General features: G+C 29.4%; 2 protein-coding genes across 8 annotated transcripts; one reads left to right on the plus strand and one right to left on the minus strand.

Moving 5' to 3' along the window:
- Window positions 1–42204: 42204 nt before the first annotated feature.
- Window positions 42205–47538, plus strand: LOC127282136 (uncharacterized). The gene is made up of 3 exons (XM_051306237.1): window positions 42205–42718; window positions 42803–43352; window positions 46992–47538. Exons 1-3 carry the CDS (start codon window positions 42205–42207, stop codon window positions 47536–47538), a joined length of 1611 nt encoding a protein of 536 aa, XP_051162194.1.
- Window positions 47539–48802: 1264 nt separating this feature from the next.
- On the minus strand, window positions 48803–102814 carry LOC127282130 (protein lingerer). 7 transcript variants are annotated; one of them, XM_051306222.1, is made up of 15 exons: window positions 102713–102814; window positions 101308–101504; window positions 92099–92465; window positions 91745–92005; window positions 91498–91670; window positions 91185–91427; window positions 90799–91107; window positions 90302–90727; window positions 89925–90164; window positions 87387–87591; window positions 85113–85321; window positions 71745–71945; window positions 64718–64825; window positions 63908–64186; window positions 48803–51584 (listed from the first exon to the last, which is right to left on the minus strand). In XM_051306222.1, the coding sequence occupies exons 2-15, from the start codon at window positions 101434–101436 to the stop codon at window positions 51330–51332; spliced, it is 3405 nt and encodes a 1134-aa protein (XP_051162179.1). In that variant the 5' UTR covers window positions 101437–101504; window positions 102713–102814; the 3' UTR covers window positions 48803–51329. The 7 variants fall into 7 exon arrangements, with proteins under 7 accessions (XP_051162179.1, XP_051162180.1, XP_051162181.1 ...); XM_051306223.1 differs by having other exon boundaries at window positions 102586–102732; XM_051306224.1 differs by lacking the exon at window positions 102713–102814 and adding an exon at window positions 102205–102447 and having other exon boundaries at window positions 63908–64183.
- Between the last annotated feature and the right edge of the window lie 5538 nt (window positions 102815–108352).

Genomic DNA, 108352 nt, shown 5'->3' on the forward strand with positions numbered 1-108352 from the left:
ACTGACTGACTGACTGTACATGACGCGGGCGCTCGGACCCACTCTCGAATGGTAGTCAGGCTGCAGTCCCATGGCAGCGTTTTGCGTTGCGTTTTGTCACTAGACCATGAGTGTAAAAGAGATGCAGATATATGTTTGCTATGTTCACACTCAGGGTCTAGTGACAAAACGCAACGCAAAACGCTGCCATGGGACTGCAGCCTCAGGTAGCAGTGAGCAACAACGGCCCACCCACTGCTACTCGACTACCATCAAAACGTGCTTCCAGGCGCTTGACGGGTTATTGCATTGACACGTTCATTTTCATATATATCTCGAATACTAAAAGAGCTAAAGATATACATTTTTTTATAATTGTATAGGATATTTTTTATTTCTCTCTCCTCTCTCTCTTTTTTATTCTCTCTCTCCCATACGTTATATTATATGATAGATAGGTAGCCGGGGAGGTACGAATTCAACACAAATAAACTCTACACAAGAAAATACTGCACCGTTAACTGTACACGAGTCAATTCTCCCCTAGTGAAAAAAATACGTATAATATAATATAATATACTAATAAACAAAAATATATTCCATATTTATATATTCCTAAATATTAAAAATTATAGACACGTATATTTATACGTATAATTCTTCTAAACCAAAAATTTCAGTATTATACCAGAGTTGACTACTGGCGCAGTACTGGTTCCGTATTGGCTGCCGAGATTGGGCAGTCTGTATTGAACCAGTACTGGTATTTTCATTGTATCAGTACTGTTGCAGTACCACCCTCTCAGTATTGGAAAACCAGTACTGTGCCAATATTGAGCCAGTACTGACTAAAATAGATTTTCTTTTTGATTAATACTAGTTTACCAAAAGTTCTAGAATATGAACCTGATGAATCTTTTTGTTTAAATATTTTGTTTATAAAATTTTTTCACCTTGATTTTATTTTTTAAAATTAAAATGTATTTTATTTTGCTTTTTGTAGGTAAAATTATTTAAACAAAAAGTTTCCTGAGACCAATTCCAAAATATTTTGCAAGATTTTCTTATTGTTTTCATCAGATATGCAATGAACCAAAAAAAAATTTTAAACGATAATTAAATAGCTAATTGTATAATTGTATAATTATAATTATTTTATAAACATTTTTATTTTTACTGACCTGTTTTTATATATTATAAAAATTTTGGTTTTAAAATAAACATATTTTTATATTTATTTTTTGATTTTTTAAAATAATAATTTGCAATATATATTATAATAAAGAATAAAAATTCTTGGTGTTTTCGATTTTATATAATAAAATATTAATTAGTTAGTTGACTAATTTAATTAATATTTAATTTGTGTTGGGTTACTAAAAATTTCAGACACTTTTTCCTAAATTTACCAAAAAAGTATATTACCTGGAGCAGAGATAAGTTTCACTATTGCAGTTAAACTTTATTTCTGTTACAGTTAAAGCTTTCTTTTCGTATACAATAAATTACAAAACTGCCAGTACTCAGCCAGTACTGAACCAGTAGTGGTACCAACTCTGGCAGCTAATACTGGTAAAATGTTATCATCCCAAAGTTACGCCAACTCTGGCGCCAATACTGGGTGCCAGTACTGCGCCAATACTTATCAGTACTGCGCCAGTACTGCGCCATTAGTAAATTTTTGATTGGGTTGTTTCAAATTCGTATGTCTTATTATACGTATTTGCATTGCAAATTTCTCGACACTTTCTTTTTACAACTTCTTTATTTTTCAAAATTTTAAAAATATATTAAGAACCTTTTTTATGTCAAAAACATTGAGGTTTAACAAAAAAAATTCAAAACTATTAATTTCTTAAATAATTTATTTATAAATAAATGTTTATTTTCAATATTTAAACATGTGCGACATCTTATAAAAATTCCATGGTTTTTTAATGAGGTCTCAAAGTTTGTAAAAATATTTTTTTACAACAAAAACTTTTTGCGCAGATATTAAAATATTAAAATTAAATTATTTAAAAATTGATATTTTTCAATTTTTTTATTAAACCTCAATGTTTTTGACATAAAAATGTTCATAATATATTTTTAAAATTTTGAAAAATAAAGGAGTCGTAAAAAATGTGTCGAGAAATTTGCAATGCAAAAATCTTGAAAAATTATAAAAATATCTCATTCATATTTGGTACTAGTTATTTAAGACCTAAAGTACTAAAAAATCTGAGACATGACTTTTAACTTTCCTGCAAAACTATTTAGCTCTACGAGGGCAGAGGCAGTGTCCCAGTTAGCCCCGTGAGGGGAAGCAGTATATCCCCACTCAGGCCCGCGGGGGTCAGTACTACTGTGTGCCTCTTAAAAGTTATTATAATTAGAGCGAGACTGAGAGGTTCAGGCCTCCTCATTCAACGAAAATTATTAAAATTTTAAATATTAAAATTTTTTATTGGAACAACATATGCTCATAATCGTGTAATTCTGAGGAATATGAATATGTTAAAAAAAATATTTTAAATTTTATATTTAAAACTTTATAATTTTTGTGAAAAACTTATTAAGAGTCATAAAATAGAACTGTCATTAGGCCCGAGAATATATTTAAAAATTATATCTTTTTTATGCAATAAAATGAAAGAGAGTAATAAAAGATATTTATTTTCTGTTATTTTTACTCATGGATATATCTGATTTTAGAATTTTAAAACATGCAAAAATATCGTCATAAACATATGGGCTGGGGATCCTACAGCACAGAAAAAAATTCTACAGAAATGTAGGATTATCTCGGGCCCCTACCATAAAAATTTTTCCGTTTTAAAATACTGATTTTATTATTTTCAAATGGGCTCTAGTCGGGTTTCCCCAGAATTTAAAGAATAATATAATACAAACTTCAAAAAAGATGTGAATAAATGCTATAAAGTTTATTGTTAAAATGAATTACCTAAAATTATTGGGCGATGGACATTTTAGTTCCGTGAGAAGAAAGGGTATATTCCCACCACTTAATGTTTCTATTCCTTTTATTTCCAATTTTCAATTGTGTATTCTACCCATAAGTTTTTGCCTCTTGCACTATTTTTATGCTTTTAAATTCTGGGTTTCCAAATTATTTTCTTTTTAATGCACGGAATACATTTTTTAATAAACCGAGTAATAAACAGAGTTAAATTTCAGACATTTTTTTAAAAAGACCCATTAATTTTTCATGTTTAATCCTTTATGCCACCTTAAGGAAAAGCACCTCTCCCACTTTTGACCAAGTTAAATATTAAATTTAATAATCATCGAAAGTCGTTCTAATTTTCTTAAGAATTTCTAGTATAAATTTTCAAAAAATTCAAAATTTTTAAATTTAATTTAGAGTCAAATTTTAATGTCAAAAAATTACTATTAAAAAAAATTCTGATTTTAAAGAATTTCTATTTAACTGGACTGTGATAAAGTTAATTTTCTAATATGTATACCCGGATAAAATATGTCGACCGACGCTCGGACGCACGCTCTAATGGTAGTCGGGTAGCAGTGAGCCGCCCACAGGCTGTCACTGCTACTTGACTGGTAATAGAGCGTTCGTCCGAGCGTCGGTCGACATATTTAATCCGGGTATTCATATATACAATTTTCAAATAATACAATTTTCATTTAAAAAAATTGATATCTAGGAAAATTTTCATAAAAAGGAATTTTTATTCATCAGAATTGTTCTTATATCGAATTTCTATTTATCCGAATATTCACTTAAAAGTATTTTTATTAACAGAATTTCGAACTAAAAGAATTTCTATATAACAAAATTCTTCTTTAACAAAAATTTTATTTAAAAAAATTTCTACACAATTTAATTCTTATTTAATAGAATTGTCATTTTTAATGATAGGGTAAGTCCGGGGGAGTTGGCCATAGTTTTTTTAAAGGTCTGTAAAAATAAAAAGAAAGTGATTTGTACATATTAACTTTTATTGATAATTAAACATTGAACATTTAACTTACAAAAAATGATAGAAATGAGAAATTTTTTAAATGCAAACAATCTTAAAATTAATATTGTTTAAAAAACGCGTTTGGCCATCTCTCCCGGAATGTACGGGGGAGATGGCCATAGGCGTACGGGAGAGATGGCCAATACTTTAAAATCAATTTTTAGCTTTTCGCTTTATCAAAATTTTTAATTTAAAGGGATTAAAGTCTTTTTTTCTTGTTCTGACTACATTTCGAACATTTATGATTAAATTCAGTGCAATTTTCATAAGCGCTGTCTGTTTGTCTGTCTCACCAACACAACAAGGCTACAAGGAAATTTTTTGAGATATCAGAGTGGTTTCTAATTTATTTTTGTGTCCTGAACATAATTCCGGGTTCTAAAATTACGTATCACGTCAGGATTTTGAATAAAGTGGGGGTAAAGTCTCCAAAAACCGTGTTTTTGAGTGTTTTCAGTATTTTTTTTTCCTTAACCTGACGTGATAGAGACTTTTATAAAGGCTTAAATTAAAGCTCATGTCTTACACTTTAAGACACATACGTATGCGCAAAATAAAAAAAATTGAAAATTTGAAAAAAATTAGGTTCAAGTCACTTAAAAAGATTTTTGGGGTCATTACCCCCATTTTATCAAAATTTCAAAAAAATTTTTATTTTGCGAATATGGGTCTTAAAATGTATGTTTTAAATTTCAATTTAAGCCTAGATAGAAGTCTCTAGCACGTCAGGTTAAGGAGAAAAAAATACTGAAAACATTCAAAAACATGGTTTTTGAAGACTTTACCCCCACTTTACTCAAAATCCTGACTTCATACGCAATTTTAGAACCCCGGATCGTGTTCAGTACACAAAAATACATTGAAAACCACTCTGCTATATATATATATATATATATATATATATATATATATATATATATATATATATAAAAGTCTTATTTTGTAGACCTGTGTTATGATTGTTTATAAACATTTTTAAGATTTAATTACACAATAGTGATTATTTTATTTGATCATATTTAAATTTGAAAATCTTTGTTGGAGTGTCTTGTTGTAATATATGTCATAAAAAATGTCATTTGCCACAGAATTAATGTTTATTTTAGCGAACACACGAATCTCAAGGGTGCCAATAACTTAAACAGCATGGCTATCTCACCTCGAAAAAACATGGCCATCTCTCCTAATGTCAGGAGACAAATTGACACAACTAAAATTTAAATAAATAAATAAAATTTTTGAATAAATATAAATTTATGACAAAGCTTGGGTCATGTACTTTACAGAAAAAAATAAAATTCAAAATTATTCTATAAAATAACATAACACCAGTGAGAAACGTAAACTCATCAATTTTTTTCCGAACTAGTCAAAATAACAAATCAGATTTTTAAATACTTTTTCAATATTTTTCGTCAAGTTTTTTCTTTTAATTGTGTTTTGCCACAAAACAAAGCGAACTAATCTTTAATAAGCGATACCTAGCAGCAAATTCTATAAAATATTTGAATTGGCCATCTCTCCCGTATGGCCAACTCCCCCGGACTTACCCTATTATTTATTTGACCGAAGTTTCACTAATCCTAATTTCCATTAAATGCGCACCTGGATATAATAACTCGAGCTACGCTCGGCTGTACGCTCTCAAGCCAGTCAAACCTACAAAAAGAGTAAGAAAATTCAAATTCAAAATTTTGATTTTTGAAAAGTACTACCTTGTAGGAAATAAATAGGCGCATCTTTTTTTCCTTTGACATTTTTTAGAAAAATGAATATTTTAAATAATAAATCCAAAAAACTAAGAAATCTTGATTCATAAATTTCATTAAGTTTTAAAACATAAATCGTCGTATTTTTTACAATTATTAACGGATTTGATTAAAAATTAGTATACACATGCTCTTGGGTCTACTGAAGATGACAATATAGTGAAAAATTAAAAAATCACTAATTGTTTATTAAATTTTTAATATAAATAGAGACCTGTCGGAAATGACGTTTTCTTACATTCGGCGACAAAAAGTCTGCAGGGAAGTTTACAGTTGAGATAACTTCCAGTGAGACATTTGTTTATTACTATATAAGGAAGTTTTTTGGAAAATTGTAAGCCGATTCATTGAAAACTTTGGAAAATATTGAAGTTTTAAAAAAGCGCGTGCGACACGCTAGCGCATCATACGGCTCTGTGCATTAAATATAACCAGCTTCCCACAAGTTTAAAATTTTGAATTTGAATTTTCTTACTCTTTTTGTAGGTTTGACTGGCTTGAGAGCGTACAGCCGAGCGTAGCTCGAGTTATTATATCCAGGTGCTCAAATAGAAATGTTAAAACGTCGAATTTCCATTTGATCGAACTTTCATATATCAGATCATCCACTTGGCAGAAACATTTCAGCGGGAGTTTTAAAATCAATCAATTAAAAATTATCAAGAAAATTGTGATTGGTAGATTTTAAAATTCCCGCTGAAATATGTATATAAAGTGGATAATCTGATATATGAAAGTTCGATCAAATGGAAATTCGACATTTTAAGAATTCTATCTAATGAAAATTTGTATAAATTAAACTTTTTTCAAATGAAGTATCGGGGAAATAGAATATCTCTGTCTCAACAATTTAGTTAATTAGAATTTCTATTAAATGACAATTCTACTAAATAAAAAGTAGATTGTATAGAAATTTTTTGAATAAATCTTTTGTTGAATATGAACTTTTTTATATAGAAATTCTTTTTATTGAAAATTCTATTATTAAAAATACTTTTAAGTGAATATTTGGATAAGTAGAAATTCGACAAAAGAACAATTCTGATAAATAAAAATTCCTTTTTATGAAAATTTTTCTAGATATCAATTTTGTTAAATGGAAATTGAATTATTTGAAAATTGTATATATGAATACCCGGATCAAATATGTCGACCGACGCTCGGACGAACGCTCTATTACCAGTCAAGTAGCAGTGACAGCCTGTGGGCGGCTCACTGCTACCCGACTACCATTAGAGCGTGCGTCCGAGCGTCGGTCGACATATTTTATCCGGGTATACATATTAGAAAATTAACTTTATCACAGTCCACTTAAATAGAAAATCTGTAAAATCAGAATTTTGCAAAATAGTAATTTTTCGACATTAAAATTTGATCATTATAAAATCTCTTCTTTAAAATTCTACTAAATGTAAATTCGTTAATCTTTAATTTGATACTACAAAAATTCCGTAAAGTCTAATAAAATTTAGAAATTATAAAAATTTAAGACTCACATGATTAACTCCCAAAATTCATTTGACATAAATAATATTTAACATAAAATTCGGGATGCATGAATATGTTTTGAAAATCATTAGTCAGAATTTTCATTTTATGGAATTTGATATGTCATATTATCTTTTAGCCGAAATTTTATTTGTTCTAATTAGTATTTTGCAGAATTTACATCAAAACGATTTTCTATATTACAGAATTTTCATATTAACGAAAATTCACTTCACAGAATTTTTATTTGCTCGAATTTTCATTTAACATTATATGCATTGTAAAGAAATTTCACGAGATAGAATTTTATTTCAGATGAATTTTCATTTGTTCGAATTATTATTTGATTTAATTTCCATATATTCGATTTTTCATACTACAGAATTTTTGCTTAACCGAAAAATCATATAACAGAAATTTTAATTAATAGAAATTTCATTTATCCGAAATTGCAAATGTCCGAACAATCAACAGAAAGATTTCGTCGTGATTTTTAACAATAACCAATCACAATTTTATCAATAATTTTTTATTTGATTTTAAAAATTGCGCCCAAATCGTTCTGTCGATTGTTTCCCTCATAACAAAAGGATATCCCTAGGATATCCATATCAATGGTCGATATCCTAGAATGGTCCCCAGGATATCCCTAGGATATCCAAACCGCCGGTCTGTGGGATATCCACAGGATATCCCTAAGACATCCACAAAATATCTATTGGATATTATATCGCAGGATATCCATGGGATATCCTCAGGATGACCGTGGAATATTCTTAGGATATTCACGGGATATTTAATATCTCAACATATACATTTTTAAAGGTTAAAATTGTTAAGCTAATATAATGAATAATAATATAATAAAAACAAAAATCTTATGAGCTTCTAATTTATTTTAAATGAAGATTTGAAACGCATTTTTCAAAGTTTTTAAATAATAATCATCTTCTTGACATCCAGAAGATATACTGAGAATATCCTGACAAAATCTGTGGGATATCCTGACGATATCTATGGGATATCCTGACGATATCTATGGGATATCCTGATGATATCTGTGGTATATCTAGAGGACATTTATGAAAATCTATAGAGATATCCAGAAGATATCCTGTGGATATCCTCAGATACCCATCGATATCGGCATATCCGCTAATTTTTTGGATATTCTCAAGAGATTCTTTTGATATCCATAGGACATCCCTAGGATATCTGCGGGATATTATCAATATATCCCAAGGTATCTTGTGTTATTAGGGTTGTTTGGCCATTTCCAATTTCGGACAAATTAAAATTCTATCAATTAGAAATTCTGTTAAATGATTTTTCGATTAAGTAAAAATTCTATAGTATGAAAAATCAGTTATATTTAAGGTATATCAAATAATAATTCGAACAAATGAAAATTCATCTGAAAGAAAATTCTATGCAATGAAATTCTACCCAATAAAAATTATTTAAAATGTCTATTATGTTAAATGAAAATTCGTGATGATAAAATTTTTAGAAAACAACAATTACCTTCTCGATGCGCTCATAGACAATTCTTCAAAATGCACTTTTTCAGTTTAACAAGATTGATATGAGAGTTCTTTAAATGTAGAGAAGAAATTGCGGACTGAAGAGGTATATACAGGATGGAAGAGGAAGATTTTTATGCTCCCCCACCCTTTACTTATTGTACTTCAGTAAAGTATCCCTATAGGTTTTCAGGTATAGGTACCGGTATGATTTGGTATTACTGCTAATGGTGACAGTCTACACCTTTACGCTTAAGTAACAGGTAGTGGTAAAAATATCGAGAATTGTCTTTTGCCATAATTCTTAATATTTTTCTGGTGACTGTGATTACAAATAAAAAGTTATTTCTCAATTTTAAGTGAAATTTATTATATTTGTGCGTGTATATCATCAAGGAGAATTAAAAACCATGTCTTCCGAGAAACCAACGATCATTTCAAATGTAAGTAATAATTTTACTTAAAACAAGGTTAAATATTGATTTTTGTTTTTATTATATTATTATTCATTATATTAGCTTAACAATTTTAACCTTTAAAAATATATGTTGAGATATTAAATATCCCGTGAATATCCTAAGAATATTCCACGGACATCCTGAGGATATCCCATGGATATCCTGCGATATAATATCCAATAGATATTTTGTGGATGTCTTAGGGATATCCTGTGGATATCCTATGGATGTCCTGTTGATGTCCCACAGACCGGCGGTTTGTATATCCTAGGGATATCCTATGGATATCCCAAGATATCCTGGGGACCATTCCAGGATACCGACCATTGATATGGATATCCTAGGGATATCCTTTTGTTATGAGGGGGGCGATTCCACGTGAGATTTACCTATGACATTTTAAATACGGTTAATATATTTTTTTCGATCTTTATAGAAAAAAAGGTTTACGTACTTTCTTATTTTTTTATAAGTGCTCAAATTTTTAAGCTACGAATTTTCTTAAATCTGATTTTTTCAAGTTTTTTTAAAATACACCTAATTTCCATGACATGTAACTCTAACAGTATTGAATTTATGAATTATGACCTAGATACAAAAAAGTTTTAGTTTTTCATCGACTTTCAAAATATGTTAACGAAAAAAATATGAATTATTATAAAAACAGCGATTTTTTATAAAAAAATGAAATTTTTTTAAATTTAGGCGGGATTTGAAAAACTTTTTTTTTATTCTTTTGTTTATGGTTATTCTCCGCGTAGCGCACGATTTGGTGTCTGAAACTTTAAAAATATTTTTTTATCGGAATGATAAATATCAATACATATTTATGGAAATTTATGCGGTAATTTATAGAAATTTATACGATAATTTATAGAAATTTTGGCTATATAATTCATAAAAATATGTAAAGCATAAATCCCAATTAAAAATTTTAATTTCGGTAATTTATGAAAATTTTCGCGGTAATTCACAAAAATATATATAGAGCGAACGACAATTAAAAATTTTATTTTGGTAATTTATGGAAATTTATGCGGTAATTTATGGAAATTTATTTGTTAAGTTATAGTAAACTTACCGGAGTTATGATAGTTTATAATAAATATTTTTAATTTCGTTTGTTTCATTGCGCATTAAACTTGCACTAGTGACGGTGGAAATTCTGTGGCGGGTGGAGACGCTGGGGTCGGTGGAACAGATGGAACTGGCGTTAATAATTTTTTTTTTGAGAAAATTATCATTTATTTTTAAGAGCATTTGAATCTTCGTGACGTCACAAATCATGGCGCATGACACGCAAACTTCTCAGGTATATGAAAAGCACAATTTTGAATATTTTTTAAAAAAACCTTTTGGAAAATGTTCAGAATAACATAGACTCTGTCTGTTATATGCGGAAAATTCAAAATTTTGCGTTTAAAACATTTTTTAAACAATGTTTAAGTTGGTTGTCACAAGTAAGGAAAAATACACGAATTGCTTATATGTAGGCCATTTTTGGAAAGACCAGGATAAAAATTGGAAAATTATTATGTAATTTATCAACTATTTAAATTAATTTTATTATAAATAATAATTAAAATTGTTTATTACAATAATTAAACAATAAATTGTTGTTGTTTATTTACTTTTTTCAAAAAGCACATATAAGAAAGCATATTTTTGACAGCTTTCTAAATTATTCATCTCAATTTTGTTAAAAATAAAGGCCAAGAAACCAATTTATTTTTCAATTTTTCAACTAAATAATTATTGTTTTTTATTTAAAAAATTGAAAAATGATTGGATTTTCAACCTTTTGTATACAACATTGAGATGAGTAATTTTAAAAATTCTAAAAAACATGCTATTTTATATGTTCTCCTTTGAAAAAAAGATAAAAAACAATAATTAATTATTTGAAAAATTGAAATACAATTTGAAATTTAATCTCTTTTTTTTACAATATTGAGAATAGCAATTTAAAAAATTGTCAAAAAATTGCTTTTTTATATGTACTTTTTGAAAAAATTATATGAAAAACAATAATTATTTATTTAAAAAATTGAAGAGTAATCTGCTTTTTAGCCAGTATTTTTTACAACATTGAGATAAGTAATTTGAAAAATTCTCCAAAAACTGCTTTTTGAAAAATGTAATTTAAAAAATTGAAGAATAATTCAATTTTTAAACAAGTATTTTTCAGAACTTTGAAATTTGCAAATAGCAAAATTAGGAAAAAACTGAATTTTTGTATGTTTTTTTAAGTGAATAAACAACAACAATTTATTGTTTAATTAGTAATAAACAATTTTAATTATTATTAATAATAAAATTAATTTATCCTGGTCTTTCGAAAAATGGCCTACATATAAGCAATTCGTGTATTTTTCCTTACTTGTGACAACCAACTTAAACATTGTTTAAAAAACGTTTTAAACGCAAAATTTTGAATTTTTCGCACATAACAGACAGAGTCTGTGTTATCTCTCCACGAGAGAAGGGACCTAACGTGCTTTTGACTTAAGGTTCGCTTTTACCGTGTAATGACACAGTGAATGAACCTTAAGTCAAAAGCACGTTAGGTCCCTTCTCTCGTGGAGTGTCACATATTAATATCTCAAATCTGACCAAAGGATTTTAAAAAATACCCAAAAAAAAATTTTATCGTCTTTTTTCTAAAAATTTTTTTTAATCGAAAAAATTTTTACATAGAAAAATTTAAGGTTTTATAGAATAAAATCGTATTCCTTACGTCAAGACAAATCGATCGGTATATATAAAGTATAGTTCTAATTTAAATTTAAAGAATTAATGAAAGTTAAAAAATCAAAAATTCACATTTTGGATATAAAATTTTGTTCTTATTTAAATTTAAGTTTATAGATGAAATAATTGTATTCCTTGCATGAAAACGAATAGATTTGTGTATATAAAGTTTACATTTGAGGTAAATTTAATAAATTAATGAAAGTTAAAAAAAATCAAAAATTCACATTTTAGCTAAAAAATTTTGTATTTATTTAAATTCAAGTTTAAATATAAAATAATTGAGTTCCTTGCATTGAAACGAATCAATATAATTGTAAATAATTCTAAATTATATATTTTTTCATTAATTTTTAGAAATTTCAGCTAAAATGTGAATTTTTGATTTTTTAACTTCCATTAATTCTTTAAATTTAACTCAAATGTTTATATTATTATATTATTTTTGTATGTAATATTTATTTGTGTGGAATTATAAAAAAAAATATTTTTATTTTTCTAATTCTAAATCTTAATGTGTTGAGTTTATTTGTGTAGAGTTTATGGAGATTATTTTTTAGTTAATAGTTTATTGTGTAGGGTTTTTTGATGTAGTATTCAATTGTGTAGAATATATTTTTACTTTATCTTATTGACAATTTACTCGTGTACAGTTAGCGGTGGAGTATTTTCTTGTGTAGAGTTTTCTCGTTTTGAATTTAATTATTTTCATTTAATTTGTTGTGTACAGTTTTATTGTGTAGGATTAAAATGTTTTTATTTGCTGTGTAGAATTTATAAATGTTGAGTTTAATTGTGTAGAATTTTATTAATAATCGGGAATAAAGAAAATATTATTTTCATGTGTAAAATTTAATTGTGTCGAATTATAAAAAAAAAATTTTACAGTTTTCTAATTCTAAATCTTAATGTGTTGAGTTTATTTGTGTAGAGTTTATGAAGATAATTTTCTAGTAAATAGTTTATTATGTAGGGTTTTTCGATGTAATATTTAATTGTGAAGAATTTTTATTTAATTTTGTAGATCCTATTGAAAAAACACGTATAATTATGCGAATAATATTACGTATAAATATACGTATAATAATACGTACTTTTATACGTATTATTATACGTATAATAAGACATACGAATTTGAAACAAAAGAATTATACGTATAAATATACGTGTCTATAATTTTTAATATTTAGGAATATATAAATATGGAATATATTTTTGTTTATTAGTATATTATATTATATTATACGTATTTTTTTCACTAGGGGAGAATTGACTCGTGTACAGTTAACGGTGCAGTATTTTCTTGTGTAGAGTTTATTTGTGTTGAATTCGTACCTCCCCGGCTACCTATCTATCATATAATATAACGTATGGGAGAGAGAGAATAAAAAAGAGAGAGAGGAGAGAGAAATAAAAAATATCCTATACAATTATAAAAAAATGTATATCTTTAGCTCTTTTAGTATTCGAGATATATATGAAAATGAACGTGTCAATGCAATAACCCGTCAAGCGCCTGGAAGCACGTTTTGATGGTAGTCGAGTAGCAGTGGGTGGGCCGTTGTTGCTCACTGCTACCTGACTACTATTCGAGAGTGGGTCCGAGCGCCCGCGTCATATTGTATAATATGTACAGTCAGTCAGTCTGAACCATAACTGTACATCTTGATGGTGAAGGGAAAAATAAGACTGTTTGTTTTTAAACCCTTGTGCTGCCATCTATCAAATTTTCTCAAAAACTTCTTTCTCTTAGATTTATCACATGATACTATTCCTCACTAAGTCTACAACGAAAATACTACAGCTGGATACTACACATATACTTTAAATTTACTACAGGTATACCTGTAGTACACTTATAGTATACCTGTAGTACATTTGTAGTAAATCCTGTAGTATTTTGCTGTAGTCACTCTGTAGTACTTTTTCGTAAGGGTCGAATCAATTTTTCTCACAATTCTTACAATTTTTTTGCACAATTCTAACAATTTTATAATTTTTAATAATTAAAATACGACAGCACAAATGACAATGTCAAAACATTGAAAAATTTTAACCAACCTAAAATAATGTCAAACAACACATTTAAAAAAAACAAAAGACCTATAACAAATAGGGTAACGGCACCAGTCAAGGAACTGACACCAGTGAAAGAACAAATTTCATGTTTTGCATTCTAATTAGTGTAATAAGCAATTTGGTATTATAAATTATATATTTTTATGTTCCTTATTTAATTTACGTCTTTAGTATCTAAGATACCTAGAGAGTTAACACGTAAATTTTATAAAAAATAATTTTTAAAAATGTTGTGTTGCAAATTTATCTTCAACAATAAGAACTCTTCTCTGTCACGTTATTTCTTTTTTCACATTTAACTAATTTAAACTGCCTTAAATCGTCGGTTTTCTTTAAACTAAATTTATCTTGTGTATTAGAAATACTTATTTTCATTTAAAAGCTAATAAAATATTAATTTGCCATAAGAAAAGCAAATTCCGTCATTGGGTTTTTTTTTTTATTTACTAGTGAAAGAACAGAAATGTTTTTTCACTGGTTCCAATGCAATCCAATGAAGGAACACCTTCAACGAATAGTCTGAAGTCAAACAAAAAAATGACAAAATCAAATAAGTTAACACTGTTAGGTTACAATAATATTGTCAAAATAAATTGCAACTAGATGATTGATTGTAGGTTATAAATGCATTTTCAATTAAAAATAAGATTCTGCAAACTTAGTTAAAAAATATTCATAATTATCATTAATTTACCTTTATTTTAGTATATTACAAACATTTTATTACTTTATCTTTGTTTTAATATATTTTTTAAATATATTTTAAATATATATTTCACATCGTTCTTTCACTGGATGCAGAAAATTCTTTCATTAGACAATTTGTTCTTTCACTGGTGAAATAGGTATGTTTTACTTATAAATTAAAATTTTAATTAACATCTTATATTTATGAAAATTAAATATGACCTTCGCATTCTACACTTAATTAGCTATCGAAAAAAAATTGGTAAAAAAATTTTCAATAACTGCATTCAAAAATAATAAATGATAAAAGTATGCATTTCCTTAAATGTTCTTTCACTGGTGCCGTTACCCTATATCTAAAATAATTATTAGAAAATTTCATTTTTAAAAATCCCTTAAACTTTACACAATTATTATTATTTTCTTTATTGAAAAAAAGGTTTCAGTTTATAATTTTTGTTAAAAAATTAAGTTCGATTAAATTTTAATTTCTAAGAATCCAGTTTTTTGTCTGTTGCAAATTTTGTTATAAATAGAACTTTCTTTTTTAAAACTTTGTTACATTAAAATTAAATTTTTAAAAGTGTTTTTAAAATTTTTTTGTGAGTCGGCAGACACATTTTATGTGCTAATAAAAAAAGTCAAAGTCCTGGCGTGATTTTGCGATGAATTTTGACCACTACGTCTTTTTCATTTTGCTGCTTGCAATTCTTTACGGCAAACAATTGTGGCTAGCCTCCATTAAAATGTTTTTCTTAAATATAGGTTTCTTTTTTAATAAATATTTTTTAAGTTATCATAAAATCATCCCATCAATATCTGGAACACATAAATTTCAAGCCTTGAACTACTAAACTACAAACGTGGTTAATTTCATCACTCTCAAATGCCTTCTTTTCGCTTCAGAATCAGAGCCATTTCTTGCCCACTCGATCTTAAACTGATAAACGATTTTCATTACTATTATTTGTTTATAAATCGTTTATTGACAAATAATGTAACATTTGTATTGTGAATAACAAAAATTTTTCGTTTATTTTTAAATAAATTTGTTTAAATTAATCATCGATAAATATTGTCGGAAAAGAAATTAAAAATTTCTCAGACTTTGAAATTTTCTAAAAGAAAACTTAACTTTATTAAAAATCAACTGTACAATTAAAAAAATGTTTAAAAATGATTAAAAAAATCATAATTATTCATTTTATACTTGAAATTAAAAAAATTAAAAATTTTTAAATTTAGTAAAAATTTTTTTTTTAAAATAATGATTTCACTTTTTAAAAACTTGTTAAATTTGGTTTAATATAATTATATTTTTTGTTATAAATAAATTCAGTACCCTATATAAATACTTCATAAAAATTAATCAAAATGAAAAAAGTCACTGAAAAAAGTTAAACTTTGTCGCTCCTTATAAACCAATTAGTACATTCTGACTCTAACGAACAGTTATTCAAGAAAAATTAAAATTTTTTAAAATTAAAAAACAATGTAATATAAAAAAATTCCACATTTTACAAACAATCTTAATGGGAGACCGAAAAGGCAATTTTCAGCTGTATGAAAAAATTAATTTAAATTCTCAACGAAATCATTTTTTTATATTATTTTTTTTCGAGGAAGGCAGTGATCAGAAAAATCATTGCGTAAAAAATGTTTCACTACTTTTTGATAATTGAAAATCTAAAACAGTCTACTGTTTATTAAAAAAAATACTACTACGCTTCCGTAATTTTTAAAAAAAATTTTTTTATTAAAAAAGTTAATTTTACTATTTTTGATACATTTTTAAGATTAAAAATTGATTTTTTTCGTTTTAAATACTGATAATTGAACATTAATATTACAAACTGAAAAATTAACAATAATTTATATTCTAACTTTTAAAGCATTTCAAAAAATTATAATTTAAGATTTATTTATATAATTTTTAATAATAATAATGTTAATAATAACCATTTATAAGGAATAAATTAGTTTTTAAATAAAAAAACACTTTTTTAAAAATTCTTGACTTTTTCCACTTTTTTAATGCTAATTTATTATATTTCATTATAAAAAAAGTACATTGTGTCACGTTTAGTGAAGAGCCCTCACTTCCTTTTCCTTATCAAAAATTTTTTTTCTATGTTTAGAAAATGATTAAAAATCATTTTACTTACTTCCTTCCATAACCATAGAATTCATCTCAAAAAAGTAATTTAAAAATAACTTTATCCGAAATTTAAATTAATTCCTTTATATAGCTAAAAATGTATCGGTTTTCCCTTAATGACATTGAGAAAGACAAAAATTTGACATAAAATAATTTTTTTAATGAAAGAAAATTAATATTGTTACCTTTTATTAAATTAGAGTTGGAGTCTTATAATCTCGCTTAAAAAATCTTTTAAGGCCAGGTCCAAGTCGAGTCAGCTGTTCCTTTGAAGTATCAATGGAACAGCTGACACAACTTGGACCTGACCTTAAATACTGTTTTGCTCAGATTTATACGGCTGCAAAGAATTCTTTCCGGCCTTTCTCATTGTGTTGTAGATTAATATAATCATAATACTAGTCGAGTCTAAAATAAATTCCAAGATTTCAATTTACTTTTTATGGACTTATTTACGAAAAACATTAAAAATTATCCTCAATTTTATTTACCACTATAAATATCGACACGTTCAGCGTTATATGTAGATATATTTGCTAAAAAATAATTGTCCAATAAAAACAGGTTTTTCATCAACTACTATCATACTATGAAATACAAGAAAAAAATAACTTACTGTTTTCAAAATATTATCTGGAACTAGAAAATTCTTGAAAAACATTGACTTTGTGTAGTTTTATCTTAAGGGCTATGTGCCAAGGGGATGGTAATTATTCCTCTTGCACATGGCACTTTCCAGACTTTCGTATGAACATTTTCAATATCGATTAATTGCTTTTCTGAAGTGGTACTTTTTGCGATGTTTATGTTGAAGAGACTCGAGTCAGGATTCTCATATAATTTATCAATTGCAAAATATTTATTTCCAATAAGACAAATCTTTTCATTTTTTAATTTTACAATATTTTCTACTATTACGAAATTCCCACCCTCCAATAAAACGCAAGCATCTTTAGACTCGTTACAATTAATCGTGAAAGCTTCATTTTTTAATATTTTAAATTGTTGAACATTAGAAGGTGTTTCCTTGGCAGGTGGTTCATTGCGATGCTGTGTTTGTAATTTTATTCTTGATGTATTATATGTCAAATCAGTCGTTACTCTTTCCTCGTCGGCTTTTTCCTATTCAGCTAATCTTCTTGCCAGTTGCTGCAGAGGTTTTTCTCCCTTTCGAATCATGCTTTTGACTGACGTCATGTAATTTTCAAACCTAAACGCGCTAAATTTATCCAACGAACCAAACTGTTTCACACATTCACAAATATGCAATAAATTGTGCACATTTTGACTTACATATCTCTTTTCATAAACAATTGAAAATTCTGCAACGAATTGTGTTAAGAGATCGTGAGCATAATCAATATTGGTAGTATCACGAATATGATTATCGTTAACCAATATTGTAACTGCTCTATGAAACAATAAAAAACGTGCATATACTTCAGGTTTTAAGATACTTTTTAGAACTACTGGACCCGTGTAAAGCAAAAAAGTTCTAAATTCAGTTGCCTTCCAATGTACGTAGTCAAATAGTCTTCTTGGACGTCTTGCAAATTCCACAGGGCAGCTGTGGCGTAATTTCAATAACATTTTCGAAATACTGTCTACATCTTCCATTGATATCCTTACTTTATAGGGTCCTTTTATCCAAAGGGTTGTCAAACGTTTCATGACACCAAGAAGAATCAGATGCATATAGTCCAAGGGGACGGAAGATATAAACTCGAAGCCTGGAAGGTCAGCGATAATTGGATAAACATCTGAATCAATTTCATCGTCGTCAGTCTTCAATTTAAAAGGACCAATTTCGGGAAAACATATGTTACCTGTCCTTTTCTTCTGTCACCTCTTTGTTTTCCTGTTCCGGTTCATCTCTAGCATAAATCACATTTATATCACGCTTTGTACAACTGTCATATCCGGCGTGTCCTTTGAGATATAAAACAAAAGCTTTTGCTGGTGTATCGCAGTTTAAAAATTCAATTGATAAACTAACGTCTTCGTCTTTTAATCCTTCATTTATAAGCTTAGTACCCTCGTCCACGAATTGTTTTACAAATTCGTTTCCGTCTGTTGGTTTACCTCTTCCAAAAAAAACACCAACAGGATGAACTTGTTTAGAATTTATTTCTTAACATAGAATAAGCCAGAATCCTTCAACACTTGATTTATAAATGGGTAAACCATCAATATTTATACCCAACCTAATATGTTTCAAGGTTATTCCTTTTTTTATGTTTTTGAATAATTGATCGCAAGGCCCTTTCTAACCCTAGATGAAGATATTCACCTCCACCAATTTGAAATATTTCTGTATACCTTTCAGTTTTTAATAAAGTTCTTGCGTCGAGAGGCAAGAACGAATGTTCCGTGTAGTTCCTCAAAATTAAAAGTAAAGTCGTTAGAGCTACCAATGTGATCTTGTACATTATTGCCCAATCACGTAGTAGGCTAATAAAACTCGTTTCTTTTACTTTCTTCTCATCAATTTTTGCATTTCCGGTTCATTCAATACATTTTCAAAAGTATTCTCCTCGAGTTCTTCATTATCTGAGGAATCCATCTGATTTTCGAAATCAGACAAATTTACTGAAGAGTCAGAATCTTTTTCAAATTAAAGAAATCACTATTATCCTCAAAATTGATTGCGCCTGGTTGAAACTCATCTAACTCATCGGTTGCACCCATCTTTAATTTATTGGAAATTAGTGGTGTATCTACTGTTTCGTTGTTACAATTCTTATCGGCTTTAAAAATATTCTCATTATCTACAGAATTTATCGAGTCTGTTTTAATGAAAGAAAATTGCTTATCCTCGTCGGATTCAGGGGAACTAAAAGGATCTGTCGCACATTTACTCACTACATTAGAAACTAGTGGTGCAGATTCTATTTCCATGCTACAATTACCTACATCTTCAACGTTTGACGAAATACGGTTTGTAGAAATGTTTGGAACAAATTGATCTTTTTCTTATTAGCTGATATGATGATACGTTGCAAGTGCCTTTCTGAATAGCCGCAAAAATTTAATTTTCGACGCTTCTTGATTTGAGAGTCAACAACTGAAAAAATAATTTTCAGTTTCAATTATTGACATAAAACTGTAAAACTTATTTGCAACATATATTTTTCAAAAGGTTGAAGATGCGCGACATAGTTCATAGAGAATTGAATTTTTTACATTAAAGATAGTGAAATTGCTCATGGATTCCTAGAAAATAATTTTTAATTTTAGAAACCCAATTAATTTTGTCTGCTTGCTAAACGTGAGAAAAATATAATTTTTACTCATTAAAACCCTTTTTTTATAATGGAAATATTTCTTGAAAAAACTAACGTTATTAGCAAATAAGATGTTTTAAAATATTCATTACCAGGTTATATATAACTACTTGCGAAAAATTTTTGCTTACTTCTCCGGGTTTTACTTAAATTAAAAATATTTCTTATATACATTAAAAAAAGAGGACGAATTTAAATATTTTTAACAATTTTTCATTTAAAAAAAATAAATTCTGATTTCCTTTTAAAATAAAATTTTTAACAGTTTATGTTCAATTTTTTGTCTACTTAAAAATAAGAGGGTCATCAAGAAAAATTGGTGTTCATGCCATATAATATAAATAATTGATATTTAGCAATTTTCATTATAGGAAGATGTTAAAAAGGGGGATTTTTGCCCCTAAAGCGGCAACTTATAGAGTGTGACCTCAGGAATCGCGTGGTAACCTTTGATTTCTTATGTACCCTCGGAAAAGTAGTGAAAATTATGAAAAACCATGAAAATTCGACACAATAAAACGGAACTAGACCTAGATACAAAAGCGATCAAATGATTCAAAATCATTTTCAAATTATTTTTTTCGTTTATAAATAACTGGTACAGGTTAAGGGTTTTTTTATTGCCGGAAAATCCTGAGGTAACACTCTATAAGAATATACTCGAAATTTACTTGCCCCTTCGGGGGCAAAAATCAACCTTTTATTAACATCCTCCTTTTCATTCTCGTTCCGTTATATTTTCTCAAAAAACATTTGCAAATAGTTCAATCGATGCGTTTTTGAGTACTTTCTAAGATGATTAGAATAATGTTAAGGTTATGTAAAGATTTTTAAAGACACACACAGTATGACATTTTGTAAAAATGTTATTTTTGGACGCCTGAGATCGGAAAACATAAAGATACATCAAAAAATTGGAAACCAAAAAATTTACGAAAACAATGCTTCCTCTATGAGGAAGCAAAATTATTTTTAATAATACTAAATTTTAACACAAAATTTGCAAACATAAATTTTAGAAATGCAATTTTAAAACTTGTTTCTCAAAGATAAGAAAAAGAGATTTTAATATAATTAAAAATTTATTGTGACATGAGAAAATCTTCAAAATATAAATATTGTTTTCAAAGTAATAAACAATTTTTGACTCGATATAAATGTTCGATATATGTTTTTTTAAAAACCCTCAAAAGTTTTCAAATTTTATTGCAAAAATCTACACATAAAAAAAATTTTTATATTTCGATTAAGAAGTCTGATAGAATTAATACAAATTTAATAATTAAATGTAAATAAATTAAACTACACTGGAATCTCGATCGGTGAGACTGTTCGGGGGTGGTTTCTCAGCGATCGAGCGGATCTATCGCTTACGGAATCGGTCGACACTTAGTCTCCGCTACGCTTTCCACTTCACCGACAAACTAAAACATAGTCTCATCGATCGAGATTCTATTGCAATTATCATTTTTAAACATGGTGACCACTGAAATCAGTCGAAAAAATGCCCTGACTTTTCCCTGACCAATTTTTCTTCAATTTCTTCATTAAAAATATCATTTAAATGGGGATTAAATTTTAAATTAAATTTCTTTTAAATACAGAAGATAGGTTATTTTGTCATTACGAATACAGCAGTGAGAGGATTAACTGCTTTGGATTGAGAGATTGAGAGCACAATGTGAAGTGAGAGATTAATTTAAAAAATCTAATTGAGAATCTATTCCATTCGATTTGAGAAATAAAATCCCTGATTCGCAGACCTCCGTAAAAGTGATTTTTGCATTCTTGAGATAAAAAAAATACATACATAAAAACGATTTTTAAAAATTTTGGTTTAACAAGAAAAGCAGATTGTTTAAATCTTTAAAAGCAAGTTGAAAAGTTTCTTAAAAATAATTTCTCACGATTTATTTTGATAATTTTAATATTTGAAACTTTCCTTTTTTTTCATCTTTTATCAAAAAGTCTGGTACCCATGTGCTGGACAGAGTCGAGTCGACCCTTTTTTAGGGTTTCGTGGCCCATGGCCGAAAGCCTTATATTTTCACTTTGGCGTCCGTCTGTCCGTAGTATATTTTGGGGCACCACAGCTCCCAAAATCAAATTTTAGGGCACATATCCCAAATTAAAATTTTGGGGCACCACAGATCCTAAATTCAAATTTTGGGGCCCCACAGATCCCAAATTAAACTTTTGGGGCACCACAGATCCCATATTCGATTTTTGGGGCCCCACAGATCCCAAATTAAACTTTTGGGGCACCACAGATCCCAAATTCGAATTTTGGGGGCACCAGAGATCCCAAATTCGAATTTTGTGTCACCATAGCTCCCAAATTCGAATTTTTGGGCCCCACAGATCCCAAATTCGAATTTTGGGCAAACATAGCTTCCAAATTCGAATTTTGGGGCACCACAGATCTCAAATTCAAATTTTGGGGCACCATAGCTCCCAAATTGAAATTTTTTTGCCCCACAGATCCCAAATTCGAATTTTGGGCAAACATAGCTTCCAAATTCGAATTTTGGGGCACCACAGATCCCAAATTCAAATTTTGGGGCACCATAGCTCCCAAATTCAAATTTTGGGGCCCCACAGATCCCAAATCTCCATTTACTGAATGGACATTTTCCCGAATGGACATAGAATGGACATAGAAGAAAGACCTCCACTCCACAGCCACTCTTTCTTTTTTCTTTCATTTACCTTTTTGAATTTTGATTTTGCCAATTTTTGATTTTCTTCGAATTTACTGTCTGGGGGAGAATTAATTTATAGAAATTAATATTTTATAATTTATAATTAATTTATAATAAAAATTTTGCTAAATAAATAAAATTTAATAGTACATAAAATTTATAAAATAAATTTTATTATTTATTTTTAAATTATTTATTTTTGATTTATTTTTTTTTAATTAAAATTTAAAGCGCCACGAAACCCTAGATGTAGGCGCAATTGCGCCTAGTTCTTTTCCTATTTTTTATTGCATTGCCTCCGCTCGACCAAAAGATAGCATAGCGGGTGAAATCTCACCCGCTCGTGAAAACCTTTAACCAATATTAAAAATAACTTGGTAAATTTCCACAGCATTTTTCATTCCCCCCACTCCTTTTTTGGGACTTCAAGCATCCTGAGACAGGACAAGACCTTTTCACCCGAGTCAGTACGCTTCCGCATCGCAAATTCTAAAGAAGCACGCTTGTTTTCCTTAAAGAACCTCGCCTTTAAGACATAGAATCTCTTTCGAACGCCTGCCTTCAATTTAAGAACAGTCTCTATTAACACCATATCAAATTCACTAGAGATCCTTTTACATATTGCGGTACTCTGGACAAGTGCAATAACTCATTCGTAAGACCGAATCATTCTCACCCATACAAGTCCCTCTGAGTTTTTCCGCTAACTTGCAAGGCTTTCTTACGAATATTCCAGAGTACTATCTTTCTATTACAAAGGATCTCATTTTCAATGTTATTCACGAATCTTGTAATTTAATCGTTCACAGTGTATATCGTTTTATCTTAGGGTTATTTCATAAACTTAAAAAAAAAAAAAGAGTTGAATTTCAACTCCCTAGAGGATGCTATAAAAGTCCCACCCTTTTGGAGTTGAAGCGTAGGAAGTTAATGCTTTGCGAGTTAATTTTATGCCTAGAGAGTTGGTTTTAAGGAGTTAATTTAATTATTAACTCCCTTCTGAGTTAATTTTTAACTCGAAAAATTTAACTCCCAACTCCTGGTGCCGTTAACTCCCTAATTTTTTTACAGTGTAGAAGAATTACAAAAATAATGAAGCCATTAAAAAAGGTTAGGTTAATTACGTTAAAAAAGAAAAAATAATCAGGGTTTACAATATTTGGTTAGGTGGTTTAAATTTTTTTACTGTCATGCTCATTAAATTTAATTTAAAATTGCTACATTAATATTAAACAAAATTTGTATTAAGCCAAACATACATAATACATATCCAGACACTTCACAATATGTGACGCTCCACGAGAAAAGGGACCTATCCCGACAAAACAGAATTATACAGGAAAGGCGTTTAAAGTTGAACGTTCTGATTGGCTGAGACGCACCAGCGAAAATCAGCCCCACTACTTTGCTACTACATCGTTCCTACGTCTCACGGATACAACAAGTATACTAATAGTAGTGGTGGGGATGGTTTCCGTAGTCCGTGCTGGAACGCGATTGACATGGTCATGTTTAAAGCTTTATTACAAAAAAGTAATTAGAAAAATATTATTTTTGACATTTCTATATGAAAGAGCAACTTAAATACTATCGATTCGCATATAAAACTGGAAATTAATTTTTTGTCGCGATAGATCCGATATGTGACCTGGTCACATATGTCAAGAAGGTATATTTCATAATTAAAATCAAGATATCCCGAAAGTTTGTTTAGATAATTTAAATCTGAAGCACATGTTGACTCTACTACCCTGTTGAAAATTCCGACCTCGATTACTACGTCGTTTACTACTTAGAATACGACGTCATAAACGAGGTCGGAATTTTCAACAGGGTAAAACTTAAGTTTTTCGAAAATTTTGATAATTGCAACAACACCTAGCTAAATATTGATTTGGGGCTTTAAGTGAAATTTTATTGTTAAGGGGTTTCAATTTTTCTCTGACACAATTTAAGATCCAACATCATTATATGTTTTAAAAATTTTACAAACAAAATTTTTTTTGGCTATTTTAAAAAATATATTTTTGGAAAAATTTTATTTTTTAACTCCATACAATTAGAATGATTTATTTATTTTATTACAATGTACGGGCTTACAAATAAAAAGTTAAAAACACCCTTTAGTGCAAAAGCACTTAATATTATAAGAAGATATAATGAATGTAATCACAGAATGACGAAATCATGTAGGTGACTTATAGACTAATACAAAATTAATTTTCGTAGGTCGTTTGTGAATTTGCCTAAAGATATACCAAAGAAGTCTAACGCGTGACAGTACTCGTTACCTCTAGTACAAATTCTGTTAATAACATTGTTGTCTAAATAGTTAGATTTATTGAATTTAACTCTGAACAGTTTTTTATTTCTTAAACCTTTTGAAGGAAAAATAAAATTTATGCTTGACAATATCGATGGACAATCAATTAATCCGTTAATAATTTTGAACAATAATAGTAGGTCCAAAAAAATAATTCTGGAGTAGAATTTTGGAACCATTAGTATTTTTCTTAAATCTGTATAATCGTGACTGAGTATGTTGTAATATACACCAACTTGTCTTGCTGCAAAACGGAGAAATTTATATTGTACACGCTCTAGTTTTAACAATTGGTACTCTTGGTATGGGACCCATATTGCTATTGCAAATTCTAATTTTGATCTGGCTAAAGCAAAAAATAATTACTTTAAGACCACTATGTTCTTAAAATGACACGCATTTCTTTGGATTGATCCAAACACTTTAAGTGCCGCGTTAGCAGTATTAGAAATATGAGTATCAAACCTTAGATTAGATGAAAAAGTGACCCCCAAGTCACTCAGGTTGGAAACCCTACTCAATTGTTCACTGCCTACAGCATAGTTATATAAAATTGGATTTTCATGTCTAGAGAAAGATATTACACTACATTTCTTAACATTAAGAAGTCTGCCTTATATCGGCAGACCATCTCACGAGATTGTTAAGATCATTTTGTACATCAGAACAATCATCATTACACGTAATAACTTTATAGATTTTTAAATCATCCGCAAATAATGAAAAATTCCAATGCAATATTGACTTATCTACATTATTAATGTATAACAAAAAAAATGTTTAGTCTTCTTACAGCTATACTATGCCACTTGATATGATTTTCACACCATTACTATTAGAAAAATGTAGTATCAGTAACTGAAGTCAATATATGACTCATATACTGCATCGCGAGGCGCAAGCACATAAGCTTATGCAAACGTCAAATAATACGTCAACCATTTGCTCTTTTCGATAATTGTAAAATCTTTCAAGTCTAACAGTACAAGTAAACTCGTGTTCAAAAGAATAAGTTCTCTTGGTCGCCCGGCTTGCGAGTATATTCTCAAAAAAATCTGCAAAATCATATCAAAATACGTATAGAGACATTTGTGCAGAGATTAACGTTCTGTCGAGAGACCCTTCGGTAATGCACTTAATTTAAACTTGCAAATTTCTAAAACTCAGTAAACTCGTGTTCTTAAAGAATAAGTTCTCTTTTAAATTGAATTGTGAGACATTATTAAAATTCGCATCTAACCGTCGAATTAGTGTAACTTTTGAAAATAAGTAAGATTTCGGAAGTTATGAACTAAAAGAACAGTGAGTGTTAAAACAACGATTTTGTATAACAGTTGAACGAACGCCGCTGCGTAAAATTCTCAAGTGTTAACCACTTGACTCATCTTGTTTTTCGGCCCTCATAAGAGGTAGTTGTAAGTACCAATTATCTATTTGTTAACTTCTACATTTTCATTTAAATTTTAACACCTGTATTCACATCAAAACTGTACTTTTTCATATCATTTGCTTTTCAAATAATTTATTAAAATAAATCAGAAGATTACTATAATTTCGTTTTATTTCATTTTATTCAAAAATTAATCATAAAACTCATAAATCCTATAAATAATGGATAAAGTTTGACCAATTGTTAAATAAATTAATAAAGACGACCCCCATAGGATCGATAGATAACAACGATCTCACATAAAAATAAATAGTCAGAACTTACCAATCTGACTGTAATCAGCCTACCTTGCCTCCCTTATAATTTATAATTATATTCTGAATATACATATTAATTAACCTCGCCTTTCGCTCGGGATGTAACAATATTACATCAACTTGTTTGCCATCCCCAACGTTTTCAAATAAAAATTCAGTAAAACATGTTAGATTTGTAATTATTGAACGTTTCTTCATAAAGCCATGTTGTTGTAAAATTACAGAATGTGAAACAAGACTGTAAATATTATCATAAATCAAGCTTTCAAATATTTTTTATATAGAGCTAAGAATTATTATTGGTCTGTAATTCGATATATCGTTTTTGTTACCAGATTTGTAAACTGGAACAAGAACACCTTTTTTCCATTCAGAGGGAAAAATTCCCGACTTTAATGACATATTAAATACCCCTGGCGGATCTCGAAATCGGAATGTACGCTGAATTCGTTGTCCATTCGTTACACATTGTTTAAACATTTAGTTGGAGTGAAAATTGTGTAGAAACTGAGTGGAAACTGTGGAAAAGTGTAATTGAATTGAATAATAAAAGTATTTAGTGATAGATTTGTGCTGTATTTGTGATGAATTAACGTGTTATTATTAAATAAATAAAGTTTAAAGTGTATAATATTCGCGAAAGTGAGTTTGACAGGCTCGGAAATTTTCTAGTGACATCCAAATTGATAGTCGATAAAGAAGTTGAGCCGCCGACTTCGCACGATAGGTGTCAGCATTCATACTTTCTCCTTTTTAAAAATTCTCTTTTTCAATTGTATATAGAAAAATTAATTAATTAATAAGTTATATAGTTTCTATGTTGTCATTTTTTTTAACAATTGAATTTTTGAAGATTGTTTAATGAGATAAATCAAACTTGTATAATCGATGCAAATTGTTGCTTTTTAATTAAATTCAATTAAATTCATTTAATCATAATTTTAATAAAGAAAACTTTTTTTATCTTTCTTTATTTTATTATTATTTATTTTTAATATAAATGTAATTAAAAGAAAAGATTTATTTAAAAATTTATCTCATTAAACAATCTTTAAAAATTCAATTGTTAAAAAAATGACAATATAGAAACTATATAACTTATTAACTAATTTTTCTATTTACAATTGAAAAAGAGAATATTTAAAAAGGAGAAAGTATGAATGCTGCCACCTACCGTGCAAAGTCGGCGGCTCAACTTCTTTATCGACTATCAATTTGGATGTCACTAGAAAATTTCCTAGCCTGTCAAACTCACTTACGCGAATATTTTACACTTTAAACTTTACTTATTTAATAATAACACGTTAATTTATCACAAATACAGCACAATTCTATCACTAAATACTTTTATTATTCAATTCAATTACACTTTTCCACAGTTCCCTACTGAAAATCCCTGTATAAGATCTTGTATAATTTCCTGTACAGGATCAGCAACTGAACTTGTACTAGTTCTGACCAGTTCCTGCACAGGAAAATGCAGACGAATTTGGAACAAGTTCATCGGTGAGATCTTGTACAAGATCTGGTGCAAGATCTTGTACAAGAAAGATACTTGTTCAAGAAAATGTACATGATCTTGTACAATTTCATGTATAAGTACTTGTTCATGAACACGTTCATGTTCTTGCACATGTATAGTTGTAAAATTTTTTTTTTTAATAAAATTTGAGATTTTGATAAATTTTAACCACTAAGATTCTTAACTCATGCATGCTAAAAACTATTGCGCAGCTGTAAAGGTTAAAGTAAACTACCCAGTTGAAAATTCCGACCACGTTTACGACGTCGTATTCTAAGTAGTTTGCGACGTAGTAAACGACGTAGTAAACGACGTAGTAAACGACGTAGAAAACGACATAGTAAACGACGTCGTAAATGAAAGCGGAATTTGGGATAGCAAACTACGTCGTTTACGATGTCGTTTACTACGTCGTTTACGATGTTGCAAAAATTATTTTAATATTATTTATTTAGTAATTTAGTAAGTCCAATATCCAATATTAAAAATTTTAATAATAATTTTAAAAAAAATTTATTTTTATTATTTTTTAATAGTTATTATTATTATTTTATTTTTAATATTTTAATTAAAATAAAAAAATGGTCATCAAAATATTAGTGAAACCATTTCTTCCAAAAAAGAATTTGTCTCAAATCCAATAAAGGAGAGACATCGGGCAGAAAAAAATTTCGACAAAAAAAAAATTTTCGATCACTGCTTATATACCAATCTAATAGCACCTCAACTGCGAGAAACAGTTATGATGTTCGCCCTCCCTGTGGCGTTGAGCGAACTTAAGTCCAGAGCTGAGCCATCAGCGCAGCGCGGAAACATTTGAAAAATTTGATTTTATTAGATATTTTATTTTATTTTAAATATGACAAATAATTAACTTAATAAATAATTAATGTCATAAATAATTATTAATAACATAATGTCATACTTAATAATTCGTTAATTAATTATTTTTAACGAAAATTTGACAAAAAAAAAATTTGTTGGCCAAAAAAAATATTACCATTAAAAAATAATTTTTTTGTTAAATTTTCGTAGTAAAAAAAATTTTTTTAAGACAATTATTTGTGACCTAAAAAAATATCACGATGAGAATATAATTAACAAAAAAAATTACTCGTAGCACAGAAAAAATTTCACCATGAGAAAATAATTTTTTTAAAATTTTATTTGTAAAAAATTTATTGGTAGCTCAAAAAAAATATCACGATGAGAAAATAATTTTTTGTCAAATTTTCTCTGTAAATAAATTAATTAACTAAATAACGTACCGTAAAACGGGGTTATTTCGCTCATTGCGGGTAAATTCGCTCACCCACTTTTATGCTTTATTTCAGCTTTAAAATAAAGTTTAATACCTTTATTAGCAGGTAAAAATGTTAAATTTGTTAATAGAAATACTAAATTTTAGTTTTTAATCAAATTTAAAGCAAAAAAATGGGTGAGCGACTTTACCCGCACTGAGCGAAATAACCCTGTTTTATGGTAATTATTAGTTACTTAATTTTTTACTACGAAAATGTAACAAAAAAATATTTGTAGTACAAAAATAATATCAAGATGAGAATTTTAATTATTTTTAAATTTTCTCAGGAAAAAAATTATTTGTGGCCCAAATAAAATATTACCATTAAAAAATAATTTTTTTTGTCAAAATTTCTCTGTAAAAAAAATTAATTAAATAATTATATAATAATAAAATGTTTGGTCTGTCTTTCTGTCCTAACTTGAAGTTGGCCTTTTCTGATTTCACGTGTTTTTTTGAATAGTAATCTTATGACGTGTCAAATTTTGACAATTTTTTTCCAAATTTCGGAATAAGTTTCATTAAAATTCCAAATTCGAAAATTCAATTCACGAAGCTGAAGTACACAACGTTTACCAACGAAATTTTTTTTAAAGTTGTATATTAATTTAAAAATTGTATATTGATTCAAAAATTGTATACAAATACAAAAAATTTATGATGAGAAAAAAGATGCGCCAGGAAATTTCGTACAAGATAGTAATTTGAAAAAAATTTATTTTTAAGGTACCAGGGGCCAACGATTACCTATTAAATATTAATTATAAAAACACAGGCCTCGAATCAACTTAAAGACACAAAACAGTCGTTTTAGTCGATTTATATTCCAAAAAAAAGTGGATTTGTTTTTCATTTTAACAAAAATATTTTACAGATTTTTAAATAAAACTTTTTTTTTTTAATAATAATCCTTTTCGAACGGTTAAAGTTGAAATTTTTAGAAATAATTAAATTTCAAAAGATATTGTTAATTTTCAAACAATTATTAAATTTTACAGAACTAAAAATAATTTATCAAACAATTTTTGGAAAACATTTTTTAAATTTAATTGAATTTTCAAAGATTTAAAATTGAGATTTTTGAAATTAATTGAAACTTTAAGTGTTTTGTAATTAAAATTTTAGATGATTTCACTAAAAATTTATTAGAAAATGCGGACAAAATACAATAATTTGAAAATCATTTTTAATTGAAAAATGGTTTCACATAGTTGAATTTTCAAAGAATATTATTAAAATAGTTAAAAATAATTGAATTTCCTTAGAGTTATAATTAAAAGTATTAAATTTCAAAAAAAAAAAATTTCGATGGAAAATTTTAGAAATTTTAGATGCTTTTAAATTCAAATTATTGAAAATTCAATTAATTTTGAATTCAAATTTTTGAGAATAATTAAATTTTATTTGATTTTAAATTTGGAAAATAATTGAATTTCAATTCATTTTGAATTGAAAATTTTGGGAAATAATTGAATTTTAATTGAAATTTTGGATAATAATTTAATTTAAGTTCATTTTTGATTGAAAATTTGGATAATTAATTTTGAATAGAAATTTTAGAAAATAATTGAATTTTATTTCATTTTAAATTGAAAACTTGGTAAATAATTAAATTTTAAATTGAAAATTTTGGATAATTATTGAATTTTAATTGATTTTGAATTAAAATTTCGGGTAATAATTGAATTTTAGTTTATTTTGAATTGAAATTTTTAAAAAATAATTCAATTTTATTGTGATATATTTTTTAAATTATAAACAATTGTTAAATTTCATAAAAATTTTAATTGAAAAATAATTTTGATATAATTGAATTTGTGATGTATTTAATTAAAATTATTAAAAATAATTAATTTAGTGAAGAATCACTTTAGTTCATTTGTTAAATAATTGAATTGAATAAGATCTGAAGAAGATCTACATTTTATACAAAAAAAATGTATTTTATTTACATTTCTTTCAAATGTAAAAAAAATGTCGCATTTTATTAAAATAAGTCGATAAAAGTCGTATTTTTGAAAAAAGTCGGAAAAAGTCGTATAATCCGAGGCCTGTAAACATATAATTTTCATTATTATCATTTAATATGTTATAATATTCTAATAAATTAAATTATTATTAATAATATTAATCTTTAATTTCTTTATAACAAATAATTAAATTCTTAATTTGGCGCGCTTGTGCGCGTTTAATTTTGCTAGTTACCTTGATAATTAGTTAATTAATTTTTTTACTACGAAAATTTAACCGGGTAATAAATGTATTAAACTTTATTTTAAAGCTGAAATAAAGCATAAAAGTGGGTGAGCGAATTTACCCGCAATGAGCGAAATAACCCCGTTTTACGGTACGTTATTTAGTTAATTAATTTATTTACAGAGAAAATTTGACAAAAAATTATTTTCTCATCGTGATATTTTTTTTGAGCTACCAATAAATTTTTTACAAATAAAATTTTAAAAAAATTATTTTCTCATGGTGAAATTTTTTCTGTGCTACGAGTAATTTTTTTTGTTAATTATATTCTCATCGTGATATTTTTTTAGGTCACAAATAATTGTCTTAAAAAAATTTTTTTTACTACGAAAATTTAACAAAAAAATTATTTTTTAATGGTAATATTTTTTTTGGCCAACAAATTTTTTTTTTGTCAAATTTTCGTTAAAAATAATTAATTAACGAATTATTAAGTATGACATTATGTTATTAATAATTATTTATGACATTAATTATTTATTAAGTTAATTATTTGTCATATTTAAAATAAAATAAAATATCTAATAAAATCAAATTTTTCAAATGTTTCCGCGCTGCGCTGATGGCTCAGCTCTGGACTTAAGTTCGCTCAACGCCACAGGGAGGGCGAACATCATAACTGTTTCTCGCAGTTGAGGTGCTATTAGATTGGTATATAAGCAGTGATCGAAAATTTTTTTTTTGTCGAAATTTTTTTCTGCCCGATGTCTCTCCTTTATTGGATTTGAGACAAATTCTTTTTTGGAAGAAATGGTTTCACTAATATTTTGATGACCATTTTTTTATTTTAATTAAAATATTAAAAATAAAATAATAATAATAACTATTAAAAAATAATAAAAATAAATTTTTTTTAAAATTATTATTAAAATTTTTAATATTGGATATTGGACTTACTAAATTACTAAATAAATAATATTAAAATAATTTTTGCAACATCGTAAACGACGTAGTAAACGACATCGTAAACGACGTAGTTTGCTATCCCAAATTCCGCTTTCATTTACGACGTCGTTTACTATGTCGTTTTCTACGTCGTTTACTACGTCGTTTACTACGTCGTTTACTACGTCGCAAACTACTTAGAATACGACGTCGTAAACGTGGTCGGAATTTTCAACTGGGTAATGCGCAGCCTTCGAAGTTTTTACCCGGCTGAAAAAACTTGTACAAGAAAATGTACAAGTTCTTGTACATGTTCATTAATGAACTTGTACATTTTCTTGTACATGTTCAAGTAATATTCTTGAATAAGTTCAGCATCCGGAATTGAGACATGTTCTTGTACCAGAACTTGTACAAGATCCTGGACAAGAAAATATACTTGTACAAGAAAATGTACATGTTCTTGTACATATTTTTTTGTGTATGTTTCATGTAAATTTTCTTGTACCAGATGTGGAACATGTTCTTGTACATGTTCATTTATGTCTTTTAAATTAAAAATTAAAAACTTTAAAGGCTGCGCAGTAGTTTTCTTAAGCCTTTACAGCTGCGCAATAATTTTTAGCATGCATAATTGAAGAGTCTTAATAATTATAACTCATTAAAATTTCAAATTTTTTTCAAAAACATTTTTAAACAAATGTTCTTGTACAAGAACATAAACGTGTTAATGTAAAAGTACTTGTACATTGTTACATCTGGTCATTTTTCAATCTTATTTTTTCTCTATATTTAATTTTTTTTTCTCTCCCACGTTTCTTATCTTCTTAAAGAAAAACAACATCTGTTTATTTAAAAAATCATGATCTTTCTTGTACTCATCGACTCATAATGTATCTGTTTTTTCTCTTGTTGCCTTTTTAAGCAGATAATGAAACGTGAAACCTTAGTGGTCAACATTTACCAGAATGCACTTTTTCCAAAAATCTAAGAAACTGAAACATCCGTAAGCAATAAAATTATAAAATACAACCATAAAAATCTTTTCGAACTCTACAAGTGCATCCTCCAGATGTCGACCGCTGGGGTTCTTTTCCTTTCATTTTCGTTTTTCTTACGACAGGTCCGAGAGTCCCTGTCGCCAAGATTTCCTTCTGTTTGTAATAAAATTTGTCTAGGTTCCGAAAATATATATTATACTAAAATTCACACACATATAAATTTTTAATAACAATTAACTTTAATAATTAATTTCATTATTATTATTAATAAATAATTTAAATATTATTTTTCAATCATTATATTAAATTTTATAAAAAAACTAATAATTGTCGAAATTTATAATTAATTATTGTTTAAAATTATTAATATAAATAAAATTAATAATAATAATTATAAAAATTATAAAATTAATAAATAAACAATTAAAATTTAATACAATTTAATAATAATTAAAATAAATTTATATTTTGCAATAAATAATTCTAAATAATTAAAATTTTAAATAATTACAACTATAATTTGTAGGTTAGGTTAAGTTATTATACAAATTAGTTAAAATTAACAATAATTATAGAAAATTATAAATAAATTAAATCTAAACCCTGGCGGGTTGTGAAAACCGAATCGCAACCGAATTCGGTTGGGATTCAGTTGGGTTTCAGTTACCAGTGAAAAAAGTAGCGAAAAACGTGAAAATTGCTGGAAAAAACTATTGGAATGAATAAATGAATGATTTATGAGTTTATTCATGCAATAGTTTGTTTAAATTAAGCTTTAATTAATTAATTATTAATAATAAAAGTCAAAAGGTGCTCACCTGTCACTTTAATGTTCGTGTTATTTCCTAAATTTTGGAATTGAAAATGTGAAAATTACGGAAAAATCATATACCTATTTTTTAGTGGATATTTAAATTGTCCAGATTTAAGTTTTTTTGTTCTGAATATTGCATATTAACAATAAAAATAGTACATTTTGTACTAAAAGTTTATTGTTTGTTTTAAAGCAAAATACTGCTTTACCTATAATGACAAATAAAAAAATTGCCGCACGCATTACACGCTAGATGTCACGTCTTGTTTTTTCTGGTTTTAATATTTTATTATTTTTGAAGTTTTCATTTATTTTTTAACTTAACCCAAAATTTTATTCTAAAACTAAAATAAGTTTATTAATAATTGTTAATAAAATATTTTAATTTGTTTTGAGAAATAAATAAACTGTAGGGTAAATGTAAATGTAAATATCTATGTAAAAAAATTGTTTATAATTTACATAATTACATTACATCAAAAATAGATTAAATGACACTAAAAGTTTTTGAAATCTCACACAGAAAATGTGAAAAAAGCATGCAAATTTTTATTTTAAGAAATATTTTTAATTTTAATAAAATTTTTCGAAAAAAATTAAAATAATTTTAATTAAACTAAATTCAATTTAAAATTATTACAATTCTAAATAATAACATTTCAACAATTATTTTTTAACAAATGTTAGATTCAGAAATTTTAAACAATTTTCTTTCCACTGTTTCCTACAATTATTTGTCATTTAAATATTCAAGAAATTTTTATTTAGAAAAATATAATGATAAAAATAATAATTATTATCATTAATATAAAAGTGATTTTTTTAATAAAATTTTTTTATCAATTTCTATTTTACCATTGGTATAAATATACTAAGTTTGTTTTGCAATATAAGTAAATGCATTTTTATTTGAACAATTTAAAAAACCTTTTTTTAATAATAATAACAATTTTTATAAAATCTAATCTCGATTAATTTAATAATAACTGAAAATAGAAAAGGTAAAACAAAATTTTGCATTCTAATTTTTAAAAATGATAAAATTGTCAAAAGAGAAGAATCACGTGCTGCCATCTATCGTGTTTGGTGCGCGGCAATTTCACTAACGATAAAGTAGCATTCTATCTTATAACACAAACATTAAAGTGACAGGTGAGCACCTTTCGACTTTTATTATTAATAATTAATTAACTAAAGCTTAATTTAAACAAACTATTGCATGAATAAACTCATAAATCATTCATTTATTCATTCCAATAGTTTTTTCCAGCAATTTTCACGTTTTTCGCTACTTTTTTCACTGGTAACTGAAACCCAACTGAATCCCAACCGAATTCGGTTGCGATTCGGTTTTCACAACCCGCCAGGGAAAAATGAATTATTCTTAAAAATCGTCGTAGAACCAAAATTTAAAAAGGGTTATGTAAATTAAGTCAAATAATAATTGTTAATAACAAATTATAATAAAAATTATTATTGTTTATAACAAAAAATTAATCTAATTGTAAAAAGATGCAAAATATAAAAGATCTCTCCTTCTTTGAGATTTTATCCCTACTTTTTGGAAATCTGTTTCTTTAAGGGACAACCCACAAAAAGTCTAAATTTTGAGTGGGGATAGACCCTTAAAAACGCATGTTTGCGTAAGTTAGCAGTTCATTCAAAAATTTTAAAGCACATTCAAAAATTTTACATTCATACAAAAAGTCACAAAAACATTTACATTTCTACAATTTAACTCATAAGAGTTCTTTCAAAATTTTACATTCAAAAGTCTTTCAAAAATTTACATTCAAAAAATTATTTCAAAAGTTATTCGTACTCAAATCAAATTTTAAAAAGTTATTTTATTCTTAAAAAGTTCAGTGCATTTTCCACATTTATTACTGAATATCAAGGAAGGACAACATTCTAATATTTTTTGCATCTTTAGGGAAAATTATTTTTAATAAATAAAAAAAGTAAGTTTTAAAATTATATTTTTCTTATTTTTATCTTATCTCTTTTTTTGAAAAACTTCTTTCAAACTTTAAAACTTTTCACAATTTCCCAATTCCAAAGAATACTGCCGTAGTAAAGCTGGCGGTTATTCTTTACAATTGTATTATTTTTGACCTAGGTGTTTCCTTATTATTTTCAACCTTTGATTCCTAAATTTGTTAATGTCACTTTATGTAGTTGTGACTAACAAATTTTACTCCTTATTTTATGTATTCCTTTTATATTCTTCAATTTCTATAAGAAAAATTCAATAGATAACCAAAATTAATTCCCAAGCTATTGGATGAGAATCCAGGCTTAAAATTGTAATTAAATTTTTATAGCTATAATTTTAATTTGAAATATAAAATTTTTAATTATTATTATTTGTTATAAAAATTTATAAAATAATATTTATGTTACATTACGTAACAACATGAAACCTGCACAAAAAATATGTACAAGAACATGTACATTTTCTTGTACAAGTATATTTTCTTGTCCAGGATCTTGTACAAGTTCTGGTACAAGAACATGTCTCAATTCCGGTAACAAGTTATAACAAGTTCATTAATGAACATGTACAAGAACTTGTACATTTTCTTCTACAAGGTTTTTCAGCCCGGTAGTTTTAAGTAAAGAAAAACATGAATTAACATGTTGCAAGAACATGGACGTGTTCATGTACAAGGACTTATACATGAAATTGTACAAGATCATGTACATTTTCTTGTACAAGATCTTGCACCAGATCTTGTTCCAAATTCGTATGCAATTTCCTGTACAGGAACTGGTCATAACTTGTACAAGTTCAGTTGCTGATCCTGTACAGGAAATTGTACAAGATCTTGTACAGGGATTTTCAGTAGGGTTTCCACTCAGTTTCTACACAATTTTCACTCCAACTAAATGTTTAACCAATGTGTAACGAATGTACAACGAATTCAGCGTACATTCCGATTTCGAGATCCGCCAGGGAGTATATAAAGTGGCTCAATAAAGTACTCATGACAAGATTTTAAGAAAGAAGGGGGGATATCATCAGGTTCCGCCCCCTTATTACCATCAAAACCTTTAAGTTTAATACGAATGTCTGATCTTTTAATTAACACAGAATGTAAATTATTAAAATTTGAGAAATCAGAGTTAGAATTGTTACTGTTATTCAAACTATCCGGATAAACATTCTTAAAAAATTCCGCAAATAAATTGGCAATATCTCTATCGTTGTCGACTTCAACACCTAACAATTTCATTATCTTGGGTATACCACTATCATTACGTGAAGCAATCGCAAAGTTCCAAAACTTTTTTGGACAATCCAGCAATGATTTTTCAATGTTCACAAAATAAGAATCATATCAAAATTTTGACAATTTTTTACACTCTGACCTTAAGCTTGAAAAAGTATTATAATTGTATTTAGTACTGTTTTGTTTATACCTTCTATGCGCAATTTTTTATAACAAGTAATACGCTTTAAGTCTTGGCTAAACCAAGTCGGATATTTATTATGAAAAATTACTTTAATTGGAACAAAAAATTCAAACACTGTATAAACGTATTCATAAAAAATATTTAAAGCAAAATTAACATGAGTGTTATTTAGACAAGTACCCCAATTGGAGGATGTAATACATCGATTGGAACAATTATATCGATCGCCAAAGTAAGCGTATAGTTGTATGAATTTTAAAATATAAGATCTAAGATCGTATTACAACTATTAGTAAAAGTGTTCAATTGACTCAAATTTAAATAGTTTAATAACTCAAAAATAATATCTGCAATTTTTCTTTGAGATAGTGAAGAACTCGGGAAACAACTATTAGCCAAATTAAGATTTGAGTTATAATCCCAACAAATAAAAGGTGTGTTGAAATCACCCAAGATACATAATACGGCATGTGGATATAACAAAGCAACATTTTCTAAAATTTTGTTAACTGTAATATAAATATTTATGTCAGAATTTGGAGGTATATAAAAGGCACAAAAAATATAAATATCGGAATTTATGTGACATTTTACCAGTAAATGTTCAATTGAATTTACTTCAGATTCGATCAACGAAGCACGTAAGAAAAAACTTGTATCAATCAGTACACCACCACCACGTTTAAATACACTAGAAAGAGAACACCTGTCAAACCTGAATATGTTACAATTATGAAATACCAATTCACTATTGTGTCAGTTTTTTTATCATCATTGTCACAAGTAGTGACACTCGATTCAGAAAGCCCAAACAGTATTAAATTACATTTTCGTTTTATTCTGTCCTCAAGTTCAGATAAAAAATTATTAATTTGAGAAAAACGATCTAATTTTGTAGACGTGTTATTCGATAAATCGTGTAAATTACCTTCAATAATCGTAATTCTCTCAGTCAAATTGTCAACTCTTTTGACAGTGCCACGAACTGTAGTGTGCAAGGCGTTCAGATCCTCAACTATGTCATGTACATCAGAAGTGATGTTTCCTATTTCATTTTTTATATCTTTTATTGAGGCAGACATTGTGTCTAATTTATTGTTTAAAGCAGACATTGCATTATTCACTATTCGCTCAATATCAGATACAGTAACTGCAGTTTGCACTTGAGAAGATGAGGGGGGGGACATCAAGGCTGTTGGGTGAATTCGCACGTGGTGGACCACAACATCGCGAAAAAGAACCATTTTCTAGCAGCACTGACCTGGATGCACATGAGGAGTGGTACGGAGCATGACAACCAATGCACTCTTTAATAGCGTCTACAACTTTTTTGCCACAACGAACACAAAATTTATCACCAGTATTTAATTTCGAGTCACACATTTTATATGAAAATCAATTTTGAGGTTAGGAAACTATAAGTACGGTCCTCAATGATTAAGAGGAAGACAAAATAAGTAAAAACAGTAACAAATTGTAGGCACCAAAACAAACAACCAGATTGACCGAAAACGCTCAAGCCGAACCAAACTCGGAAAAATTTATTTAAAAAAGTATACTGAGCAACAAGCGAAAACGTGTTCAGAGGTAGCCACCTAGCGGACTATACTTCGGATTATGAGAAAATCATATAAAAAATTCATTAATGAATTTACCTTTTGTTCGTTTACTGTTTCCAACATTTGGTTGCGGTAATTTAGCTGGCACTGATTCTTTCGGTTGTTTCTGCTGAGAAGGTTGTTGAGGAGGTTGATAATCCTTGATCGTTTCATGCTCCATTTCGGCAAATCACCACTTAGAGAAAAGTCTAGAAAAATAAAAATTCTGATATTTCATCAAAAAACATTATACACGTACGATATTAAAAAATATTGAAATATGCTTTATTTAATACAAAGTGTCTAAACGTCCGGCTAGACGGACATCAAAAAACGTCTAAACGTCCGTCTATATTCACCCGACTTTGTCTGCAGAATACTTTCGGGCATTTCCGACCCCCCCTTCCTCCAAGGTTTCCTTAAAATATACGTAGACGGACAAAATTATCAAAAATTATTTTGTCCGTCTAGTCGGACGAATAGACGCAGCGTATTTAATAAGTACTATTAAATTTATTTCAGCCAAGTGCATTATTAAGTTCCTAAAGAAGGTGCAAAATTTAATGTTAGGTTTAACGTTTCTGTCTTCCGTTTGTGTGAAAGAAATCCATATTTTAACGTATTCTTAATATAATTACATTTGTTAAAAAAAGTATTTCTAATATCACTAAAACATTTTGTAATAATGAACAATAATGAGTCTTGTCTTTGCTTTCGTAGCGAATAGACGTGTTTGTCCGTTTTGTTGGTACGTTAAAGGTGACGATTACGTGTTTGTCGCTGGAGCGATTTAAGTTAATTGTGCAAAGTTTTTGAAAAAGTTTTTTTTTTTTTTTAAGTTTTTGAGCAGCCAACCCGTATTGATGGCTTGTGTTTTGTACCCCTATTATCTTTCTACTGCAAGTGTGTTTTCTATTCTTTTTCGGGCCCGTAAAGGATATAACTTGTGTTTTGGTGCTTAGTTTATTACTATTATACTATGGAAAAGCTACAAGAGTCAATTATAACATTGACAAATGCCATTGAGTGTTTAACCAAATCTCACAACGAGCTGAAAAAGGATGTGCAAGAAGCATGCAGTTCTGCTAGAGAGACCATGAGTAATCTTGATAAATTGTCTAGTAGAGTCAAGAAGCTCGAGACGAAAATTGAAACACCTAATTGTACTGATAAATCCAACAATATTGTTATTTTCAAACTGAAGGACAATGACGATAATAATAGCGATTTAATTAAGACAATTATAAATACATTAGCAAAAATAAATATTGTGATCCCTGACGTGGCTATCGCGGATGCCTATAGGCTAGGAAAAGTGACAGGCAATCGCCCAGTGTTGTTAAAATTTGTTGCTATTCGTTGGGTAAAACTAGTCTTCGCAAATGTTCAGGAATTTAAGAAGCTTGATCTTGGTATTTCCAACGACCGTTCAAGTCAAGAAAGGAATCATATAAGGAAAATGGTTAATCTGTCAACCAAGCTTCGAGAAGTTGGTTTGAATGCTTTAGTGAAGAGGAACAAGCTTTTCATTGACTCAATTGAGACCAGTGAAAGAGATGCAGAACTTAAGTTACAGAGCATTACGAGGGACAAGAAGAAGAAGCGTAAGAGTGAGGAAGACCAGGAGGACGGAGAAAAAGAAGAAGTAGGCGATGAAGCGGTAGATGGTAGGGATGTAAGCGGTGGGGATTCGGAGAAGAGGAGAAAGGGCCCTGGCCGCCCCCCCAAACTGGCAAAAGTGACAGAGTCACAGGCGCATCGATCCATGGATTCTTTCTTAATAAAACCGTCGAAACTTGGTATGCCCCTCTCTTCACAATCGAGTGCAAAGGGAACTCCCTCCATTTCGGCAGAAGTCTCGGCTGATTAGCAGTCATCCATTCGGTCCTTGAATGCATCTAATGATTCCTATCAGAAGAGACTTGGATCTCCTAAAGAAAATTCTCTCATAATTATATTCTGGAATTCTCATGGTTATTCTAACATCAATGAGATATTTCGATTGACCAATCCGGAGGATATATTATGTATTTATGAAACGTGGGCCACCTCTATCAATCAGTGTGCTGGCAATTTTTCGGAGGATATTCAAATTTTCCATTCACCAGCGTGGCGCGAAGCGGAGAGAGGAAGATTCATGGGAGGCATTCTATTTGCGGCAAATAAAAAGAGGTTCGTGTCGGAATTGTTGGTCGCGGAATATGAGTTTTTAATTGTTAAAATAAAAAAGGGTGAATTTGAATTTTTACTATGTATTATATATATATTTCGCCTCTTGCGAACTTTAAAGATTTTTTAGATAAGTTTGATTAAATTTTGACGACTATAAAAGCGAATTATGATTATTTACCGGTTTTTATAGGAGGGGACTTCAATAGTAGACTCGCAGGTTTAAATAATTTAGATAGGCAATTATATTTTGATGGATTTAAAGTAGGATCGAATCGTTCCTCACTGGATAATATTATTACAAAAAAGGGAAAAATGTTAAATAATTTTATGAAACTTTATGACATGGTATTGTTAAATGGAAGGTCAAACTCAGATTCTCCGGCGAATTGGACCTTTGTCGGGCATCAGGGTAGAAGCGTAACAGATTTAATCTGGGCATCTTTGGATGACCTTGAAATTGTAGAAGACCTGAAGGTGCTCCCTTTGGCAACCTTATCCGACCATCTACCTGTGGCTGTTTATTTAAAAGATTCAAAAACAGAAGTTTGTGATTACGGATCAGAAAAGACTACGTCTTGGAAATTAAAATTTGATAAATTAAAATCTGAGGAGTTTACAGGTATCATGCGATGGAGGGATGAGGTTGCGAATGTGGAGGGCGACATTGATAAATTAAATGACAATTTAATTGGAACTGTGACTGATGTTGCAGATAGACTAGGTATGCGAATAAAATGTGAACAAAGGTCTGTTTTTATTTCACGAAATAAACCTTGGTTTGACAAGGAATGTCGCGATGCGAAGTGTAGCATGGTGATGGCTTTTAAGGATCTCTGGGAAAATGATTCAGAAGCGGGTAAAATTAATTATTTAAATTCAAAAAAAATTTATAAAAAAACTTTAAAAAATACAAAAATAACATATTATAATGATTATAAAGAAAAACTTGCATCTGCCAAAAACGCGAGCTTTTTTTGGACCATAGTAAATAGTAAACGTCGTAAAGGCAATAGTAATAAAGATAATATTACTCTAGAGAAGTGGCAGTCTCACTTAAATGTGATGTTTCCACAAGTCAACGAAGAATGGCCTATTTTACCCCAGATAACACATCCCATACTAGACAAATATATTGAAATAAAAGAAATATTAAGTAGTTTCAGTAAATTTAAGGAAAAAAAGTCTCCTGGAGTTGACTTAGTAAATTTCAGTTTTCTCAAGAGACTTCCAGAAAACTGGATGCTGTTTCTCGAATACTTTTATAATAAAATATTAGACTCTGAAAAAGTCCCGAAAGCCTGGGGCTCCTTGGTTATCTCCATGCTACATAAAAAGGGCAATTTGTCCGAACCAGAAAATTTTAGACCAATAACCTTGGTAAACAATATAGCAAAGGGATTCACTCAAGTCTTGTCAGAGAGACTAATAGAATGGATGGATGAAAACAGCGTTGTCCCCGAATTTCAATCCGGTTTTAGGCGGGGTAGGGGGTGCGTCGACAATTTATACACTTTACAATCACTGATCCAAATTCATCTTGTACACCCGCAAAGCGCTGTGTTTGCGGCGTTTGTTGATTTCAAGAGTGCCTTTCCGTCGGTATCGCACGGCCTGCTTTGGTCTAAATTACACGCAAAAGGAGTAAGCACAAAGTTTATTAATGTTCTAAAGAGCTTTTATGAAAATGCTTCAGCGGCGATAAAAAACGGACGAGGTATGACTGATTTTGTAAAAGTATCGCAAGGTGTTTTGCAGGGGGAGGTGTTAAGTCCTCAACTTTTTTCAATTTTTACTAGTGATACCCTGGCGGAATGGTTGAACGCGGATCGGACGCCGTTGCGTCCAATTCGCGTCTTACCGCGGACGCTCTTGTATTTTTGTTATTTTTAAATTTTAAATAATGAAAAAAGGTTAAAAAATTATTAGAAACTATAAAAAAGTATTAAAGAATCGAATAATACCATATTTATGCATGATTAATGCAAAATAAGTTAAAAATTAATACTTAAAAAAAAGGTAAATATGTGAAAGTTTATCATGAAATTTGTGTGCAATTTAACATAGAGATATAAGAATAGAGTACGCAAGCGAGCAAAAGGAGCGATAGTCGTTTTAGAGAGAGACAGCGGTTTTATCGGCCTACTGTCTTTCCTTCTCTGGTAACGCATGCGCGGTTGCGAAACAGCTGAAAGTGTGTAGGAATGTTTTATACTCTGAAAAAACATTGTTTATTATTTAATAAAGAAACAGGATTATTTAGTTTATTATTTAGTTTTTATTAATTTAATCATGGTAATGAGCTTTTTGAATTTAAAAGACTCGGATAATCGCGCATGCGTCATTAGAAAAGGTAAGAGAGTAGGCCGACATTGCCGCTGTCTCCGTCTAAAACAACTGTCGCCGTCTCTTATGGGAAACTAACCAACTCGCGCACTCTATTCTTATATCTCTATGGTTGTTTACAGGAAATAATATTAAAAAAGAACATTAAAAAAGTAAATTTCTACAATTTAGAATTACTATTTTTGACAGAAATTAATTAAAATAAAAGTAATAAAAATAAATGTTCCAACAATAAGAATTTACCGACAACAAGGCGTAAGTTCATGTGGTGAAATGCTAGATGGCAGCACATAAACTAATCAAATCTTTTTAAATGGAACAAGAAGAAAGAGAATCTCAAAACTTATAATCGAATGCAAAACTTGTTTGTCACATTTCACTAAAAATTCATCACGCTTAGGTTATAAAGGGCTCTGATGTCAAATTCAATAATAATAATTTTTAAAAATTAATAATAATAACCAATAAATTATTTTTTTAGATTTATCTCAAATTTACGAAACGGGGATTTTAGAGGGCAATAATATCGAAGTTAATAATAATAATAATTTTGAAAAATTCAAAATGTCTAAAAATTGTTTATTTAAATTTCTTTATAATTCACCACTTGGCGATTATAGATGGCGCTGATGTCAAATTTAATAATAAAATTTCTTTAAAATTAAAAATGGTTGCAAAAAGAAAGTTTTTCAGATTATTCTAAAAATAATTATTTTAAGGTATATAGAGGGCGTTGAGGTAGAATTTCATAATTTTCAAAAATTCAAAATGGCGATCAAAAAATAGATTTTTCATATTTCTCTAAATATAGTCGTTTAGTGATATAGAGAGCGCTGAGGTAGAATTTCATAAGTTAAAAAAATTCAAAATGGCGGCAAAAATGTTTTTTCAGATTTTTTTAAAAATTAACACTCGGGGCTTATAGATGGCGCTGATGTCATATTTAATAATAAAATTTGATTAAAATTAAAAATGGTGACAGAAAGGAAGTATATTTAAATTATTCTAAAAATCATCATTTAGAAGTAAAATTTAATATTTTTCAAAAATTCGAGATAGATACCCTTAAATTGTTTGTTTAATTTCTTTAAAATTTATCGCTCAGGGGTTTTAAAGAGCATTGCTGTCGAATTTAATAATAGTAATAATTTTCGGAAATTCAAAATGGTACCTAAGAAGCAAAAAATTGTAGCTTATGTTTGTGATTTTTAAAGTAAAAATACACAAAGGGAATCAACTCTCAATATAATTTATTCGTTTTTAAATTTTCATAACATTGAAAATATTTAATTAAAACTGATTTTACTTTACATAATAAAAAATAAACTTTTAATTAAGATAAAATTACGACAAACATAACCTTAAAATGATTTTCTTCTTAGGTTTTAAAAAAACTGAGAAAACATTTTTTGCCGCCATATTGCACTTTTTAAATTATGAAACTCTACCTCAGCGCTTTCTATATCACTAAACGACTATATTTAGAAAAATCTGAAAAATCTATTTTTTGATCGCCATTTTGAATTTTTAAAAACTATAAAATTCTACCTCAACGCCCTCTATATACCTTAAAATAATTATTTTTAGAATAATCTGAAAAAGTTTCTTTTTGACACTATTTTTAATTTTAAACAAATTTTATTATTAAATTTGACATCAGCGCCATCTATAATCGCCGAGTGGTGAATTATAAAGAAATTTAAATAAACAATTTTTAGACATTTTGAATTTTTCAAAATTATTATTATTATTAACTTCGATATTATTGCCCTCTAAAATCCCCGATTCGTAAATTTGAGATAAATCTAAAAAAATAATTTATTGGTTATTATTATTAATTTTTAAAAATTATTATTATTAAATTTGACATCAAAGCCCTCTATAACCTAAGCGTGATGAATTTTTAGTGAAATGTGACAAACAAGTTTTGCATTCGATTATAAGTTTTGAGATTCTCTTTCTACTTGTTCCATTTAAAAAGATTTGATTAGTTTATGTGCTGCCATCTAGCATTTCACCACATGAACTTACGCCTTGTTGTCGGTAAATTCTTATTGTTGGAACATTTATTTTTATTACTTTTATTTTAATTAATTTCTGTCAAAAATAGTAATTCTAAATTTTAGAAATTTACTTTTTTAATGTTCTTTTTTAATATTATTTCCTGTAAACAACACATTTCGTTAAATTGCACACAAATTTCATGATAAACTTTCACATATTTACCTTTTTTTTAAGTTTTAATTTTTAACTTATTTTGCATTAATCATGCATAAATATGGTATTATTCGATTCTTTAATACTTTTTTATAGTTTCTAATAATTTTTTAACCTTTTTTCATTATTTAAAATTTAAAAATAACAAAAATACAAGAGCGTCCGCAGTAAGACGCGAATTGGACGCAACGGCGTCCGATCCGCGTTCAACCATTCCGCCAGGGATATATTGAGCAATTTCTGAAATCAGAAGGTTGTCGTGGACTTTCCATTAATCACTTGACAGAAGTGTTAATAATAGCTTACGCTGACGACATTGTTTTATTATCCGATACGCCGCTGGAGCTTTCAAGAATTCTCGAAGCTTTGAGAAAGTACTGTCTTTCAAATCAACTGATTGTAAATATAAATAAAACAAAAATAGTAATATTTCGTAAAAATGCGAAAGTTAATGTTAATCATTTTAAATATTTTAAATACGGTAATGAAAAAATCGAGGTTGTGAATGAATATTTATATTTAGGGGTGTTATTTACAAGTTTTTGTTCTTTTTCTGATAATATGAATAGAGTAGCTACCTCGTCTAAGGCTGCAGAGAATGCGACTCTAAGCGTAATTACTAATATTAAGGCGGACACTTGGTCCACCTACAATAAACTCTTCGAGAGTTTAGTTAAAAGTATTCCGTTCTACGCAATAGAGGTCTGGGGTCAGAAATGCACAAATTCATTAGAGAAAATACAATTATCTTTCTTTAAAAAACTCTTATGGATCCCTCTTAATACTCCGAGTTATGCGGTGCGTTTGGAGACGGGGAGGCTGCGCTTGGCTTGTGCCGTGCTCTCAAGAACAATGTCTTGGATAAATAAAATAAATAAAATGGACAATACAAGGTTACCAAGGCTATGTCTTGAGAGACTGATGGAGTTGGCTAGGCGTGGAGGATCCGGTTCCGAACTCAATTGGTATTCACAAATTAAACATTTTTTTGAATATTCCGGCATGAAGGAGTTATGGGATTTATCAGATATAGAAAACTTAGTAAGAAATTCAAATGATTTAATTGCAAAATTTACGGAAAAATGCTTGCTACAGGATTTAGAGGACAGAAGCTAATCTAAAAGTCTTATAATTTGGCCGAATCTTGAAGTGCACCCTGGTCCCCAACCCTATCTCGTGAAACGTTTTGATCTTTATTATAAAAGATTATTTGCACAAGTAAGACTCGCAAATAAATTTAGAGACAGAGTCCTAAGAATAGTAGATAAACGGTTGGTCTATAGCTCATGGGTCGATTCCTGTTGGTGCTTGGAGCGTGGCAGTCTTTTTCATTTTTTAATAGAATGCAAAAATCATAATCATGTAAAACGAGAATTTTTTCCGAGCAGCCTAGATTGTGACGCGGAGGTAGGGTTTTGGATGAAAATAATGGACACTCAATGTACCAAAACTCTAAAACAATTTATAAGGATGATAGAAGGAATGCTGAATGAATGAGATATTTAGTACAAGTTTTATTGTTTTTGCGTGCAACCTTGGTATTCATTACTAAATTTTAATATGTATCTTTTATATCATGTATTGGACCGAATGGTTTGAAAATAAATTATATATTGAATAATGAACAATAATTTAAGGAAATGAAGAAACTTTTTACCTTTTAGAATATATCGTTGATCACGTTTTCTGTGCCCAGTTTGATGCATACACACACTAACAGATTATCACATACACTTGTCTAAACATTAGTTCCAATGTAGATTCGGTCTTCTGAATATGCCGCTAGATCAACCGATCACAGTATCATTAGAAGCACTTCCTATTCGTAAAAGATTAACAAAACGTCCAATTCCGACCAATGATATTTTTATATTCCTAGGTCCGTAAGTGCACTTCATGTATGGAACCCTACTAGTATAGGTCTATTTTAAATATATTCAATTGATAAGTTTAGAGTTTATTTCCGAAAATTTTTTTAATTCCTATATGTTTAAAATAAAATTGGGAGAATGTGAACAATTATGTAAAATTATTTTTGCATATAATTAAAAATATTGTTTTTAAGGGTAGGTTAATGCAATTTTAATATAGAGCTTTAATGGGAAAATTGCATCGACTTTGACCTGCCCTTAAGGAGGAATGGTACACATTACATAACCTCAAAACTGAGAAACTGTTTTTTAACAATTTAGACCAGTTTTGAGGTTATGTTAGCATGTACCATTCTTCCTTTATTTAAAAGAATAATATAAATATGTATTGTAATTTGTTCAAAATATAATTGAGAGACTATTTCAATTTCAATTAATCGAAAAATAATAATCTTAATTAAATTGTAATTGTAATTGTTAATAGTATAAAAAAATAATAAAAGTAATAATTATTTTAATACATTTATTTTTTAGATATTCATATTTATACACAGTAGTTGCTATTATTACTCATAATAATAATAATAATCATTATGTAATAGTTAGCAATAGTGGCTTACTTCATTTTGCACTTCTGATTGACAAAAATACAAAAATTATTAATTAATTTATAATTAATATGAAAAAGAACGCTCATTCTCGAGATCGAGATAGTCATTTCTTATATCTTATCTTGAGTAATTGATGATACTCTTGCGGTTACTTTCTATATTTCTTCATTACATTACACTTAGTTTCTCTAGTATCATCCAAGTGTATACAAAGTTATCAACTTAAAATTATATTTTTAAAAGCAAACGAAAAAGTGTTTCAATCTGATGTGTATGAATATCTTATATGATACATAAATGAGCAGCTATATTTAATGTACTTGGATGTTTTTTTCAAAATCTTGAGAACGTGGCGGTTGTAAGAAATCTTTTGCAATCAAAACCACATTTACTATAAATGGGTCTTAAACCTACATTTTATGTCAACCACTTTTTTTACGCACCTATATTTTTATTTGTTTATCAATAATTTTACATACGTTTTTACACACATAAAAAATCCCTTTAAGAAACAAATACATTTTTTCCCTTACTTAAATTCAGTGGGCCTACGCTCCCCACAGGTTTTCTCTGGTCATATTATTATTATTTTTATTATTATAATAATTATTATTAATATTATTATTATTATTATTATTATTATTACACATTATTTACTTTTGTGCTGCGTAAAAAACTATGAAATTTTTCAAAAATGTCGGTCTTCGAATTCCGTAATCACAACAATAATAAGAAAAATAAACATTCATTTGCCACGCAATTTAAGAGCCTTTAAAGAGGTTGAAAAAACAATAATAAAGCAAAAGATAGAATTTCATAAAATATTTTATCAAATGATCAATAGTCAAAAGATTTCTCATGAATATAAAATGTAGAAGAATGAGTGCAATTATAAGTACTTGGCACGAAAGTTCTGAAATGTATCAGGAGAGATTTAATGTGAAAAATCATGATGAATCACTCGGCTCATTGATCTGACTTTGTATTCTCTCAAAAAAAAGAAAAAAAAATTGAAAAATGACCGTCGAGAACCAAATTGAAACATCACAGGTGCATAAAAATTAAAAATCGTCCAGTTACAAATCTTATTTACGTTTAAACTTTATATAATTTGTACAAAAGAGAAGATTTGACGAAGAACGTTCTTCACATTTATTAATAAAACGCTTTTAATTAGTTGCAAATGTTTATATATATTCAAAGTACGAAAATCTAAGCAAGTGGCAATTTTTAATTCTCTTTTGCAAACTAATTTTCTTTCGCAGTGTAATTATGCAATAGTTACAAACAAATTAAAGATTTATATCTTGCGTAGGTTGTAAAAATTTTAATATTCACACATTCCACATAAAATGTTTCACGAAATACACACATTTGCGACTCTTTTAGTGTAATAATTTTACTCCTATATATCACTTCTATACAATATCGATCAGTTATGGTCGCATTTTTTTCGAGGATTTTTTTAAATTCCAAAATCGAGTGCATCACATATAAAACTATGCATTTTTTGTTTTTTTTATTTCTCAGAATTAACGCAATGTACTGTTAATTGCACTAATTATACATTGAGATAAAGAGCAAAAAAAGGGAAGAGGAGAATCTATCTATTTACTTCTTTTTTTTTCATTTTTAAGTGAAGCGTTGTTATACAACTCATGAAAACTGAAATTTTCTCTCGTAGGAAATGTGGAAGTACTAAACAATTTTTTTTTGTCAATTGTCCATACATTAAATATACATTTCTAATTGTGCATATATGAAAAAAGTAAATAATTGTTTAAAGTTCAGCATAAAAGCATCGTTTGATAATCGCGAAGAAGGTTTTAAAGTTTATTTGAATAGTATTATAAAAAGTCTTAAGTAATCGGAATTTAGCCAGCTAAATCAAATACAGCTTAATTCATTACAAAATAGCAATTATTCACAAATACAATTTGAAGCACTTTTTTTTATTTCCCCTCCCCATTAAGCAAAGTAACTTAAATTTCATAACCACTCTACCCCTCAAATTACGTAATTTGTGAAAGTTCCCATAGAAAATAAAAGATATATTATAATTATTATTATTTGCGTTAAATAAAATGTATAGTACTCAAATTATTGAACCCATAAAGGGGTTTCGTCAATGTTATTTTTCTGAACTTTTATTATATTTTGAATATCAAAGTGATTAAAATGGTCTAGTTCTTCCATACTTGATAACTCCCAATTCATTTACACCATAAAAGTTCTGGCACAAATCGCGTGACTTAAAAAATTATATAGTTCCGTGAAAAATTGTTTAAACATTTTCTGTCTCTTTTTTCAAATGAATTTGAAAAATTCTTTTCTTAGAGACGATCATTTTCGATTGGTCAAGAGCAATGTATTTTCGATTTCTTTTATGTTTCTTGTTTTCTTTTGCTTGACTTAAAAAAAATATTTAATTACCACCGGTCCAATAACTTGGACTATAACCCGGTTTTGTCTGAGCTTTATTTTGAGAGCTTGGATTTGTCCTTTGACCTGTGCTATTGCCTCCGTCTTGATGTAAAGGTTGATGCAACTGATGCGGTTGATGCATTGCTGGAATAAATAAATGAGGAGTCCCATAGCTTCCAGGAAGACCTGCGTTCTGACTGCCAGTTAAACCAAAAGGTGGTGGTGTTGCAGAATGGAAAGTTTGCTTATCGTAAGACTGTAAACAATAAATGCATATTTTAGAAAAACATTTTTATCGGGCATTCGCTCAGGCTTCGCACTCCTTAGTTAGTAAATAAAAAGTATGTCATTTGAGGGCATGACCGTTCTAATTATACGACTTTGATTTTTTTTTACAATTTTTTATAAAATTTTTAAACAAAAAACGTCTTTTTTTAGTATACAATGCAGATCTTCTTCAGATCTTTATTTCAATTATTTAACAAATTTTTGACTAAAATTTTTCTCCAAATTAATTATTTTTAATTATTTTAATGAAATTCTTCACAATATTCAATTGTCTTAAATTATTTTTCAATTAAAAATTCTATGAAATTCAACAATTCTTTACAATTTAAAAAAAAATCAAATAAAATTATCAAAAATTTCGATTTAAAACTATTAAAAATTTGATTATTTTAATTATAACTCTTCCGAAATTAAATTATTTTAAATAATTAATAATATTCTTCAAAAATTCAATTACCTGAAAGCATTTTTAAATTAAAAAAAAAACATATTTTCAAAATTAAAACTTTATTGTTATTTAATATAAAATAATAACAATTTTTGAATTTGTTTATGAGTGTCGTCTTTAGTAGTATAAACTGAATATGCACAAAATTTCAAAGAAATCCATCAATATTTGGCGAATTTACGACGAGTTATGTTTTAAAAGTTCATTAAATTATCGTAAACAAATTTTCTACTTTTTTGACTCTATTAATTTTAATATTTGTTTTATAAAAAAATCTCAAAGGAACAAATGGTGCGCATTTTTAATTCCTATAGGATAGCGTTTTTAAAAAATTATAATTTTGAATTTTATTTTTTTTCATTTTTGGACCACCTGACTGTTCGCAAGGCGACTGTCTCAAGCGTAGAGCCCCCTATAGAATCGAAGTCCTCAATTTATAATAAATTCTTCATCAACAGAAATCATTTTTGGAATGTAAATCGACTAAATTGAATTATGCTACGTGATCTCGTCCTCTAGATCAATTGTAGTAACGCTAGTTGCTTGATCCCAACCACAACTTTTTTAAAACTCGCGCTTATTTTCGACTCCAGGGGGCGCTCTATCCGTCGCGTTGCTCTATCACCAATATCACCATTACGCTTTTTTGTGCGATCCTTTCCACACGTCAGTGAAATAAAGTATCGAAAAAAGTTAGTTTAAACAATGGGCCGCGACAAAAAAAGACACCAGTGTCACAAATCGTCACGCAAGAGATCGAGAGAAAAAGACATCAACCGATTGTACGAAGAATTGGACCATTTACAAAAGAAAATAAGAAGCGGAAGATCACCATCCAAACAGCGCGCAAAACGATCGAACGACAACGAGAATGGCGAGCGGAACCCGCGAGGTCCGTCACATTCAGGTCGTGACCGGTCCCGGTCAAAATCGAACGAGAGAAAATCTCATAAAAAATCAAAATACGACAAAAAGAGCGGTGAGCGTAGCCCGAGAGGTGCGTCACGCCAAAGTCGCAGACGCAAACGTTCCCCGTCTATTTCGTCCACTTCATCCTCCACTTCTAAATCTTCACGAACATCATCGTCTACTTCGAGTTCCTCATCAAGTTCTAGCGATTCGTCTCATCAATCTCGTGCAGATTCAGGTAAAAGTGTCGAAGTTCGCTTAAGCGTCAGTCGGAAGAATTCCGAAGACAGCCGGAAACAGACGAACCTTCAAGACATAGTCATTGATACCGAAACATTGAATCTATTAGGCAATATAGACGAAAACAAAAAATTTGGCCATGAAATTAACAGTGCTTTGACAGAAGTCTGGTAAAAAATATTAAAAATGGGACTCTCCAAAGAAACGAAAAAGGAACTCGTCGAGAAATATCCCACTGCCACCAATTGAGGCACCCAATCGAACAACCGGTCGCGAGCTCGGGCCGGACGCTCGGAAGCCAGTCAGCGTACGAAAATGTCAATAAAATTGAAATTCAAAATTTTAATTTTTTAAATATATTACCTTATAGAAAATTAAAAGGCGCATCTTTTTTTCCTTTAACTTTTTTTGCATCTTTTTTTCTTAATAAGAAATTTTCCATCTTTCTCCGTTTTCGAAATATAAGAGAAAAACTGTTTTTTAAAAAAAGAACATTTTCATTGTTTTTTTGACTTCAACTAGCGACAGCTTAGACAATTTTACGAATTTCTTAATGAAACAAAAACAAAAATACGTGTTATTATATTCTACGAGTGACTAAAAAAAGAAAAAAGTTGTTTTGATTAAAAATAAAAAAGTTATTAATTTTCTAATGAGACATTGCAAAATTCATGAACTGCAATTTTCACCCTGTGAGGAATTTTCGTAAATTTTCACCAGCAACAAACTTCCAGTGAGAAAGTTGTTCATTAAGGTACAAAGAAGTTTTCTGGAAAGTTACAATGCAATTGAACAATTAATAACAAAATGGTGAATGTTTAAACTTTAAAGTTGCGCGAGCGGCTGAACGTTTGGCGTGCGTTTGCTACGTAATAACTTAATTTCTTAATATAGGCCAGTCAATAAAGACAAAAAGTGCCATTAAATGTAGACAGGCAACTCTAACCGGAATTTGGTAGTTTGGGGGGGGGTAGTATAAAGGCCCCATAGTTTGCTCTCGATTTCCGGTTGCAGAAGTTGTTGTAAACAATGGTTGAAGTTGGTGAAAAGTGGTTTTTGCGTGCTCGTTGCTTTCCTCTACATTTTAGAGGAAAAAGTTGTTATTAGAAAAAAAAGGTATTAAAAATACCTACAAAATGGTGGGTCGAAAGTTAAAATCGGATTATTTGTTTAAAAGTTATTGAATTTAAACCATTAAAAATGGTACTTTTTTAATTGTTTAATAACTTTGTTAATAATAATTCGATTGAAGTGAAACTTTCTGAAAATGTGCCCCTCGCGATACTGAACAAAATGAAAAAACTTCGAGTTTAAACGGATGAATAGTTTATAAATTATTCCATTTGTTAATTAAAAACATGTTGTTTTTCAACCTAATTTCTACAGAACGATATGGATCGAATTCAATTTTTTTTCTTTCATTTTACTCTTGAAGAGTGATACTATCATGTACATAAAAGAAAGAATTGAAATTCATCAATTAATTGCATAATTATGGATAAAGAAAAAACGGTACGTTTTTTCGTTATAAACAATTGAAATTACTCGACCAGTTTTTACTCTATCGAATTCTAATAAACGCCATTGAATTTCTTTTTTCTTTACAAAACTTTTAAAAAAAAGAAAAACAATCTAGGTCAAAGGGGGGGGGGGAGATAATTTTTTTTTTTCAAAAAAATCCTAACACTATAATTATTAATATTTTTTATTCAAATTTACAGTACTTGTAGTTTAATATGTGTACTGTTAAATAAAAAATTGTAAACATTGAAAGAAATTTTTTTATTATTTATAATGACGGTTAAAGAGAGCTCATCATTTTACCTTGCTCCGGAAGGCGGAGTGGGGGAACTCGGTGGCGCGTGACAAACGCCGCCACAAAATCAAACTCGCCCGATCAAAATTACAAAATTTGTTATAACTCGGTTAATTATTAACCGATTTTAATCTTTCTTTTTTTGAATTCATGTTATTTTTTCTCCTCTTTTCAAAAATAAATTTACATTTTTAATAAAAAATTTTTTTTTGCTAATATTTAAACATTTTTTTTTAATAACAATTTTTTTTAACTAATTCAAGTTTTTTTAAAATTTTTTTTAACTGCATATAATGACAGATATTTTAGTGTCTTTTTTTGTTTAACGTTTTTTAATGTCGGACCCAAAATTTTTCGTGACCTCGTGGTCACGTGAAGACAGCAGAAAATAAAAGAATATATAACAAAAATTTGTTGTCAAATTATATAAATTATTATTAAAATACATTAATTTTTGTTATATACATTAAAACATCATTACATTATTTTAAAAGTAATATAAATCAAAATTTTTTTAATTATGAAAAAAATGACATAGTGCTACACGAATGTGTATGAATAATTTTAAAAAACGTTAAACATAAAAAGACACTAAAATATCTGTCATTATATGCAGTTAAAAAAAAATTTAAAAAAAACTTGAATTAGTTAAAAAAAATTGTTATTAAAAAAAAAATGTTTAAATATTAGCAAAAAAAAATTTTTTATTAAAAATGTAAATTTATTTTTGAAAAGAGGAGAAAAAATAACATGAATTCAAAAAAAGAAAGATTAAAATCGGTTAATAATTAACCGAGTTATAACAAATTTTGTAATTTTGATCGGGCGAGTTTGATTTTGTGGCGGCGTTTGTCACGCGCCACCGAGTTCCTCCACTCCGCCTTCCGGAGCAAGGTAAATTGATGAGCTCTCTTTAACCGTCATTATAAATAATAAAAAAATTTCTTTCAATGTTTACAATTTTTTATTTAACAGTACACATATTAAACTACAAGTACTGTAAATTTGAATAAAAAATATTAATAATTATAGTGTTAGGATTTTTTTGAAAAAAAAAAATTATCTCCCCCCCCCCTTTGACCTAGATTGTTTTTCTTTTTTTTAAAAGTTTTGTAAAGAAAAAAGAAATTCAATGGCGTTTATTAGAATTCGATAGAGTAAAAACTGGTCGAGTAATTTCAATTGTTTATAACGAAAAAACGTACCGTTTTTTCTTTATCCATAATTATGCAATTAATTGATGAATTTCAATTCTTTCTTTTATGTACATGATAGTATCACTCTTCAAGAGTAAAATGAAAGAAAAAAAATTGAATTCGATCCATATCGTTCTGTAGAAATTAGGTTGAAAAACAACATGTTTTTAATTAACAAATGGAATAATTTATAAACTATTCATCCGTTTAAACTCGAAGTTTTTTCATTTTGTTCAGTATCGCGAGGGGCACATTTTCAGAAAGTTTCGCTTCAATCGAATTATTATTAACAAAGTTATTAAACAATTAAAAAAGTACCATTTTTAATGGTTTAAATTCAATAACTTTTAAACAAATAATCCGATTTTAACTTTCGACCCACCATTTTGTAGGTATTTTTAATACCTTTTTTTTCTAATAACAACTTTTTCCTCTAAAATGTAGAGGAAAGCAACGAGCACGCAAAAACCACTTTTCACCAACTTCAACCATTGTTTACAACAACTTCTGCAACCGGAAATCGAGAGCAAACTATGGGGCCTTTATACTACCCCCCCCCCAAACTACCAAATTCCGGTTAGAGTTGCCTGTCTACATTTAATGGCACTTTTTGTCTTTATTGACTGGCCTATATTAAGAAAAAAGATGCAAAAAAAAGTTAAAGGAAAAAAAGATGCGGCTTTTAATTTTTTATAAGGTAATATATTTAAAAAATTAAAATTTTGAATTTCAATTTTATTCACATTTTCGTACGCTGACTGGTTTCCGAGCGTCCGGCCCGAGCTTGCGACCGGTTGTTCGATTGGGTGCCTCAATTGTAGAACCTTACAGGCGCCTAAATTAAATCCTGAAATAAAATCAGTCGTCGGACAAATGTCCTTAAAAAGGATAGTTATTAAATTATTTCTCAAAATCAATTGAGTGCTGGGGTTACCGCATTGGGATTAGGCCTGTCCGAACTATTAACGAAACCAAACGAAGAATTAAATATTTCCCAAATAATAAGTTTATTAGCAAGTGCAGGCAGAATATTAACCGATCTACACTATAGATCCTCAATTACTCGACTATTTTTATTACTCCAGGTTTAAACCTGATTGTAAAGAGTGTAGCGGAGGATTGTGAAGTGGACACTCTTCTTTATGGGGAAAACTTTTCCAAAAAATTAAAGGCAGCGAAAGCCGCCGAAAAATCTGGGAAAGATATTGTGAAGCCGTCGACTTCAGCATCATCTTCCAGAACAAGTGACTATAAAAAAGGATCCGGTTATAAGAAGGAATCTACCTGCAATTTAAACTTCAAAGGTCCACCCAAAAGGAGCTACAAAGGATCTCGCCAGGGAGGACATCAAAAGAACATACGGAACCAGACGCACGGGAAATCTCGCCGATAAACGACGTAAGTACTAGTATAATTGCAGGGAGACTAAGACTGTTTGCCCAAAATTGGGAAAAGTTGACAGGCGACCCTTCAATACGCCAATACGTTACAAGATACGAAATTTCATTCATTTCTGAATCTTGGCAAGCCGATGCTCCTAAGGAGCCAACCATTTCGGCACAAGAGGAAATCGACTGTAACGTCGCAATTGAAATATTAATCGAAAAAGGGGCGGTGTCAAAATGTTACCCAGTCAAAAAACAATTTTTATCAAGTTATTTTCTTGCAGATAAGTCTAATGGTCAAAAAAGATTTATATTAAATCTAATCTTGAATCTTAAAAAACTAAATAAATTTCTCATACCTCCCCATTTTAAGCTCGAAGACAGGAAGACAGTTGCCAGAATGCTCTTTGAAGGGGCATTTTTAGCGACTCTTGACCTAACCGACGCTTTTCTTCTAATTCCAGTAGCTGAATCCTTCAGAAAATATTTGAGATTTGAGTTTAAAGGAACTTAATATGAATTTAATTGCGTTCCTTTTGGTCTATGTATGGCGCCATACATATTTACGAAACTCATGAAACCGGTAATTGAGAACCTTAGGTCACAATCCTTTTTATCCGTAATTTATTTGGACGATTTTTTACTAATCACACGGAGAGAAAAATCTGCCTTTTATAGTATAGAAAGGTTTACATTTAATGCACAGAAATTTTCTATGCTATATAGACATGAAATTTGAGTAATTATAGTACAATCGTATGTCTTTTTAGCATGAAACTTGTCTATGCTAATAAAGTTTGTCATATAGCCTCTTATTACATACTTATTATACTTTTAATCCAACGGCGCCATGCGAAGATCGCACATAACATCATCCTACTATGTTTGCATAAGTTCTATGCTTTTTCGGGGATAGACTCTTGCAACTGGCGATTAGGGCAGTTCCAATTCAGTAAAGGTGGGCGTGGCCTAATCGCCAGTTGCAAGAGTCTATCCCCGAAAAAGCATAGAACTTATGCAAACATAGTAGGATGATGTTATGTGCGATCTTCGCATGGCGTTGTTGCTATTAAACTACATGTTTTGTACTATAGAAGCATATATACTATGCTTTTTTAGTACGGACAAATACTATCCTAAAAATTCTCAAATCCTTGCTCTCTTAGTATGAAAAGTTTAAAGAAAAACAGCAGCAATCTATTTCATACTATAAAAGGCAGATTTTTCTCTCCGTGCAGTAAGTCTAAAAAACGGTGCAATGAAAATATTCAGGTAACTCGAGAATTATTAGAAAAATTGGGTTTTATTGTTAATCTAGAAAAATCAAATACCGTGCCATCAACTAAGATGAAATATTTAGGATTTATTTGGAACACAAAGAACATGACAATACAGTTAACTAACGACAAAAAGAAAACAATTTTCTCAAAAGTAAATGAATTTTATGTTCGAGAAAAATGTAAAATTAGGGAATTAGCAAAGCTCTTAGGTTTGTTAGTATCGTCGTGTCCAGCCGTAAAATACGGCACTCTTTACACAAAAGGTCTAGAGAGGGCAAAATACTTAGACTTAGAGAATGAAAACGGAAATTTCGAGAGTCAAATGTGTCTCTCAAAGACATTTCTGCCTGATATTAAGTGGTGGATTGATAATATTAAATTATCAAGTAATCCCATTACTATTCAGGCATTTACTATTGAAATTTTCACAGATGCATCCCTCACGAGCTGGGGAGCAGTGTCCAATAATAATAAAGTTCATGGATGGTGGAGCGAAGATCAACGCAAGCACCACATTAACTACCTAGAACTTTTAGCAGCTTTTTACGCATTAAAATGCTTTGTTAAGGACCTGCAATCCCAGAACCTGCTACTTCGGATTGATAACACGACTGCGATCGCTTATATAAACAAAATGGGCAGCGTACAGTATCCTAAACTTAGTTGTTTATGTAAGCAAATTTAGCAGTGGTGCGAGAGACGCAATTTATGGATATTCGCCTCATACAATGCGTCTAGCGAAAATTCAGTAGCAGACAAAGAATCACGAAGATTGCCGAAAGAGACAGAATGGGAGTTAGCCCCGTACGCGTTTAACACACTAAAACAACACATTCGGCAATTTTGATATTGACCTGTTTGCATCTAGTGCAAATAATAAATGCAAATAATTTATTTCATGGAAACAGGACCCGAATTCTTGTGCAGTAGATGCATTTACGGTCAAATGGAGTGATTATAAATTTTACGCCTTCCCTCCGTTCTCAGTCATCCTTAGAACTTTGCAGAAAATAATTACAGACAAATCCGCGGGCGTACTCGTAGTTCCATACTGGCCAACTCAGTCTTGGTTTCCACTGTTTAATTCAAGCGATGATTTACTTGTTCTTCTTTCAGAGAGACACATCCACTTGCAAGAAAGCTTACCCTGATAGCAGGTCGCTTATCAGGGAGGCATATCTCAAACAAGGTTACCCGGAATCCTCCATATTAGTAGCACTTCAATCACTGTCAGAAGGAACTATCAAACAGTACAATAACCCATTGCAGCTCTGATGGGATTATTGTAACAGCGAAAATGTACCGATATTCGACGCCTCTATTCCAGAAGTTCTCAAATTTTGAACTTCAACTTCGAAAACTGTGAAAACCTATGGAACGCTCAACGCATACCGCTCCGCAATATCACTTATATTAAATCAGGAAATAGGTGATAATTCAGCCATTAAACGTTTCTTTAAAGGATTCACAGTAATGAAACGATCAAGTGCCAAATACGATGACACTTGGGATCCGGACGTAGTTCTCCGATATATCATAAAACTGGGTCAAAACACAGAATTAAATTTAAAAACCCTCTCAATGAAGCTGGTAACTCTCATCGCTTTAGCTACAGCTCAGCGCCTCCAAACTATTACAAAAATCCAACTGGAAAACATTAAAATATCCGAGAACGAGATAAAAATATATATCACCGACAGAATAAAAACATCCAAAGTAGGGAAAACTCAACCGATGTTAATTTTTCAATTCATGAGAGATCAGCCAGAACTTTGCGTCGCAACCTTGCTACAAGTATACATAGAAAAAACCAAGGAAATTCGACCCGAAGGAGTGAATTCCTTGATTCTAACTTATAAAAAACCTCACCAGCCAGCAGGAACGCAAACAATCAGTCGCTGCGGGTGAAAGTAATAATGGAAAAAAGCGGCATAGACACATCTTCTTACTCCGGATATAGCGCAAAACATACGGCAGTTTAAAGAGGACTAAGCGTTGAAATTTTTAGGAAGACTGCAGGCTGGTCCAATAAATCAAATACCTTCGGAAAATTTCAAATCGCATATTATTCTTTAAACAACTACAATTGATCTAGAGGACGAGATCTATTTGCATAATCTCGATAGAACTTCACTTACAGGTAAGTTCGTTTAATCGTTCAATTATTTGCACCTTACAGTCGATCCGAGGCCTGCACAAACGAGCAGAGAAGTGTTTTTCGCGCGCTTGTTTGCACTCAGCGAGCGTAAATAGTATATTGTGCAACGAGTGGAGAACAAGTGCGATTTATAGCGAGCTCGAAGTTTGCTGCGCAAGCGAAGCGCGCGCAACAATCGAGCAAACGAGAAACGTTGTTCTCCACGAATAGCACATGATACTTTGTCCAACAAATGTAAATTATAAATTACAGTTGACAGCTGTCAAATAAACTGTCAAGTTTGCTGAAAAGATATCTTTTCGTTCTAAAAATGGAAGTAAAAACATTTTCAGATCCGCTGGTATAGAATTTAAGGTAAAATTGATAATTTTTTTTATTTATATCATAATTTGACTGCTGTCAAATCAACTGTCAAGTTTTATAAAAAGTGATTTGTTTTAATAAAAATTTCAATAAAAGGATTTTCGGTGTCATTGGTGACAAATTTGATGTTAAGTTGTCAATAACACGGTACCCTGGAACCAATCTCAACCCTCAACATTCTCCCTTTCAAAAATTCCTGTTGAAACTTGTTCGGGGTACCTCACTGAATATTTTTCAACAAGAAAAATAAAAATCCGTCGGGCGCTTTTTTTTTAATTTCAATTTTTGTGATTTTAGCGCTAAATTAAAAAAACTGGTTTTTATAATTATTTAAAGTAAAATTCAACTTCACATGGTCAAATTTTGTTCAAGAAATTATACAAAATCATAATTCCGGTAAAAATTTTTCTGTAGAATCGAAATCTGACATTGGCTTTCGAATTTAAAGCAGAGGAATCCCAAAAAATCCGGAAAACTGTAAATATTCTAAAAACAATCTCACCATAGCGTCGTTTTTTCCAAATTGTCTGTTAAATTTTCAGTAGCTTCATATTTTATAAAACTCTTAGATGACAATTGTTTCAAAGTTAAAGAAAAATTTTTAAAAACAATATTGTAAGATAAATAAAAATAAAAAAATTTCAACAAAATATTATAGAAATAGGTCTTTTTAAAGTAAAAAATAAAAATATATACGACACTTGTCATTACATAATTTAAAATAACTAGAAAAACACAAAAAAAATGGAATAGCTGTCTGACAAATCGCTAAAAGCATTAAGTGTGATTTTTTCCACGTTGCAATTTAAAGGTTAAAAAAAATGAGAATATGAGGGAATAAATGGTAGAAACAAGAATTTTTTGTCCAACGTGAAAGCGACTTTCCGTGTATGCATAGTAGTTGATAATAACAGAACTTACAATAGATAAAATTTTTTAGTGTACCTATATTACGAATTTATAGTGAAGAGACATTTTGTTTAAAAGAACTTTTATTATTTGAAAAAATTTTTAAATAAATTTTAACAAAAAGCAGATGTTACTATAGGGTAAATACACTAATTACGGCGCGAGTCGAGTCAAAATACCTTTGAAATAAAACATTCGACATTTCTATTGTAGAAAGTCAATTTAAGACTTATTAAACTTAAATCTTATGTTATTTAGATATTAAAAAAAATTCAACTTTATAAAGATCGATTATTTAAACAAATATGGGAAATCAAAACTAATACCGTAATTTTCTATTACGGTGCGTTTGTATCAGAATCGGTGTGTCAATTACGGTGACCAAAATTACGTGCATTTTGAAGATACTTTGCCCACCGTAATTGAAGCTAATAGAAATCTTAAATATGTTTCAATTACGGCGAGGGAAAAAATTTGATCTCAAATAATTAAATTAATAATTGTTTAAATATGCATCTTCATTAGTAATTGTGTCAGAAAAAGATTAAAAAGATTTTTTAAAATCATTTTGCAACAGTTATATTAAATAGGGTCAGTTGGGGTAAATGGGGACAAGAGGTTTTGGAGCTTAATTTATAGTTTTAAAATTAAGTTCAACGTCAATATTTTAACCTCAGATCACCTGCAAGAGGTTTTGATTATTGCCAAGATTTTATCTTGACAATTAGCAGCAAAATAAAAAAAGTTATCGCTCAATGCATAAAAACTTGAAAATCAAAGTCAAACTGTTTCAGTATTTTCTCTCGCATTTGAAAAAAAACAGACTTAAAAATCATACTAAATTTTTTTCTTATTCCTTATGACTCTTATAACAGAAATTCACTTGCATTTTTTATTTTTGTCAATTTGGTTAATAATGACAAACTGTCCCCATTTACCCAAAAAATTTGAAAACTCAGGGTAAATGGGGACAGTTTGTCATTATTAACCAAATTGACAAAAATAAAAAATGCAAGTGAATTTCTGTTATAAGAGTCATAAGGAATAAGAAAAAAATTTGGTATGATTTTTAAGTCTGTTCTTTTTTCAAATGCGAGACAAAATACTGAAATAAAAAAAAAAAAAAAATTTCAATTTGTTCAACTATTATACATCCACTACAAATTTTTTTTCAAGTTTTTTCATCCCTTAATACAGTAATATACTTAAAGAAACTTTTACCTACAAACTTTTATAGAAACTATGCTGTCCCCATTTACCCCAAATTTCATGAAATTTTATAAATCTTGGGGTAAATGGGGACAGTCAGTTTCATGCGTTTAAAGCTTATCTAAATTTTTTTCTGCTGCATAAAATTAATCCTGGGAACGTAAATAACAAGTTAAAAAAAATAAACCCACAAATATTACCTTTTAAAGGAAGAAACTTATGTAATTTGTGAAAAATAGCGATTTTGTCCCCATTTACCCCAACTGACCCTATAATAGTTATTTTTTTATGAACGCGCCGTAATTGATGCACTTACCCTAAAGAAAAACACGTTTGAATTATGAGAAAAAAATAAAATTACTGAATTAATGAACTTACATTAACTTTACTGAGCGCAACGTGACTTTTAGTGGCGTACATTCCAGCGCTAATGTCAGCGGCAGTTGAACCACTGGAATTCGTGTTTCCTGTTGAGGTTCCAGATTTTCCAGTTTGCGAACCAGTGTATCCACTACCAGCACCTTTATATTCAGCCGCTGGTCCAGTGCTAGCCAGAGAATCATAACTAGTGCCGCCACCATAACTTGAACCGTAACTTCCAGGTTTAGCACTGTAAGCACCGCTGCTTGTGCCTGCATTTCCGGCAGTCGCTATCTGCTATAAATTGTGCAAATCACTTACTCAATCAGCAGTTCATTCGATAAATTATTATTATTTACTTTCAATATTATTTTTTAAACAATATTTCCAATTAACGATTTTAAGACTGAACGTACAAAAAATCAGGGAAAACAGTTCTTTTTTTTACTTAAAATGTATGAAAAGGTCAACTATTTCTTAAAAATAGGTGGCAAAAACATATTAAGAAAAAAAAATATAACTAATAGGTATTTCTTAAAATTTGCCTTAATTGAAAATTGAAAATTTCTTTAAATTTAATTCAGAAACTATTAAATTCCTATTAATAGATTTATACAAATAAAAATTAGGATTGATTGAATTTGAAGTTAAATAAAATTAAAGTGAATTGAAAATAATAACAATTAAAATTTTGACAAATTCAATGTAAAGTCTATTTTAATTTCTATACCAGTAAAAATATTTACCGCAAAATATTATAGGACTTATTCAAATTCATTTTTTTCAATTAAATAAAAAATGTATAGAATTTTAAAATAAATTACTTACAGGGTAAAGAGGAGTTCCATATTGAAAACCTCCTGGCATGCCATAAGTGAAGTAGTATCCTGGCGGTGGAATTGCATTCATCATTGGTTGCTGATGCTGGGTAGCCGTCTATTAAAATTAAAACAATGTACCATTTTTTAAATTATGCTTCAATTAATTATTTTTAGAAATTCTAAATTGTATGTGAGTCATTCTCTGGAAAAAGATCAACTCAAAAAATAAAATTATTAAAAAAAATTTTTTTTAATAATTATTAATGCGTGGTTGTCATACTGTCAAGGGTCCATTATTTCAGATAAAAATTTTCAAATTGAAATAACTTTTAAACGAATGAACGGATTTTAAAATATGCAGGTATAGATTTCTAGGTATAGAATACCTTGAAAATTAAAAATATTTAAAATAACAATTTTAAAAATATTTTATAAAAAAAGTGCATAACAATTTTTTTTAATTTTCAACCTACTATTCCTTTTTTTTAAAAGTACCCTAAAATATTCCTTATTTCAGAACCTTTTTGATATTTTTTATTAATTTCTGGACAGAAATATTTGTTAGAGCTACACGGAAAAAAATTGTTCGCGAAACTTTCGTAAACTAGTTTTTCACTTTTGGACGGTCCCAAAGTTTGGAAATCTTTCATTAACTTTTTCCAAGATTTCACGAACGTTCATCACTCTCTTCATAACAATCAATGTCTGCGCACGCGCACAAAAAAAAAGTTCGTGAAATCTTGAAAAATGTTAATGAAAGATTTCCAAACTTTGGGCCCGTCCAAAAGTAAACAACTAGTTTACGAAAGTTTCATGAACAATTTTTTTCCGTGTATAAATAAAATAAAAGATCAGCTACATTATTTTCTTTATTTATTGACATAGGAACTATTTTCTTTCTAATAAAAAATTCTTAACAAATTTTTTTTTAAGTATATGAATTTTCTAACAGAAATATAAGTTTTTTTATTTTATTTTCTAATTTTTTTTTCTGTTTACAGAAAATGCCTTAATATATGTATTATTTTAAGTCTGATGAATCTGAAAGTAATGTTTAAAAAAGAGAAAAAAAATTGTCTGTGTAGGAGTATTTAGTTCTCTCAAATAAACTTTATTTTTTAAAATTATCATTTTGTTTTAGGTACCTATTTAAATGTAAATAATATACTCTTTAGGCATTTAAATGGTTCAAAAAATAAAATTTCCAGTGTAGAAATTTCCGCACCAGGGAGAAATGGCCAGATCAGGGCCACGAGAAAATGTGGATTTCCTAATCAGGGCCACATCAGACCCGGCATTGCATTAAAATCCGATCCGAGTCATGGCAAAATTTCTACACGGGTTGTATTCCTAACCACACTGAAAAAAATGTTTAACTCCCATATACTAGGAATTGACCAATTTGCCTGGTTACAAGAGGAACCCACTAGGCAATCTTGATCAAAGTTGAGTTCGAAATATAGTCGGAATGACTAGAAAACCTTATCAGAATAACCAGGTATCTTAGTTACATTGGCTAGAATTACTTTTACTAAATAAACTTTGCAAAATTGGCTAGATACATATAGTCATATTAACCAAAAATCTTAGTTAATATAACTAGGAAACAAGGGGTCAATTCTACTAAAGCGACTTTGACAATATTAACCTTAGCTACATAATTGAATTAACTAGGATTCTTGATTACGCTAACTAGATTTAAAGTTGCTATGGTTAATAGTCATTAATGTGAAGCAAATTTTTTCAGTGCATATGTAGTGGAAAATACAATTTTTTTTATTTTCTAAAAGTTGATGAAATTCTTAAAAAAAATAGCGTCTTAATGAGAAGGTAATGTTAATTTTTCTGATATGAATATTATTTTTGTCGAAATGGCTGCAAAATAAAAATTTCATTTTCGTTAATTTTTTAACATTACGTTCTTTAGCCCAATTAAAAATAAATTCTTTCTAATTCGAATAAAATCCACTAAAAATGCTGTTTACAGTAGCGCCAAAGACAAAACTTATTTTTTCTTCTAGTATATTTAAATAACTAATGTTAAAATTACTTTTTCAATTCTTCAAAAAAAAAAACGAAATTGCAATAAAATATCTTCTTTTCCTTATTCTTTCATAACAATTTTCAACATTTATCAATTGAAAATGTTTAAAAATAAATTTTCAATTTAATTAATATTTATGAAATGTAAAAACGACATACCACTAGTTAATATACAAATAAGAAAAGAAATACTAACAAGGTTTCTTTTTGATATTCAACTTTTGTGCATTAAGAGATAACTTGGAATGTCAACTGTCAAAAGAAAAACGAGGCAATATCATTTTAAAATTTTGATGGCGTACTTCATGTTTCAAAAAGCAGATCTTCTATTGGACAAAAATTTGATTGGGTAGAATTTTCATCTAACAGAATTATCACTTAACAGAAATCTGAGCTGACAGAACATTCGGTTGACGGCAGGTCCGTTAACCTGGCTTGTCCACATTGTCTGATCTGGATAAAACCTATTTGAAAATTAAGGGCTAATTTAATACTAATTTAATGCCCTAATGACGAATTTAAAGCTCGGCATTTTCTTTAAAAAACTTGTGGACAAGCTAGCTTAACATTAAGGTGGCTTGTCCACACAATGAAGGAGTACTCATAGGAAGGTCTACTGTAGGTCAAAATTTAGGGCTTTTTTAAGGCTTCGCAATGCTCTATTGCCGAATTTAATGCCGGCATAATTTCGCCAAATATTTGCAAAAATTCAATTTTTACTTAATATCAGTTTGTCCACACAATAAAGGAGCACTCGTAGGAAGGTCTACTATCGGTCAAAATTTAGGGCTTTTTTAACGCTCCGCAATGCTTTGTTGCCGAATTTAATGCCGGCATAATTTCGCCTAACATTTGCAAAAATTCAATTTTTACTTGATATCAGTTTGTCCACACAATAAAGGAGCACTCGTAGGAAGATTTACTCGTATATAAAACTCTTTTGGAACGTCTAGAGTTGCTTGCCCATTTCTGCTGCTACTCAGGCACTAGTCACACCCTAAATAACGTTGCTCGTCTGAAAAGTCTAGCCAAAAAGGTCGTTAATCCTAGAAGTACCACTTCCACGAAAAAAGTTTTTATATATACTAACAATTAGGGCTCAATTAGGGTTAATTTAGTACCACATGCAAAAATTTAGGGCCCTTTACCTATTTAAAGTAACCCTTCGTACTGCTAGCTTGACGTCAAGCTGGATCTGAATTGGTAGTTTTCTACTAATCAAAGAGTGCGTATTCGTTTACTAATTGAATTAGTAACAGTTTTGACTAATTTGTAGTAAAAAAACTACTAATTGCTAGTAGAAAACTACTAATTTATGGAGTAAGTCGTATTTTTTACTATTTCAAATTAGTAAGCCGATTTACTCCATGAATTAGTAGTTTTTTTACTAAAAATTAGTAAAAACTGTTACTAATTCAATTGGTAAACGAATACGCACTCTTTCATTAGTAGAAAACTACTAATTCAGATTTAGAGAGTAGGGTTCTCAACTAAGACTACTTAAATTTTTCAAAAACCATCCCTAAGTTCGAAAAAACATCTCCAATTATTAAAACTTGATTTAACCAAACAATAATCATATATGAATTAGGAGTTAAATTAGTGTTCTTCAATAGCACTAAATCGACTTTTTAAAAATGGACTCCCAAGCACCCCAACCAAGTAACTGATAGAAAACCAAACACAAAAACTACCCTCAAATAATTCAAACTTAATATTTTCAAAAAACAAACACATACACATTTAGAGTTCTTAAAAAACACTTAATTAGATGTTCAAAAATGATCCACCAATTTCAAAAACTACCCCTGAGTAGTTCAAACTCAATTTTTTCAAAAAAAAGTACTAAAGAATTTGGGGCTCATAAATAGCACTAAATTAGATGTTCAAAATTGATCTACCAATTTTAAAAACTACCCATAACACAGGCCTGCATCATTTCGGCATAATGAATGCGACTAGGTGTTCCCGAAGGGAAATTTTGCTCTGAACACGAATCCGGGGTCCAAAATGCTCCATCACGTCAAGTTTTTGACAAAAATGGGGTTGAAACCCCTAAAAACAGCGTTTTTGGCACTTTTTGAAAAATTGTGGGGCAAAATCCTGACGTGATAGAAACTTCGCTAATATCAGAAATTAAAGCTTAATTCGTGCCCTTTCAAATGAGCCCTTAGCCGATTAATATGCTTCAACCCTTAAAGCAGGGGGTGAGTTTTTGTCCAGGGGTGCGCCAACATTAAAATACTAAAAATTGGAAATCTAGAGGATAAAAAAAAATAATTATTATAGAAATGGAAAAAGCCGTGTACTCAAACCTGTTGTTAAAAAAATTTTCCCCATTCACTACCCCTAAAAACAACCCTTAAATAATTTTTTATGAACTTCAATAATCAATATAACGTTTAAAATATTTTTCTGTAGATATTGAAGTTCATAAAAAATTATTTATGGGTTGTTTTTAGGGGTAGTGAATGGGGAAAATTTTTTTAACAACAGGTTTGAGTACACGGCTTTTTCCATTTCTATAATAATTATTTTTTTTTATCCTCTAGATTTCCAATTTTTAGTATTTTAATGTTGGCGCACCCCTGGACAAAAACTCACCCCCTGCTTTAAGGGTTGAAGCATATTAATCGGTTAAGGGCTCATTTGAATTTTTGTAAATGTTAGGCGAAACTATGCCGGCATTAAAATCGGCAACAGAGCATTGCGGAGCGTTAAAAAAGCCCTAAATTTTGACCTATAGTAGACCTTCCTATGAGTACTCCTGCATTGTGTGGACAAGCCACCTTAATGTTAAGCTAGCTTGTCCACAAGTTTTTCAAAGAATATGCCGAGCATTAAATTCGTCATTAGGGCATTAAATTAGCATTAAATTAGCCTTTAATTTTCAAATAGGTTTTATCCAGATCAGACAATGCGGACAAGCCAGGTTAACGGACCTGCTGACGGAATATGAATATAGCAGAACTTTCATTGGACAGAAGCAATGCATTTTTAAGGTTATGAATATTCTTTTAAACAATGGCTTTGTTCCGTTCAATGAAAGTTCTGCAGCATTCATGTTCTGTGAAACGAGAATTCTATCAGGTGAGATTTCTGTTAAGTGATAATTCTGTTAAAAAACTTTTGTTTTGATTCTGTTCAGAAGTCAAGTTTGTTCAGTTTTGATTCCGAAATCAGAATCAAAAGTCAACTCTATTTAGTTTTGATTCCAAAATCAGAATCAAAAGTCAGCTATATTCAGTTTTGATTCCGGTATCTGAATCAAAAGTCTAAATCATTTAAGTTTCGATTCCGGAATCAGAATCAAAAGTCAAGTATGTTCGGATTTGATTGCGGGATTAAAATCAAACGTTAACTTACACTACCGTCGGAAATTGTGCGACTTCTGCTTTTTCGATGACTATAAAACGGAGAAAATATTCAAAAATGTTCAAACTAAAATTTTTTCCTTTTTATTTTCTAAAACCTAATAAAATTCTGATATAAATGACACCTTGAAAATGAGAATAATTATGTTAATTTTTCAATTAGATATCTAAAAAGAACCCAATTTTCAATGCTCACTGAAAGAAATACTATATTTGTCGTAACTATACGATTATGCTTGTTGAGTTGTTTGTAAATTTGCAATATAATTTACCATTTCTAGGCTTATATATTGTAGTTTCGAGACACGTAAATAAGAGAAACATGAAAGCCAATATGTCAATTAAAATCCAGAAATAAGCTCCCAAAAAAGGCCTTAACACCAGACTACCCCCTTAATTCAACTAATCTGGATGAAAATGTTAAATCGGAGGTTTTTGGGTCGTCAAATCTAAATCTTTGTTCAAAGTTAACCCTCACGTGCCTAAGTTCATTTTTTGATGTGCGTACATGAGCTGGGTACAGCTGCTTAAATTCCATAAAAAACAAGATTTAATAGCAAGATATTCAATATTTTAATGCTAAACTATAATTGTAATATTTTGCAAATATAATTGTAATATATATTTAATCTTTTGACACTCTAGGGTACATAAATAGCCCACAAAAAGTCGCGTCGTGACATCTTTTTCGACAGTGTGAATTTGAGTGTACAGTACAAAAAAAGTAATTAATTTAATTTAAATATTACTGGGTATTCTTAGATTTTTGAGGTCGCTGATTACAAATCAGACGTCAGATTTGGAAAATTCAAAATGTCGGATCCAATATGGTGGACGAATTTTCAAAAATTAAACATATTTGAGACCCAGCTCAGGCACGCCAGGGTTAAAAAGCAATTTTCAGCTATAGATTAGTGGAGTAAAATATTTTTTTGGTGATATTTTGAAGCTGACATTTTGGATTTTAAAATTTTGACCATAAATTTGGATTCAGCGACCTCAAAAACCTTAGAATATTTATTGATACTCAGATCGTATTGGGTAAAGTAATTTTTTTTTAGATGCTACTATTTATCCCTCTATAGAGATCAGTCACAGTGAAGGGGTTAATTGAAAAAAGGGAATAATAATAATGCTTTTATGTGTTTCAGATGATTGGTTTGAAAGAAGGGGAACAATTGCGATTCCTGAAGTTACGATCACTTTTGTAATACAGTACGATTCACTTGACAATTGACCCCTTTAAAATTTGACTTGCATGAATAAACCCCAAATTTAATTTAACATAAATATCATTTGACATAAAACTCACTTCACTTAAATTTAAATAAACATAATTGTATATTGGCATGAAATATATTTCACATAATAAATAAATAAATAAATAAATTCCATTTGATATAAACTTCATTTGACATAATTCTCATTTGACACAAAATTCATATAACTTTATGTCAAATGAAGTTTATGTCATATAAGATTTATATGAAATTAATTTTACGTTAAATGATTTTATGCCAAATAAGATTTATGTGAAATAAAATTTGGGGTTTAGTCATACGAGTCTAAAATTTTTGGGCTTTGTTCACAATTTTCTGATGAATAATATAAACTTACTTGTTGAGACATTGTAGAAGGAACTGGCGAGGCGTTACTATCATTCCTGGCAAACCTGGCATCGCTAATACTGGTGTATGCGCCTTGAACTCCTTGGACCCCTTGAACACCTGAGAGCGCGTCCCCTCGATTGGCGCCAAGACTGGTAGCAGGGCCTGTAGTCTGATAGCCCAATGCCGCGTCATAGTAACCAGTAGTTGGCTGCACGTTAGTCAGGAAGGCCAAACACAAAACTACATGCATACACTGTGTACTTCAAATACAAGAAAACTACCTAACTTCTAACACCTAAGCACTTTGCACCAAGATAAGACTGAAACCTAATCATCAGTGTCTACTTTCCTCAATAGTCATTGTATTCTTTATATGGGAAATTAATTTCAAATCGATTACAAAAGCTCAATTCAATAATTACAAGCTTATCTCCATCATTACAATGACACCACTTATTAATTACACTGTGTTACAAAAAATGGAAAAACAAAATTACTTTTCATTCGACCTGCCCTAACTTGTTGGTTTTGAAAAACTAAAAAAAGTGGTATTTATTAAATCTTTCAAACACCTCCAAAATTTCATTTTAGAGATGTAAACCGTTTTTCAGTAGTTCATGTATATTTAGGTAGCAAGAATATCCCATAAATTAGTTAGAATTTATCATAATAATAACAATTCGTCGAATTAGGTATTCTTGCATTTAAAAAATTATGTGGAATACTTATTTGGGAGGCATGAATATTCCCCACACTGAATTTGTTGGAATCAAACTCGTCGGATATGCTTCTTTCATATGATGTGCAAACTGTTCTCTGTGTAACACCTTTTTATAGAAAAAATATTTTATACATTAACTACTGAAAAACGGTTTTTTAACTTTGAAATGAAATTTTTGAGGTGTTTGAAAAATTTAATATATGGATTTTTTTCCGTTTTTCAAGACCAACAGCTTTGGTGACATTCGATTGAAATTAATTTTTAAGTGTAACACTGTGTTATTGCTTATATTACATTAATGCTGTAATAAAATTTATAAGAATGCACAGACCGACATCACATGGGTCAAAAATCTCCAATTTACAATTCAGAAATGTCTGCAGTCACTAACTGTAATCGATTAAGTTTTGGTTTTAAATTAAAGTTTAACATATTATAACAACTATGTGATTATCGATTTTCAAAAACCGTAATGTTAAATTATTAACGTTAAAATTTTTTTTACATTACTCTTTGTATAAAAGGTTATATAAGATTTTTTAGATTTTGTTTCACAAGAAATTAATTTATAAATTTTATAAAAACTTGGAAAAATACCTATCAATAGATTGTGAATAATAAACTGGCAAATACGAGAACTTTGTGTTTATTATTTTTCAACATTAATTATTATTAACATTAATCACTACTAAGTTATTTAAATTTGTTCAGTTTTTATTTTTAAAAAAACAACTTTAAATTCGATTAATATTTAGAGACTGTAGATATTTTTAACGGTAAATTGTATAGATTCTGAGTTTCTGATTATGTTTAGAATCTGAAATAAAAATCGAGCAAGATGTTGATTTCATTTCCCTTCAGAAACAAAAGTTAAAGAGTTTAGTTTTACTTTTAAAGTCATTAAACAAATACTCTTGTTTCTTTAATTTTTGTTCGTTATGTCTTGTAATAAGTGTTAATACTCTTGTATTATGTCAGAGTCAATATAATGGTAAATATTAAATTATAATTTCGATATTAATTTAAGATATAAAAATTAACTCAACTTTCATTTATTATGGCTTTAAAACGTAACTAAACTTATTTCGATGTTTATTCCAGATTCCGACATTTAAACTTTTAAAATGTTAAAGGTGTAAAAATTATAAATATTATGATTCTAGCTTAAATTTTAGTCCTGTCAGACAGTTCTAAAATAAATCATTATTTTCTAAATAATTAACCATATGAAATGTGTATTTTTTCCAAATCCGAAATAAATTTCGGTTAGAAATTTGTTTAAATGTGGTAGTAGACTAAATTCTTTTTACTTTATGTACCAAAAATCAACTGAAAACCAAAATTTCATTTTAATTGAACTAGAAAATTTTTTTTTGGAACGCAGACACTTGGATGAATCAAAATATCAATTATAATAATAAAATTGAAGTAAAGTAAGAAAAAGGGAATAAAGAAAAGAAAAAATAATTGAAGTAAAAAAGATAAAAACAGAAGAAAAATAATTCTACGTGACAATAATAAATCTACTACACAGTTTATAAGCCATGTACAAAATAAGTATAAGATTTCTTTAGTGAAGTAGAATATCAGCTTATTTAAAAAATGTTTATCTTTAGAGGTAACCAAAAAATATATTTTTTAAAACTACGGTAAATGACTTTCCGATTTCTGACAATAGAAAAATTTTTTTTTTTGCAGACTTGTGTTATCGAATTTTTATTTAGCAGAATTTTAAAAAGTAGATTTTTTAATAAGCCAAATTCTTTTATCAAAGAATTTTTTTTAACTAAAAAATTCTGTTAAATAAAAATTATTTTTTCTGAAAATTTTGCTAAATAAATACGATTAAGTAAATTTTAATAATAACACGGGCACACAAAAAAAATTCATGTTCTAAACTCGAGGTCAAACCATGATTACTTTATGTTTTTGGGGTCGCTGAAACCGAATCTGAAGTCTATTTAACCCCATCACATAGGGTTTTTGACATAACCTCAAAAAAATCCTAAAATTTAATTTCTTCAATTTTTTTTTATGTTATGTCAAAGGCCTGACTGATGGGGTTAAATAGACTTGAGATTCGGTTTATAGACTCAAAATAAATAAATAAGTTTTTTTTCTTTTTGGTATTAAATTACACAGAAGACATTATATAGAAACGTAAAATAATAAAAAATTTGTAAGTGCATTGAAATTTTAACTTACGCTAACTATAACTTATTTTTTCATTCTAAAACGACAAATTATGGATTTACAGTTAAATAATTTTCTTAATCTTGTAAGGTTAGTAGCCGAAACTTTTATAACAAGACCTTGTCGTCTGTCTTTCAACATGGTTCGCGGTCATTGCTATAGAAAAGAACACCTTAAATCATACAATCTGATTAGTTTAAAATTTACTTCCTTCCTAACTTCACTTAGTTTGTACACGGCCCTCAATTTATATAAGTGAAACTTGTAAAACGTGCACCTGAAGTATATTTCATACACTTCGGAAAATTGTAAGAAAGTTTTTGTTCATAACATCGACTACCAATTCAATGCACCTTAAGTCTACACTTTGAATAAAAACAAATTAACAATAATAATAATATCCATTTAGATAAGATGATTGGTATTATCACAATGTCTTAATCTTTGAATGTTATATATTCTCATAAACTTAAATTACATGTTTAAACGTGAATAAAAATTTTTGTGTAACACAGGCACATTCATGGATCAGCTATGATCTGTTAGATGGCTTCATTTATGTCTGCAATGGGAAGTGACACTATTTATTATTATTACTTCCAATAAAAGATTTCATTTATCTACAAATAGAGTCGGAATCAAGTAACATTAATACGCCTTTATTGAATAAAATATAAAATAAATAAATTCATACAAGGCGTATGAATAAGTCCTAAAATTCTTTGGTTAAAATTTTCTTCCTAAAAGAATTTTCTTTTAAGCGTATTGCTGTATAATATTTTAATATATCTAACACAGTTTGATTTCTATAACATAAAACAAAAACTATGTCTATCTTGGGGCTCACTACCCTATTATTTGCAAACTCGATATATTGCAAAATCTGTTATTTAAAAGTTCAGTTAAATTCAGGGTGTCTAGCGCTTTTGCCAAATAAAAATCAAAGACTTTTCCAGGTTAAAAATTTTTTTTCCACGTATGTAATATTTTAATAAATAATAGCAAAAATACATTAAATGCATAAGATTAAATTATTTTAAGTCTCTTTTTATAATTAACTAGTAATGAATAAGTTTAATTTTTGTCATTTTCAGGCTTCGGATCGAATTTAGAGGAAGAAAAAAGTCGTTTTAGTCGATTTACATTACAAAAAAACTCAAAAAAGTCACTTATTTTATTTTTAAATAAATACAATTAGTTAGTAAATATTTTATTATTATTATTATTAAACAATTGTAATTAGAAATTAAATAAATAATTAAATTATTAATTAATTATAATTATTAAATAATAATTGAAATTTTAAAAAGTTGCAATTAAAATTTTTAGAAGTAAATGAATTTTTTGAGAGTTTAATGTGTTAAATTTTTTAGAAATAATTGAATTTGAGAAAATTTTTAATTGAAACTCACAAATAATTAATGAATTTTTTTTAACATAGGTATTTTAGATAATTAAATTTAAAAGGACTTTCAATTGAAAAATATTTTAAATAATGGAATTGTTAAAGAACTTGATTAAAATTATTAAATATAATTAATTTTGCGAAGAATTCTAGTTAATATTCTTTTAAATAATTAAATTCTGGAAGATGTGAATTTTATTCTAAATATTAAGTTATTTAAGTATTCTAAGTCTATTTTCTTTAAAAAATGTTATAGAAGAAGTCGAAAAAGTCACATTTTATAAAAATAAGTGGAAAATAGTCTCATACATTGAAAAGAGTCGAAAAAGTTGTGTAATCCGAGGCCTGAATTTCGCATAAGAACATGTACATAAAAGCGCTTACGAACATATTTAACCTAATTTTGTGTTTTCAAACGCAGTTGGAAAAAAATTCTTACACGAAATATGAAAATTCCAGAAGAAATTATTGAATAAATATGTCAAATTGAAAAATTTACACTTGCTGAAAGGGCAAATTCTTTTCCGTCTTCAATTAAAAAGTTAAGAAAATACATTTCTCTTTCTCAGTTAATACGAATCATAAAACTCATGGCTAGTTATCCTAAGTTCAAATACAAAGGTAAAATAGTAGTAAATTCCGTGACTTTTACGGAAAAATTCTAAAAATTGCTTAGAATTTTCATTTTAAAGAATTTTATTAAATTTCTTTTTACCCAACTTTTTATATAGAAAATTCTAATTTAACCGAATATTAGTTAAGCATAATTCTCATTCAACATAATTTTAAGTGATTTCATTTTTTAAATGCTAAACAATCCTCTTGCTTCTTTTTCAGATCAGAATCTGAATTACTTCATGTTCATTATTCACGCGAATCTTTTCTTACCTTGAATGTAAAACGTGTTTTATTATTATTAAATTATTCAGTTTTCTAAAATTTTGTCAAACAAAAATTTAGTACCTAAAAAATGTGTTGAGTAAAAATGCGTTTGAAAAGAAATTCTCTCAAATGTTAATTCAAAAAGTGAAAACTCGTTTAAAAAATAATTATGTCTAATAAAATTATTTAAAATGAAAATTTTTACTAATGATTTTTATAGGGAATTCATGCGCCTCAAAAATGGCAAATTTTTTGAAGAAGAATATTGCTGTTTCAATCTTAAGCACTGGAGAGACTCTGTCACTATTTTACGGAGGATTTTTTTTTTAAATACTTCCTAATATATTTTTATAATCTCTTTTTGAAAGAAATATGTAAACACATATATATATAACATATGAATTCTATACTGATGAAAAAGAAGGAAAGTCCACTAAAAAGATTTTCACTGACAATACTAGTTTACAACAATTCTGCAATTCTTACTTCGAAATTTGCCGTTAAAACTGAATATGAAGTTAGAAAGTAAGAAAGTATAACAGTTTTCGAGATATAGCTAAATTTCACTTTTTTGGGTCCTGAAATGTAGAATTATTAAAATAGTCAACGTCTATACATAAAAAATATTTTCCTTAGTTTTTTTGGTTAGCTTTTGTTCACTACATTTTGAAAAACTGACTAAATTGCAATTTAGGAAACTCACTTTCTTCCAGAACTCAGAAAACTGAAATTTAGCTATATCTCGGAAAAAAGATTTACTTTCAAACATTCAATTCAAATTTTCCTACAGACAAATGTCGCAGGTTAGTAATTTATTTAAATTTGAAAACTAGTTCAATCAGTTATAAATTCACTGATGACTGATAAAAAGTGTTCACTGGAAATCAGTAGAAATGTAATTTGTTAAATTAAAAAAATCTGCATTTGCTTTTATTAAATCTTGACGCTTATCAAAATTTAAAAAGTTATTAAAAAATGTATGTACCTATTCATTTATTGAGACAGATTTATTTAGAATGATTAAGAATTTTCATTCTAATTAAAATCTATTAGAAATATTTAAAATTTTCAGTCGAGAATGAAAAAAAAACTCTTACAAAGTGCAAATATAAGTTCTAATAAAAATTTTTCTTTATAACTACTTAAATAACAAGCAACTACTAAATACCAGTTTCCTAAAATTTTCCTTCAAAAATAATATTAACCCTTTGTTACTCGCTTTCAATTTCATGATACATTTACTAATTTCAATTTAAAAATAAAAAGGTACCAAAAGTACAAAATTAAAAAAAAATTTATTTAATTATAAGGTAAATGCACTAATTGCGGCGCGATTCGAGTCAAAACACCTTTGAAATAGAAAATTCGACATTTCTATTGTATAAACTCAATTTAAGACTTATTAAACTAATAGGTTATGTTATAAATTTAATTTTATTTTAAATATTCCGCGTTAAATATTAGTTAGACTAAAGCTTGATAGGGGGCGCAATCATTGGTAACGCCGAGATATAGAGAGACATTGAGAGTGAGTGTGTGTAGACAGCTTTGCTGTGAGATTCAATTGTGAAAGTAACGAATTTAAATTAAAAGTCTAAGTTAAAATATATTAATTTGTAATAAAAATTAATTCTTTAAAATAAAAACCACTTTAGTTTAATCTCAACCTCAAAATCCTCACAATTCAGAAGTGGGATAGTAACAATTGGTGACTTTGAGGTTAGGATATCGGCGTGGTCGCGTATGTGAACACATTTTCGATGTGAAAATTTCACGATAAAAAGTCCTGTGAGTTCGAATGGACAACGAAGTGTTCGAAAATTTTGCAAAAAAATTTGGTGATCTACACTCTGACGACGTAGACATGGGGATGAGTCCGGAAGAAGCTCAACGTGCCGCAAAGGAGATCGACGATCAAAGGCGGAAGAGAGAAGAAGATAGAGTCTCTTATGAGGACCGAATCAGACATTTGGAAAAGGCTCTACAACAAAAAGAAGTCGAAAAACAGCAAGCTGTGATGATACCTTAACGATTACAATCAGAAAACTTGCAGTTCGCTCAGAATTTGCAAACTGCGAGTGCAAGGGACAATAGTGGTTGGCAGGAGAGATTAGCACATACTCTCGCTACCATTACCCAGAGGTTGGAGGCGCAAAACATTAGTTCACCTACTTTGCCTGTCGTACCTGAAGTCATAAGAGAATTTAATGGAAGTGAGGGCCCAACAATTGCCAGTGCTTGGATTCGTGAAGTACAAAACGTGAAAAATCTTCACAATTGGACAGACGAGACTACGTACAGTGTTGCCAAATCTCGCTTGAAAGCATCCGCTTTCAAATGGCTGATGTCGAGGTTGGATCGAGTGACGAATTATCAGACATTTGTGACCGAATTTAAAAGTACGTTTACGCAAGCCCGAACCGTTAGTGATAAATTAAAAGAAATGTCAAATCGCTTACAAGGTGCCAAAGAATCAGTGCAAGTGTACTTTTTGGAGAAAGTTTGGTTGTGTGATGGCTTGGGTTTCACGGTCAACGATATTCGAAACGAAGTGGCGCGGGGTTTGTGGTCGAGAGAAATGGCGAATTTTGCAATCGGAAGAACGTACGTGACAACTGACGGACTACTCCATGATCTTGTACAATTCGAGCAGCTGGACCAGAGTCGTCGAGAAAGAATTGTTGAAAGAAAACCATTCGCTGTCAACAATTTCGAACGAGGGGCATTTGCTGAGAAAAAAATTCGACAACCATTGCAGCAGGCGAAATCGGAGGAAGCAGAGTCTACAGGTGTAGTAAGTTTAGCGCGCGAAATAAAATGCTATAAATGTAAAGGGGTTGGACACATTGCGCGCGATTGTACGAAAGAGCGAGTGGAAATTATTTGTTTTTTATGTAAGAGTCCGGGACACATAGCTTCGCGTTGTCCTAGTAAGAAAAGTCCGAAAATCGAAGAAATAAAAACGGTAGATTTTAATGAAAATAACGAGTCGGTGGGAAAATTTTTAAGAGAAATTGAAATCGGAAAAACGAAGCTAAAGGCACAAATTGACATGGGTGCTTCGGTCAATACAATTAAAGCCACAATAGTCTTGCGCGAAAATTTGAAAATAAATCGAGTAAATTCTGTGTTGGAAGGATTCGGAAGTAAAGTTGTAGAATCACCGGGAATAATCGAAGAAATGTTAAAAATGGAAAATTTACGTCCAAGAATAATGACATTTAGGGTGGTACCAGACGATGCACAGGCTGTTGATGTAATTTTGGGTCGACCTTTTACAGAGTCACATGATTTAAGTTACACGCGTATAGGTAACGATTTAAAGTTTGTTGACGTCAATTTCGATTTGAGTAAAGATTCTGAATATAAAGGAAATTCGTTAAAAGCGGCGGAGTCAATGGTTCTAGAACCAGGTGAAATTAAATTTATCAAAGTTAATACAGAAATTGGTGAAAAAGAAATTTCAATTATTAATAATGGATTTAGAAAAGAAAACATCGAAACGGGAAAATCAATAGGGGAGAAAATTCTTTCAGTAGAACCAATTCCGAAAATAAAACCGCGAAGTGATCCGATCGAATGGGACGAAGTAATTACGGATGAGAAAAATGTCAGTGAAAGTCAAAAGAAAAAATTAGTAGATTTGTTAAACAAATACAAAGAATGCACAGCGAGAACTATTTTTGAAATAGGTTGCACGGATAAAATCACGATGGACATTAAATTAAAAGAAGGATCAAAATTGACTCAGGCAAAACCATACAAATTAAATTCAAATGACAAAAAAGATTTAAATACGTTAGTGAAAGAATATAAAGCCGCGGGAATAGTAACCGAGACCGACGCGGAATTTGTTAGTCCGGCTTTTCTAGTAAGGAAATCTGACGGTACACCTAGGGTAGTTTTAGACGTTAGACGGATAAATAAAAATACGATTCCGATTAATTACCCCATCCCGAATTTTGACGATTTATTAGAATTTCTAGTTGGAGCAACAATTTTTATTAAACTTGATATGTACAGCGGGTATTTGCATATGCCTTTGTCCGAAGAGTCGAAAAATTTGACAGCTTTTATCACGGAAACAGAAACGGGTAAATTCGAAAGAGCTATGTTTGGGTTGGCTAATGCGCCCAAATATTTCGCCAAATTAATGGATCGTGTTTTAGGCGTCGCCAAAAGAAAAGGATTAGTGTTCAATTTTTTCGATGACATCTGCATTTATGCGGATAGTTGGGATTCGTTGTTGACAAAGTTGGAGGAAATTTTACGATTGTTGAGAGATGCCAATTTGACCTTGAACTTAAAGAAATGTTTATTTGGGGTAAAGAACGTCGAGTATTTGGGTTATGTGATTGGCAACGGGGAAGTCAAACCAGGGGAAAGAAAGGTTTTAGCAATTGAAAGGTTTCCTACTCCAACAACGAAACACGAGGTGTGACAATTTCTTGGATTGGCCAGCTTTTTCAGGCGATTCATTGAAAATTTTGCGAAAATTGCGTCGCCGATTAGCAATTTGTTAAAAGATAATACAAAATTTAATTGGAGTCCAGTATGTGAAAAAGCGTTTGTCGAATTGAAACAAAAATTAGTTAGTCGCCCGGTATTGAAAGCATACAATCCGAAAGCTCAGAGAACTGAATTACACACCGATGCGTCCGCGAAGGGCATTGGCGCAATGCTCCTTCAGTCAGATAACAAAGATGAACCGTTAAAATTAGTGTATGCAATTAGCCGAAAAACAACGGATGCTGAGGAAAAGTACCACTCTAGTCGTCTCGAATTAATGGCAATAGATTGGGCGTTAAAACGCCTTCGAAATTTTTTAATCGCGTTAGAGTTTGATATCATTACCGATTGTCAATGTTTAATTCACTTAAATGCCTGGAAAACACAGAATTTTCAAATCGCGCGATGGATTAATGCAATTTCCGAATTCAATTTCAACATTAGGCATAGAAGCGGTGACAAAATGCAGCATGTTGATGCATTATCACGAGCCCCGGTAGAGCCAGTCGAATGTAACGTCGAAAAATTAAAGATTTTGTCAGTCGAAACTAGAGAGGATGAAATTTTAATATTTCAAAGATCAGATCCAGTTATCAAAGCTAAAATCGATATTTTGCGGAAAAATATTAATGACAGAACTGAAGCTGAAAAAGATGAAATTCGAGAATATGTATTCCGCGAAGGTTTATTGTACCGAATTTTGACTGTTCAGAATGAAGCGAGAGAACTATACGTAGTTCCAAAAAGTATGCGAAAATCCGTCGTTATACGGAATCATGATTTATGTGGACATTTCGGAATTGAAAAAACTGTTAATCGAATTTTGAGATATTTTTACTTTCCTGCGATGCGACGATATGTAAGATTTCATGTGAAAAATTGTCTCGAATGCATTTTGAATAAGAACAAGTCAGGAGCGTCGGCGGGTGAACTGCACCCAATACCTCCAGGTAATAGACCTTTCGATGTAATTCATGCGGACCATATGGGACCTTTTGTAACGACGCCAAGGAAAAACAAATATGTTTTAGCTGTGATTGACAATTTGACGAAGTATGTTCATATAGTACCGGTAAATAATGTCACGGAAAGAATTACTACGAATAAAATTAGAGACTTTTTCGAAAAATTTGGAGCGGCAAATCGATTAATAACAGATCGTGGAACATGCTTTACGGCTAAAGCGTTTCAACAAATGTGCGAAGAGTATGGCGTGAAACATACTCTAAATTCGAGTAGACACCCTCAGGCTAACGGCCTAGTCGAGAGGCTAAATCAAACGCTTTTACCGAGTATGCGAAGTTCATTAGGTACGGAGGAACAAAACGATTGGGATTTAAATCTTAAAAAGATTGAGCGCGATATTAATAGTACGGTAAGCAAGTCCACAGGAAAAACTCCTTTCGAAGCGTTGTATGGATACATTCCACGATTTAAAGAGGGAAATTTGCGAAATTTAACTCGACACTGCGAAACGTATCGATTGCCAATCTATGTACAAAACGAAATTAGGGAAAACATTGTAAAAGCTCAGGGTAAATATAAGGCACAATATGATAAAAATAAGTTCAAAAATGTTAAATATAATATCGGCGAAACTGTTTTTGTTAAAAGAAATCCTGAAGCAACTGGACAATCGACTAAGTTGCAACCACTTTACAGCGAACCAATGATTATTACCGAAATACTTCCTAGTGATACGTATAGAATTAAAAAACTTAACGAAACAAACAGTCGAGGTTTTGTAAGCACAGCTCATGTGAGCCAGTTAAAAATCTGGAGAGGTTTTCACGAAGCAAACAACTCAGACGAATTTGATTAACAAATCGATAACGACGAAGATAGTGATGACAAAAATTTATGTTAAACGTTTGGAGGACCAAACGATACGAGGATGGCCGAATGTTATAAATTTTATTTTATTTTAAATATTCCGCGTTAAATATTAGTTAGACTAAAGCTTGATAGGGGGCGCAATCATTGGTAACGCCGAGATATAGAGAGACATTGAGAGTGAGTGTGTGTAGACAGCTTTGCTGTGAGATTCAATTGTGAAAGTAACGAATTTAAATTAAAAGTCTAAGTTAAAATATATTAATTTGTAATAAAAATTAATTCTTTAAAATAAAAACCACTTTAGTTTAATCTCAACCTCAAAATCCTCACAGTTATGTTATTTAGATGTTAAAAAAATGTTTAACTTTATAAAAATCGATTATTTAAACAAATATGAGAAATTAAAACTAATACCGTAATTTTCTATTGCGGCGCGTTTGTATCAGTTTCGGTGTATCAGTTACGGTGACCAAAATTACGTGTATTTTGAAGATACTTTGCCCGCCGAAATTGGAGCCAATGGAAATATTAAAAATGTTTCAATTACGGCGAGGGAAAAAATTTGATCTCAAATAATTAAATTAATAATTGTTTAAATATGCATCTTCATTAGTAATTGTATCAAAAAAGATTAAAATAATTTTTTTTAATCATTTTGCAACAGTTATATTAAATATAATAGTAATAATAGTTATTTTTTATGAACACGCAGTAATTGATGCACTTACCCTATCATTAAAAAGGCAATTCCAGGAACTTTCAACTGAGTATGCGAGTAACACAAAGTTAATTAAGATAACAGAAAATAAATCTAACTTTCGTACAGAGAAAAGATTTTTAAACCAAAATTAAAAATATATCATAACCAAAAGAAATTGATTTGATTGACTGAATATACATATGTAGTAGAGTGAATTTTCAAAAATTCAACAAATTAAAAAAAATAACTTACACTATAAATTCTTGAGCAAAAAAAATTCAATTATTTAATAAATTCAGTTGTATAAAAATGTTTATTAATGTAGACTTTAATTAAATAAGAAATTTAATTATATTACAATGAAGAAATATTCATTTTAATAAAATAAAATAAATAATAAATTAATAATAATAATTATAAAAAAATTACCAACAATTTTTAACATATTTCACGTTTTCTAAGTCAAATTGAGTAAACTAAATTTTTTGTCATTGAATTTCAAAATCGAGTAATAAAACTAAAAATCATTGAATTTTCAAAAATAATAATAATTTCCGTGACCAAAAAAAATTTTCCCTGACTTGTGGCTATCCTGTTAATGCATTGTCACCTTCCAAGTATTATTTGTATATTCCCATGTGCAAGAAAAGTTAACTCATATTTTTAAAAAAATTTTTTCGATAATTTTTGGTATTATTTAATTGTACATATATATATTTTTTCAATCAAAATCATAATATAATATACTCAAACCATTTGAGAACAGTACCAATTTCTATTACGAAACCAAACAATATACTCTATACAGGTCACTTGAACTATATATCAAATTGGAAAAAAGATTGTCAATGCTACCGTAATTTCCAAGTCTAATGTTGTTTTAAATTTTTCTCATTTAAATCGAATTTTATAAAACAGTATTGACAAACTTTTTTCTGTATAGCAAAAAGCCAATTTGAAGGCTTTCATGTAATAGAAGAGGTTTGAACGTGTTACTAGTTTCATATTCTGGTGCATCCTCTTTTTCACACGAAAGCCTTCAATAGAAACAATCAGATGGATAGAATAAGAGAAAAATGAAAAATAATGAAATTGAAAATGAAATAAATAAACTTATTCAGTGACTGACCATGTGTGGTTGCATTTGGCGCATCATCTGCAATTCTTCATAACTGTACATTTGTTGATAAGTAGGGAAAACACCAGGAACACTCTGTCCCATGATATATTGGTGACCAAGAATTGCTGGTGTCATGTTGTTAGTTGCCCCAGCGACTGTCATGTTTCCAGTGTTTCCAGTACCAGTTACTATACCACTCGAAGTACTTTTCGGTGCAGCTATTCAATTAATAAATAATCAAAGTTTACTTTACAATGAAATGTGAAATATATTGAAAAATCTAGCGAATTTTAATAAATCTCATATAGGTATGTTTTATAAACTAATCGTTAATTGTAATTTGCAAAAATAATCCATTTAAATTTTATTATCTAAAAACTCGAAAAAAATTTGTTCTTAATTAACAAAAACATTTTTATTTCTTTCTTATTTTAGAGTCGCAGACCTTGAATCGACTTTAAGGCGCAAAAAAAGTCGTTTTAGTCGATTTCTTTATTTTAATTAAATTTAATTAGTTACCTAATAAGTATTTTACATTAAATAACTAATATATTATTAGATATTAAACCCATTTTATTAATACCTTAATAAAAATAATTTTACAGAAATATTATCAAGAAAAATTATTTTGAATATTTCAGAATCGAAGACGTAAAAAAAATACTGAAAATTCAATTTTAGAGTTTTTATTTGAAACTTTTTTAAATAATTGAATTTTTAAAGAAATATTAAAAAATTATTAAAAATAATTGATCTATGGATGAGTAATAGTTGGAATTTTTAGAAATAACCGGATTCAGATTTTTGAAATTAATTGAACATCAAGTGATTTTTAATTGAAATTTTTGGTAATTTTTGTTGATGAAGAAATTATTAGAAATTAGAATTTATTAAAAATTAAAGACAAAAATTGTACTTTAAAATTTTTAATTGAAAGATGCTTTCAAATAACACAGACCAACAAAATCAACAAATTTTTTTGGTGTGACAAATGTGAAAGCTGTTTCTGATAGGTTTTTTCATGCTGAACACGAATCCGAAAACCAAAAATTTCTATCAGCTCTAGTTTTTAAGAAAAACTGGTCAAAGTCATTTATAATCCATTTTTGAGTTGCAAAAATTAATTTTGAGTACGTACCTGTAGCAATGAAATGAAAAGTCATATAACCTTTTTTTGGGCTTAAACTAAAGTTTGAACTTTAGACTACAATCCCTGAGAATTAATTTCCAGCACCTTAACCTCAAAGCCATTAGTAATAAATTGTTTACTTTCAACAAAGGAAGATTTTTTAACAATGGTTACCAACAATTTTGAGGTCATTGTTGAATCAATATCATTTTTAGGGATTGTAATCTAAAGTTTAAACTTTAGTTTAAGCCCAAATAAAAGGTTCTATGGCATTTTGTTTCATTGCTAGAGGTACGCGCTCAAACTTTTCCAAAATTAAGTTTTGCGACTCAAAAATGTAATACAAATGACTTTCAGGTCATGGTGTCAGAAAGGTGTTTTTTTGGGGATTGACATTAAGCTTCAATTTAAGCTAGAGGTACTCAAAGATTGCCAAAAACGCAATTTTTTGCCACTTTAAACCTGCTTTTCTCAATTCGTGTTTAGCATGAAAAAACGTATCAGAAACATCTTTGACATTTGCCGCACCAAAATCAATGTTGACCTGTGATAATTGAATTTTCGAAGAATATTATAAAAATCATTAAAAATAATTAAAATTCTGAAGAGTTATAATGAACTTGTTAAATTGCAGAAAGTTTTGGATGAAAAATTTTAAAAATAATTAAATTTTTAAAGCTTTTAAATTGAAATTTTAAGTAATTTTATTTGTTGATTTTTTTAAAATTGTAAATAATTGTTAAATTTTATAAAATTTTTAATTAAAAATTAGTGTAAGATAATTAAGTCCAGTTTCACCAACTCTGATTAAAAGTTAATCAGCGACTAAATCCCTAACCGACCAATCATAAGCAGTTAAATTGGCTTTAATCGATGATTAACTTTTAACCGGAATTGGTGAAACGATTTTACGAAACTTTTAGAAAGTCTAGAGAAACGAGGAGCGTAACCTATTAAATAAGCAATTAATGATTACTCTTTCAAATTTATAGAACATATAAAAGTTTTATAGAAATCGGTTCAGCAGTCGAGAAAAAGTAATTTGTTGATTTTGCTTTTCCTCCCTATATTTCTTACAAAAAGATAATTTTTAAAAATAATATTTGGCCAGATTACTACCAATAAGTTTTTATTTTAAATTATAGAAAATTTACCATTAGAATTGGTGACTTTGGTTTGAGAGCTATTCGCCGAAGAAGATGAAAGACCAAGATTTTGAGTTGTTGTCGTTGTCGCAAGGGAACTATTAGATGTAGTTGTGCTTGTTTCATATTGCGAATCTTTATTTCCCGTGCTGTTCAATTTATGATTATGTGAAGCTGTCTGCGATTGGCTTCCGTAAGTACTGTATGCGTATACCTAAAACCGCAAAATTTATTATCAAATGATATAATGAAAAAACAGAAATTCAAATTTACGTGAAAAAATATTTTTAATTATTCATTTGTAAAAAACAAATTATTACAAATAATATTTTATTATTATGTAAAAATTTGTTAAGTGTTTTTTTATTCAAAATAATAAATAAAAATACAAGTTGCGCAGTTTTGTCAAATTTAAATATTTATACAAGTTATTGCTTTAAACATTTTTGTTTTTCTATTAACCTACAAAATAAATTCATCTGGTGCTTGGTACATATATCTATAGAGGGCGCTTTATCCACACTTTAAAATTTTATTGAAATTTGGCTGCCATTATAACTCGAAAACTGATTCACCAATTTCAAAAATTCTTGTTGCATCCTTTTCAGTGGAGTTTTTTTAGCGGCAAAACCCCGAATTACTCAAAACTAGCAAAATGTAAAAAAATGGCAATCTTTTGAAAATAAAAAACTGAAAAACATAATTTTTTTACATTAAATAATTCACACAAATCACAACAATAAGTATTATTGGTAAATTAGAGGTTTAGCAGCTAACAAAAATTCCACAGAAAAGAATGCAACAAGATTTTCTGAAATCGTTCAATTTGTTTTCAAGTTATGGTGGCAGACAAATTTCAATACAATTTTAAAGTGCGCCCTCTATGGAAGGAAAATATGAAAATTTTTAAAGATCATAACTTAATTTTTGTATTATTTTAGATATACAGAAAAATATGTTAAAAGATTAAAGATAAAAAATACACGACGGCTTTCGTCGAGTGCTTGTGTTTTAGCGTTTATTTATTTATTTAAAAAAAAATGTTAATCTTTGACTAGTTTCAATGTAAACTATATTTTAATATTCAGATATTATTCTATTAATTTTACTTACTTGTGTTATTTATTATTTTTTGTATTGTGTATTTTGTTAATTTTTAGTGTTTTTAAATAAATTAACCTGAAGAGGATGGTAAACCACACCATCGAAACGTCGCAACTTTAAAAAATGACAGAAATTTTCTTTTATGTTTCTTACCTTCCTATTTACGGAATCAGCTTCTTTATAAATAAAAAGATTGAACTTATTATATTTTGAAACTTTTGAGAAAAACAAATCTTGAAAAACCTTTAATTTATGGTTTTAAAAATTACAAGGCCCCTTAAAGCCTGTAGTTGTTGAAAGAACTGACAAGATTATGTTCGATTTCCGGTATTTTTCAAGACAAACTGAATTATCAAAGCACTGGACTCTTTCATTTATGTTAAATAATTCATAGAACAAGAGCCAAAAATCCTGAAGTGTACCAACCAAATTAAAGATGTCTTGCATTTGCTTGGAAATATAGAAAATTAAAACATTATTATGAGTTGAAAAACTGCCTCAGAGTATTTTTCAAAAAAATGTTTAAAAAAACCCCCGCACCGCATACATAGGAAATTGGGGACCGGTGAAATTTCTTGAAACTTCGTTATTTTTTTAGATTTTGACATTCTGAGTAAAAAATGTTAATTGCAAAATTAAAAAAAAAATGGACAGATTTTTTGTTAATTAAGTTTACAAAAACAGTGTTAAAAACGAAAAAACTATTTTTTTAAATTTAAATATTACCAAAAAAACTGTCCATTTTTTTTAATTTTGACATTAACATTTTTTGTTCGCAGGAGGTCAAATGGTACAAAATTACTAAGTTTTAAGAAATTTCATTGGGATCCGGGCCCAATTTCTTGAGTTCAAAAATGTATATCTTTCTGTTGGGAACAACTTTTGTCTTGAACATTTTTTACAAAAATTCGTACTTATCAAGATATTTACAAGTTGGCATACTTTTGAACAAAAGACATTCTGTGCGCTAGCGCTAGACACGCAGCGCCACACAAAGAACGCGATAACTTTTTTGCTAATTACGATCCACGAAATTTTCAAATAATGTTCGAATCCTAATGAAATTCTCTTTCCAATAAACATTGGGTCAACTTTCTACAACAATGAAAACATAGTTTTTTTTAAAATAAACAATTAATTTTGCAATAACAATTATTAAAAATGAAAAATTTGTTATTTTGAAATTTTCAACTAAATCAGTATTATTTTCTGTGTATGTATACCAATTTGAATAAAGATCCGTTTACTAAGTTCTAAGATATTAATTTGTTAATTAAAGAGTACAAAAAACTTGAATTAATTAATTTTTTTGAAAAATCCTTTGAGACAGTTTTTCAACTCATAATGTTTTAATTTTCTATATTTCCAAGCAAATACAGTACATTTTTAATTTGGTTGGCACACTTCAAGAATGATAATACTATTTAGAGTTGTAACACTTACAGATGCGTTTTGATAAACACCAGATCCTTGAGTAATTGGCGATGAAAAACTAGCACTAGATGATTGATAAGATTGGGGTGCTGACTGAAATGAGGACGATCCCTGATAACCCGTCGTCTGGTAGGCCGAGTTGTTGCTATTGTTGCTATTGCTATTAACTGTATTTGTAGCTATTGACTGTCCTTGGTATTGAGAAGATGTTGTTGTTGTTGGAGCATATGCACTTGTCGACTGATAAGTCTTAAAAGAATTTATATTATTTTTTAAATAGCAAATAGCAAATACAAAACAGTGACATTATAATGAACATGAAACAATTTCCTACTTGAGTTGAAAATCATGATAGTTTGATGTGTTTTAAAGATTAATTTATTTACCTGGTTGGTAGTTGCAGGCTGATTATATACAGCGGCAGCAGACACGGAAACTGAAGGTGACACTTGACTAAAGGAAGCTGAACTAGATTGGGGATATGACGCCGAAGTATTGTAGCTAGCTTGCGAAACGGAGACTGTTGCGGAATAGCTATTTGAATTTCCTACTGTGACGGATGGAAACGATTGGGCCGATTGCGTACTTGTCGAATAAACGTTGTAGCTATTCGAAGTTGTATTTTGTGCTTGGAAGGATGTTTTCTGTGAAGGATAAGTTGCAGTCGAGCCATAATTGGTAGCATTAGGAGACACCTGCGAGGTGAAGTCTTGTTTAGAAATGTCTAATGACTGAGTCGTGGCACTTCCTCGATTTGTAAAACTTTGGGAATTAAGTGAATGATCGCTCGATGACAAACTATCGTTGGCAAGCTGGCAATTCAGATAAAAAGGAAGTGTCAGAAAAGAAACAACGTCAAAATAATAGGAAAAACAGAGCTTACCATTTGACCACTGGTGTTGTAGGTTGTAGATTGCATGGACTCCATGTCAAGTGAATTCGTGGTACTACTGGCAGTATTGGAAGTGTTGCTGTTGGAATTCATATCGATTGAAATTGTTGTACTGGCTGTGTATTTATCGCTCAATGATCCATCTAAAGAACTAGTATCAGCACCAAAGTCCATTGCACCGAATTGTACGTCTAAGATGCCTATACTGCTGTTCACAGCATCGCCTGGCATTTCAACTGCACTCGAGGGGATCTTCGATGGCGGTGGAATTCTAGGTCGTTGCTTCGTTTGCCTTTGTGGCTAGAAAACATGGCAATAATTAGATTAGTACCTTCCTTTACTTGAAACAGGTGAAAAATGAATCGTAATTTAAACACCTGGCTTGAGATCGTAGACGAGTAAGAGGCTTGTCCGGCAGTCTTGAGAGTCTCGTTACTTTGCTGCGTCAGTTGTGTGAAATACTGAGTTTGAGCAGCCGTCAGAGCTCCACTACTAACGGCATTTGTCTGCTGATTGAGTTGCATTGTTGGCATACTCAACACAGGATGCTGGGCTGTTTGTGATTGCTGAGGACCTAAAGATTGCTGCATCACAGGCATATCAGACAATTTCGGAAGATCCTGTTAAAATTAAACTCCTTAATACACAACTTAATGAGAAAAATAGAAGACTAAAAAGACTGATTAATACCTCTTGCTGCAAAGGCGTCAGTGTAACAGTTTGAATTGTTTGCGACTGCAAATCTTGAAGTTTTTGTTCATCTGTCAAAGACGTGCTTGGTGTAAAAACTTTAGTGTCTGCAAGAGATCCTTGATATTCCTCGTTGTCCCAATCCTCAGAAGGCTCCAAATTATTCCAGGCATCTAAAAAAGTGTCGAAATTATAAAAACAGAGATTCAAAACAGAGATTTGAAGCTGCAATGACAATTTTGTTTACCCATTTTAGGTTCTTGAATAGACTGTTGCTGCTCTTCACTGCCAGTCCAAGTTTCAATAGGTCGATTGAAACTATGAGAGGAACTTGATGGATCACCACGATTAGCAAAAGTTCGAGGACCTAAACCTCTGCCCCCGCCACGACCCCCGCGTCCTGATCTTCCGGGACCTCCTCTTCCTCTTCTGTTTCCACCTTGGAAGCCACTGTCTCGTCCACTCTCTTCCATGTTCCTTTCGTTTTCTTTATTTTCACGTCCACGCCCTAAAGGATAAAAGTCCATAATATTGATGATACATGTTGAACTAAAATGTTGATAACATATAATAATTTATGCCAATTTATGACATAACTCACACCCACGGTTGTCATGATTAGCACGTCCTCTCATGCGAGGTGGTCCACCACCACGTTGAACCCTTCTTTCCGACTCCCATTCGCCTCCTTCGTCCTGAACGCCAAGTTGTTCAATGTTCTGCTTTGAACTACTTGGCTGACGAGCCTTCTTTTTTTTAACTTCCCATTCAGGACTCACTCCTTCCAAAAGATCGTTTACAGCTCGATTGAAATCACCGTCACTATCATGTAAAGCCATGATAACTTCGTCCTCAGTACGACGCGTCACTTCCATTACTTGCTTCACCCTTTCCTTAAAAGTGGGATCTTCACCACCTCCCATACGAGTGTCAATGATTTGTGCATGTCGTGTCTGGTCTGATTTTTGCTTCAATTTTATAACAAGTACATTATTAAGTTAAGAAAATCAAAACATTTTAAAAAAGAATCATTCCAGAATTCAATCCACAACATCAAATATTTTAATATTTACAAAATTCCAGTAAGAGGTTTCAAAATCACTTCTGGAATGATCTATCAGTTGAAGTAAATTTTACACAGGGAGAAATGGAACCAAGTTATTATAAACAGAAAAAATGGTTGAATGAAATGCAGTTACTGGACAAACAAATTACTGCTTCTTTACCCATTTCACTGGTTACTGTGACCAGGAGTGTAGTTGTAGTACCCAGAAAACTGTCTTCAACTACAAATACCTATTTATAGTAACATAAACGGCAAGTTTCCAGGGTTACCACAAGAACAACAGTTTTTTGTTTTTCTTTATTTTTCTTGAAAATAGGTGAAAAGGTGATTTATTTACAAAAAATAGAAGACAAAGAGTTATAAAAAACTTATAGTTAAAACCAATTATCGTACAAAATAACTAATTTGTATCTATTCGAATTTTTCATCAATAATTAAAGCATTAATAGTTTAAAATTTTTCATAAATTGAAATTGAAATTAATCAAAATTTGGAAAATATAAAACAAATCAAAAAAAATTCAAATGATTTTAAACTTAAATCAATTAAAATTAAAACAAATTGAAATTCGGATAATTTGAGACAAATGATTTTATTACACAGTAAATTTAACGAAATTTGAAAATGACACTGAAATTACCAACGTTGAATCGACGAAAAGAATTTTTTTTCCTAAGATTGAATATTTCCCCGCCTTGGTTGGACATTTTTAGTGTTTAAGGATGTATTTGGTACCAAAAAAAATAAGTTTCAATTTTAAAAAAATGGGTTCTTGGCCTTTAAACTAATCTCAAAACGAAAAATTCGTTTGTTGATTCGTCGAATCAGCGTTGGTAACTTTAACTTCATATTTTAAATATATTAGGTTAAAAAAGTGATTTATGCTCCCTTCTAGAGGCAAAAATTGTTAAAACTTTTTACTTTTTATGTAATTTTGTAAAATGTTTTTTTCCTGACTTCCCTAACTTGTTGCTACCCTGGTTTCCGAAAAATGAAAATTTTGTTTCAGTTACAAACTAACTAAAAATAAAAAAAAGTGCAGCGAAAAAGCCATAAAATTCGTAATTTCAATTTCTTTTTTTAAATTTTAAATTGGCCAAAAAAAAGTACCAGCTTACGAAGCCTAATATAAATATTCAACGCGTTTTATTATTTTCACTAATTTTATACTTGAAACAACTGTGTACCAAAGAATCAATTTACACACAGTTATAAACTATAAATTTTTGCACATTTCTTCATAAATTTTACAACTGGACATATAAAATGTACTATAGTTAATCGTAAATATGGGGATTATGATCGAAAAACTGTAATTAGGTTGTTTGAAAACTTAAATATAAATATCTGATAGTGAATTTAATAATTTGAATTCGTAAAACTTTAATTCTATATGGAAATTAGAAAGTATCTCGTTTATATTAAGTGACAATCCACCTCCATGAAGTTGGCATCGACGCTCAGCGCCGAAAATTGTTTTTCACAGGACAAAAAATGTCAAATTATTTTTTTTTAATTTTCAATCCAAATAATGCCTTGAGAAATACTTTTCAGGGTATTACGTTGACCCAAATCCTTCATAAAACTAATTTGATATTTTTGGTCCCGTGAAAAATAAATTTCGACGCCAATGGTAAAAATTAAGACTCATATTTATTATTCTTAATTTTCGCTATTGAATTTAATATTTATATACGTTATAGAGATAATATAAAGATACAATTTACTAAAAATGCTGATTTTTAAGAAAATCATAATTCAGCAGTTCAAATTGATGGAAAATTCATTGAACTCAAAAATGCAGTCCCCCAGAAAAAATTATTTTATTGATATTTAAAAAAATTAAAATATTAATAATAATATCCGCTAAAGAAACAGATAAACATTTTTAAGAACAAAATTTAAAACTTATAAAAATTATTTATTTATCTAGGATAAATGTATTAATTACGGCGCGATTCGAGTCAAAATATCTTTGAAATAGAAAATTCGACATTTCTATTGTATAAAGTCAAATCTTTATCAATCATTTAAACTATTGCAACCATTTTAAAGAATATTTGAAGGGTAGAATGACAAAAGGGGTCAAGCGCCAATTTATCGAAAATGAAGTTTTTGCATTAAAAAATCAAGAAAATTCATTTACACATTTCTGTAGAAGGATTTCCTTTTTTATTGCGTATTTAAATCAGTTTTTAATAAAAATTAAATGAATAAAATAGCCTCAAATTTACTTTATTGCAACCTGATTGAAAAACAAAAGAAAGTGGTGAGTCAATAATATTATCAAAATAAAAAAAAATATTATTTTTTTAGGTTTTATTTTAATAATATTTTAATTAATAAAATTAATAATAATAATAATGTATTTTTAATTTTAAACAATTTTAAAATCATTTTCTTATTAATTTTTAAATATTTTTATGGTTATAATAACTGAACAATTGAATTTAAAGATGAAAGTATTGTTCAATTCCAAAGCAAGCAATTAATTCGTAATTTTCTTGAAAACAAACAATTTTTTAAAGGAATTTTTTTTTCTATTCATTTCGTCGATTCCATAGAAAGAAACTAATTTTCCAGTTTTTCTTTAAACTGTATATTTTTTTTATAATTAATGCTTAAAGAAAATGTGCGCAGTTGATATAACCTCAAGGAACCACAGTTTTTTTTAATTTTATCGTTAATATGTAGGTTTATTTCAACAAATTGTTGTTTATTTATTGTCAGAAATCGTACGCTGTGAGAAAAAGTTATTCTCAATTTAAATACAAAAAAAAGTTTGAATGATTTTGTTTGATTCAACTCTGTTTATAAGCTATTTATATTTATATTAAGTTTATAAGCTGTCTTTATATGTAGAAAAAATTTACCATTTTAGTTTATTTTGATACAGAAGAAGATTCTATTTTAGTTAAAGAAAAAATGGCTTGAAAACTTTAATTTTAAATTAAAAATAAGTTTAATTTTAACTTACAAGTAACGAAACCTAGGATGTAATTTTTGTTAGAAGTTAGAACCAAGTTTCATTGTTATGCATTCATTACTATGGAAAAAATGTCAGAATAACTTATGTTTATAATTTAAAGTGCATGAAAAATATAGTTTGAAATATTTAATATGAAAATTGAATGAATTTACGTATGTTGCGCCGAAAAAATATTATTGACAATATTTCGTTCACAACAAATTGAATTGAAATGAAACTTTCCAGAAAATTTTATTGTATACTGACAGAAGTATTAATTAAAACATATCGTCAAAAGGATAGTTTAAGCTTCAAATTTCTATAAAGTTTATGGAAAAATATTAATAACTTTTCATTTTAGAACGAGTTGAAGTGAAAATTTTAATGAAATGGGATTTTAAGAAAAATTCAGATTTTTACGTTTTCTTTAAAAACAGTTAGAGATACAACAAAATTTAATAGAAGAAAAAAGATGCGCCACAACATTTCCTACAAGATAGTAATTGGAAATTTTTTTTTTATTGTAGTCAAAACAATGAACTTTACCAACTTCATCCTAAAGGTTCTGACACTGTAAATATTTTTGCATTTATATTTAATCTGAATACTTTTTAAACTGTAACTTGCACATAGTTCAGCCCTATGGCCCCTATGGGTGAGTACTTTAAGAACGAAATATTGTAAAGTTTTATCAAAAACTATAGGAAGTGAAGGGAGTTGAATTTTTTTGAAAAATGTGAACTGAATATTTGAAGAGTTAGGATCAATTGGGGTAAATGAGGACAAAATCGCTATTTCTCACAAATTACGTAAGTTTCTTCCTTTAAAAGGTAATATTTGCGGGTTTATTTTTTTTAAGTTGTTATTTACACTCGCAGGATTAATTGTATGCAGCAGAAAAAAATTTAGATAAGCTTTAAACGCATGAAACTGACTGTCCCCATTTACCCCAAAATTTAGAAAATTTCATAAAATTTGGGGTAAATGGGGACAGCATAGTTTCTATAAAAGTTTGTAGGTAAAAGTTTCTTTAAGTATATTACTGTATTAATAAGGGATGAAAAAACTTGAAAAAAAATTTGTAGTAGATATATAATAGTTGAACCAATTGAAATTTTTTTATTTGTTTTATTTTTTTCTATTTCAGTATTTTCTTTCGCATTTGAAAAAAAACAGACTTAAAAATCATACCAAATTTTTTTCTTATTCCTTATGATTCCCATGACAGAAGTTCACTTGAATTTTTGTTAATTTGGTTAATAATGACAAGCTGTCCCCATTTACCCCAAAAATTTGAAAACTCAGGGTAAATGGGGACAGATTGTTATTATTAACCAAATTGACAAAAATCAAAAATTCAAGTGAATTTGTGTTATAGAAGTCATAAGGAATAAGAAAAAAATTTGGTATGATTTTTAAGTCTGTTTTCTTTAAAATGCTCGACAAAATACTGAAACAGTTTGACTTTGATTTTCAAGTTTTTATGCATTGAGCGATACATTTTTTTATCTTGCTGCCAATTTTCAAGATAAAAGCTTGGCAATACTCAGAACCTCTTGCAGGTGATCTGAGGTTAACATATTGATGTTGAACTTCATTTTAAAACTGTAAATTAAGCTCCAAAACCTCTTGTCCCCATTTACCCCAACTGACCTTTTAAACAATAAGATGAATAAAATTTTGATCTATATGTTTTCGAAAGGTTTTTTCCTGCTCTTTCGAATAGTGAAAAGAAATTAAAAATTTGACTCCTTTTTTTAAAAATCAAAAATTTTCTTCATTTTTTTTTTCATCAAAATTTTTTTTTAATTTAGAATGTATACTTTCAACACAAAAAATATGAAAATGTCCTTTTTTGTTTTTGAGCTATTTATTAATTAATTTGTTAATGTTAATAAAAATTGAAATATTTTACAAATAAATAAAGTTATCGAAATTCTGAAGCTACCAATCGAAAGCTGACGTAATTCCGCATCCATCGAGCCTAATATAAAGTAGTTTTGTTGAATAGACTTTTTATAAACAATTACTATCTTGTAGGAAATGTTGTGGTGCATCTTTTTTCTTCTATTAAATTTTGTTGTATCTCTAACTGTTTTTAAAGAAAACGTAAAAATCTGAATTTTTCTTAAAATCCCATTTCAATAAAATTTTCGCTTCAACTCGTTCTAAAATGAAAAGTTATTAATATTTTTCCATAAAATCGTCTTAATAAAACTATTTTATATTAGGCTCGTTGGATGCGGAATTACGTCAGCTTTCGATTGGTAGCTTCAGAATTTCGATAACTTTATTTATTTGTAAAATATTTCAATTTTTATTAACATTAACAAATTAATTAATAAATATCTCAAAAACAAAAAAGTAGGACATTTTCATATTGTTTGTGATGAAAGTATACATTTTAAATTTATAAAAAAATTTTTGAAGAAAAAAGAAGGACAAGGAGAGAAATAGATGGTAGGGGGTACTATCTAGATAGTACCATGTACCATATTTGGTCTTACATATACGGACAGCTATCTAGATTCTATCAGTTACTATCCAAATTGTATGGAGTAACATCTTGATTTTAGTGGGTAACATAACCATATTTTTTTTTGAAAAAAATGAAGAAAATTTTTGATTTTTAAAAAAAGGAGTCAAATTTTTAATTTTATTTTCACTATTCGAAAGAGTAGAAAAAAACCTTTCGAAAACATACAGGTCAAAATTTTGTTCATGTTATTGTTTAAAAGTTATAACTCTTGAAATATTCAGTTCACATTTTTTAAAAAAATTCAATTCTCTCCACCTCCTATAGATTTTGATAAAACTTAAGAATATTTCATGGTTAAAGTACTAACCCATAGGGCTAAACTATGTGCAAGTTACAGTCCAATCTGACCAACTTTTTTTTCACTATGCTACAGGAATTTTATCCCACACTGTAAAAAGTCAAAATGCAATTTTATAAGTGTCAAAGAGGGAACGTTTATTACTCACTATGAAAGCGTTACTTTTACTATCGATGGGAATAAAATTTTTAGATTATGTAATTTTTCAGACGGGTTTGGAAAACTGCCACGAATGGTAAAATTACAAATTATTGTATTATTACACGGAATATAAAGACAGTAGTGATTTCAACGATAAAATTAAAAATAATTTTAATAAAGTTCTTCAAAATTCAATTATTTAAAATTTTTTTGAATTAAAAAATTCATTAAAATTTTAATTGATGTCTAAAAACTGTGAATAAACCATTATCAATTTAATTTTTTAAAAATTCTAAATAACCTGAAATCTAAAATTTTTTTCAATAATTTTTCTTCTATTTCAATATTTTCAATAATTGAAAAGATCATTAAAAATTCAATTATTTAAAACGTTTGTGAATAAAAAATTCCTTAAAATTTTACAAGCTGATTTTTTCCCCAGAAAATGTGAATTTTACCAACACTTATCATTTTACAACATGAAAAACAGTGAAAATACCACAGATTTGAAATTGCAATTCTCGATAGTGAGGTTACGTTCGCTGATGGTAATTTTCCTATCCGCTGTAGATTAACAGTGTGTAGTCATTTCGACTCTTTTAAAGTTGGTACATTTATTATACCTGCTTTAAATGTAGCATATTTACTGTCAAGAAAAGGAAATTCGCTGCTAAGTTGAAAATCCCAATATTCAAAATAGTGAAATTACAAGATTTTATGTTTTTCAATTTTCGCGTATGTATTTCTCCTGCATTAAAAATAGTCTTATTATTACGGATTTTAAAAGTAAAATTACTATTACCATCTTTAGGAAAATTCTTTTTATACTTTTTGACTTTATCCTACAGTCACGGTGTGTCGGGACTAAATAAAACAAAGGTTCTAATTTTTTTGTGAATTTCGTTTCTAGGATGTTTTTTTGAATAATTTAAGATCAAAACGAAAAAATCTCTCAACCCAAAAGTTTACGTACTATTTAAATTTTATTGTAAATTGTATTGCTTAGCGTCTTCTAAGACATTAAGTCTTAATATTTACCATGAAGTTTGTAATAATTTACAGTAAAATGTTGCAAATAAATCGATCGATACGTTTTTTAATATTCTACTAACTGGTTATAATAGTTTTAACATCATATGACGATTTTTTAATCAAATATTTCAAAAAGTATGACACTGAAGTTACCAACGTTGATTCAACAAAAAGAATTTTTTTCCTCAGATTAAATATTTCCTCACCTTGGTTGAGGATTTTAAGAGTTTGAGGATGTATTTGGGACTAAAATAAATAAGTTTCAATAAAAAAAACTGCTTCTTGACCTTTAAACTAATCTGAAAACGAAAAATTTGTTCGTTGATTTGTCGAATCAACATTGGTAACTTCAGCGTCATCACTCACATTTTAAAAATTTTTTCATTCTTTAAAATTAAATAACTTTGAATAAAATGTCAGTACAATATTTAATAACAGCGTAAAAGATGAATTCTAAACCTTAAAATATACAAAATTGAGTGCAACAATTATATTAAAAATAATTTTTAAAAACTGTTTACAAAATTTGAATATAAACTACTCCAATTTAAATCATGATTTAAATGAAAATGTTTCTTTCATTTAAATCATTGCATCCCTGTAGAAAATGTGTGCAATATGTTTACAATGTTATTTTCTTTTTTTCAATAAAAAAAAAAAAAATAGGACTCAAATTTTAAGAAAAAAAATATTTTTAAGATCACAAATGCAACTTATATGTAAATAAAAATAAACAATTCTGCAAAACTAAAATAAAAAGAAATTCTTACAACAATATTCCAAATGTTTAATAATAAATTATTCAAAATAATTCAAAAATCGATTTTTTAACCCAGAAATATTGAAAAATTAATATTTTCCAAAACCAAATTTTTTTTTTGAATTTTACAAGTCCAGCACAAAAAGAAACAATCAGGTATATACCATTCCCGAAAAATTAAATATTTTTTAAAATAATTCAATTTTTAAATTCAAAACAAATTTTTTTTAATCCAGAAATATTCAAAAATTATTACTACAAAAAATTAAATTTTGTGCTAAATTATGCCAGTCCAATAGAAAGAGAAGCAAAACACTTTACGAAAAATAAAAATTGTTTTTATAATAATTCAATTTTAAATTTCTAAAATATGTTTTTTTACACAGAAATATTGAAAAATTATTATCTTTCAATATTTCTGGATAAGAAAATGTTTTTTTTAAATTTTAAATTGAATTATTTTCAAAAAATTTCAATTTTTCATTAATGTTATACTTGTTTCATTTTGCGCTCGACAAGCATAATACAGAGCAAAATTTGTTTTTAAAAAATAATAATTTTTCAATATTTATGAGAAAAATAATATATTTTCAAATTTGAATTATTTTAAAAAATATTTAATTTTTCGGAAATGTTATAATTGTTCCATTTTGTGCTGGATTTGCAAAATTCAAAAGAAAATTTGTTTTTGAAAAATAATAATTTTAGAATATTTCTGGGTTAAAAAATGGTTTTTTGAATTTTAATTTGAATAATTTTGAATTTTGTTGTAAGGATTTCTTTTTGTTTTGGTTTCGAAGAATTGTTTAAGAATTGTTTGTACATATAAGTTGCATTTGTAATGTTAAAAATGTTTTTTTTTTAAATAAAATGGCGTTGCTAACTTTCTGCACGTGTAGAAAATAGTTGTTTTGAAAAATGGAAAGTCAATGAAAGTCAAGACGAAACAGAAATTCAGTGACGGTGCCTGATTTTCTGCCTACATAGACTGGTTATGTATACTTACTTGGATTTTGTCTTGCTTGGTTGAATCTGACGACTTAAATTGATGATCTGATTTTCCGTGTTGTGAAGTCTTATTCTTACTGGTGCCTCTCCCGCCGGAGGACACCGACGATTTGTTGCCCGAACTCATTGCCAACTAAAAACCCACTCACCTACTACCTCACACCTATCACACTATTTACACTCGCTATATACAATCTGCAAACAAAAAATTATTTTTTTCATTAAAATTCATTAAAAATAATTAAAAAAATTATTAACAATAAAATCATACTCTTAATATTAACATATATTTTTTTAATCACTTGACGAATGGTATCCGATTAAGTCAAAAATAATCATACCACAGACAATTAATAGAATCATAAAAATCAAAAAGCTTAAAATTATAACAGAAGAGAACATAAGGTTTTCGAATAACTGAATCTGTAATAAATTGTCAATTCCGTTTTGCGATCAAGAAATGAGACAATTTTGTTGAAACGTTATACCTACGACTTTTTTTCGGCTTTTGAAAGACAAAAATACTATTTTAAAAGGGGAATATAAAAATGTTGCTTTAATTTTGCCAGGATATTGTTTTCGGTAAATTTAACAAAATTATTTACACCACGAGTCACGGTTGAAAAGGTTAGATTGTCTTGGACTTTCGCTTTTCTCTATGTAGAAAAGAGGCATTTCTTTGTTTCCAGAGAGAACAAGTTTCAACAAAAGGTGAACTTAATATAAAATATCGAGAAAAAAGTCGTTTATAAGTAGAAAAGATCCTGAGGGTAAAAATGATTAGATAAATACAAGGCGTGGTAGAGATTGCTCAAAGCAAAAATTTATAATTGGCTTCAATTTGTCACAAGCATTTTGGGGGTTGAGAAGTGATTTATGAAGGTCGGATACCTACTGGTTTTTTTTTAAGGAAAAAAGTCAGAAGATAGGTAGACGTAAACGCAACGTCAGAAGATTGCAATACATGGACAACACAAAAGACCGTACGAGTATATTGAAATAGGAGATCACTGTTTTCACTGAAAATCAGTCAATCAATTGCGTTAATATCTAAATGTGTTCCGACTTCTGCGGCAACACTATCAATGTATTGAGATAGAAGAAAAAAGTAGCCGACGGATAATTATTGAAGAAAAACGTCGACCATGTGCACGACGGACGCCATTTGTGATGGTCCTTTGGAAGGCTTGTCAACCATCATTGTAAAGACCGTGGCGATCGTGGCGCACCATCAATAGATGTCAGCTACAGAGGCACAAATTCTCGATTAACTCACTGATTTTCCGATTAGAAAATACGTTTTTATAAAACGCATGGACATCCGACTATTGTGGATACGTTGATACTTGTTTTTCGTAAGCGTGGCGCGTGTAAATAATGAAAAAAACAACAAATTACCGTACCTGCTTAATGCGCTCAAAACGCAGCTCGGTCACGTGACCCCGGGTTCCCCTCCCAACTTAACCAAGAAAATAGTTTGTAATCTCCTGCTAACAGCATAAGAACTGGGCACAATGTCATTGAAAATTACCAATGTATTGGACTTAATGTTATATCATTTCTACAATAGAACAGTTTACAAAATTAAAGTACAACATTTGAAATGTGGAACTTTATAATAAGGGGGCATTTCAGTATTATGTAAAATTTGAATTTTTTCATACAATTAAATACATAGAGGTGCTTTTATACTTTATTGATTTTTAGAGAGCTATAAATTTGGACGGACGAATTGCTTAATTTAATTGGATTTGACATAAATTCCATTTTCATTAATTTGAAAAATTCAGACTATGCGAATGGAATATTTGCCAGAGCCAATCAAATTAAGTGATTCGACCGTGAAAATACATCGCTAGCCGAAAACAAGGCAGGTATAAAGGTGCTTTTATACCTCTAGTATTTTGGTCAAGCAATCGGCTGGATTGAATTTTCACGGAGGAATCACTCAATTTGATTGGCTCTAACAAAATTCAATATTCACGGTGAAAATTTAATATTTGTCAGAGCCAATCAAATTCAGTGATACAACCGTGAAAGTCCAATCCAGCCTATTGCTTGACCAAAATACTGGAGGTATAAAAGAACCTTAAAAGCACCTTTATACTTTAATTTGAGCCGTTTCCGAATTAGGATTTTTAGCGTACTTTTGATTAAGTGTATACTCGGAAAGTATGCAGTGCACAATAGGTTCCTAAAGGCCTTTCTCCAATATGTTCCTAAATATTTGCGTTGCGTGACTGACGCGTTGGTTCTCAAGCACTTTGACGTCATCAAGACCTTTCTCCAATTGGGAACGGTGGTCTAGTAATAATCTAGTAACTTTGACCCATTCTCTCCCTCCATTTTGTTTTTCTACTCTTTCTAACCTATTAATTGAAGAGAGACAAAGAAAGAAAATGGAGGGAGAGAATGGGTCCCCACCAGATGGCGTATTGCAGTTTAGCCGATCCCAATAGGTTCCTAAATGGTTGCGTACACGTCGCATTGGTTCCCATGTAGTTTAGCGTTGGTGGCGTCATACGTCTACGTTTCCGAATGTACGGAAGCCTGTACAGCTCACGAGCGTCTCGGACGCAAGTGGCGGTGTTTCGTACCACAAGTGGGACGAAGTCCGTCCAACTTGTGGCAAGTTCTTTAGTTCGTGCCACATGTTGGACAGACTCCGTGCCACTTGTGGCAGAGATGGGTAAGTAACATACTTCATGTATGTTACCTAAGTTTGCTACGTATGTTACATGTGTATACAACTTGTCCAGTTTGCTACACAACGTTTGTTACATTTCATGACGTAGGCACTCGTAATGGTCAGAAGCAAATATAACCTCAATCTAGTTGGTTCCCGCTATGTGTTTAGTCTTTGAATTTTTGTTTGATTCGTTTGATTATTGCTTTGTGGACATTTTTTTTAAAAATGAATCTAGGTGGAAGGCCTCTCAACATTAATGTCTGTATTGATGAATGATCAGTTAACATTTTATTATAAATTTTTTTTAAATAGAATTACTAAGAGTTTTTCTGGTAGGCGGCGAGTAATTCGGATTTAAAGTTTTGACAAACTTTTTAAAAAAATCGGATTCAACTACCGCGAATGGAATATTACATCCAAAAAAGAACATCCCTAGTTGAAGATCTCCTTTTGATAAATTCAATATCTTCGAAATTTCATCCGCTTCTTCCTGCTGTTTCTAAAAATCAAAAAGATCTATATTTAATTTTTCAGAAGCATTGACGAGATTTTTTTGTAGGATTATAGAAATTCAAAGTAAAGAGTAAAGACATATAAAAACACTTATTAACTGAATAAAAATTATTAAACTGAAGTGCAATAAATTATTATTTAAAGAATATTTCATCTCTTTATATTTACCAGTAGATCTATTTACCTGAGTTGCCTGAGACATTATTATAATTTATCTGTTATGATGATGAGGCGAGTCCGAGTTGACATCCGAAAAGTGAGGTTATATTTATAATATGGTTTGCGACGTTTGCGACAATTTGTTACGTATACTACACATTTTAGGTATCATACGTAGCAGACCTTGAGTTTGCGACATTTACCCATCCCTGACTTGTGGAAAGTGGATTTTTTGAAGGGTCATTCACAAATATGACAATTCCGTTGGATCCTGTTGCCGTCTATTTCGTCAGTGCTTTTCATTTCAAGTATAATTTCATCCGGGCAAATCCGTTTAATTTTTTTGAATAAAAATGAATTTGTTATTTTTTAATTGAAAATACATGTAAAAGATTACATTTCAGTGTAAACAAATGACATTGACATCTTTATTAATCTTAAATATTCATAAAAATATACTTTTGATTTTAAAAAATAAAATCCTCTTCATGTATTTTAAATTAAAAAATGACAACATAACCAAAAAATCTTATTTTTATTCTAAACTAAGAAAAATTTAAAAAACTAAGAAAAAACTTCCGCTTAATTCTTAGTGGAATCCTTAGTTTATTAATATGTGTATTTACGTTTGGAATGAGTATTTATGTGTGAACTATAAAAAGTTTGTTCGATGACATTTACTAATATGCTAATATTACTAATATCTTATAAAATTCATTTCTTCTTCTTCACATGAAATTGAAATGAAAAGGACTGACGAAATAGACGGCAACAGGATCCAACGGAATTGTCATATTTGTGAATGATCCTTCAAAAAATCCACTTTCCACAAGTTGGACGGACTTCGTGCCACTTGTGGTACGAAACACCGCCACTTGCGTCCGAGACGCTCGTGAGCCGTACAAGCCAGTACAGGCTTCCGTACAAACCCAGTATAATTATTTTATTGTTATTACCGTATTTTAATAAATGAAATGACATCAAATGTAACAAAACAGTTTAATAAAAATTAATTTATAAGCATAAATAGTTTTTTATAGGTACTGGTTAACATTATAGATAGAATATTATTTATAGTGATTAAATAATAATGAGTGCAAAAATGTTTACGTTTATCCATTTGTATAATAAGTCTTAAAAATTAAATTCGTTTCTACATAAATTACAAGTTAAAAATAAGATAATAATTTCATTTCTTTATGTTTAAATGTTGTTAAATATGCATATACTGTTGTTATTTAAAACTTGATAAGTATTGTTATTTTTTATTTATTAAAAGTCAACTTTATCTTCAAACTGTTTTATCAGTAACACATTTCTATATTTTTTTAATATTTTCATTGTAAATAATTTATATCAGCAGATATATGTATATAATATGACAGAATAAATATAAAATTTTTAGAAATAATTTTTTTATATTGTTTTTAACAAAACGATCATACATTAACCTTAAACTAATAAAACGAAAGCACATTAAAAATCCAATTGTTTAATAAAAACTATCAAGAATATGAATATTTTTTAATTAAGTATATCAGATAATTTTAAACACGGTAATAACAATAAAATAATTTTACTGGGTTTGCAATAAAAGCAAATAAGCATCGTCACAGCTTCCGTAAGATACGGATACGGATCACGCTACGAAGCACACTACGAGGCACGCACTGAAAATTTAGTGACTTTATTTTTAAAATTAAAAGTTATTAAATTTTTACTAGAGCAGGGTACGGTAGTTGACGAGAATTGTGACAAATGGCGAGTGGGGATAATGGAAACCAAGCAACATTTATTTGCTTTGCCGTTTCCAAATTAACAAATAGTAAGGAGACCGATCTTGTTGTAGTAGCGCTTCTGAAAATGTCCGAGAAACATGCACGATAAGTGCCCTTGTACATGTATCTATGGTATCTTCCAAAGATACACGTGTGAAAAATGTTGATTTAATTTTTGATTGTAAATAAGTGATTTTTAGAAATAATGGTGGTAAAGTGTTGTTATTGTCATTGATCCTATTACAAAATATATCCTATTTACAAATTTCAACCATGGGTCCACTGATTCCTTCAAACGTCCCTGCTTTAGAAAGTGGGAGAGAGTGTGGGATAAGTCGTGTCTTTCTCTCTCTTACTTTTTTCCTTCCCGTCTCTCCACAGTGGTGAGCGGTCCATTTCTATATGTCTATGGTTCGGTCTCCTTAAGGAGCTTCTACAATAGATCGAAAACACAAGTCGAAGTGCAAATCCCATGAGTGCAAGAGAGATAGAGAGTATCTCTGTCTCTTTTGCACTCATGGGATTTGCACTTCGACTTGTGTTTTCGATCTATTGTAAAAGCTCCTTTATACTACTCTATGCTATTGGAGAAAGGCCTTCAAGAACTATTAAGGCCAACGCACAATAGTTTCGCGAACGAGATGCATGAGATAGAAAAGAATACAAATATATATCTCTGTCCTTTTCTAACTCATGTTTCACGTTCGCGAAGCTGTTCTGCTTTGGCCTTTACTCTGAAAGTTTCCAAGGAGTACGGAAACCCTACGGCTCACCAGCGCCTCCAACGCAAGTGGCGATATTTCGTACCACTAGTGTGACGGAGTTCGCCCAACATAAGGAGAGCCCACTGCTATATTATGCCCACAGAAAGTTAAAGCTGATTTCTACGGAAGCCTGTACGGCTCACGAGCGTCTCGGACGCAAGTGGCGATGTTTCGTACCACAAGTGGCACGAAGTCCGTCCAACTTGTGGCAAGTTCGTTAGTTCGTGCCACTTGTTGGACAGACTCCGTGCCACTTGTGGAAAGTGGATTTCTTGAAGGGTCATTCACAAATATGACAATTCCGTTGTATTCTGTTGCCGTCTATTTCGTCAGTGCTTTTCTACGGAAGCTACGGAAGCCTGTACGGCTCACGAGCGTCTCGGACGCAAGTGGCGGTGTTTCGTACCACAAGTGGCACGAAGTCCGTCCACCTTGTGGCACGAAACACCGCCACTTGCGTCCGAGACGCTCGTGAGCCGTACAGGCTTCCGTGATTTTGAGTTCAAGATATGACGTCAGAGGCCTGGAGGGACAATAAACAGACGACACAATGTTATACTTGTAAAGCGGTCACACCTCGGCTGCAGGAGCAGTTGCCTATGGCAACCGTGTAAGAGTAAGAGAGATGGAAAATCTTCTATCTCTCTTACTCTTACACGGTTGCCATGGGCAACTGCTCCTGCAGCCGAGGTGTGACCGCTCCATTATACTACTTCGTAGTTCTGATATTGGCAAAAATTAATTATCAATATTTTAATAAAATTTAAATTATATTAGTACTTTTTTTTAAATTGAGAACGAAAGCACATTTACAATGTTAAAATTTTTTACGAAATTATTGCAAATAAGATAATATTATGTAACACAACTGAAAGTTTTCAATTGACCAATATTTAAATATTTTATTTATTAATTAATACTTATTTACCAACAATAAACCAGAAAGTAAATAACAAAAAAAAGTTATGTTACCATTGATGTGGCTACAATGTCGAAAACCTGGTTTTCTACAGTACTATACGTATAATACGTTATTTATGTATTATACGTAGAAAACCTCCAGAAAAGCTCTTTTACCCATCTCTGGACTGTATCCTAATAGAGCGGTCACACCTCGGCTGCAGGAGCAGTTGTCCATGG

This window comes from Leptopilina boulardi, unplaced genomic scaffold (assembly GCF_019393585.1).
Source record: "Leptopilina boulardi isolate dan_hultmark-lab unplaced genomic scaffold, ZJU_Lbou_2.1 LbouV2_281, whole genome shotgun sequence".
Classification (NCBI taxonomy): Eukaryota; Metazoa; Arthropoda; class Insecta; order Hymenoptera; family Figitidae; genus Leptopilina; species Leptopilina boulardi.

What these genes read in the sequence shown, in the direction of transcription:
- LOC127282136 (XM_051306237.1), top strand. Translation starts at nt 42,205, where the DNA reads ATGGTATTGTTAAATGGAAGGTCAAACTCAGATTCTCCGGCGAATTGG. An exon ending in GGAAAATGATTCAGAAGCGG is followed by an intron (nt 42,719 to 42,802) that starts GTAAAATTAATT and finishes ATGATTATAAAG; the next exon opens with AAAAACTTGCATCTGCCAAA. An exon ending in GGTTTTAGGCGGGGTAGGGG is followed by an intron (nt 43,353 to 46,991) that starts GTGCGTCGACAA and finishes TAATATGAATAG; the next exon opens with AGTAGCTACCTCGTCTAAGG.
- LOC127282130 (XM_051306222.1), bottom strand. Translation starts at nt 101,436, where the DNA reads ATGAGTTCGGGCAACAAATCGTCGGTGTCCTCCGGCGGGAGAGGCACC. An exon ending in AGCCTGCAACTACCAACCAG is followed by an intron (nt 90,165 to 90,301) that starts GTAAATAAATTA and finishes AATTCTTTTAAG; the next exon opens with ACTTATCAGTCGACAAGTGC. An exon ending in CTTCTACAATGTCTCAACAA is followed by an intron (nt 64,826 to 71,744) that starts GTAAGTTTATAT and finishes TAATTTTAATAG; the next exon opens with ACGGCTACCCAGCATCAGCA.